The 144,179-nt window shown below is 42.0% G+C and overlaps 1 protein-coding gene and 2 long non-coding RNA genes across 3 annotated transcripts; 2 read left to right on the plus strand and 1 right to left on the minus strand.

Annotated features, from left to right (window-relative positions):
• Positions 1–14,403: 14,403 nt before the first annotated feature.
• On the plus strand, positions 14,404–55,715 carry LOC124266383 (ankyrin repeat domain-containing protein 50-like). The gene is made up of 5 exons (XM_046701191.1): positions 14,404–14,513; positions 26,603–26,648; positions 26,818–27,096; positions 41,975–41,976; positions 54,724–55,715. The coding sequence occupies exons 2-5, from the start codon at positions 26,612–26,614 to the stop codon at positions 55,441–55,443; spliced, it is 1,038 nt and encodes a 345-aa protein (XP_046557147.1). The 5' UTR covers positions 14,404–14,513; positions 26,603–26,611; the 3' UTR covers positions 55,444–55,715.
• Positions 55,716–55,750: 35 nt separating this feature from the next.
• LOC124266385 lies at positions 55,751–83,781 on the minus strand. Its single transcript, XR_006895754.1, has 5 exons — positions 83,769–83,781; positions 79,565–79,569; positions 76,112–76,119; positions 64,965–64,970; positions 55,751–56,245 (listed from the first exon to the last, which is right to left on the minus strand). It is a non-coding gene; the product is annotated as an uncharacterized LOC124266385 (long non-coding RNA).
• Positions 70,514–75,018, plus strand: LOC124266386. The gene is made up of 3 exons (XR_006895755.1): positions 70,514–70,713; positions 73,048–73,049; positions 75,008–75,018. It is a non-coding gene; the product is annotated as an uncharacterized LOC124266386 (long non-coding RNA).
• Positions 83,782–144,179: the final 60,398 nt, after the last annotated feature.

Here is a 144,179-nt window from a genome sequence, read left to right on the forward strand (position 1 = left end):
GACCCAGTAGTGACTGTATGTTTACACCATTAAGTCTTTGAGGTGTATTTAGAAGTGAATAATACAAGACATGAATGTTTACGGATGTCAACGTCTTTATTATGTGAAAACACAATGTTTCGGAGTGAATGCTTACACCTGACGAAGGGGTAACATTCACTCTGAAACATGTTTTCACATAATAAAGGAGTTGACATCCATAAACCTTGACTCTACACTATTAATTGGAAATTATTTACTATTTATAATGAAAGTCACTACAGATAGGTCAAAATTACCTTCACATGTTCCAGCTGACCATCCTTGGTCATTCATTTCAAGTCTCCAGACTCATCATCAGCTTTGCTGAAAAAAAATAAACAATAACACGTTGCATTTCCCCATTCATTCATTCGAGTTTTAAAAAAAACCCAAACAATTGCAGCGACATTTATACCAACAAGCAAACTACAGATTTATCACTTTAGGTTATGCAATCAGTAAGTGAACGGCCCGACATAAACATTCTGATGAATGGAGTTTAGTTATCTCATGTGACATAACCTTGGAGAATTACGGTATTGTAAAATCAAGGGGTCAGTTTGACTGCAATTTCACGCAGGTGTGAAGTTAAGATTTATTTGGTCCAATTTGAAATCATGATTAAGTTACCGGTTATTCAAATCCATTTGCAAATGTAACTTTAGTATGGTTCATTTTGTGAAAATGTATCTAGGGAAGCATAATAATAAAATATTCAAAGTAAAATTATGTCTATGTTTCGTAGTACCATAAACACATACCTTCAGTAAGAGAGGGTGATCTTTTCCTCCAGGAGTAGTCGTGACACGTTTCCTCACAACAGCCTAAATGAATAAAACAAATCCATTAATATATAATCTATTTGCTATATTTTTCAAAATTGTATATTTTTAGACAGACTTATTTTACTTCACCAACCTTTGAAAATAGTTCAGGCAAAACTGTTTATACAGTCATGGGACTTAAACATACGTCCGACGGCAAAATTCTCATAGACTTGCATGCTATTTTAGTGTAGCTGTGTAATTTTCATTAATTCAGTTTTCCATATTTGGTTGTCAAATTTTGCAGGTTGTTAGGAAATCATCTTGGTCACAGATACATAATTTTCCGCATTGTAGTTACATGAGCAACATATATACAACATTGTGTATTCCTTCCCCATAGACCGCCATGTTAAAAATTGCCATAACCATGACACGCACTGAATTGAAAATAAAACGGACATTATGTCTTTGTAGCTGAGATGATTCATGACCCATGTACAAAATATGAACGATATCAAATGGATATTAAAATAAATTCAAGACATATTTCTAGCTGCACCAAATTAACATGTAAGTCGAATAATGCATAGTGACGAATACCTATGGCCAGTGGCTGTAATTCGATAGATTAGCTTGTTTACCAATCCGAATTTCTGTACATAAGTAAATAATTCATTAAACGTTATTTGACAACAAAATAAAATGGTCTTACCTGACACCGTCGTGGTACTGCGAGTTTTTCGCAGCCATTTCCATCTTTCTTTTCCAGGTAGCGAATTCTCTCTTCCAGTGCTTTTAGGGAAACTGAGGCGGCTATGAAAATGGCGTCTCGCAAAGACTCACGGGAAAAACACTTTCTTGTTTTTTAATCTAAATCTAACATTACAGTTTGACAATATCTTTCCGCGTTATACAACAAAATAAACATACACTATACACCTAAAGTGTCAGCTGTGTGTTTTTATAATGATTTAGGTAGTCTCGCGTGGACGTGATCTGGTCGCCATTGTTTTATTTGTTTACATTGCCGACATCAAAGGGGACCGTGAAAGGTGGAAATGAGCAGATTGAATGTGAGTACCCAAAGTGACAACAGTGGGCTGTTATGGGCTTAAGGGTCTTTTCATCGCATTATGGGCACTAATTGCTCCTCCTCAGTGTCAAGCATCAACATGTAGGCCTAGAGGTAATTAACAGTGACTAATCGCCCTGCACCGATCGCCGCCATTGCTACCAACAAAAAGCTGTCCCTGCCATCACCAATCTCCTCCTCCTCTCAAGCCCACAGCAAACAGACTTTCAGACCTCACCCCACCGGCCGCCCACCGCGGCCCTGGGGCCAGGATACACGCAAAACCTAAAAACAATCAAGCTACTACTGCTCTCCATAAAATCATCTCTCATTTCTTTTGCTAATTTCTTGTATATATGTGCTTTATTTTCCATTTGTTTGTATTTATTGCTGTATATAGTGTACATAATTCCAGCCCCTACTGCCCACCCATCCAAACACCCCCTCCCCTCTACACTTCATCATGGCCTCCCCCTTACCCTCTCACTGTTTTCCACCAACAAAGACTTCCCACCCTCACCTCCCACATCAACTAAACCCCATCCCCATTAATTTTGGTATTCATTTCGACTCCCTAAGCTTACCCCAACAAACAACCAAACAACCACCCCTCCCTCACAACCCCCAAGCAACAAAACTAAATCCACCAAATGCCCACACATTTCACCCACCGAAAACCAAATCTAGCAAAAACAATGTGACAAAGCTACCCCACCTCAACCCCAAGAAAACAAACTTATCCTCCTTGCCTTTGCTACAAACACCCACACGCCACTCAACCACACATAGTCAATAAACAAATTTGCCCTTTGACTCAAACAACACAACATACAATACAAATACATAAATAATTGCTTGCGGACGAGGCTTCAAATCACATTCACAGACCAACAAGCACTAAACAACACCTTAAAAAACACACTCATCGACGGAAAACAGACAAGTTGGCAGTATCCATGCTGGCAGACATCCATCCAAGGCGTTATATACATAGACACAAGAGAAACTGAATCAGATATCAAACACTACATCAGCATCGCTAACACCATCCCCAACCAACCAAAAATCACCAACTATAGAACTATCAACAACAGACAACCCACCACCTACAACCCCAACACACAAACAACCTTCCTCACATTTGACACCACTACACTCCCCATCCACATTACATTTGGCGCCCTTACTTACAAAGTACACCCAACACGCAAAAACCCACAACAATGCAAATACTGTTTTTCATACTCACACATCTCAGATTATGCAAGCTCCCCATGTTATGCCCAAAATGCGGGTCGGACACACACACTAGTCTCTCGATGAATGTCGCCAACAGAAATACTGCATTCACTGCAACACACCCGGCCACACCGCTACACAAAATACATGCCCCATCAAACAAAAACACATCCTCAGGCTCAACAAACACATAAAAAACACCGACCTGCCAAAACCAGCACGCACACTACTATCATATAACTCCATCCTCTCAGCCAGCTCATCCTCCCCTTACACTTCCTCCACCCCCAACCAAAACCCACCAAAACCCACAAAACAATGGCCACCCCAACCAACCACCAAACCTACCCGCCCCACCCACCACCCAAACTGCAACCCCCATCATCCCCACCCCCAACTGTCCCACCTAAACAATCACATCCAAAACTGCCTTCCCCCTCCAAACCCATAAACCCATCCCCACCCCACCCTCCAACACCTCCCAACACAAACCACCAGCCCCTCTACCCACAATTAAAACTCAAGTCCTCCCAACTAAAAAACACCCAGCACCTGCCCACAAACCCTCACTAACCCTCACACCTTAAAAATTAAACCAAAACCTTAACAAAATAGTAGAACTCATCATCGCAGCCACAACCATGGAAAAACCAACAGTCAAAAAACTATACACCCTTGCACATAAATCCAAACTCTACCACAAAAGCTTGGCCAGTCTACTCATCGCCCTCAAAAAACCCTTCTAAACAACAAACCTCTAAGCTACTCTAGCAGCAAATTTTCATTCTTCAAAATTCATGCCCAACGCCATTGCATTAATTAAACCCATATTCCTAATGCAGTAATCATGGCACTTATACAGTGGAACTGCAACAGTCTCCGAGCTCATGGGCATGAGCTTAAGGCACTCATTGCCCATAACAAAATTTCACCCGACATCATAGCTCTGCAAGAAACAAAATTATCCCCAAAACCTTCAAATTACCAGGCTACAATTTTTATTCGTAAAGACAGACCAAGGAAAACTAACTGTCCCGGCCCCCCTGCAGGGGGACTGGGGATTTTTATTGCAGAGAAATTAAACTATAACATATTGCAAATTCCTGTACAAGATCTCGAAGTCCTGGCAATATCAACTAAAATGAATAACAAAGACTTAACCATCATTAATGTCTATAGAAGACCAAATTTGGACATTCTGGCAAAATGTATAAGTCCCCAAACCATTATCTTTGGAGACGTTAATGCACACCACCCACTGTGGGGCACAAGACCCTATACTGATATAAATGGCACCGCCTTACCGACTGGCTAAGCACACACAACCTTAACTCAATAAACGACAACCAACCCACCCGCTACCCCCTCTCCCATCTACACTCACCCACAGTCATCGACATCACTCTCACCACACCCAAAATTACACAAGCTTGTATACGGGAGGTCCACGATGACACCTGGGGCAGTGACCACTGCCCCATCAAAATCACAATCGCATCACACATACCCACCCACACCACACCCACCCCATCACAATCACCTACAGAACTAAGATTCAACATTAAAAAAGCAGACTGGAACAAATTCACAACACTATGTAAACAAATAGACACCACAGCCATTTTCAACACAGACATAAACACTTTCAACACAAACCTCACTAATACCATACTAGAAAAATCTCATCTCAGAAAAATGCATTCCAACTTTTCGATATAACCCTGCACAAAAAACAGTCCCCTGGTGGAGCACAGAAATCATCAAAGCCAGAAAGGCAAGAAAAAAGACCCTTAATCAATCCAAGAGGGTCTGTTCGAAATTACACTTGGCAAAACAACTTAGAAATAAAACTAAGAAATTAATCGAGGCAGCAAAAAATGACCATTGGAAACAATTCTGTTCCACCCTTAAGCTAACAAATCGAAACTCTAGAACTATGTGGAAAAAATGTAATGCCATTAAGGGCATTTCCAAAAAAACTATTTATCCAAACCTTCCGGACCTAGCCACAAACAAAGACAGAGCTAATGCATTTGCTGCCCACCTCTCGGACGTCAGTAGCTCCACCAACTACCCACCTTCTTTTCAAAACACCATGAAAAAGCAGCCCCCATACACCCCACAACCACCACACACAGATCTACCTATAAACAAAATAATAAATATACACAAACTCCAATCTGCAATCAGAAACAGACAGCCAGCCTCAGCCCCGGGTCCAGATACCATTACATACACTATACTCAACAAATTAACACCTAACATGCCTCACACACCTCCATAAACTACTACAGTCAATACACTTACACTCTTTAATCATATCTGGACCACAGATACTATCCCAAATACATGGAAAACAGCCAAGGTGGTGCCAGTCCTCAAACCAGGGAAACCTAGCAATAAGCCTGATTCTTATCGCCCCATCTCCCTCACCTCTCATCTATGTAAAACTTTAGAAAGCATTATTAACAACAGGCTCAAACACCTTATATATACAAAAAATCTAATTAAGGAGGACCAGAGCGGCTTTACTCCAAACAGGCAAACTTAAGACCATGATTTACATTTGGAACAAGACATCACGGTAGCCCATGCACAAAAACAATACACTATGGCCATTTTCATTGACTTTAGTAAAGCATTTGATATGGTTTGGCACAACGGCCTCATACAAAAACTCCAAAAATATGCCATTAACGGCAGAATTCTAAATTTCATCCACTCTTTCCTTAATAATAGACAGATAATCCCCAAATCTCACAACACCCTTTCGGACCCCCATCCCCTAGAAAATAGGACCCCCCAGGGTAGCATATTATCACCAACACTTTTCAACTTCATAATCAACGACATATTCCCAGATAAATGGCCTGAAATTTCAAAAGCCAAATTTGCCGACGATATTTCTTTCTGGACTTCCTCCACTTCTGTCAAACAAGTCTCTACAAAATGCCAAAAAAATGCTTAACCATATTCAAAATTGGGCCCAACAGTGGGGGTTCCTCACTAATGTTAAAAAACCGTGGTCATACTCTTCAAAACTCAACGAATGCAAAATTTTACACCCAAACTGCACCTAAATAACCAAAAAATTGAATTAAAAAAGGAAGCAAAATTCCTAGGAGTAATTTTCGACCAACATATGTCATGGACACCCCACATTCATAACCTGGTCAATTCTTGTCAAAAAGATTTCAACGTAATGAGAGCCATCAGCGGCACAAACTGGGGCACCGACAAACACACACTTATTAACATATACAGTCTGCTATTAACATATACAAAACGCTTATACTGCCTAAACTGGACTACGCCGCCCCGATTCTCTGCTCCCTCTCCTCCTGTAACTCTCCAAAACATAAACTCCATCCAATATAAAGCCCTAAAATTAGCCCTAGGCACGAGGGCTGGCACCTCCCTAAACACATTACTTCTACTCTAAGGTACCACTTCATTCACACAAAGAATCAACCAAACAACACTCACTTACTGGGCTGGGGCCCAACATAACCCACAAACTCGTCACACAAAAATACAGCAACATAAAAAAAATCAACAGTCAAGAAATTCAGATTAAATCCCTTAAGAGCTCCATGCCTCACCCACCTCCATAAACTACTAAAGGGACAACAGCTAAACGAAATACAACATACACCTCCCTCTACAAGCTACATTCACGACATACCCCCACCCACCACAGACACCACCCTAGACAACATTCTCCAGCAGTTACCAAAAAAACACCAACAAACCCACCATAACAAACATCACAAACAACTATATTAACAATAACTACCCTACACACATCCATATATATACAGACGCTTCAATCAACCCAAACAAAACAACTGGTATAGGCATACATGTCCAACAAAACCCCCCATTACAACCAACCTGCACTATACAAACCACGCCTCAATACATACAGCAGAACTAACAGCTATCCTCACCGCACTGCACCTAATACCTACCCTCCCACAAACTAACTTCCTAATTCTCTCCGACTCACTAAACTCCATTAGGCAAATACATAACAAGTGCTCCAAATCTCGCCCTGATCTCATTCATAATATCACAATCCAAACTGACTCACTTAAACGAGCAAATAAAAACATAACTTTCACCTGGATACCAGGCCATTCAAACATAATAGGAAACAACACAGCAGATACAGCAGCCAAATTAGCAAAAACCCACAAATCACCAAATATAAACTTCCATACACCCAAAACAGAAACTAAACAACTCATTAAATCAAATATTCTTCATACTGACTTTCAACACAACATAAACAACAACAAATCAACATGGGTTACTTCCATAATAAAATCACCCTTAAGGAAAATCCCCACATTCTCAAACATTTAAAATATTGACACGGCCATAAACAGACTTATCACAGGCATCACAAACCTCAACCATACACTTTACAAACAAAATAGACAAGCAGATGGACTATGCACACACTGTAATACCCAAGAAGACATAAATCACCTGCCAGCTACAAAAGACAAACATTAAGCAACTACAAAACAGCATTCCCCCTAAATATCACAACAACATCCCACTACTCCTCAACCCACACAACCCAACAAGTATCTTCAATGTCCTAACATTATTTCTACAAAACTCAAACCTTCTAAAAAGAATCTAGAACTTACTAAATAACTACAGCCATCTCTCTCACCTCCCACTAGCTAAGATACATAGCGTTCACTGACATGAACGCTATGCAGCACCTCCATAGGCCGCAATGGTGGAAATCCTTTGTCGCACTTTCGCGCACTCGTTACGATTTTTGCGCACGAAAAACTTATATGAATTACTTCTTTGTACTTATACCTACACGTGCGCCCTATTTTCGTTATCAAAATATCCAAAAATATATATTTACAAGCCATCAAACATCTCAGTCGATCGCTCACATATGAGCGGGGCCATTTTGAATCACGTGACCTGTGACGCGAAGGGGATATCCCTCCCAAAAATAGTAACACACGTGTACCATACCGCGTTGCTTGTTGACATTTACATTTTCATACATTTTTTAGGCAATTAAAACGATTGTATGGAGATTTTCGTTTCAATCTGGACTGACTGACCACCCCTGCGTTTTCAACAGCTGTTTTCAAAGGATTTTGCTGGTGAGTTTTTCAATATAAGATTATTGCTGTCACCTTCACAGTTCCATGGGTGTCTCTGTACTACTCATGAATATTTGCCCTACAAAACACAGTTTACTAATTGAATTTAGGACTTAAATAATTAATGAGTTCCTCCTTGGATAGGAGATTAGATGTTGATTACATGAAGGGACAGTGTTTTTCATCATGAATTATTAACAAATACTAAAACAAGAAAAACATCTTGAAAGCAATTGTTAAAAGGGGAAGGATCATTCAAATTACAACACAAAGCCAAATGCAAATTATTAAAATGCGTCCTTCCGTGCACATTCGTCTTTTCCGGAGCAGAACTTCAAAACCGTTCACTATTTCTTTACCAAACTTGGCACATAGATAGATCTGGTGGTGTACTGGTGCCGTTTTGGTAGTTTGGGATTTCTGTATAAAATATTTTTGTGTGTGTTTCCATGGCAACAATTTTCGACTTCGACTGAAATTGGTGGTAGTGTTCTTTTCAGGAGCAGAACTGTAAAACCGTTCAATATTTTTCACCACAAATTGGTATATATATCAATCAGAACCTTAAGTGGTGCCTTGGCTATTTGCAGATTTTTGACATTTTTATTTTTCTCGGTTCCATGGCAACGATTTGGACTTAGTCTCAAAAAGTAGGGGTGGGCTTCTTTTCCGGAGCAAAAATCGAAAACCTTTCATTATCTTTCAACAAATGTAGCAGATATATGAGACAGATCTTGAAGTGGTGCCTTTTGTTATTTCAAAGTTTTAGTATTTATATTTTTCATGATTTCCATGGAACAATTTGGACTAAGTAAAAAAAATCAAGTTGGACTATCAGTAACTGTCAGATGATTTGTTCTTTCAAATTTCTGGAGCCTGGGGGATTTGTCATCTTTTGATGACTCTTGTTTTGATAAGTTATAGCAGTGAGTTTCACAAAAAATAGACATGTCGTCAAATACTAAGCTGCCACTATATCTCTTCCATCCCTTTGTTTTTGTCTTGAACTTGCCCTTGCAATGGGCACAGACAGTGTCATCCATGGTTTCTTCTCTCAACTTTCAACCTTGAATACCAGTAAATAAAGTGCATATCAATGTTAATTATTAATTATCACTTTAATTTAACTTGAGTTTAAACTTATACCTTCAAAAGAATAAACTTCATGCACAATTTCATATCCTTATCATTGTTAATGTTCTCAATAAACATCTAATTGCACCTTGAAAAGCAGACTTTCAAAACTAACACTTCATTGATAATTCGGAAAGCCTGCTATTTTTGCTGTCAAAAGATAAGAGGTACTGTAATGTTTGCAAATGAATTTTCTTCAGTTGACCTAACAAATAAAAGCCTTCTGTCAATGGTGTATGCACAAGAGTTTAAGTATGATATTTGGCATTGTGCTGTAATTTGAATGATCCCTCATTCAACAATTGATTTATTGATGTATCCCCTTATTTTAGTATTTGTTTATAATTCATGATGACAAATAACACTTTTTTTGGCCACTTGGTTGCTAATGTGGAAATGAAAAGATGATTTTGGCAAGGTTTGTAGCTGGTGCTTGAGACCCTAATACAACATGGAAATATTTAAAATATTATTCAAGGTAGGAGAGTTGTAAACTGAGAAATATTTAAGGTTTTTGGGGTATACATGAAATTTATAGATAATTAATTCGTGAACTCATTAATTATTTAAGTCCTAAATTCAATTAGTAAACTGTGTTTTGTAGGCAAATATTCATGAGTAGTACAGAGACACCCATGGAACTGTGAAGGTGACAGCAATAATCTTATATTATATATGAAGCATTGAAAACTCACCAGCAAATCCTTTGAAAACAGCTGTTGAAAAAGCAGGGGTGGTCAGTCAGTCTAGATTGGAAACGAAAATCTCCATACAATCGTTTTAATTGCCTAAAATGTATGAAAATGTGTTGTCAACAAGCAACGAGGTATGGAACACGTGTGTTACTATTTTTGGGAGGGATATCCCCTTCGCGTCACAGGTCACGTGATTCAAAATGGCCCCGCTCATATGTGAGCGATCGACTGAGATGTTTGATGGCTTGTAAATATATATTTTTGGATATTTTGATAACGAAAATAGGGCGCACGTGTAGGTATAAGTACAAAGAAGTAATTCATATAAGTTTTTCGTGCGCAAAAATCGTAACGAGTGCGCGAAAGTGCGACAAAGGATTTCCACCATTGCGGCCTATGGAGGTGCTGCATAGCGTTCATGTCAGTGAACGCTATGTATCTGTCACTCGCCAGACAGCTCACTACCACTGCTTGTCTCTCAAACCGGCCTGTGCTTCATTGCGCCTCCCTTGCTCCCCTCAGCCCCACCCCGCCTCTCCCCGTCCAACTTAACACCTTTTTTATTCATTCTGTATATAGCCCCTTATATAACTTATGCAGCAACTGCATTTAAATATCTGCCCTATGCTATACATGTTCAGTATTCGACCCCGTCCCCACCCCATTCCCACCCCTAGGCCCCTTTTATGTCACCTATCGTTTATTTCAACTCTATCTCTTACTTATTATCATCACCATTCCTATTTATCCCTCCTTTCTCCTTTTTTTAACTTGGCTTTTTATTATTTTTATCTCTATTTTGTCTATAAACGTTTTTTATTCCAAATTCAACTTTGGTTTAACGCCCCAGCATTTATATTTTTTTGGGTAAGGTGGTTTATCCCTTATTAACATTTATTATTTATTATATTAGCTCCCACCTACCCTGTCGGCGAAATTGGCTTACGCCAGAACATTTAATTTCGTCAACGTTACTTTAAAAGTCCTGATCGAGCTTCATGAGTCCTACTCATGAGAGATTGTGTTAGTGGCAAATAGGTGGTTTTTCAAAACCCTGTCAGGAGTAGGCAATATACGAACATATTTTTGCTGGACGTAAAACTTCATCATGTAAGTAATTTACCTATTGAGCTCATAACATGCAAGTGTATTAGACATGCTTATATCATGTTCATTCTTTTCAGTTCTAAACCTAGATCTACGTATACTATTCCCATGTATTATGAGTTTACTTATCTAATTTTGCAGTATATATTACTAGTTTATATGTAATGTCACCTCAATATATCTGAGTGAGTGAGTTTAGTATTTCGCCGCACTCAGCAATATTCCAGCTATATGGCGGTATCTATCCAATTATACCAGTTCATCTATTTTATCATTTTATAACCATTAAAACAATTATTACATATACTTTACACTCATAGCTTTGTGTAATAATTTGTGTAATCAATTATTAAACATCTTAGCCTTACAATGCATTGACACAAGTCACCTATAACATTTCTAAAAGAATCATTGTTTCAATTTACAGATACGTATTGTGCATCCACTGACTTGTTGGAGATTGACAAGAGGTTTGGCTTAGTAATCATTTATAGTTACACCATACCATGCTCCTAATTTCACTAAAGGAAATCTTAAAACAATATATTTTATTCGTCCGCACTTAGTCAAAACCAAGTAAACACTAAATAAATACATAGAATAAATTTCTTTATCTTTGTGAAAAATATAATCACTCAAAATGTAACAGTGCGTGGATTCCAGTGTACTTATAAGTTTATATGTTTTTCAGTTCCAAGAAAAAGACCAGTTTTCTGTCCACACTGCCAGTTTGATCTGTCCCTTTGTTATCCATCATATATCAATAATATATATTTAATTATTGTATATCAGATATGTAACTGTAACTGAAAGTGAATAAGTTCTGTTACACATTTTACAGTTTTTAAATTAAAGTAAAGGTCACATTAAAAAGTAATATTTTATGCTATTATATTGCTGTGAATGTTTCCTTAGAGGGTTGATAAAACTAAGAAATACTCACGATTTTTTCATTCATGGGAAATGTTAGGTTTTGTATGCTTTTCTCAGTTGAGTTGGACATTTCAATTTGAAATGAATAAGATCACATATATAATCAGGTGTTACATTCAGTGTTTAAACATGATTGGTATCTATTTAGAATATGTATGTACCGTTTTACCTATGCTTAGATTTCAATTGGCGATTTGGTAGTAGATGTTACCTTGAATATGAGTACAGTAACAGTAATAAATATTACCACAATTTGCTTCAGAATACTGGGTTGGCTACTATTTTCTGGTACCAATCAATCAAATAAGTGACATGTCCAATGGAAGATACAATACACATGTATACTACAGATGTTTCCTTTGTGATTCTGAAAAAAACCTTTTGGTTACATCTACAAATTAGTCGTTCTAATTTTATAATTTCATTGTGATCAGATGTACCACTGTGCATGTTTTTGAATATGTATACATGTGTTACTTTGGCTGTTTTTGTAGTTTTACTAAGCATTGTATGTATTGTATTTGCAGGATCATGCAGAGTCTGTGTGGGACGATGAGCATGGCAACGATGTTGTGCTAAACATCAACCAGGACTCTTCATATTCACCCACAGATCTTAAGTAGAGCATACACCATCTGTTTGCGGTTGTGGACTGGTTCAAGCCTTGTTGTAATCAACTTGGTTATATTTCCCCTTGTTCTGTGTTGCAAAACAAATGTCTCATCTCAGGCTCTGTTTCATATGTACCAGATCAGAGGATGGCTGTCTGCTCAGTATGAGTGCAATAGAAGCTTCATGATTGTCAGCAAGTTGCCAAGTCTTTACTATGTGAAATTGTTAGTGTGTAGATGTTAAGATACATTGAGGCAGCTTCAAATGTACACTTCATGTATATGTATATGGGCCAATGACCTTTCATACAATAAACATTTGAATTTGAATTTGAAATCTGTTTAATAAATACCACAGCAAGTATGTTACGCCTGCACTAGTAGACATCATTTCATCATATGCATAAAATGTTGTAGGGTTTTGACATATTTGTATTTGCATATTCATACAGAAGTTGTGTTCTCCAATGCTGAAGATTCCCTCTTGATTCCCTCTACATACATACATACATACATACATACATACATACATACATACATACATACATACATTGTTGGGTTCTGTTGAAATGTGGGCTATTCAAAATAATGAAACAGATGAATCATATCAGTGACTGTGTTACTGTGTTTGTTATTTTTCGTGTACAATGTAATATATGGTACATTCACAAGTTATGCAGAATGGTAGTGAGTTACATCGTCACATCGGCAGCCATATCGTGCCTATGAAAGTCGTAAATCTAAATTTGTAAATGTGTACATGAAATAAAAACAAACTTAAAACGTCGCATTCACAAAACAAAATAAGTTGCTATCCATAACATGTTCAGCATTATTCTACCCAACTTGTAAAATGTCGCACAAAGATGTGACCCACGCTCATGGTTTTCTGCAATAATGAAGCACACAACTTTATCAATAGCAACTTATTGTTTACTGCATAAGCGATATCGACGTTTCAAGCAGGATAATAATGACAGACTCTACAACGAGACGTCTCTCTATGCAATTAACAACAATTCGACTGGCATCGGCAGGGTTACAGACATATAGCGATGAAAACAAGATAATCATTTTGAAATATCTGTCGAATAGAGGACACTAAACCCAACTAGAATCTCACAGTACCAAGAACTAAAACTAGCATCTATCTCTACAATATACAATAATACACTAACAATACGGGCTGTGTATCGCCACAATTAACAAGAAGTTGATATCCATGATATATGCTTCATTATTGACACGCCAACTTCTAGAATGCCGATCAAACAAATAGTTGTTTTTCTGTCACTGATGACGCAACTCCAACGTATTTGCTGTTGAAACTAAGTATCATTACATGTACATGATTTGTTACTTATAATTTCTCAAATGAATTAATTTCCAGTGTCATTAACGTTCTTACCTCCCATTGCCATTCCTAAATCGATTGTTTTCCAGCACGCATGCGCCCAGGTAGAATTAAGAAGTGAGGTAAAGAGTCGAGACAAGGTAGAATTAAGAAGTGAGGTAAAGAGTCGAGTATAAGAGTGTCCCCGTGGGACATAAATATTGCTCTGCATTACAGAACCATGCAGGGACTGATGGAAGAAACATTTAGAACATTTTATTTCTCTAAGGAATAGTTTCAATATTTTACGTAAGCTTTGGACACTTTGGTCTGATTGCGTCAGTCAGTCTGCCATATTGTCGAGTTGTCTCCCCTGTTTCACAATACCGAAAGTAGGATTTCATGATCGGTTGTTCACAAGACGAGGAGAGGAATTAATCACAACAGACTTCGTTTTGTGAGTTAGTTTTGTGTTTTTAACTTTCATTAAGTATGTTTATCGTCAGAGAAAACATTCAATTGGAAACAAACGGACCTTTCATGGCCCAGCCATCTCAATCATTACGCGTATTCTGACTTGTTTGTCGCATTTTGATGCAAAATATTTATCGATAGAGACTTTCCTGGAGCATTCGTCACCACTCGACCCTTTCCGTAATGGTATTGTGCTTGCCCCGGAATAACACGAGTGTGAGAGCGTTCGATGTTCTGTTGGGTTACGGAAAGGGACGATAGGTGATGAATGTATAACATTAACAGGTTTCGGTTTCAGGTCAAAACCATTTTTTCTAGTTAGGTAAAAGAATACAATAGCATATCTCTAATATTCACCGTCTACTGAGTCATTCCAGACCAACTCAAATTCAGTCGCTATAAACTGGGTGTCATCTGCCCTATTTCCTCAGTGTACAGGTGGAGACAAAAAAACGGGATATGCTTGTGGCTGAACAATGTCAATATCTGATGTGAGGTGAAATTGGGTTTATCGTCATGATTGAGAATATTTCGCTCATATGACGACGTGCATGCGTGTGTATGTGTATGTGCGGCAGCTTGTACTAGCCCAGTACTGAAGCTGGTTTTATAGTGCTAGCCCAGTGGGATACCATGCCGCAGTGAAGCATGAATACCCCCACTCAGACACATTATACTGACTCTGAGCCGACCAGTCCTTGATATACCCATTAATGCCGAGCGCCAGGCATGGACCAACATTTACCATATTTTAACGTCTTTTGGTATGCTGCGGTCGGGGATCGAACCCGCGACCTTCCACTCTCCGGGCGGACGCTCTAACCACTACACCACGGAGGCGGTTCAATAGCTGATGTAATTATTGGTGATACACTAATTAATTGCCAGTCTAATTAGATTGTTCCAATTATTACATATGGCGCTGAGATCTGGGGTTTTCAAAAAAGAAAGAATATTGAAATTATCCATCGTTTGTTTTGCAAATTCGTGTTACAAATTGGTTACAGACCTCCTAAGGCTGTTGCTTATGGGGAAAGCGGGCGCCCCCATCTGTCAAATGTCTATTTTGTAAATTGTAACAAATACTGGATAAGATTATTACACATACATCCAGATAGATACCCAAATCAAAGTTATCGATTTTTATTGTCAACTGAATTTAGAAAGCGCTCATCATGGGCAAGTTATGTAAAACATTTATTGTTTAGATAATGGTTTGGAATTTTATGGAACACACAATCTGTTGGTGATCCAAAGATATTTTTATGTAAATTCATTGAAAGAATTCATGATTGTTTCCAATAAGAGTGGCATCCATCTCTTATTTATAGCAAATCACTGTGTTTTTATTATTCTCATAAATCTCTGTTGAATTGTGAGAAATATCTTCTGTCTAACGTTAGTAACGATAATAAATGTATTTTCACAATGTTTAGGTCAGGATGTAAGACGCTCGGTATTCAGTTATGGCCTCATATGCAAATCTCTCTCTCAATTCAAAGATTGAATGTAAAAATTATGTATTAAATGTAAAAACCTTTGAAAATGGTATATATTTTGGTGGTTTGGACAGTATATAATACATAATTACTTTAAATGACATTTAAAGTGATTCACATACAGGCGAGAATGTATGAATATCTTTTTTGGAGGAACATGTTTCGGAGTATACTCTTTTATCAGGTGGTGGAAAAGCAATGATGATGACAGATGACAGGAAACAGACAACAGCTGCATATAAGCACATGTGAAAAAAACATGATAAGATAACAATGAAGCCATTAGTTAATTAGCACTAAATAAGTTGGATGGACAAGTGGAAGTCAGGGATTATTAATCCAGGCATGAATGATGAAATATCACGCTCCAGTGAACTCGTGGGTGGGAGGAGAGGTGACTCGTCTTTATGGGGGGAGCTAAAGGAACGTCACCATGTATTTCTCAACAAAACAACTACAAATACAGTGTTGCCAGATACTCTGAGATGATAGATGAAGCCTACATTTATCAAGGAAATGTTCAGCTTGTAAAACATTATTGCCTTGACATGCCATGCACCATTTGAAACATCTAATCCTACTGTTGATTATTAGTTTTCCCAGAAATTATTGAGGAAAGTTTCGTTTCCTATACTGATAATAGACTTTTAAAATAGGTGTTACATTATGAAATAAGGAACTAACATGATAGCCAACTCTTGTCTGCTTAAGAATGAACTTTACTACATCAATAGTTATCTCCCCTGGTTTAGCATACAGCTTCCTTTGTTGACATGGCAGATTTGACAGCAGGAGGGAAAAGAAACCTGGTTATTGATTTTGAAAGGGGTGTGACAAATGCAAGATAGTTAAGCGTTAAAAATATCAAAATGAGATGATTAATAGAGGAAGTCCTCAGGTATGTAACGAAACCCTTAGTCGAGAATTACAAAGACTTAACTGGGTGAAAAAGCGCGGAATTCCCTCACCACTGATTAATGATGCACAAAAAGAAAGACGATTAAACTGGTGTAGGGCTCGCGAAAATCAAGATTGGGATAATGTTTCTTTTCTGGTGAAAGATCTGTCTGACTTTTACCGAACTGTGTGAAAATACCATGAAACCTATCTACCAACACCCAAAACATAGCCCGAAAGTTCACCTGTGGGGTGGGATATCATCACGTGGAGTGACGCTGTTGTGTATTTTCACTGGAAATTTGACGAAGGAACGATATGTTGATGTCTTAAATGATCACCTCCTTCCAACAGCCCGAACATTGTATGAAGATAATTGGACTTTCCAGCATGATACAGACCCAAGACATACTGCGGGCTACACAAAACAGTGGATGTCGGACGAAAATGTTCAAGTTTTAGATTGACACTTAGACTGTAAGAGAATCCTATCTCAACATATTCATTTACATAAAACTTCTGTCGGTCATATACATGTATTAGATATTTGTCGAAACAACTTTCTCAATAATTTCTGGGAATACTATACAAGTGTATATGCAAGTACTATTTATAGCCAACCAGGAAGTACTATTAAATCTGCACTAAACAGGACGCTACACGTGACCCAGAAGTCTGATTCCTACTATCTAAATGCATTAATAATAACTATGGTCGCCTATTATCCAGTAACAGTAACTTTCCACTCAGCACCATGAGACGACAATGGGAAATACCTGTGTTTAGGAAGCTTTGTATGAATAACGGGGTATTGATCGAAAAAAATAATGTTACCTTGACCTTACGAGTAGTATTTTTGCATTTGTAACAAGCGCTTTTATTGGATAAATGACGCTAGAGTTTTTCCACAATCTGCTACAGGCTTAAGGGTCGTAATTGGTCAAAATGAAGCACGCGACCCAAGGCAGCCAATCACGTTATGACAGTGGATACCTTCCTATTGTAGTGAAAAAGTTCGTGGCAAAATCGTGTTAACTTGGCCACATATGCTTAAACAATGGAACCTTGATTACGTATTGTGTTAGCCTGACAAACTTTATTCACTTCCATGTATTTTCGCTTTAAACAAATCGAGGAGACCCAACACCGACATGCCATTTGATGGACATTACATGACTTCATGAAAAGATGACAATAGTAACTTAGATGTACGTTTGGCGACCTGTATAAGTAATGTTGCTGATTTTATATGGTATTGATTACTTTATTTCATTCGTAAACAAAAGACTTTGACACATCTTTATTTTGCAGTTTGACAATGTGAACCCGTTGTGTACGAGAATTGTTTTTCACTGTAATATGGGTTTCCTGATATTGTGAAAAGTGATACATTATGTGTATACATGTATACAATGACTGTTAAAACGCTATGCATCTGTGATGTGAATCTAGTACACACTCACCAAGAAACAAAGATATCTAATAACATTATCCCATTGTGGAATGAAGATTGGTGTAAAGTGAGATAAATAAGGACATTGATAGTTTATTTGTCTGGAAATTTGAAAAATACATTTATCAATAAGAGACCATAAAAGGCTTTGGTTGATGAAAAAAAAATGTATTAGCTCTTTATGTTATTATCATCTGTTTGGACTTGATTAAGATTACCACATAAATCATACATTTGCGGCTCTTACATGTCAGGACAATTAAGGAAGTGAATGAACACCGTAAAAGATTGTTACTGTAAACTTTAATTTAACTTTCAAAAGTATTTAGAAACATACATTTGTAATTACAACTGATAATAATTACGTCCGAATGCAAATTTAACATATATTCACAGCACCAAAAACCGGATAGTAAACCATTGAAATATACGTAAATACAGTAGGAAATACATATGCCATGACCGGGTTTACGTATGTTTTCAGATATTTCCTAACTTCGGGCATATATTTCATATGAATCTATACCTTTGAAACATATGCTCATCGTACATTTTCGTATGCACAAGCACCTCGTTCATGTATGCCCTGACCGGATTGTCGGGGATTTCCAAATATGAATTGCACAACAGATACCCCGGTAAATACATGATCATACAGTATTTCCAATGCATTCCTTTGGATTTCAGTGGGTGCTGAAATTTCCGATTTCGTTCTAAGTTTACTCGGGTTGGAAAGATGTGAATTAACTTAGGTGGGGAAACACAAGTACATTTTCAAATTTGCAAATGTTTACACACCTTAGATATTTATGTATCATACCGGATTTCAGGGGTATGTATATGAACGGTTCATACACAATCATGTTTCCTGTATTCAAGCAACATGATCATATGTTTCCATCATGTGAATTACTTGGCTCATGTAATTTCACTTTCACACATTTTAGTACGTTTAATAACAACGTTCACATGACCTCAATATTCTTATCACCAAAGAGCCTGACAAAGAAAGTGGTATTACGCAAGCTAACACGCCTTATTAAGCTGCACTCGCTCTTGCTACCAGTATCAGTTACGCCTTGTCTGTGGTGTTGGCAAATCTTGTGATGTGAATGTTTCGAGGGATTGAAAGGTTCAGTGGTGAACAAAGGGCGATGCGTTGCCCCTTTGTCCTAGCAAGTGTCCCTAGCTGCCCTAAAAGAATAGCACTTTGTCTCTCTTGGAGCACAGTCAAATATGCTACACGAACGAACTCGTAATTTCACAAGTCTGTTCAGCTCGCGCATCACTACTGTACAATAATTGTGGCAGTACATAATTGGAATATTATTGCACTTGCTGTAATAAACGCCATACATAAACTTTAAAGTTTGTTTCACTAACGCAAAAGTATACAATAAGAAACAATGCCATATCAAATTATATATTCTGTGAGACATGAAATGAAAAATTGTTTTTATCGAGTAGCGATTATGACCGGATAGCACAGGCGGGTGCGTTCTCTGAGTATATCATAGACATGTTGGATCTCCGTGCCTTTTGTGAAATTCGTCTATATTGTCCTGTTTAAATTGACGATCCATAACTCAGATTGCGAGTGAATATCACGTAATTAATTGTGATGTCGCATTGCTTTAAATTTCCCTGTCGAAGAAGTCATTCTCACAAGATGTATATTCCCTTGTTTGGAGAAGATCTATGGCTATTACGCCCCAGTGTTGCCAAACATCTTATAGGCCTTTAGTCTGACACAGACGCGGAGTGAGTGAGTGAGTTGAGTTTTACGCCACACTCAGCAATATTCCAGCTATATGGCGGCGGTCTGTAAATAATCGAGCCTGGACCAGACAATCCAGTGATCAACATCATGAGCATCGATCTGCGCAATTGGGAACCGATGACATATGTCAACCAAGTCAGCGAGCCTGACTACCCGATCCCGTAAGTCGCCTTTTACGACAAGCATCGTCGCCTTTTATAGCAAGCATGGGTTGCTGAAGGGCTATTCTACCCCGGACCTTCACGGGTCCAAAGACGCGGACATCGCATGTTCAGGTTCTGATCTGACAGGAGCTGAAAATATCATTCCGACATGAATACAATATCTCAGCGTTTTCCTAAGTAAGTGGAGATCTTTCTACAACATTGGAAATAACTGTATCGTTGTCCATCTGATATTCCCCCCGAACGAAAGCTCTATCCATTTAGGGTACAATGTGTAAGTTACAGAATTTTAGGGAATAGTCTTAAGACTTTTCTACTTTGACCAAGATTCTTCGAGAACTTGTAACAGTCGTTTGAGAAGATCAAAAGAGGAAAGGGTAGTGCGCGATGTATATGACGGACGTATATGGAGAACGTTCGAAGAACTTTATAAATACAATATTAGAAATACCGGTTATGTTTAAAACGCACCTTCAATCTGATAGCCAGAGGGATTATTGTGAAAGATCGTAGTATGTATCATCATAAACGGGCCAAGATAAAAGTACATGTCATTCATCTCCACATTATATCCCTTTTATAGACACGGGACATCGTTGTTACAGGTAGGGCAAACACTTTCTTCTAAAGTATCTGCCGGTTTCACGCTACATACATGTGTTCAGATTATCGAGAAAACTAGCGACGCAAGTTCTCCTCCATCACACCAGAGACCACATAATCTATCATATGGCCTTTGATCACACATATAATTGTATAGATACCCAGTGTTTATTGATAGCGATAAAGCAACTTATCAAAATTTACAGCCGACAGTATCATCTGCATTACTCTCTTACATAAGGTGAAATATTACAGGCTTGTCATGGTAACGATAATTTGGCATACTATTTATTGTGTTGTTCTTTAATCTGTGATTAGAACTTAAATCAGCAAGTGAGCATGTTAAGAAAAGAGAAGCTGTAAAACGAAATGTATTGTGATCGAACCTATAGGCCTTTGTAAAAGCGAGTTTCAAGTCACCTACATAAAAACCTGTTTTCATGATAAGTATCTGCTAATCCGTGGCACCATTCCGACCATATCGTGGGCATGTGTTTGTGAATCATAATCAAATAGTGATGTTACAAGCAGCCCATGCCGCGTCAACAACACATGCAAACAGGGGCGTAGCTACCATTATTAAGACAGCTCGAGCATTCACATGATCTTCGCTAAAAATAATTTACAGTAAATCACAGTAAACAGGTTATTCTTCATATCATAGCTTTCAGTGATGATTGTTTTTCCATCGACATGTATGAGGATGTTTTGTTACAGTCATGATTATATGTGAATCATCACTGAAATGCAGTTGTTTATTTATCATTTGTTTATCAATTATTTTAGAAAAAACACCAAATAGTCGATGTATGGTATTGTATCAGTGCAGCTGACATGTATAAAATATGTCCAAACATATTTGTATATGAGGAAATCACACTTGAATTTCCATGGTGGTAAGACTTCGGTCCGTTGTTGGGACGTTGTCTGTCATACAGACCCTGAAGCAAATATATCCAAGCCAACGCAAGTCTACAAAATGTGGCAAGTCTAGATTTTCACAGCTTCAGGAGAAAGTCTCAGGGCTCCTTTTCCTTATATAATATTCTTTTTTTACTATCAACTTTTTTCTGTAAAATATGTTCATATCAGAGACTAGTTGTTAATCTAGTTCTGACGGGTAGAAGACAAAAGACAAAATGGATACTAGTGCTGTTACATTTTGTAATTATATATAAACATTCGTCCTTGTCTCGGGATAAATGTACATTCGGAGGATATCGAAATCTAGGTTAAGCTAGTTGAATCATATTTACAATTAAAAGACCCAAACAATGGTGTGTTGTCAACATTTTTGGTTTTCCATAGTCACAGAACGATATTTTCTCCCCTTCCGTCTCTAGGAAAACTCACTGCAGGGTTCGGGTTATGGAGAGCCATACCGAACACCCACAGCTGGCGGGACCAACATCTCCAGTAACATTTACATCTGCCAACGCTTAATTCGCAAGTGGTGAGGCAATAAGCTAATGAGGCTAAGGGTCCTGTACCATGTTTGTGAAATATCTGTGATGCCTTATATGAAGTCTATCATCTAAGCAAGTCTAGCTATGTATGGCGTTAAGTCACTGCTTTAAGAAAGGCTCCTTTAGAATTTTATCTGGTCAATATTAGTATTTCCATCATATCGGAAAATACATAGACTAACGCTTAGTGTCTGAATATATATATAATTTTGATGGTAACAAACAAGCCCATTTAAATTGAGCCCCAGGAAGACACGAGATTCAGTCCGGCTAGCCATGGCTGCAGTTAGCTATAGATATGTTTACTTTGTAACCCGACCCCCAAAGTGAGTTAGGGTTCTTGCAGATGTTAACAGACCCTGGACCTGAGGAGATCTAGACTTGCTTCATTTAAGGCTTTAGCATTGCGCAGAGGGCTTGGCAGTAGGGGAAATAATGTGGTTCAGGGACTGTGAGACAGACTAAACAGTAAGGAAAATAATGTGGTTCAGGGACTGTGAGACAGACTATAAAATGCATGGCAACCTACACTTCATTGTGCCTATCACTTTAAAACACAAGGGTTATTTCCTTTGGGTTAACTGACAGGCTTTCGGTGTCAAATATTTGGAACTCCAGCCAAAGGTGATGTTATGCTGTCTGGAAATATGGCCTTTTTGTAATGCCATAATGATAAGTGATTGTTGTACATATGATGTTTTTGAAGGATAATATCAGCGTACTAATACTTTGCACGTGTTTCCCCCAACTCTTTCCATACCCGTAAAAGTTAACTTTCCAATATATGCCTGTAAGAAAATACTGTAAAGTAATGGGATTGCTGAATTTGGCCACCGGAGGTAGTGACCACAGCACTCTGGTTATACTGTATTGGGAGAGGACAGAGCTTGGCAAGATACCAATAAATATGCTTGTCATTTAAACCTTTATCTGATATTTGTGGAATGTGATTTTATAATTGAAGATGCTTCCTGCACCTATAGCCCCAATATAGATGTTGTTAGTCCAAATTACTTCGTCTCTTTTTTTCAATTGAAATTAAGATCTTTGCCCTTTGTCAAAATAGTATAGTTTCAGTCTTAATGTGCCTTTGTCGGGAAACAAACACCGGTTTTTAACCTGACAAGCGAACGCTTTAGCCACGAGCGTACCCCATCATTCCTTGATACTGTTGGTACATTTATTATACATTCAAGATTGAACCCAGTTTTGTCACCATATATCCTTCAGTTTTTATGTTAGTGACATGATCTGCACACTGATTATTTAATGAGTGGATTATATATAGTGATTGTTTGCGATCTTTATCCAATTTAGTTTTCCATTGATCTAGTAATTTTCAGTTTCTGTTTCCACGAAATTCTGTATGAAGGTACTTTTAACAGTTTCACCCATTAACAGTAAAGCATACAGATAATACGTTTCGGTACTTTGATAGATTAATAAGTACATATTATATTCCATGGTATTGAGATACCAAAATGATTAACATGATTATATAATGTATAACAAATTAGACAGCAAAAAACAAAAGCAAAAAAGAAAACGCATGAGCAACACAATGCTGTCAGGTAGTAAGCTTTCAACAATTATCGAAACTCCTTAGTTATGAGCTAATTGCAATCACTACAATTTCCTATAGTCTGCCCAACAGATGGAAACAAGATAGGTCTAATATGAAAATTATGAGCTAATTGCAATCACTACAATTTTCTTTAGTCTACCCAAGAGGTGGAAACAAAATATGTCTACAGTATATTTCGTCGGGTAACTGAAATTTGAGAAAACGTCCGTATGGAATAATACATGTATTCCGAATCAAAAAGAGGTCACACCAAGTATGTGCATGTTCACACATTTACAAAAGTAATTTACACCGGGAATCATTAATACATTGTAATCATCTTTTATGACAGTATAGATAATGAAATTTGTTCAGTTATGATCAGTCGGATAACTCATACAAGTGAGCACTAAAATTAGGGACCTACCGGTTCATGTCTGTGTGAACACATTCGTCTAGATCTGTGTTTTATTGTAATTAGCAGTGTCTACTAGTATAGCATATATAAAAAGTGTACCTAAGGTCAGTTCTTTAAACTGTTATGTAATTTCCATTACAAAAAGTATAAATGATATTACCTATTGGTCAGAAAGACTTATCAGTACCCCAACACCGACCACCGCAACCACCCCACCCTAGGCCTACCCCGTGCCACACCCTCTCCCTCGCACATACACACACACTCCCTAACATACATATCGCTCTGGCCCATAGACCCGATATTTGAATCTTTTAAACAGACACCATGTGTATGTCAAGAAAGACACGTGCGTTATTAGTGGTGCTCAGTCATGGGTATCACTTCACCATGTGTTACTAATTATCTCAGTACATTATGGCGTGGTCGGACGGGCTAACGAACCCTATGTGACAGTTACATTACAGCACCATTGAAATACATGTTAAAGTAGTGCTAATCTTGTAACACTATACTTACTCATTTCCAACCATTTACGCATGTACAAAATACATGACAAACCTAACTCTGGTCATACGAGATTTAAAGGGTATTGAAACGCATGTCCTACAATCACAGCATTTACATATGTTACACATGTTAGGAAACACATGGAAACAATGGCCAGATTTACACACCTGTGAAATACATGTAAATGCAGAGTCGAATGTTCGTTCATTTTAACACCCTTTTAAACGTGTGTAAATCTGACGGCCAGATGATACGTAGATTTCAAACGTTGTTCATATGGCCGCCGGATGAAACGAGTATTTCCTGACGTTAGTAAATTTGGGTAATACAGTCATTTTGTGTGGTGATTGTTTTTATTATTCTTATTATCATATAAGACGCTTCTTTTAAACACATCAATATGCGAGTATTCCTGTAACGTATATATTACTATTGATATTATACAGGGTTATCAGTCTTGTTTGAAGCAGTTCTGATGTTCATATGCCAATATGAAATCGTTTTTGATAGGCACGAGTCGCTAGCTAGCTTGTCCCGGAATACAATGAGCTGACCTTCGGATCAGCGCACCAAGCGTGTTGGTGAAGGGAAGATAAACTGCAAAAGGTCGCCAATTAACAATTCTACACAGACTAAATTTATATATAAAAAGGAACACAAATTACTGCGAAGAAAGTGACACTGCTCAATGAGGTGTACATAGTTTCTGAAAACATGGGTGCCGTTGTACAATACAACTTTTAATAAGGTTGAACTTAGTAACTAAGGTCAACCTTAAGGTAACCTTAACAACCTTCCTACATTTGGTTCAACCTAAACGTTGGAAAGATACTTAGATACTTAGCGCAATCTCAGTTGGCATCTTCAGCGCAGGAGATTCAATCCATGTCCGTAGTTACACGTGAGTTATCCCCTCAGCTCGAACTGATAAACAATTAGACGGTTGACTGTGTATGTTAATGTGGACAACACGCGCACCTGGCGTCAATGTAATGTAAATGAGGAAGAATATGTCATAACACAAGAACATATTTTATTGGATAATACCTTTCTTTGTTTATAATGCACGTGGCTATTTCTCTTCATAGTATTCTAGTATTCAGGTAAACTAGTATTGCTTGACAACGGTACAAGAATCTGTATCGAAACGTCGAACTCACGAATAAAAAGAAGTTGTTATCCATAAAGTTTGTTATATGAGGTAGAGCCGTGTCGGCTACTACCAAACAGCTAACACCATATGACAATTCCTGTTGTGTTTTATTAGATGAAGCAATAAGTTATATCAACAAAGACCGGTGCGATCGTGATGTCCACCAATGCTGTTGCTGATAGATATTTCACATCGTCAAACCTTCATTTGTTTTTCACTCTTGCCGACTCGTCCGAACACCCTTGTCTGGCTATTGGGAACAGCGAAACAGACCCGACAACCAGACTGGAGTGTAAAGAAAAATGTACAGTTTTGTTTATATCCAGTCTTCATATTCCTTATGTTTTTTTTCTTTGTCATATGGGCAATGGTTTAACACAACATCGTATTATTTATTTATATTTTTGGGGTAGCTTTTGTAATCACTTTCAAAACTCTTTTCTTTGCTATTTCCACACTATAGCCTTTTGCTTTGTCAACCACAACTGATGCATTACAACAGAGAACATAATGGAAATATTCATGATAAAGGACAGAACGATAACAAATGTCTCTTCACTTTCAGACAGAGCCAATGATGCTGGGGTACATCCTGCTTGTCACAATATTTGGTGAGTTATTGTTTCCATAAAAAATTATATAGGGGGTTATCCGCGAGTGTGTTGAAATATATCCCGTTTGCGGAATACACATTTCATATATTAGTTGATTAATTGATTTTATAATACGTTTGAATAAGTTGCCAACAGTTTGAACACCGTGTATATTTCTATGTTTCAGCAGTCGAGGTAAAGAGTGAGGAATGTCCCTTGGGTACATATCGTGAAACCTGTGACAAAAACTGTAGCACTAACTGTGCCCCTTCTGCTTCTGACAAGAAAGTCCACTGTCACAAACTGACTGGAAAGTGTTCAGAAGGATGCAACGCAGGTTGGCATGGGGACCAGTGTAATCTGGGGTGTAGCAGGAACTGCCGCAACTATGTCTGTAACGTACAAACTGGAACTTGCATACAATGTAAAGCGAACTATTCAGGGGATTATTGTGAGACATACGAAGGTATGTGGACTGAAGAATTTGTATTTTATGCGGTTTTCATGATAACATGCACACAATGGTTTGCCCGTTAACCGATGCCTGACATATATGTCAAAAGCATGCCTATTTCCAGTCATATGAACAGTATCAAACACACTGGTTTGTGACAGGGTTATTTTGTAACCGTCAGACAGTCGACTTCATAAGCAGTGTGGAGCTTGTAAACGCCACAGGTTCATGTACTTCGGAAATATCTCCGTTACGTCTGTAATGTCATCCATGTCACTGACCAACTCTGATACTTAGCACGATTTTGGTATTGTATGAATCTATTGCGGTTTCTCAGCACTTATTCAGGTAAACTAGTATTGCACTCTTTCAAATGTTACTATACATTAGTTTGAAGAAGAAGAATATATGTGTAGTTCCAAAAGGGTATGTAGAGTAACTGCAAATTATTTTTAGATTCGTGTATCTTTGTTATTCTACAAATTAAAGGTCATGGTAATAAAACCACATTGTAATATATAATAATACATAATGCTTAAAATGTATAAGGAATTAAAACATTATCAATTATTCAAAAGGAGACAAAATATGAATTGCTTTTCAGTCTGCCTACACTTTAGTGCCACATTTTATATTGTATAATAAAACCCCAGCATCTCAGATGTAAGAAAACAAGTCATCAGAGCAGTAAGAGAAACGCACACAAAGTTTCTACATGTACCATTCAGTAAAATTGTCATGTCTGTCCAAAAAATGTATGGTATTACTTTTTTTTAGTTTTGCGAGTGTTAAAGAAACAATGTTTAATAGGTGGTGTACTTCGAAAGAGGTCAATGGTGTTTTGATAGTTTGAGGCAGTTGCTTATGCTTGGGAATTTTAAACAGTGTGTATCAGTTTTGAGGATACTGATGTCCTACAAACTCTGATTTGGGATAGTACCACTTCCCGATGAGTCATCAGCCAAATGCAGTTTTGTTAGTTTTGTGGTTTTACATGTTAGTTGTTGAAACTTCCTATTAACATGGTGGGTATATTTAATTATTCATGTGTTGTTACTCCTGCTGAGAATGATTATGGGTTAAACAATAACATTTCCCCTTCCAAATAAGCACCCCCACACCTTTAAAAGCATTTGAGGAAGAATGACTGTCGAAAATCCAGACGTTTAATCCCAACTGGAGGACAACTTGCTTTTCTGTCAACAAACTCAGAACCAAACCAAAGTCTTGCCTCGAAGCCTTAAATGCGTCAAACTCTTAGAGTTAGTTAAGGTCACATGCAACGTAAAACACAACTTTGCAGATTCTGATACCTTTCGGTATGGACATACCGAAACAAATCGTCAAAAATTCAAATTCAACTTATAAAGTTGAAAAATAACGCGATGAAAAAAAACGCGCGAAATCGGAGTTCAAACGTTTCACTAATTTTCCCCCGATTTTTCTGGGGAAAACGGGTTTCAACAGCTGGGCTGCGCTCATAGCACGTGCGCAAGTAAATAGGTTTGCGCAGCTTGGAAGCCGGTTGTCGGGTGAATACTCCGTGAAGGCTTTGGTGTGAGCTATTTTTCTAACGTTTTGTTGATATCTCACAGGCGCGAGCTTTTGATATGTTATGACAGTAAATTAACTGTTTATATAATTTCATTTGTCTATTTCACCACACGTTCTTCTTACCGAGACACTTTCTCAGTTCGATACTTAAAGGTCACATGCAACGTAAAACACAACTTTGCAGATTCTGATACCTTTCGGTATGGACATAGCGAAACAAATCGTCAAACATGCAAATTCAGCTTATAAAGTTGAAAAATGACGCGATGAAAAAAAACGCGCGAAATCGGAGTTCAAACGTTTCACTAATTTTCCCCAGACTTTTCTGGGGAATACAGGTTTCAATAGCTGGGCTGCGCTCATAGCACGTGCGCAAGTAAATAGGTTTGCGCAGCTTGGAAGCCGGTTGTCGGGTGAATACTCCGTGAAGGCTTTGGTGTGAGCTATTTTTCTAACGTTTTGTTGATATTTCACAGGCGCGAGCTTTTGATATGTTATGACAGTAAATTAACTGTTTATATAATTTCATTTGTCTATTTCACCACACGTTCTTCTTACCGAGACACTTTCTCAGTTCGATACTTAAAGGTCACATGCAACGTAAAACACAACTTTGCAGATTCTGATACCTTTCGGTATGGACATAGCGAAACAAATCGTCAAACATGCAAATTCAACTTATAAAGTTGAAAAATGACGCGATGAAAAAAAACGCGCGAAATCGGAGTTCAAACGTTTCACTAATTTTCCCCAGACTTTTCTGGGGAATACGGGTTTCAATAGCTGGGCTGCGCTCATAGCACGTGTGCAAGTAAATAGGTTTGCGCACCTTGGAAGCCGGTTGTCGGGTGAATACTCCGTGAAGGCTTTGGTGTGAGCTATTTTTCTAACGTTTTGTTGATATTTCACAGGCGCGAGCTTTTGATATGTTATGACAGTAAATTAACTGTTTATATAATTTCATTTGTCTATTTCACCACACGTTCTTCTTACCGAGACACTTTCTCAGTTCGATACTTAAAGGTCACATGCAACGTAAAACACAACTTTGCAGATTCTGATACCTTTCGGTATGGACATAGCGAAACAAATCGTCAAACATGCAAATTCAACTTATAAAGTTGAAAAATGACGCGATGAAAAAAAACGCGCGAAATCGGAGTTCAAACGTTTCACTAATTTTCCCCAGACTTTTCTGGGGAATACGGGTTTCAACAGCTGGGCTGCGCTCATAGCACGTCCGCAGTTAAATAGGTTCGCGCAGCTTGGAAGCCGGTTGTCGGGTGAATACTCGGTGAAGGCTTTGGTGTGAGCTATTTTTCTAATGTTTTGTTGATATCTCACAGGCGCGAGCTTTTGATATGTTATGACAGTAAATAAACTGTTTATATAATTTCATTTGTCTATTTCACCACACGTTCTTCTTACCGAGTCACTTTCTCACTTCGATACTTAAGAGCAATGTCATTATTTAGCGTTGACAGAATTTCTAACTGTGATATAGATATGTCGTTGTCACAGACAAAACTCAATGTCTTGTTTTATTGACGCCTGTGTGTCTGCCTGCCTGTCTGCTAATGACAATATTCAATACACAGCTGCTATCACTGACCACATGCAATTTGAACTTAACACCGATCAGGCTATACACCATAAACAAAACGCATTGATTTATGGCCCGAGTTCGGTCTCTGTCCCATTATGTAATTACACAGACAGGCAGGTGTGATACTTGAACACATGACATGTTATGATGTCTGTTGATTGCAAAATGTTATACACAAAAAATGAGCATGTATTTACAAAACCCAACATCTCTATATATACACACACAATGACCCGTGAGGGCGGCATCTGCTAATGAACCAGTCGTTACACTTGAGTGCACACCCACCCGCTCTGACTGGGTTCGGTATCCCGGCTGCTTCGTTTCGAGGGAGGTAATCCCAAGTACAAAATATTGCACTTTTGATTTGCGATTATACGCTTATAATTTTGTTTATTTGTTTTTTCATAATCAGCAATGCATATTATATGTCATGAAGAAGTGATAATTGTGTTTTAATTATGTTTGATTTTTTGGTTGCATGTGACCTTTAAAAGCAATGTCATTATTTAGCGTTGACAGAATGTCTAACTGTGATATAGATATGACGTTGTCACAGACAAAACTCAATGTCTTGTTTTATTGACACCTGTGTGTCTGCCTGCCTGTCTGCTAATGACAATATTCAATACACAGCTGCTATCACTGACCACTGCAATTTGAACTTAACACCAATCAGGCTATACACCATAAACAAAATGTATTGATTTATGGCCCGAGTTCGGTCTCTGTCCCATTATGTAATTACACAGACAGGCAGGTGTGGTACTTGAACACATGACATGTTATGATGTCTGTTGATTGCAAAATGTTATACACAAAAAATGAGCATGCATTTACAAAATCCAACATCTCTCTCTATATATACACACAATTAGCCGTGAAGGCATCTGCAAATGAACCAGCCGTTACACTTGAGTGCACACCCACCCGCTCTGACTGGGTTTGGTATCCCGCCTGCTTCGTTTCTTGGGAAGTAACCGAAGTACACAATTTTGCACTTTCGATTTGCGATTGTATGCTTATAATTTTGTTTATATATTTCTTCGTAACCAGCAATGTATATTATATGTCATGAATAAGTGATAATTGTGTTTTAATTATGTTTGATTTTTTGGTTGCATGTGACCTTTAAAGAATCGTCAGCCAATGTACCAGCCTGCTTTAATGATCTACTATCAGCAAATCAAAAGTCCGAACACCTCCTGACACACGCTGCTTAAAATCTGCAAGCAGACCAAACAGCCTCAAATAATTAGAATCACCACTGACCTATTTTGAAGTTCACCATATATCAAATATAGTCCTTCTCATTAGCAAACTCAACAAAAGTGATGCCATCCTTTTGCTTAGTAGACCAATACTTTCGCCTGTAAGCTTAAGAAACCTATCCATCAAAGGCACAAAATCACACCACACTTCTCTAAAAGTATAAAATGCATTTCTCTCAATAATACTATTATCAGCCATCATGGAAGCTACCATATAATTTATTCCAAAAATATTTACAATTTTAGATTACAATATTAGATTAAAAACTTCGAATGAATTACTGCAACGTTGCATTAAATCGACTCTCGGGACCTCTACCGGCCGAGCGAACCCCATAGAGTTATGTCCCTTGGAATGCTCTTTACGAATATCGTAAGACTCAACTTGTCTTTGAAACCAGTCCGGCAAACACCGACAATACCGCGTGCGAAAGTTTTCGATGTACGGAGCAATTGTTTACTTTTCATATTTGGCACACTTTCAGTTATCGATTTTAGACCAGTGGGCAATCCTTTTGTTCCGAAGGGCGATTATTCTTTTTTTGCATTGTCCAACTTCCGGTCTTGTTCCCGACTCAATGTGCGCTACGACAACTTTCGATATGTAAAGACAGAGCCAAGCTAACGCGTTGTCCTGCTGCATCTTCATTGCAAAACGGTTGCATGCAGCGAAAAACCCCTTAACTGAAACATGTATTGCGGTGATTGTTAGTTAAGAACAGCGGCGTCTGTTTAAGCTCAAAGTGTCAACGAACTGTCACCATTCGAGATAACAGGAAAAGCGCCACGAAAACTAGATGTATTGGGAGGGAATTTCCTACGACTATACTAGGTCTCGGGTAAAACAGCATCGATCAAATAATGACAACTCACTTTATCAACCCGTATGTTATTTCCAACGACGGTTCCGTGATTATTGCCGCATTCAGTTCCAACGACTAGTTTTCATACTACCATTCGCCTCAATGTAACAATTCGCAGACAGGAATCCTTCTGCGGAGCTCCTTTGGCAGGCCTTTATCGTCTTTATGACTTTATTAATAATTGAGGAAATACCTTGTAGAATTAAATAGTTGGTTATCCCCCGCCGCACGTTTAGCGGGGGATATATACTGAGTCAAAAAAGAAACTTCACAAAATGTAATTTGAAAAATAATGAATAATTTTTCTCTGATGATACATCTATGTATCCGAAATGGGATCCCTATGGGATTCGACTCTAGAAAAACGTTAGCAAAACCCACTCAAACCCATCCATTCGTCGTGCAAATGACGTTAGTGCCAAATCAGGTTTTGCACGTGCAGTCGATTACGTGATCTTGCATCGAAGTTTTCTTCATATGCACGTGTTTTCATTGGCCTCAAGAATTGAAAAAAACACTTTTAAACCACAGTTCTAACGGTACTTGAAATGCTACGATTGTCAAATGTGCAACGTGAACGTGCCGTTGGCATGTTGCAAGCGGGAAGATCAGTTATTGACGTCGCAAGAGCAATGGGATGCAGGCGTCGTACTGTGTTTGACTTGCGAGGTCGTCTACAACAAACTGGCACCACTTCTGATCGCCCAAGGTCGGGTCGTCCACGTATAATAATGCTCGGCAACATACCGGGATGTTGACACGAACTTTCCTTCAAAACGCTGGAAGCAACGTCATGGACTGGCCATCGAAGTCCCCTGACCTTAATCCAATAGAGCACGTTTGGGATGCACTTGGGAGAAGGCTTCGTGGTCTTAGGAACCAACCTCAGAATCTGCAGAAACTTGGCGCTGCCTTGCAAGAGCAATGGCGCAGAATCCCCAACCACGTGTTCACAAGCATCAGGCAGTCGATGAGGAGACGGTGTTTGGCTGTGGTGAATGCGTGGGGCGGCCATACACGATATTGAACTGAGAAATTTCGCATTTTATTCTTGTGACTTGACATTCTGTATGCCCATGTTTTGGAACGGCGGTGTAGCCTAATGGAACTGATTATGGCACTGTCAGTGTATCCAGTACATCACACAGATCTCAGCAATGAAATAATAACAATTTAACCATCTTACCATCTCTTGTTCTTTTACAGTGCCCTGAAGAAAGAATGTGAAGTTTCTTTTTTGACTCAGTATAGTTTTAGGCTCCGTCCGTCCGTCCGTATATCTTAAGATCCGTTTACTAGATTCTTTTCATATTTGGCACCTAGGTTCATCACAGTACAGGAAAGGTTCCGGTTAGGTTTAGTGACCTTGACCTTCATTTCAAGGTCACAAGGGGACTTTAATTCTTTACTCTTTACAGCAAGATATATCAAGAACCGTTCACTAGATTGTCTTCATATTCAACACCAAGCTTAAGGTAGGGAACGGCGCAGGGCCCAGTCACTTGTGGTGACCTTCACATAATTTTCAAGGTCATGGTGACACTTTGAAGATTTCAGCATATTAACCTGCATGTTATGATTGTCAGCGAGATACCTCAAGAACTATTTCCTGGAGTTTCTTCATATTTGACACCACGCTGCATCCAGGGAAGGCGCGGGGCACAGTCGATTTTGGTGACCTTCATTTAATTTTCAAGGTCACAGCGACACTTTGAAGATTTCAGTACGCTAACCTGCATGTTAAGATGTCCAGCGAGATATCTCAAGAACCATTCCTGGATTTTTTTCATATTCATCACCAAGCTTCATCCAGAGAATGTGAAAGGCCTAGTCGATATTGGTGACCTTCACTTGATTTTCAAGGTCTCAAAGGCACTTTGAAGATTTCAGCATGTAAAATTGCATGTTAACATAGTCAGCAAGATATCGGAAAGAAAACATTCTCTGTATTTTTTTTATATTTGTCACCAATCTTCATCTAATAAAAACGCAGGTTCCTGTCAATTTCGGTGACCTTCACGTAATTTTCAAGGTCACTGCGACACTTTGAAGATTTCAGCATGTTAACCTGAATTCACTGGATTTTCTTCATAGACTTTCAAGACTGCTCTTGAATGTTTTTTATAATCAGTTTCTAAATTATTATTTTTGCACATTGATGTCAAGGCCAAAGTGTGTCTTGAAAATATTTGTGTGTTTGAACAACTGCAGAGCAAGATATCAAGAGAGGTTGACTGGTCATATTTTTGATGACATTTAACTTCATCTTATTCGACCTTCACTTTCATTAATTTTAAGTTTGACTGGATAATTTGTCACCTTAGTTACAATGCTTGATTTGTTTTGCTTTTGTTTTGTTTTTGTTTTGTTTTGTTTTTTGTGTTTTTTGTGTTTTTTTTCTTTGTTGCTTGTTTGTTTGTTTTTTGTTAGTTTCAGAGATCATTTTCTTACTTACTGATTACAGATTAATATGTTGTTTTTCGACACATAACACAGTAAACAGACAAAAGTTTCTCTTTAGCATCCATAACAACTCCCTCTAGGATAACAATACAGTGCCCTACTCACCAACACCTCCCTCTAGGATAACACTACAGTGCCCTACTCACCAACAACTCCCTCTAGGATAACATTACAGTGCCCTACTCACCAACACCTCCCTCTAGGATAATACTACAGTGCCCTACTCACCAACAACTCCCTGTAGGATAACACTACAGTGCCCTACTCACCAACAACTCCCTCTAGGATAACACCAAAGATTCAATTCATCAACTTAGCATACATTTCATTAACTTGGTTTAACAACACCGTATCGTTTGATATCGTAAGAACATAGACGAAGAGTCTTTCTTTATTAGAATTAATGTTTTCGTTTTCAGGAAGTTATCAAAAGCGATGTAGATACCAGACGGCACAAGAGAATTCTTCAGCACCTGTGGTTGCAATAACTATTCCCACCTTCATCGTTGTCGTCATTCTCATCATCATCATTCTAATTGTGCGCACACATCGAAGAAGGTATGGATACATTACACTCAAACATGTCTTATACAAGAAGTTGACTTTCAACGAAAAGATAATTAGTTGTGTTTAACTACAGCTTTACGTGTGTGCACATTGTGTGTGTTTTGCGAACTTGGTGATGGGCAGCACCCAAGATTATGTTCACCTAGCCTGAATAGCAGGATTTGACAGGGATCGGATTATTTCTTACAACTGTAACCTTTCGGTAAATGCACAATATACGTATAGAAGTTTACTTTTAATTGTGTCCTTCCTGTGATGAGCAGTAAATTTGTATAAGGTCATAAATACGAGAAATTATATCAACTTTTGATTAATGATGTTTCTTGATTATCATAATAAGCGACTAAATGGATCGTGTGGTTAAGATCAGTGGCTTTGTTGATAGATGTCATTGTCACCCAATTGTGTAGTTGGATGCTCATGGTGTCAATTACTGCATTATATTACTGCTAATAGAACATTGATTGATACAACCCTACAAATTAGCAAACAAACCTGACATTTGGTTCCATGTTAATTACTGCTTGTTATTCTATTGCAGGCGTGAGTGGACAAAAATAGGAAGGAAAATGGGTAAGATAATAAAAACAGATTAATGTCATCACTTCTGAAAGCTCTTAAATTTTAATTGTAAACCAAGAGTGAGTGCTTTCCGCAATCTGATTGGTTAATTACCCTTGTCGAATACTGTTCGACATACCTGAAAATGATGGCCTAATAACCGCACATTAATACGTTGGCACTAATACCGTACTATTTTCGCTGCATGAATTGGCATAATTCAGGAACATTAACACCTCAAATTCTTTCTCTGGGATTTTCATACAATCTTTGAAGACGACAAATTCTTCGAAGAATTATTCAAAGATGATGGTGTATATAATCACATGGCACATAATCATATGTGATCAGATAACAGTAAAGTGATTAAAGAGCCATAAAATAATATCCTTCAATGATGTTTATTCACAAATGAACTGCTCCGCAAATTTCAAGCATTCGTGGATTTAATTTGGTACAATATTCCAAGTGTAAAGATTATTATTCAGCCAAAGAATAAGTTAATGATACTTGTTTCTAGATATTGATCAAAATACACCAATGCCAGCACTCCGGACGTTTCCACTTCGATATTCCAGCGCTAACGCTGACCCGGCTCCATCTTATAGACCGAACGTCACTCCACAGTCCCGCTTTGCTAAGGTTGATGAGAATGGCCTGAGGGAAATAATTGATGGGTCATTATCGAAGGCAACTGAGAGAAATACAATTTTCTTCAGAGGTGTGCAACGTTTAATATTTTGTAAACAAACCAAAAGGAAGTTACATGTTAGTTACCTCCCTTTCGCTAGACTGTCACAAGGCTTCTTAACAGAATTATCAAGGCATAAAGGCAAATATAGTTATTATTTCTCAAAAACAGCTTTCAACAAGATTTACATCTGATCTAACACCGAATGATAATATTATGATATACTAAAATAGCCAAAAAATAAATACTAATCGGTAATAATGAAAAGGTGCTAATGCAGTCTAGAAAAATCCCACTGACACAAGCCCAAGCATATCAAAACAATTAAAAATGTTGAAATCTTACCTTTTGTGTCCGGTTTCATCCTTCATGTTGTACAAATCCCAATAATGAATCGTTCTTTCAGCATCCGAAATCTGTCGTCGATATCCGCGATTCTGTTGGGTACACCTCACTTCAGTCACGATGCGTTGGCAAAAATTCACTGTCACAAATGATGAAAAACCTCTCCAAGAATGCCAAGTTGCCTCACACATACACAAATCACTGCCTTCGCGCAACAGCCGTCATTCTGCTATCCCATGCCGGAATCGAGTTGAAAGTTTAAGATCATACTGCACCGAATCCAGCAGTGTACAGATGGGGTCGTACGCGGCCATTTTGTAGGGGTCTGATCGCCAACGCGCCGATTCTCGTGCCGTTGCCAGTTTCATCATCTTGGCCCTTTTCACACTTGCAAAGTTCTTCAATTGTATCCGTGATGGGAATGTTTCAGAGCATACACAATTCTACCATAAATGTCAGCTTCGTTAATCGACAGTAGGCCTAACTTTACCCGATCAAATCCTTGTGGTCATTCTTGATTGGACCAGTCTACGTAAATTTACATGAGGTGGAGAAGGTAGCATAAAATGGAATTCTTTCATTGTCATTGCAATTCCAGTGGTATTGCAGTAATTGAGATTGTAATGTTACTCATCAAGTTTAATTTTAAACATGACTGAATACATTTTGTTTTGTGTATTGTATTGACAGTTATTCATTTCGAACATGACGTAACCTATCTCCCCCAGTAGTATATATAATGGGGGTATAAGATCAAGTCCAACAAAAGCCTCTGCAAAGCCTCATTTCACAAATAAAGCTTTTGTCAGGCCCTTAGATCCCGCCCCAGTATATCTACTACTTTTGAGCCCCCAGTTAATTTCCCGCCCACACGTGGCACTACTGTACCGCACGTGACACTATGCCACGTTGGCCTCGATGAAACAGTTTAATGTGAATCGCCTATGATCTCTTTGGTGTTCGTAATAAAGCCTTGCCGGGCTTTTTTCACCCCTTGTTCTATGTACTTTTTTTTTTCTCGTCTTCACTGATAGCAGTACTTTTACGAGATTTGGACCGAATCTCTTGTTTCATTTTGTTATATTTTGTGAGTTCAGAGAGGATCAAACGAAACTCCTCCTCTGAGATCTTATTGTCAGTGAGTGCGGTAGAAATATGATCGCTTATGGTGTTCAGCTTTGCTTCAGCTAGAAACCTGATCTCATCGTGCTTCAACGCTTTATGATGCAGTCTGCGGGATACAAACTTACCCACCTACCCTGCCAACCCTGCCACCCCAGCTGTTATTTCGATGCCCAGCACTACGGGTGCAGCTATGATGGAGGTCAACAACCCCACACCTACTGCTCCTAACCCCATGCTGGTTGCCATAAGGGTAGTATCAGCCCCGTCCACGACACTGAAAGCCCTGTAGTACTTCTTGTACAATGCCTGTCTATCGCGGTCTTGTTCTAGTTGGTGTTTTATGTCACATAATTGTCTCAAGCGGAACCCGTCTACAGTTTCCAGTGTCTTCACTACTTCCTCTACAACTGGGTACAGCCCCATTCTGTGCGCCTATAATATGTCTTATGAGATACTTTTTAATTGTGTGTTATTTAATTCTTGCACAGTGTATTTGAGGCTTGTAAGGTTTAGATGACTGGTTATGTAAATAGGTGAGAGGCCAATAACCTGACGGTGTGTTCACACGAACCAACTCGGGGTTTACTAAGATACGTGCAGAACCCGCTGGGTTTATATATATGACGATACGGCAACGTTGGTTATATAGGGGGTCCTTCCAACCTATTTGCACCCCCTCTAAAACGGATACCATAAGCCCCCCAGTATCTAGCCCGAGATAGCCTTCTATGGCGAGTAGGGAGCCTGGTTTCATATTCATGAAACCCGATTGGAAACCGGGTATGCCAAAGTATAACTCCCCAGACCCACTTATCATGTTACCCGTGTTACCCGGTATTAGCTCGAAACCTATATTGAACGTCGTAGTGAATGCCCCGAGCAAGATACCGCTGTTCCTAATTTCGGAGATAAACCCATCTTTGTTTATCGAGATATAAGGTGCGGTGAGGGTCATGTTGATCATCCATTCGGGTTCTTTATAGGCTGATAGGGGCACCGGACTATACGCGTGGTTTTTCCAGTGTAGGATGTGGAAGGTGTCGTCCTGACCAGGAGAATCGAACCCCCTTGTGTCTCCTAGGTCCCCGAGGGTGATTTTGGGTAGATGATCGGCCCTGCCGCCCGCCTATACACGTTGTCTTTCAAGTGTAGGACGTATGAGCCAACTTTCTCACCAGGCTGATCGAATCCCTCCGTGCCTCCTAGGTCCCCGAGTGTGGGTTTCGGTAGATGATCGGCCATTGCCGCCCGCCTATACACGTTGTCTTTCAAGTGTGGGACGTATGAGCCACCTTCCTCACAAGGCTGATCGAATCCCTCCTTGTCCCCTAGGTCACGGAGGTCGTTAAGTGTAGCGTTGGGGTGATGACTGGTCATTGCTATAATACTATTATGATATAGTTTCCAACTGGTTTTCTGATAATTTCTCAGGGGTGCATTTGACCCCCATGGAGTGTATGTTGTCGGGTAGGAAGATCTTGGTTAGTGATATCGTGTCTTCCACGATCACGGTGACTCCCTGCAGACTGGTTTTGGAGTCGGCACCCACCCGCACGTAAACAGTGCAAACTCGGCCCACCCGAGTTTGACCCCCTTCACGATTTCGACTTCACCCTGCGATGGTTCCCCTAGGTAGACTTTGATGATCAGAGTGGCGTTCTCCGGTAGGCTCGCCAGGACGTTGACCACGCCAGCAAATTCAGACACCAACTGCAATGTCACGTCTTGCACTCCCGGTTTACTCGATAGCATGTGGGCTGCCATACTGGCGACTGGGTTGATGACTACGCCACTTCTGAGCCGGACGTAAGCCACGAGCAGGGTTCCGTTGTTCACGACTTTGTTTAGGTAGTTGTCTTTGTTATCCGTGAACACTTAGGGGGAGCCGAGCTTAATATTGAGAAACCAGTCGCCTTTAGCGGGTAACAACACCCACCTGTCATCTTCGTTGAAGACGAGCGTATATGGTTTGTTTCCGGCGACGGTAGTGCTCTCAACATCTTCTAAGTCGAACAGTTTGCCCCCGAATGGGTATATTATCCATTTATCATCACCGGTGTTGACTAGGTTGTACAGAGTGTTGACGACCGCTCTTGAGGTATTTTCTATATCACCTAGGGCTCCACCGGAAGGGACTTCAATGTGTTTGTAAATGTTGTTTTTCAGTTGCAAGGCGTACAATTTACCATCTACTCCGGGGTCGTCGAGTCCGTGTACCTTCATTCCGGGGCCTTGTGCGCTGGTCATTTTATGTGCAGCGTTATGCTGAGGTATCCTATATTCACGGGATTATGATTTATATCTAACACCGATAATATCAGCTCAGGGATGTTGCCCTGGGTTAACCTCTTATACTGTCGCTGTGAAAATGACTCGGTTCTATCGTCGTTGTATTTCTCCTTTTTCACCGGCACTGCTCTCAGTATCGTGGAAGGTTGGCCCCCTTGAATGTTGTCCATTGTGCTCACCTGGCCGAGATGAATGCACAGCTCTCGGTACGGTACTATGTTGGGTAACTTCGTGCCTGTGACGGTAGTTGTTGGTTTTATCTCGTCAGGTGACATACCGAGTGTCCTCGCCAATGGCCGACTGAGCCTCAAGGAGTTTCTTCCGTTATTGATTAACACCACTGTGCCGTTTGAGTCGTTCATCTTGAATTCGGCTCCCAGGGGCTTGAAGACCTCGTCACTTAGCAAGCACACGCTGTAGTAGCCATCAGTTATCTGGCTGCGAGCTCCACTGATGAACAGCTTATTGTTGCTGGTGTTGATGTTAGTCCATCGCGGTAGGTAGGTGATATCGCACAGCGTGGCTTCGAGTTGACCCGACGTGTTATCGATCGCGTGCGTCAGGCAGTCCACGCTTGGTTCAACAACCCGTTGCAGTTCTGGCAGAATCAAATCAACTTCGTCGTGTGGTGCGCTACAACGGGGTGTGGTGTGGCATTAACTGACACTCGGCGTGGACCGAGGAGTCAGTCTGTGTTCATGTTTCACGTGTACTACCAGGTCAGACGTATCCTCAAAGAGATCAGCGCCCCGCTCCCACAGGACAAGGCGGGGGGCGCAGTAAACAACCAGTACGACAGACAGGCCTACTTAACGTATTGGCAATCTAATTCAACTAAGCCCAAAGACGATTGGCGCTTTGCCGGCCGAACCACGGGTTGGGTATTCCATATAATTGGGGGCGACCGATGATTTACTGTAACGAGATGTACTACGACAGGACTTTGCTTTGTCGAGTAATGAATGGCGAGATGACCGTATGAACTTTAAAGGTGGTGTTGCTTTCACTGTCCAGAAAGTGGAGCAGTCAACCGCAGATGGTTGGAAAATGTTCATGCTGGACACGTCGAAAGGGTTTACTCGTGTCGGTGACGCAAGATTGAACGACTCGATTCGAACGTACGTGTGGGCGTTGTTGGTCGTGCAGACGCAAATGCGTTCCAACATCCTCGGTAAGGGGACTGCTTACGATGATCAGAAACAATTCGTTGTTAACGTTGAGGATGCTATCAATGCTCCAGTTGATCTCCCGAGTGCCATCAAACGCTACCAAGACGTGTTGGAATACGTGGGACTGTACATGGCTCCGAGCGATATGCAACTGAGAATAAAAAGGTGGTGGGCTACAACAACGAAATAGTCATAGCCACGGCGGGCCAAAAGTTGGGCGTCAACCCCGATGTTAACACCCCCCTCGTCCCACCACCGACGACCGATGAAATGGGTGGCGCCACCTCCGGAGTCCAGGGCTCAACCAACACCCCCCCAGCCCCAACATCAGGCGCCCAATCAGCAGCACATCGATTGTAAAACAGCACTGGTGGTTGGTGGGGCAGCGGTCGGGTTGGAGCTCATTTGGTTAAAAATTCCTTGGCCGCTATGTACACCAGACCCGCCCGGCGACAATGGCTGCCCACAGGTTTTGACTAGCGCTCAGCAGCCACGAGACGATGCTACCCAGGATGCCGGGCAGGGCTTCGGCAGCCTTACCAGCCAGTTTAGCCATGGCCTCCCCTAGTTTTTTTATCCAGTCTTTGACGCCCCCACCACTTGGCGGTGTTGGGGGTGTGGGGGTACCTCACTCAATGACACCACCAGGGTTAATATGATGAAGCCCAATGCAGTCAGAATGCTGGAGATGGTAATCCCTTGCTCTTGGCAGAGGATTCGGATCATGTCAGCTAGCGGGGTGTCCTCATTTAGGACTCGATCGATGGTTTCCCATACTCGACTGATCTCTGATCGGAGGGCTTCCCGGTTAGAGGAAGCGGATTCCAACCGAGTCCGTCTCGTCTTCCAAGTTTTTTATTCTCTCCTCGATACGACGTTTCATATCATTGTCCTCCCGATTCGGGCGAAGTTTTATTTTCTTCGCTGAATGTATGTAACCGCCGACTTCGTTCACGAAGTTCTCCGCTGCATTACGTTTGTTGTTTCGTTTAGGCCTCGCAGTTCCCTCAGGGTAAATGTGAGACCCGGCAAGGGGTGGGCATGGTACGTGGCCAATATTTTGTCTAGACTGTCCGACATTTCTTTAACACTTTGGGGTATGTCCCCGGTATTACTGAGTTTGGGCCTGGGTGCTTGCAGATCTTGGACAACCTTCGGGGGAAGCTTTGGCCGCGTGCCACCGTAATCTATGAAGCCTCATTCATCACGGATCAGTTGACTCCCACCAGGGCGACTGGTGAGTGTTGACAAAGCATAAGGCTTCCCGACTTTTTTCATGATATCGACCCCCGGGTGAGCCCTCAGTCACAGCGTGCCCTTCTTATCGATGGTAAACTTGGCATAGTCCCGCCCCAACGGCTTGATATTGTCTCTATTTTCAACTGTGTCATAATAATCATCGACTGTACAAGTTCAGTACTTAAGGGGAACGAGGTTTCATCCTCCCCGAAATTATCCAACATATCATCCATAGGGATGTACTCATGACCGCCTTCAGCCATTATTTAATATTAAAACTTATCTATTTCATTTATATGTATGGTAGGAAGCTAGATCTGTTTCGAAGATCAAGAGAGCCTCTAGGCATCAGAGCCGTGCGCCAGTCGGTGACCATCACCAACAATCCCAGCAAGATAGACCAGAACCAAACGCTGCTGGTTAGATTCCCAAACCTTGGCGAGAATGACCTCATTGTACCAGGCACGGTTCGACTGACGTTCAACCTCACGCTGACCTCTGATAACGACAAACGCGGGCTAGTGCGGAACGTAGGTCGAGCCATCATCAAGAAAACCACCATCAAGATCAGCGGTAACGAGGTGCTGAGCATCGACGACAGCGACGTTTTTCACAGCTACGGGGGATCTCTGGAAAAGCGAGGGAGAACGCGTCAATGACGTGTATCAAGGTATCAGCAAATCGACCTGGTTGCGCATGGGGTATGGCTTCACGCAAGACCAGCTAGACAAGATATCGGACGGTGAAAAGGCGATCGCCCAAGTGTACGGGAACAGGTTCTGCGTGCCACTCGACTTCGGGCTGCTCACGGGACACGCGCCGTTTTACCAGGCCGCGCTGGGTGATAGGCTTGAATACGAGCTCACGTTTAACGACTACAGCAAAGTAGTGCGTACGCCAAACGGTGATGAGGCCAGTTACACCGTAGACAACATCTCTCTGGAATTTGACATGGTCACTAGCCGGGAGCTGGCAAGGCAGGTTCGAAGCCAGTACTCTGGGAAGGTGGCCATCCTGTATGATAGGGTTCTGCGGCATAAATCAGTCGTGCGGGATAAGAGCGACACTGTGTGGAATATCAACCTGAACGTGCCGGCGCGATCGATGAAAGGTATCCTGGTTGTCCCAGTGAAGAATTACGAGCCGTTCCAATGGGACAGCGAGAGAAGTTTTTCAACCCTGAGATTGAAAAGGTGGAAGTGACCATCGAGGGCGTGCCCAACCAGCTGTTCAGTGATGGTATGAGGGCATACCAGCAGTGGGATGAGATAAAAAAGCTACTGGCTATCAAACAACACCCATACATAACCAAAGACCAGGACCTATCCTCAATGCAGATCGGTGAATACTTGACCACCAAGTACACGCTGTGGTTGGACATGCGATCCACGGATGACGATAAACTGTACGGTAGCGGTCGCCGCATCGACAACGGCAGCGAGGGGATAACAATCCAGATTACCAAGAAGGCTCAACCCGTGGGCAAGTTGAAATTATATCTGTACGTGATTATGGACGCGCAACTTAATATAGACAATGATTCGTGCAGGCCATCTACTGTTTTGCGGCATTGCGGCATTGATTTGCCCAGCGACCCACACTGCGCCATAGTGTGCGGGCAGACGGGCTGTGGGAAGACCGTTTTCGTGCTGGATATGTTGGAGGGGTACTATAGGGATGTGTTCGACAACATCGTTATCATGTGCCCTCCTCTGCAAATGAATAGAATGTACACAGAAAGACCTTGGGTGATGACGGACACGGACGCACACAAAGTCGACCCGGGGACACGTCTGCAGGACTGGTTGAAAGCTTATCACATCAAATTTAAAGGGGAATCGACACTGTTCATACTGGACGACTGCAGCGCTAATCGCGAGATAACAAAAAAGAGAGACATGCTATCGTACCTGGCCTTCTCTGGCCGGCACGCAAATCACAGCGTCTGAGTGCTAACGCAGAAGTTCAACTCGGTGTTGAAAGACCTCAGGGAGCAGACGCGATGGGTGGCCTTATTCCACTGCAAGAACAGGGATTCGTTCGAGGAGTGTTTGAGAGAGAACGATGTGATGAGCAAATTAGAACGGGAACTGGTGAAGAAACAGCTCGCTAAGCTAGTGCTCAAGACCGACCAACCCGTGGCCTAAAGGGTGTTTTAGTTAAGCAAAGCTTAGCAATGCTTAGCAAAAGCTTAGCAATGCTTAGCAAATGCTTAGCGTTTAGCACTTATCAGTTATAGTTATAGTTATGGTTGTTTTGGAAGTGTTCGTCGTGTGCAACTTAACCTTCGTTTCTCTGTGTTTCGCCTACACCGTATATTGTTAAAACTAAAACTTGCTTGTTACATAACTAAATGGAGTGTGATGAACTGCTCGAACAACTGTTGGTGCCAGGGGACGATGATAAGCGAGGGGACGATAATAAGCGAGAGAGACTGGTGGCGTTGGCTGTTGGTGGCAAAGCCAAACATTACTTTGGGGACTACACTCCTGATTCACAAAATGTCAGCCGAAGAAATCGATAAGCTGTACGTGAGATACGAGGCTAGACTCGGGGCCGAGATGACAAAGACTATAGGATCGGCTATTACCCAGATATACACTGGTATTGTGTCATACTTCCTTCCCATCCCCCCCGGAGCGCCGACTTTACCTGTGGGAGGCCCTTGAGAAATACCCTTTTATTGAACATGCCTTGAGCTCTATCAGCTGCGTGCTGTACCACAAATACGGTATGTTTTTAGCCCCGGTGACGGCGGTGATTATCATGGCAAAGCATTGCCAATTTAAGGAGGGGAAATATAATATTAATAGTATAGATGGATACTGCACAGGAGGAACCCCAAACCCCCAGGGAGGAGACCCCCACGTTGGGGAAACCCCAACTGGAGGTGAACCCTCCCGAGGTGAACCCTCCTACAGTCACCAGGCAGAAGAATCCTAAGAGAGTAGCTGCCGGTAAAAACCCTCCCCAGGAGAAACCCCCGCAATTAGAGGTCAACCCACATATCATGTTATAAAATATGTATTTTTATATCATATACTTAATGTCTGAGGGGAAAACGTTCGTCAACGACGCATACCACGCCACCGTGGTCGCCAGTCTAGCTGTACGGTACGCTCGGTTGACCAAAATGGTGCTTAAACAACCGACTATCAAACTAGATTTCAACCTGCAGGATATGGGTATGCTCATAATGAACCTTGGTATGGCGATGGCCACTAAGGACATCCTAGTAAAACAAGGGATACTAGCGGAAAATATTATGAAGTAAATGTACAAATATATATAGGATGGCTACGATCGCCATGAGTAATTTCCTCTACTCAAAACTACGAGAGTCACACGCGGCTGAGATACAGGCAGAGAGGAAGCGGCACGACCTTGCTGTGGAACGATTACAAGCGGCGCAATCCGAGTACGCGAAAAAATGTGTTCAGAGGATCGATAACATTAACGAACATCTCAGGCGTGAGAGCCATGCCGTTAAAACATTCCACGATGTCGACGACGCAGGGAGAGAATGCTACCTACTAACAGGTGAACAGCTAAAACAACTCCCTCCTAAGCCCACACTCGCTCAGTACTACACACCATCCAAGGGGCAAATGGACCGGGAACTGGTCTTTATCACGCTGGGTATATCAGCGACTGCGTTGGTTGCAAAACAATTAGGCTAAGTACTCATATAAGTATGCCAAAGATGAGACATGCTCCGTACCAATGCGAATACATACTTATGGGGAAGAAAGAAGCCTGTGGTAGGAGATGCAGGACTGAGGGGTACTGTTGTTTCCACATGGGAAGCCCTAACTACATGTGTTCTGTGTGTGGTATCGGGGTGAAAGGGCACTACTGCCTATGCAAAGTTCACGGGGCAAACGTAGTCAGACATCATCTCATCTATGAGAATAAAAAGGCCTACATAAAAGAACGTAGGCGCCTTCTTAGGATAAGTCCCCAATTAGAGGATGTGGACACCTAGGTATAACTATGTTTGTGGAAATTGAGCCCAGGGAAAGTTGCCTGAGAAGCTGGCAGATGGATGTGGGGAAAAGTATAGATATCCGAGTCCTCAAACCCATGATTGTTAGTGAACTATATAAGGGGTGCTCGTTTACAATCATGGTGAAAGTAGGGTTTGATGTGCTGTGGGCTGGGCACACTTGGAATTACTTTGATGGGGGGCGAGTAGATGTGCATGGGGAGATAGATATACTTGTTGACAACTCGTTGCAAGTACAGTCAAATCCCAATGAGTCGAATCGCTTGGACTAAGTAATAAATTCGACTTATCAATGTATTCGAGACATAGGTATGTCTATGAGGGTAGAAAAAAAGATGATCCAGTCCTAATTCCTCCGCCTAAGCATTTGTTTATCTAATGATTTCCATATCACTAATAGGGGTACCCTATCAGTTCCAGTCTGATTAGCACAGACAGTGATTTCCGTAAAATCACTAATCTGACTTTTGAACTCACCTGTCAATGGCGGAAAGGAGTCGCTCTGGTTTGTTAATTGGATCAGTTTGCTACACCAATCAACTTCTCATTGACTGACTTCGGCTTATGTATACAAGATTGCTGTTGTTTGAATCTCATGGGACCAAATTTCCTTCTCGAGTCATCGTGTGTATTTATGAGACAAATTCGTGTAACCGGTATTCAAATGATGACAACTGTCGGGACCGACAGGTATTTCGAGTTATGCATAATATTCGAGACACCGGCATTCGACTCATCGGGATTGGACTGTAATACAAAACACTCTACTATGCTGCGTATGTTCCGGGTGGGTCGAGGGAATAATCGATAAGGTCTATCTAGATATTTACTAAAGGATGTTATTGGCGCCTCACTTTTTATATCAAGGTTGGAGACAGCGGGGGTGTAATTGGTTACTCTAAAATGAGGAAATCAGCTTTGTTGTGGTTACAAGGCCTGCAAGCCCCTCCCACGGTAAAACAACTAAAACTCCGAGCAAAAGAGCTGGTTGACGGGTTATTCCCACCTGGGGAGAGCCGGGTTAGTCACATTAATATCACATGACCCCGTAGCAAAGCCTCCACTGTAAAACAACTAAATTTCAGGCACGCGATTTGGGGTTAGGTGGATATTCCCGTATGAGGAAGCCACAGCTTGTAGAAGTATTACGGCAGAATAGAGCTATTGACCTACAGTTCATACCCACTGAGCGCGCTGTAGGTAAACAGGAAGTCCTGACTCATACAGAGACCATAAACGCATCAATCGATACCAGTTTTCAGCAGATACGAGAATACCTAGAACGCTACACACACGTGGGGTCCGGGTGGGTTGTTGATAAAATCGATAATGTCTATCTAGACATAGCTAACTACGTGACGTTCAGAGGCGGGTCATACCTAGACTTGCCCCCCTACTATAAGAAAAAACAGGCCATGGTCAACGTCAAGAATAGAGGAGAAGATTGCCTGAGGTTAGCTATCAGGTCAGCCTTGTCGGCTGACACTAATTCGAACAGGCCTTCTAGTTATCCCCCAAGACGATGGGCTCAACTGGGATGGTATAGATGAACCCAGCCCCATATCCCAGATAACTAAAATAGAAAAACAGAATGATATAGCCATAAACGTCTTTGGGCACGAAGGTAACACAACAATAGTCCACAGGGTCAATCCGATGAGTCTGGGTCGCGGCGTTATCAATAATTTCATGATCCAGCAAGGTGATAAGTACCACTACGCATGGATAAAACACTTTAGCAGGCTGTTGTACGACCAATCGGCACACCGAGAAAAGAGTCACTTCTGCGAACAATGCCTACACGGCTTCACACGAGCTCATTTATTAGAATCCCACTGGGAGGATTGCCAAGGTGTGGGGCAGACGGTTATACGAGTCGACATGTCTAAGGAAGGTGACAATATCCTAAAATTTGGCAACCACAAGAACCAAATGTCTGTGCCTTATGTCATCTACGCCGACTTTGAAGCCTTGGTCAAACCTGTTGAGGTTGCCGCCAGCGGGGCTGTTGGGGGTACCTCAGCCACACAAAAAACACAAGAGCATGAGGCCTGTGGGTTTGGATACGTGGTCGTCCGTTGTGATGGGGAAACGGAAGCTCCCGTAGTGTATAGGGGTCCCGACGCGGCTGAAATGTTTCTAAAGTGTTTGCAGGAGGAAGAAAAAATTATTAGGAATGCACTGTATACAGTCGCTCCCATGCATATGACCCAAGCCGACCGGCTAGGTCACGCCACGTGTGTGACTCACCACTGAACGGTGATTCGGTGAGAGATCATTGCCCCGTCACTGGTAAGTATAGAGGCGCCGCTCACAGCGCGTGTAACCTCAAGCTTAGAATCACCCCCAAGACAATAAACATCCCCGTGGTCTTCCACAACTTGAGAGGGTTGATCATACAGGACATCGCGAAAGTCGACGGCAACCTGACGTGCATCCCCAACAACATGGAGAGATACATCTCCTTCACCTTAAACGGCTTGAGGTTCATTGACTCGATTCAATTCCTCCTGTCATCACTCGACAGTCTGGTCAAGGCCAACGATACCTTCCCCATCACTGATCAATATACCGACGCCGAGACTCGATCCCTGGTGATGAGGAAGGGTGTGTAACCCTATGAGTACATGGACAGTTGGGCCAAATTCGTTGAGACCTGACTACCCCCTATCAGAGAATTTTACAGCAATCTGACCAACTTGACAATATCCCAAGACGATTACTCGCACGCGATTAACGTATGGAATAAACTGGGATCTAAGAATCTGGGTGACTACCACGACCTTTACTTGAGGACAGATGTACTGCTGCTAGCCGATGTGTTTGAGACGTTTAGGCGGACATGTTTCAAGCAGTATAAACTCGACCCCGCATGGTATTACACCAGCCCAGGTCTGTTGTGGGATGCCTTGTTGAAAAAGACCGGAGTTAAGTTGGAATTGCTCACCGATCACGACATGCACCTATTTATTGAGAAAGGCTTATGGCGCGGATTTCCATGGCAACCAAATGATATGCGAAAAGCAAATAATCAATAATGCGTGAAGGGCTACGACCCGAGCAAGCCAACCAATCACATTCTCTACCTCGATGCCAACAACCTGTACGGCTGGGCCATGAGCCAGTATCTACCCACAGGGGGATTCGAATGGGAATCGCACGAAGTTGATGTTATGAGCATCGCACCAGATTCGAACAAAGGTTATATCCTCGAGGTGGACTTGGAATACCCTAAGGCATTACACACATCACACAACAGCTACCCCCTGGTCCCCGAACGTATGAGGGTTAACCCAGACTGGATGTCTGAGTACCAACATAACTTGTTAGGTGGGCGGATGGCAGACGTTGAAAAACTCGTGCCCAACTTAATGAATAAGACCAAGTACATAGTTCACTATCGCAACCTACAGCTGTACCTGTCGTTGGGTATGATGCTGACCAAAATACACAGGGTGCTCGTGTTCAACCAGAGCCCCTGGATGGAGCCATACATCAGAATGAACACAGACCTCCGAAAGCTTGCCACCAGTGACTTTGAGAAAAATCTCTACAAGCTCATGAACAACTCGGTGTTTGGTAAGACTATGGAGAACCTGAGGAAACGCGTGACCGTGAAGCTGGTTCGGTCGAATGAGGAAGACAAGCTCAGGAGGCTGATAGCCAGCCCGGCATTCAACCGGAGCAAGATATTCACCGATGACCTGGTTGCCCTACACATGAAGAAAAGCCACATAAAATTCAACCGGCCTGTTTACGTGGGGATGAGCATCCTCGATTTATCCAAACACCTGATGTACGACTTTTACTACAACGAGCTGAAGAAACAGTACGACGACAGGTGTGAAGTGCTGTACAGTGACACGGATTCCCTGCTGATGGAGATTCGAACAGAGGACGTGTATGAGGACATGAAAAAATGCCTCGATTTGTATGACACCAGTGACAACCCCAAGGACCATGCCTTACACAGCACGGTAAATAAAAAGGTCATAGGTAAGATGAAGGACGAGTGTGCTGGCACGCGCATAGGCGAGTACATAGGTTTGAGGCCCAACATGTACTCCATCCTGAAGGCCGACAATGGTGAGATCCGGAAGGCGAAGGGTGTCAAGAAGTATGTGGTGAAACAACACATCAAACACGCCAGATTCAAAGAAGCCCTGTTCCGTACTTTTAGGCATAAAATGAACTCGCTTAGAAGTGATGGGTATGGGATATACGGACTGACTATAAACAAGACGTCCGTGTCACCGATGGACACTAAACGTTAGATAGCTATTGATGGGATCAACACGTACGCGTATGGGCATGAGAAAATTGAACCAAGAACATAGGTGTACATATCGGGTGACATGTCACGGAACCAGAGAAAGTTTGAGGCTATTGACTACAGCCCGCGTGGGTACTGGAAAGGAGCTAGCCCCGTACATAAGCTGGCTAAAATGGCGCGAGTACCGCCGGAGGAGGCCAAAGCGTGGCTTGAAAAACATGCCCTGTGGCAGATCTATTTACCGGCACCACGCTACGTGCCTAGAAGGAAGTTGGTATTAACATACCCAATAGCGTTTACCAGGCGGACCTCTTGTTCCTACCCCACGATAAGAGGTACAAGTATGCCTTAACCGTCGTGGATGTGGCCAGTCGCTACAAGGAAGCCGAACCCTTGACCGCGAAAGACTCGGACCAGGTAGCTCGAGGATTTGAACGTATATAGAAGTGCAGTCCGCTGACGTGGCCAACAGAGCTGCAAGTTGACCCCGGGTGGGAGTTCATGAGTGTCGTGTCACACCTGCTGGATAAACATGACACCAAGGTCAGACGTGGCACGGTTGGAGCCCATCACAGCCAAGCCATAGTTGAGAGATTCAATAGGACTTTGGCTGAGCGTTTATTCGGACATCAGTATGCGAGAGAGATGGCCAACCTGGGGAAACGATCGACTGAATGGGTAGCGCGGCTACCTCAGGTGGTGTCTGCCATCAACCATGAAATGACCCGTCTCACCGGCAAGAAACCGGCAGACGCTATCAAACTAAAATCAATAGTGGCAGAGGCGGCTGCACCATTGCGTGGGAAGGAGAAACAAATACCAGACAGGTCCCTCGTGAGGTACCTATACCAGCCGGGGGAACACGAGGCTGATAACCGTGAAGCGAAAAGCCACCGATCCGATATGGTCAGTCAAACTTACAACATAGATAAAGTGGACATCAAAGCCGATTTGGAGCCGAACTTGTACTACTTGAGAGATGGGCCAGGTAGAGGGTTCATTAGAGAGGAATTATTGATCATACCGTACGGCACAATGTTACCTCCTGTCAACGTGGCATAGCGGCACAGTAGTGCCACGCGTGGCCGGGAAGTTAACTGGAGTCTCAAAAGTAGCAGATATACTGGGGCGGGATATAAGGGCCTGACAAAAGCTCTATTTGTGAAATAAGGCTTTGCAGAGGCTTTTGTTGGACTTGATCTCATACCCCCATTATATATACTACTCCCCCATTAGATAATAGCGTAACCCTTCTTTTGTCGTTTCTCGTATCTGGGGCGACAGCGAACCTGACCACGAGAGGCTAACCGCATTGCGACACACGATCGCGCTACATTCAAAGAGCTCCTTGGAAAAAGGCTTCCCACTACAAATTGGTTTACAATATCGATCGATCACGCCGTCGGTTTTAAACTAAATTTGCCTATGTTGAATTCCAATGAATCCCGGAAATTGAACAAACCAAACTATTTATCTTCTAAGTGAGGTTACTCTTTGACCGTTTTTCAGGATTCAAACGACACAAATATGAACATTGAGAAAGTATGAAAAAGAAGCCGATAATGTTTTTACTGTCGAGTGAAAGGCTATACAAGCGCATGTCATCACAAATGTTCAGAATGGATGATGGATTCAAGTGGACGTCTGTGACGATAGGATGTTTCAATGTTTTTAGGCATCAATATGATATCCAGGTAGGCATTTTCCATCATCTTGTGAATGCCTAGACTTGGATTGACTTGTAAAACATGCCACTAACTTATAAAGGACAAACTTAGTCTTACAAGCAACGTGCCCATGTGATGCAATGCACCTCGTTATAGCGTTAGTATGGCTGCCAAATAAACATATGATGTCCCTATGATAATCCAGCGATGTATGGTGTATTTACATCATAATCATGATCAGTTCAAAAAGGCAGGATAACTGATATAACTGAAGGTGCCTTACTCATGAAAATAAACTAAGCGAAAAGTACATGTATTAGCCTTGGGAATGAATATCAATGTGAAAAGGAAAATGTTTGTGTCAGTGTTAGTATTTGATGCTGTGTTCACTATCAATTATTCATGATTAAAGGAGGGTATTTGTTTTTTACCCTCGGTGGCGCAGGGTAAATTTAACTGCATGTGTATTTCACAGGATGGGGTTGTATATTAAGTCCGATCATCAGTTCAGCCATACTCTGTGACTATCTTGGATATGTCGTTGGAGGACAGAAAGCTCTTTCCAGAAGGAGAAGCGTGGATTTGGTATACAGGATTAGAGACATTAAAACGTGTCCGGTGTTCTAGAGAGTGTCAACTGTCAATTCAACCTAATGAACAACCTTGTGGCAACTGTGACTGCCAATCTACATCTGCTAGGAACGCATCAGAGAGGCAGTACCCTGTGTTCCCTTCCTAACCAATTTCTGATGTCACGGCAGATAAATGACGAACATCTGGCCTAACTATACTTACTGCCATCTAAATCATTAAAGACTACAGGACTTACACAAATGGAATAACGGGAAGCTGAAACAGAGTATCCACATCTGTAAAGGATGACTCCATATCATTGCCAAATGTTGTTTAAAATTATCGTCTTGAAGTGTATTTCCTAGTTCCTTAGACATAGTTTTCTATTTTCAGACCGGGGAGACTCGGGAGATCTAGAGCTTCTCGCTGATAGCGGTAAGAACAAATCAATATCGCAAATATGTTTAGGTGATTTTGGGCCGAATAACAACTTTTCAATTCCAATCCTCCATAATCTTAATACAGTTTAGCTGTATGTTTGGAACGGATGGGTATTCAGGGAGGTGCCCTGGTTTTTCATGTTTGTCACGAATTTCACATGGCAGGAATACCTTGCTCAATTTCATGGAAAGTCTGGGGTTAATATACAGAGCATCCAAAATTTGTTCCATCGGGATCAAGTCTGACAAACGGGATGGGTTGTTCATCACACCAACACCGGCGTTACATCAGAAGTTGTAGGTCACAACTATGCAGTATGGGGCGTAGCGCTGTCATGTTGAAATTTCAGCCCATTACAACTTGGTCCTGATATTGTACAACCGATGACAAAGCCAGTCATCGCACCTTTGGGCATTCACTTTAACAAGTGTCAAATTATTATTTTATTTATTAAAATATTAAAATATTGGGGCATTCATTACGTTTGTTCTCTCATTCACTGAGGTACTTGGTGTAAAGGCCATTGGTTGACAACTATACTCTCATGATCGTACATCTGGCGAGGTTGCACCCTGTGTGACCACCAGCAGTCCTTTTAGTGACATGAGTACCATTCAGTGAATATTACTATTCATTACTTTGTAAATTTCAGATGCTACCGACAGGGCAAGATTATATTACTCTGAACTCAAGGTGTCAATACTGATATACAGTCATTCATGAATATATTAACCAAGGCTATTTTGTCTTTATCCTGCGGTGTTCAGGTTTAATATATCCTGGGTACTTACTTCTCATTCTCCTCTCCTAAAATTATATGTAGCAACTCGCATTATATACCTGCTGCAAGCAACGTTGCAAATTTGTAAGATGAGTCATACATATGACCAGCAGAGTGACCTTTGTTTTATAGTAGTCAACCCCCAACGTCCTCAGGACACTGACCTCCATGACGCCTGCAAGGACGGGAACCTACAGCGAGTCAGATACATCCTGGACCAGAGTCTGGAGGACATCAACAAGCAGGGGAAAGGAGGCATGACACCAGTGATGTGGGCAGCAAGAAGGGGACACAGAGAACTGGTTGACTTACTTGTGAAGAAAGGTGCTAACCTGGCACTCGTGGACGATGTCGGTAACAACATCCTTCACTGGGCATGTTATGGAGGACATATAGCAATGGTGAAACATGTCGTCTCAAAGAACATGGTGGACACTGACAGTAAAGGGAGGGATGGGAGAACCCCATTGATGTGTGCAGCTCGACATGGGAATAAAGACATGTTTCTGTTACTTGTAAGTAAAGGGGGTCTTCCTTCACATGTAGACAGAGATGGAAACAACGTCCTTCATCTCGCTTGTTGGGGTGGGAATAAGAAGATCGTGGACTACATCCTCTCACATGACGACGAGGACATCAATGGTAGAGGACAGTGCGGGAGGACTCCATTGATGGCGGCAGCATACAAAGGACATGGGAAGATCTTCGACCTACTTGTGACTAAAGGGGCTGATCCGACACAATTTGATGATGCAGGTGAAAGTGTCCTCAATGTAGCCTGTGTGGGGACACATGTGGATATTGTGAGCCGTGTCCTCAAGCTGGACAAGGTGGACACAAAAACAGTCGCGGTCAGTGCAGTAGGACACCACTGATGATGGCAGCAAGGAATGGGGATAAAACATATTTGACTTACTTGTTAATACAGGAGCTGATGCAACACCAATGGACAACGACAGTAACACCGTCCTTCATCATGCTTCTGAGGGAGGGAATGTTGATATAGTGAAGTATGTCCTCGAGGTGGAGAATGTGGACATCAACGCCAGGAACAAGTATAAAGAAACACCGACCATGCTGGCGACAGTTGGAAGTGACGTGTGCAACCTCCTGGTACAACGTGGTGGACTCATACAGTAACTGAAAGTAGAAGGACTGGTTAATTCTCCAACTGATAAAGTCCGTATAATAGAATTATTTCACTGCTTATCTGAAACGTTGTGAGCCTTGTATTCCTCCTCATCGTGTAAAAGACGGAGCTCAAATGAAGATAAACCAAACCCTTCCCATGACATGCAGACAGTACTGATCGGAATATTCTGCAGGCAGTAACAGTTTCAACTGATTCGAATAAATGGTAGTCAAATCCTTTGCTCAAACATTAAAGGGACATCCGCCTCCTTGTCCTCAGATTAGCAAATGTAAACAAGATAGTACATCCTCCATGTGGTAGTTGTGGGACATATCCGGGTTTTCTTACTGAATATCAATGACTAAATTTGACCTGTTTCAGTTGGAAAGGAGAAATGGGATACGTTTCAAGTTACCCCAAGTCTGTATTTTCGACTGTGGACTTCAGATAAATAATCGACACCTTTGTTCAGCAGCTTTTTTCTGAAGGAACTGAAATACTGGGAATGTCACAGAACTGAACTATTCAGATGTACTTCTTATTTACTTATCAAGCTATGATTACACAATGCTATTTACACAGGACCAACAGCCGGATAGTAAATCATTGAAATAAACGTAAATACAGTAGGAAATATATGCCATGACCGGATTTACGTATGTTCCAGAGATTTCCCAACTTCGGGCATATGTTTCATATGAATCTATACCTTTGAAACATATGCTCATCATACATTTTCGCATGCACAAGTACCTCGTTCATGTATGACATGACCGGATTGTCAAGTATTTCCAAACATGAATTGCAAAACAGATACCCCAGTAAATACATGATCATACAGTATTTCCGATGCGTTCCTTTGAATTTCAATGGTTGCTGAAATTTCCGATTTCATTCTAAGTTTACTCAGGTTGGAAACATGTAAATTTACGTATGTGGGGAAACACATGTAAATTTTCAAATTTGCAAATGTTTACACAACTTAGATAGTTATGTATCATACCGGATTTCAGGGGTATGTATATGAACGGTTCATACACGTACATGTTACCTGTGCTCAAGCAACATGATCATATGTTTCCATCATGTGAATTACTTGGTTCACGTAATTCTATTTTAACACATTTTAGTACGTTTAAAATTAACGTTCACGTGACCTCATTATTTTTAACATCAAAAGAGCCTGACTTAGAAAGCAATATTACGCAAGCTAACATGGCTTTTTAAGCTGCACTCGCTCTTGCTACCAGTATCAGTTACGCCTTGCCTGCGGTGATGGCAAATGTTGTGAGTTGTTAACAAAAGGGCGATGAGCTGCCCCTTTGTCCTTGCAAGTGTCCCTAGCTGTCCCAACAGAATAGCACTTTATCTCTCTTGGAGCGCGGCCAAATACGCTACATGAACCAACTCGTAATTTCTTAAGTCTCTTCAGCTCGCGCATCAGTAATGTAAAATAGTTTTTGGCAGTACATAAATAGAATATCATTGCACTGCATGTGACCTTTCTTAATAGTCTCACAGTGCCTTAACCATGTTATTTCTTCCTCCGCTCAGCCTTTGCTGTAATATCGCCATACATGAACTTAAAGTTGTCCACATTTGTTTCTTTCACACAGACGTATATGATAACAAACATTGCCATATCAAATTATATATTCTGTGAGACATGACTTGAAAATAGTTTTTATGGTGTAGCGATTCTGACCGGATAGCACAGGCGGGTGTTCATCTCTGAGTATACCATAGGCATGTTGTAACTCTGTGCCTTTTGTGAAATTCGTCTTGATTGTCCTGCTTCAATTGACGATCCATAAACCCAGATTCCGAAAGCAAAATCTTGCACTGCTGTAATTTTCCCTGTCAGAGAAGTCCTCACAAGATTTATATTCCGTTGTTTGGAGCAGGCCTATGACTATTACGCCCCAGTGCTGCTAAACATCTTGCAGACCTTTAGCCTGACATAGACGCGGACCTCGCATGTTCAAGTTCAGATCTAACAGGTGCCGAAAATATTGATTCCAACAAGAATGCAATATCTCAGTGGGTTATTGTTTTCCTAAGTAAGTGGAGTGCTTTCTATAACATTGGATATAATGGTATCGCTGTCCTTCTCATATCCCCCAAACGGAAGATCTACCTATTTAGGGTCTTAAGACTTTTCTACTTTGACCAGGATTATTCGATTCGTTTGAGAATATCAAGAGAGAAAGGGGTAGTGTTCGATGTATCTGGCGGACGTATATGGAGAAAGTTCGAAGAATGTTGCTGTATAGATACAATAACAGAAATACTGGTTATGTTTGAAAAGTAACTTCAATCTGATAGCCAGTGAAATTATTGTGAAAAATCGCAATATGTAAGTAGTATATAGAATAGCGGTACGAGATCACTTCTGACAAAAGACTCTGTAAAGCTTTATTTCTTCAATATTAGCTTTTATCAGGCCCTTATCTCTCTCCGCTAGTGTGATACCACCTTTTGCTCGCCCCCTAACTTCCTGGTCAAAACCGACACTTTCCCGGTCACATCAACTATATAATATTAATCTCAGCGAAACAATTTAATGTGAATATCCTATGATTTCTTTGGTTTTCGCAATGAAGGCTTGTTGAGCTTGTTGTACTCCTTGTTCTATGTACTTTTTTCCCTCGTCTTCGCTGATGACAGTGTTTTTACGAGAATTGGACCGAATCTCTTGTTTCATTTTGTCATATTTTGTGAGTTCAGAGAGGACCAGACTAAACTCTTCCTCTGAGATTTTGTTGTCCGTGAGTGCCGTGGTAATATGATCGCTTATCGTGTTTAACTTTACTTCATCCAGAATTCTGATTTCATCAACCTTAACCTACCGCTCCTAATCCTATGCTGGTTGCCATAAGGGTGGTATCGACCCCATCCATGAAATTGAAAGCTCTATTATATTTCTTACTTAATGACGCCCGTATACCGCGATCTTGTTCTAGTTGACGCTTTATGTCACATAACTGTTTCTACCGAAACCCGTCTACGGATTCCAGTGCTTTTGCTTCTTCATCTACTACTGGATACAGCCCCATCCTGTGTGTATTATATATATATATAGATTTTATAAATAGATTTTAATTGTTTTTCTGTTAAAAATCTATGAATGTATTTCATACTTATAAGGTTTATACTATTGAACAGGTAAACAGCCTCAATTGAAACAGAGAGAGCTACTACATGGACCCCATCGAGGCTTACTAAGGATGCCAATGCTTTTCGGATGATAATATGGCAACGTTGGTATTTGTGTCTGTCTTCCCATTGTATTGGAACACCAGGTAAAAATTGTCTACCCCGGGAGAGTCTCCGAGATAGACGTCTATGATGAGTGTGAAGTTTTGCATGGTATATACAAAATCCAGTTGGTAATCGAGTAATTTGAACTCTAAAGTTGCAGCCCTGCTGTTTGGGGCTAACATGTTGTCTGAGTGACCTGGTATTCGTATAACTTGTACATAAAAATCTGGAATGAAAGACCCATGAATGACAACGTTGTTCTGAATTTCGGAGACGTAACCACTTTCTTTAAAGGAGATGTAAGGTGAGGTGAGGGTTATGTTGATCAACCATTTGGGCTCTTTAAAGTCTGCTAACAACACCCGCTCGTACACGTTGTCTTTCAAATGTAGGACGTACAAGGTGTCTTCCTGACCAGGCAGATCAAATCCCTCCGTGTCTCCCAGATCACCAAGCGTGACGTTGGGATGATGATTGTTCAGCGTCTATTTAAAAATGTTGTAAAATAGTTTCCAATTGTTTTTCTGATATTTTCACAGGTGTGCACTTCAACCCCATGAGATGTATGTTGTCAGGTAGTAAGATTTTGGTGAGTGATATCGTGTCTTCCACTGTAACGGTGATCCCCTGCAGACTGGTATGGGAATCGACATTCACCCGCACGTAAACAGAACAAACGTGATATTCATGTTGTTTGGCCAACCAGAGTTTTGATTCCTTTCACAATTTCGACTTTGTGCGACGATGCTGGTTCACCAAGGTAATTCCACAGCATGGAATTCACCGGTATATTTTCCAGGATGTTGGCCACGCTGTCAAATTCAGACACCACCTGCAATCCCACGTTTTGCACCCCTGGTTTGCTCTAGAGTATGTCAGCGAGTATATCAAGACACGACAAGGCTTCGACGACCACGGTGTGTCTCTGCACCGGGATCGTCGGTGAAGACAAGGCTGTACTGCTTGTTTCAGCCGACGACCATGGTCTCGATATCGTCTAAGTCGATCAGTTTGCCACCGAACGCTTGGTATATCGTCCATTGGTCCTCGTCGTTGCGGACTAGACCATACCGAGTGTTGCTTTCAGCTCCTGAGGTATCGACGATATCACTTGAGTTACTGCTACCGCAGATGGTGGGACGACGCGTTTGTAAATGTGTTTTTTCAGTTGCATGGCATACAGTTTGCCATCGATTCCGGGTTCATCGAATCCACGCATGTCCCCGATGTCGGAGACTGCTATATTGGCGCATTTTTTCAACCGCATGGACGTTCCGGGGCCTTTGGCACGAGTCATTGTCGTATGTGCAGCGTCAAGCTGAGGTATCCTATATTCACAGGATTATGTTTTATATCTAAATTCTAATTCCGTGATGGTGCCTCGTGTTAATTTCTTGTACTGCCGCGATGAAAACGATTCGGTTCTGTCGTCGTTATACTTTTCCGTTTTCACCGGTACGGGCTCTCAGCAGCGTGGAAGGGCGGTCACCTTGAATGTTGTCCGTTGTGCTCATCTGATCGAGATGAATGCACAGTTCGCAGTACGGAACAAGGTTGGGTAATTTCGTACCCATGATGGTGGTTGTAGGTTTTATTTCGTCCGACTGCAACCCGAGCATTCTCGCCAATGACCGGCTGAGTTTCAAGGTCTTTACTCCGTTGTTGGTTAACACGACTGTGCTGTTTGAATCATTCATTTTGAATTCTTCTCCCACGGGTTTGAAGACTTCATCGCTTAGCGAGCATATGCTGTAGTAACCGTCGGTTATGTGGTTGCGGAAGCCACTGATGATCAGCTTGTTGGTGGTGTCGTTGATGTTGGTCCATCGGGGGAGGTAGGTGACATCGCAGAGTTCAACTTCGAGTTGGCCTGACGTGTTATCGATTGCATGCAGCAGTTGAACGGCCTCAGCGCTCGTTATTCCCGGAAGTGTCACGTACATATTGGAGGTACATATTATACATTATATAACAATTCGACATGTACAAACTGGGAGTGTTATATCCTAACGCGATACTTCTGATTTCACACATATGAAATAGCTAGTGAAAGATTGGGGTTACAAGTCGTATCATTACGTCACAACAAACGAGTGGAACGATGATTACATGGCTTTCAACAACAACCAGGATAAACCAAGTTTAGAGGTTCTAACAGGGACCGGGAGATGATGTGAAAAAGTTTAGAATGGACATGTAGAAAGGGTTCACTCGTGCCAGTACCGAATGCTTAAACAATTCGATCCGAACGTACGTGTGGGCGCTGGTGGGCGCGCAGACGCAAACTCGTTCAAACATCGTGGGTAAAGGGACTGCTTACGACGCACAGATGTGAGCGAGTATATCAAGACGCGACAAGGCTTCGACGACCACGGTGCATCTCTGCACCGGGATCGTCGGTGAAGACGAGGCTGTACTGCTTGTTTCAGCCTACGACCGTGGTCTCGACATCGTCTAAGTCGAACAGTTTGCCACCGAATGCTGGGTATATCGTCCATTGGTCCTCGTCGTTGCGGACTAGACCATACCGAGTGTTGCTGTCAGCTCCTGAGGTATCGACGATATCACCTGAGTTACTGCCACCGCAGATGGTTGGGCGATGCGTTTGTAAATGTGGTTTTTTAGTTGCATGGCGTACAGTTTGCCATCGATTCGGGGTTCATCGAATCCTCGCATGTCCCCGATGTCGGAGACTGCTATATTGGCGCAATTTTTCAACCACATGGACGTTCAGGGGCCTTGGGCGCTAGTCATTGTCGTATTTGCAGCGTCACGCTGAGGTATCCTATATTCACAGGATTATGTTTTATATTTAAAACCAATACTTTCAATTCCGAGATGGTGCCTCGTGTTAATTTTTTGTACTGCCGCGATGAAAACGATTCGGTTCTGTCGTCGTTATACTTTTCCGTTTTCACCGGTACGGCTCTCAGCAGCGTGGAAGGGCGGTCACCTTGAATGTTGTCCGTTGTGCTCATCTGATCGAGATGAATGCACAGTTCGCAGTACGGAACAAGGTTGGGTAATTTCGTACCCATGATGGTGGTTGTAGGTTTTATTTCGTCCGACTGCAACCCAAGCATTCTCGCCAATGGTCGGCTGAGTTTCAAGGTCTTTACTCCGTTGTTGTTTAACACAACTGTGCCGTTTGAATCATTCATTTTGAATTCTTCTCCCACGGGTTTGAAGACTTCGTCGCTTGGCGAGCATATACTGTAGTAACCGTCGGTTATGTGGTTGCGGAAGCCACTGATGATCAGCTTGTTGTTGCTGTCGTTGATATTGGTCCATCGCGGGAGGTAATTTTTTACCCGTGATACGTGGTTGTAGGTGTTATTTCGTCTGACTGCAACCCGAGCATTCTCGCCAATGACCGGCTGAGTTTCAAGGTCTTTACTCCGTTGTTGGTTAACACGACTGTGCCGTTTGAATCATTCATTTTGAATTCTTCTCCCACGGGTTTGAAGTCTTCGTCGCTTGGCGAGCATATACTGTAGTAACCATCGGTTATGTGGTTGCGGAAGCCACTGATGATCAGCTTGTTGTTGCTGTCATTGATATTGGTCCATTGCGGGAGGTAATTTTTTACCCGTGATCGTGGTTGTAGGTTTTATTTCGTCTGACTGCAACCCGAGCATTCTCGCCAATGACCGGCTGAGTTTCAAGGTCTTTACTCCGTTGTTGGTTAACACGACTGTGCCGTTTGAATCATTCATTTTGAATTCTTCTCCCACGGGTTTAAAGACTTCGTCGCTTAGCGAGCATATGCTGTAGTAACCGTCGGTTATGTGGTTGCGGAAGCCACTGATGATCAGCTTGTTGTTGCTGTCATTAATGTTGGTCCATCGTGGGAGGTAGGTGACATCGCAGAGTGCAACTTCGAGTTGGCCTGACGTGTTATTGATTGTGTGCAGCAGTTGAACGGCCTCAGCGCTTGTTATTCCCGGAAGCCTCACGTACATATTGGAAGTATATATTATACATTATATAACAATTCAACATGTACAAACTGGGAGTGTTATATCCTAAAAGCGATACTTCTGATTTCACACATATGAAGATCGTGGTCGATGCAAAAGATAGTTTGCGTTTCAAAGCATCATTCACCGATGTGTTTGAAAATTATGGGTTTTCGGTGATGAACGTTAAAACGGTACACACTTGGTTTAACAACCCGATGCAGTTCTGGCAGAATCAATTCAATTTTGCCGTGTGGTGCGCGACAACGGGGTGCGGTTTGAGGTGACCGACACTCGGTGTGATGCGATGAGTTGGTCTGTGTTTACGTTTCACGTGTACTATGAGATCAGACATATCCTCAAAGAAATCAGCACTCCGCTTACACAGGACAAAGGGTGGAATTTAGTAAACAAACCATATGGTCGACGTGCATACGAACGAATTTGCCACGAATTCGAACTCGACCTGAAGACGGGTTCACAACTTGCCTCTCACGGAAACCAGCAAATAGCTAGTGAAAGATTGGGGTTACAAGTCGTATCATTACGTCACAACGAACGAGTGGAACGATGATTACATGGCTTTCGACGACAGCCAGGATTAACCAAGTTTAGAGGTTCTAACAGGGACCAGGAGATGATGTGAAAAAGTTTATGATGGACGAGTCAAAAGGGTTCACTCGCTCCAGTACCGAACGCTTAAACAATTTGATTCGAACGTACGTGTGGGCGCTGGTGGGCGCGCAGACGCAAACTCGTTCCAACATCGTGGGTAAAGGGACTGCTTTTCTTTTCTGAGTTTTCTTTTCTCACGAGCGATTTGGTCGTCGAGTTCGTTCAGTTTCCCCATGTTGTTCACAAGTTCTCCATGAACGGTCCGCAATGCCCTGTCTAGACCCTGAAGTTGTCTGACAGGAGATTCGAAGCCCGGCAAAGGCTTGTTCCAGTACGTGTCCAACAGTTTTTCGATGCTGTCCGACGTTTATTTGGCATGTTGAGGCACGTCTGCGATATTGCTGAGTTCGGACCTGACGTTTTGCAGACCACAAACTACTTTGGGTGGAAGTTTTTTTGGGAAGTGCGCCGCCGTAATCTCGCATGTTTAATTCTTTGTGGATCAGTTGCCCACCATGACGACTTGCTAGCGTAGACAATGCAAGCGGTTTTCTCGTGTGTTTGCTAATAAGATCGATCTCCCGATGAGCTTTCAATCGCAGCGTGCCCTTGCCATCGACTTCAAACTTGGAATAGTCTCATCCCAACGGTTCGACGTCATTTTTATCTCGCCTCAATGCATTGTAATATTCATCTACGGTTTGCGTTAAAAGTTTGTTGCTAACGGTGTCGCCCATGAATGAGGTGTCTTCATGGTAATCCCCATCACCGAGCGCACCAGCACCCAAATCATCCATCGGAATGTCATCCATTATATCAATTATATTAAACTTATATATTTTATGTATATAACAGTGTCACAATAGGAAGAAAGTTAGATCCTTTCCGAAGATTAACAGAGCCCCGCGGCGTCAAAGCTGTGTGTCAGTCGGTGACCATCACCAACAATCCGAGCAAGATAGATCAAAACCAAACGCTGTTCGTTCGATTCCCCAACCTGGGTGAGAATGACGTCATCGTTCCCGGACAGGTTCGACTGGCGTTTAACATCACATTGACTTCCGACAATGACAAATGCGAACTCGTGTGGAACGTTGGCTGTGCCATCATCAAGAAAACCAATTCTGGAAAAAGGAAAACTGATCTCTGGAAAAGCAAGACTTCACACAAGACCAGCTCGACAAGATCACGGGGTCCGAACGAGATAGCCGACACCTCTTGAGGTAGCCACGCGACCCACTCAGTGTTATATATTTTGACTTATTTCCTGCACATACTGATGTCCGAATAAACGCTCGGCCAAAGTCCTATTGAATCTCTCCACGATGGCTTGGCTATAATGAGCTCCGGCTGCACCACGCCTGACTTAGACGCTATGCTTGGTTAGTAGTTGTGACATGGCACCCATGAACTCCCATCCGGGATCTACTTGCAGCTCGGTGGGCCATGTCAGCGGACTGTGCTTGTATATGCGCTCGAATGTGTGAGCTACTTTGGTCGAATCTTTGGCGGCTAAGGGTTCTGCGTCTTTGTAACGGCTGGCCACATCAACGACGGTTAGTGTGTACTTGTATTTTTTGTTATGAGGTAGAAACAGGAGGTCGGCTTGGTTAACACGATTGGACGCCGACGCATCAAATTTTCTTCTAGGCACGTAGCGCAAAGCCGGTAGGTAGATGTTTTTGCCATAGGGCTTATTTATCCAACCACACTTTGGTTTCGTTTTGTGATACTCTTGCTATCTCGGCAAGCTTGTGTATGGCGCTCGCGCCTTTCCAGCACCCACGCGGGCTGTAATAAATGTTTTGAATATTTTTTTGAAGTCAGGACATTACATAAGTATATTTTTTCTTTTAGTTCAATTTTTTCGTGCCCGTACGCGTACGTGTTGATTCCATCGATGGCGATCCAACGTTTCATGTCCATCGGCGACAGGGACGTTTTGTTTATGGTCAGTCCGTATATCCTGTGTCCGTCGCTTCTCAGCGAGTTCATTTGATTTGTGATTTTTGAACAGGGCTTCCTTGAATCTGGCGTGTTTGATTTGTTTTTTCACCACATATTTTTTCACGCCTTTCGCTTTTCTGATTTCATTATCGTCTGCTTTCAGGATGGAATACATTTTGGGCATCATCTTACTGAGCACTTTTTTTTTTAAGTGCGTCATGCATCGGGTGGTCCTTGGGGTAGTCGCTGTTGTCGTATAGGTCTATTTTTCTCTTCATGTCCTCGTACACGTCCGCGGTTTGAATTTCCATCAGCAGGGAATCCGTGTCTGTGTACAGCACTTCGCACCTGTCGCCATACTGTTTCTTCAGTTCGTTGTAATAAAAGTCGTACATCAGATGTTTGGATAAGTCAAGGATGCTGATACCCACGGGCCGGTTGAACAGGCCGGTTGAATTTGATGTGACTTTTTCTAGTGTTTCCCCTAGGCATTTTTAGCAGGGCGCCTCGCCCTGCCCTTTTTATTTTGCGCTCTGCCCTTTTTGTATGGCGCCCTGCCCTTCTGTCCACGACCTCGCCCGTTCGACACTTGTCACTCGCCTCTCGGTCCGGATTTTTAGGAAATCCAATAGAGTTGCCTCCCTTTGCAATTTTAAAGTTTTGACAACAATTATCTATCAGTGTTTAAAAAGCGACGATGGCTTACACTTGCCATTACTTGCAATTGCGGGTTATTTCGCAATGCCAACTAAGGAAAGAACCAAGAGAAAAAGGGAAGAAGCTACAAGGGCCGAAGCCAGGAAGTGTCGACGACTTCTTGATTTCTTCGCGAGGTAGGTGGCTATATCATATGTGCAGTTAATTTCGTAATAGCACATCACCATAATAAATTGTTTACGACAAGAACAGATGACTCAGGCTTTTGTAGTACTCCAAAATATTTTGCATTAGTGTCTTTACATAGGCTCTCGGTCAGATATTTCGACGAAAATGTATCGCTTACAACTGGGTTACCCAAGCGGAAGTGTCCGCCATTTTGTTTCAATTTTTACCGATAAAACGTATAATAGACAATTTGTTTTGTGTATTTCAACATTTGAAACTATTGAACAATGCATAATCACGTTATTAGTATTAGGGGTATCATAATTTTACAAGTTATTGGTATGTTTTGGAGTGCTTAGTCGGATTGGAAATAATTACGAAGCCATAATCAGGGTCGCAGTATGGAATTGCAAACATAACATATTTAGTAATGAGTTGTATCCTTCGAGCATTAACATAGTTCCATAATGTGAGTCACAATATTTGCAGGAATATTTTGTTTTTTTCTTTAGCTTATGCTGCTTATTTTTGCAAAGAAAATGTCAACACCTTTATCTGAAAATGAGGTAATAACTGCAAGTTGCAACACTGCAGCCACATTACAGTCACATTATCTTTCATATTTATGACGTTATATACTCCGAACTACTGTATTTACGTTCTGATTAATATTTTTGCTTTTGTGCTATAAACATAATACTTAGTAACTTATAATACATTTCAGGCCTAATCTGGAGGATTCAGAAGTATTTTCCTATGAAGACAGGATTTGTTCGGCAAATGAATCTGAAACTCCTGCAGGAACAGAAAACAGTACAGCTTGTTTTCGAAAGAAAGCGAAAAAAGATGCAGGGCACAAATTGACATTTGAATCCAAGTTGCAAGAGGACAGGCCTTGGTTGAAATATCAATATGTCCAAATGAAGATGGCCTCAAATATGGCATGATTGTTCTCTTTGTCAAAAGTGGAATACAAAAGGGAGAAATGGATCCATGGTATGGAATAAGGAGGGATGTGAGACCATTAGACTTGACAAAGTGTCATTGCATGAAAACTCACCGATGCATCAAGATGCAATTTCACATGAGAAGGAGGAAGCAGTTTCAATTAAGAATGCTTTCAGGAACTTTTCTGGACAAGAAAAGGCTGCCCTAGTAGATGCACAGAAAGTTTTGTATTTTCTTATAAAGCACAACTTGCCACATACCACACTTTTTGGACCTTTAATTGATTTATGCATTGAACTTGGAGCTCCTAACATTGCCAACTTTTACTGTGGTAAGAATGCATCTTACAAGGGTCATAGGACAATACAAGAGTTTGTTGAATGCCAAGCTGAAGTAGTGGAAGAGGAAGTGGAGAAGAAAATGAAGGAGAGCACTTCATTTGGACTCATGCTTGATGAGTATACAGATGTTTCAACGAGGAAACATCTTGCTTTTGTTTGACGTTATGTTGAGTCCAAGCTAGCTTACCTTTGTGATCAGGAAATCCCGAATGGAACTGCAGACACAATAGTTGAGTCTGTGAAGGGTTATTTGACAGACGCAAACCTCAACCCAAAGAAGATGACATGTTTTGCTAGTGATGGACCGGCTGTGATGGTTGGAAAACGAAAAGGGGTTGTCACACAGCTGAAGAAAGACAATCCTGCTATGATCGATGTCCACTGCATCAACCACCGACTACAACTTGCCATAAAGCTCTGCATTTCAAATCTGACACATGACAGCAATTGGAAGTGTTGATGAACTGTTGATGGGTCTGTTTTAAATATTACCACTACTGCGCACAGTTAGATCGAAAAGCCTGGAGAAAAATGCAGATTTTGACAAGAGAAATGGAAGGCTCAGAATCCGGAAATCCCATCACAATCAAGAAGGCAGTGCATACCAGGTGGTTGAGCCATGAGAGAGCAGTACATGCAGTCAGGCAGTGTTACCCAGCAATTCTTGCAGATCTGGAAAATGCAGTTGGAATGGGCAATGACAAGAGGGCTGGTGACAAGCTTAGTGTAACTGCTGAAGGACTTTACAAACAGCTGAAGTCATATGACAAATTGTACTTTATCCTGCTCCTCTGTGATGTCTGTTCCATGTTGGCTAACCTAACAAAGCTTTTTGAGAGGAGAGACTTGGACTTGAGTATTGTTGAACCACAACTTCGCAGCAGTGTAGCGTCACTGAAGAAGATGAAGGAGAAGCTAGGCCCATATCTCTCAAAAGTTGACCAGCTCACTTCCCAGTATGGTATAGAGATGACCAATAGCAGGCAGATAAATGTACAGTCTTCAATGGATACCTTCCTTGACCTACTGATTGGAAACTTAGAAGACAGACTGCAAGCTACACCAGTCCTCACAAGTCTGGGGATTCCTCATTTCTCACCTTTCATGGAGATGCTGAGGTATGCTTGTTGTACATGATATTGTTGCATTATTTTTTTCAAGTATAATTTAAAATTATTGGTAGTTAGAGTTCCTGAAAACTGAAATAAACCAGACAACATGTTTATAATGTACATGAAGTTATAAATGAAATAAACCATTTTATGATTGATTTGTACCTATATCTATATATCTATTTATAATCAATAATTTCTAAACAAATATTTATTATGACTTCATTGTTGTTAATATTACAAGTAGCTATTTGTATTTTATATCTCTTACAGGTGCAGGGTTCGAAATACCCCATGAATTAGTGTGCCATGGCATGGTAAATATTGAAATGGCATGGTTAAAAATGTTCTCAGTGCCCTTATGGCATGCCCAATTTTTTGAAAACATAACTCACCTTTAGTCATTTAATCCCCGAAACAATTATTTTTTTTCCAATTTGATAACACATTTGAATGCTCAGAAACCCATTTCTTTATTTAAAGGTCACATGCAACGTAAAACACAACTTTGCAGATTCTGATACTTTTTGGTATGGACTAACCGAAACAAATCGTCAAAAATGCAAATTCAACTTATAAAGTTGAAAAATAACGCGATAAAAAAAAACCGCGCGAAATCGGAGTTCAAACGTTCATAGAACGTGTGCAGTGAAATAGGTTCATGCAGCTTGGAAGTGGGTAGTCCGGTGAATACGCTATGAAGGCTTTGGTGTGAGCTATTTTTCTAATGTTTTGTTGATATCTCACAGGCGCGATCTTTTTATATGTTATGACAGTAAATTAACTGTTTATATAATTTCATTTGTCTATTTCACCACACCTTCTTCTTACCGAGTCACTGTCTCAGTTCGATACTTAAAAGCAATGTCATTATTTAGCGTTGACAAAATTTCTAACTGTGATATAGATATGTCGTTGTCACAGACAAAACTCAATGTCTTGTTTTATTGACACCTGTGTGTCTGCCTGCCTGTCTGCTAATGACAATATTCAATACACAGCTGCGATCACTGACCACATGCAATTTGAACTTAACACCTATCAGGCTATACACCATAAACAAAATGCATTGATTTATGGCTCGAGTTCGGTCTCTGTCACATTATGTAATTACACAGACAGGCAGGTGTGATACTTGAACACATGACATGTTATGATGTCTGTTGATTGTCAAATGTTATACACAAAAAATGAGCATGTATTTACAAAACCCAACATCTCTATATATACACACACAATTGAGTCGTGAGGGCTTCTGCAAATGAGCCAGCCGTTCCACTTGAGTGCACACCCACCCGCTCTGACTGGGTTCGGTATCCCGGCTGCTTCGTTTCTTGGGAAGTAAACCTAAGTACACAATATTGCACTTTGATTTGCAATGGTACGCTTATAGTTTTGTTTATATGTTTTTTCATAAGCAGCAATGTATATTATATGTCATGAATAAGTGATAATTGTGTTTTAATTATGTTTGATTTTTTGGTTGCATGTGACCTTTAACAATAAACTTCAAATGATCATCATTATTGTCATTTATTCTCAAGACATGTGGACACACTTCATTTCTGAAAGGCACACCTAAGATATTTGTCTGGTGCCCTAAGGCACACTTACAAAAAAAGGTATTTCTATCCCTGCAGGTGTCAGACCTTGCAGAACAGTTCCAGTTGGATACAGACCAAACTCTTCTTGAGTGGAATCAAGGGGAGGAACTCTTCTCTGAAGATCTTGACACTAGCTCACCTACAGCCATGCTCAAAACATTGACAAGCCTGAAGCCACAGCTGGGCAACCTCTATCCATGCATGGTCAAGCTGCTGAGTGTTTATGCTACAGTCATTCTGTCAACATCAGAAGTGGGGAGGGTTTTCTCAAGAGTGAAGCTCATTGTTACTGACCACAGAAACAGACTGAGTGTGAAGAACTGCAACAGGCTCTTGATGATAAGCATGAACACATCTTCCACAGCTGACATTGACATGGACAAAGTTGTTGCAAAATTCCTGTCCAGGAAGAACAGGAAAATCTGAGACTGTACAAAGAATACAATGATTGATATCAACACTTGGTTATTTTTAGTTTTTATTTTATGTCGAGGTTACGTGAAATAACTGTGCTCTTTGAGCCTTACTTGGAAATCTGTCATTGCATGCCCCTTTCGTAATAGGGGTGCCCTTTTTGAAATTCAGTTGCCCTGCCCTTTTTGAATCCTGGGGGAAACTCTATTTTCTCATGTGCAACACCACAAGATCGTCGCCGAATATTTTGCTTCTGAGTTTTTCTTCCTCTTTCGATCGGTCTAGTTTCACGTTCCCACGTTTTCTCAAATTCTCCATAGTCTTACCGAACACCGAGTTGTTCATGAGCTTGTACAGGTTGTTCTTGAAATCACTGTTGGCCCACTTTCGCAAGTCCGTGTTCATTCTGATGTAGGGCTCCATCCACGGGCTTAGGTCGAACTTGAGCACCCTATGAATTTTCGAGATTTTCATGCCCATCGACAGGTACAGTTGCCGGTTGCCAAAGTGCACGATCTTGTTCATCAAGTTGGGTACGAGTTTTTTGGCGTTTCCCAGCAAGTTTCATTGGTAGTCGGACATCCAGTCCGGGTTCACCGTCAAACGTTCTGGAACGAGCGGATAGCTGTTGTGTGATTTGTGTCAATCCATGGGATATTCCAAGTCCACTTTTAGTATGTAACCTCATGACGTCGATCGTCTCGGGCACCCACTCGAATCCCCCAGTGGGGAGATACTGGCTCATGGCCCAGCCATACAGGTTGTTAGCGTCGAGATAGAGGATATGGGTGGTTGGTTGATTCGGATTATAGTCTTCACGGACTTGTTGTTGGCTTTCGCATAGTCTTTGGAGGCCATGGAAATCCCACCTCGCAAGCGTTTTTCGATGAACAGGTGCATGTCGTAATCCGTCAATAGTTTGAGTTTCACACAGTTTTTCAACAAGGCTTCCCAAGAGAGACCCAGGAGCAGAAATACCACGCGGGGTCCCGACTGTATGTTTCGAGCACGTTTTCCTGAATTTCTCGAACACGTCTGCCAACAGGAGTTCGTCTCTTTTCAAGTACAGGTCGTGTTATTCACCCAGATTCTTGCAGCCCAGTTTATTCCATATGTTAATCGCGTGCGTGTAATCGTCCTGGGTGATGGTCAAGTTGGTCAAGTTGCTGTGAAATCTGTTGATGGGAGACAGTCGTGTCTCGTTGAACTTAACCCAGCTGTCCATGTATTCATAGAGGTAAACGCCCTTCCTCATCAGCAGAGGTCGAGTCTTGGCGACCCTCTCAAATGAAACACGACGGGGATTTGGATGATTATGGGATTGATTTTGAGTTTGAGGTTGCATGCATTGTGGGCTGCGCCTCTGTACTCACCGAATATCCGTTCAGTGGTTCATCGCTCACGTGGCAGTGAGTGCTGCCGGTCGGCTTGGGTCATGCCCATGGAAGCGATGATGTACAACCTTTTCCTGATGGTTTTCTCTTCGTGTTGCAAACACATGAGAAATTTTTCACCTGCGTCGGGATCTCTGTACATCTTGGGAGCGTTCTTTTTCCGTCACATACCCAAACACACAGGCCTCGTGCTCTTGCGTTTTGTGCGTGAAACTTTTGTCTGTGGATGGCCCAATGGTGTCAACGTGTTTGATGAGGGCTTCGAAGTCAGTGTAGATGATTTAAGGCAAGGGCATTTGATTTTTGTGGTTGGTGAATTTTAAGATGTTGTCGTTTTCGTTGGGCATGTCGATTCGTATGGCCGTCTGTCCCACGCCTAGGCAATCCTCCCGGTGCGATTCCAGCAGGTCGGCCCGGATGAAACCGTGCAGGCACCATTCACAAAAGTGTTTTTCCCCGTCGTATTTCGGTTGGTCATGCAACAGTCTGCTGAAGTGTTTTATCCACGGATAGTGGTACTTCTCACCTCGCTGGATCATGAATACATTGATCGTCATGTGGCCCTCAGTCATCTGGCTGATCCTGTGCCTTCGTGTCCAAAGACGACGGCTATATGGTCGTTCTGTTTTTCGATTTTGGTGATCTGAAATATGGGGGTGGGGTCGTCTATACCAACCCAGTTGAGTCCGTCGTCTTCAGGATAGCTCGAAGGTCTATTTGAATTAGCGTCAGCCGGAAACAATACGGATCTGATCGCCAACCTCAAACAATTATTACCTCTGTTTTTGATGTTGACCATGGCTTGTTTTCTCTTGTAGTAGGGGGGAAGTCTAGGTACGATCCACTTTGAACGGTATGTAGTAAGCTATGTCCAGATAGACCTTATCGATTCTGTCCACAACCCACCCGGAACCCCTGTGTGTATAGCAGTCCAGGTATTCTCGTATTTTTTGCAAAGAGGTGTCGATGGACCCGTCTCTAGTCTCTGGTTGAGTCTAGACTTCTTGTTTGCCTCTGAAGTAAGGCAGAACGTATTCAACGACACCATCCCTCTTGCTGTTTATCAAGCGATCATAGGTTTGACGTTGTCGATATCTATGTCTTGGTCTACATTCATCCGCCAGCCTCTCAGACAATTACCAATAGTGTGTTCAGTTCGCACGAACTGTAGATCGACGACTCTGTGTTGTTGCAACAGTTGCAATGAGCTCGGCTTTCCTCATACGGTAATAACCGGTCAGCCCCAGCTCTTTCGCTTGAGTTTGAGTTGTTTCACAGTGGAAGGAGGTTGTACGGGTGGGTGCAGTCGTTCGACGAGCTCGTCTTTCTTAATGCGGGAATAACAGTCAGCCCCAGCTCTATCGCTTGGAGTTTGAGCTGTTTCACAGTAGGAGGAGGTTGTCTGTTGTAATCTCAACAGCTGAGGTTTCCTCAATCAGGAGTAACTGACTACACCTCGTTCTCGTGCAATCTGTTCAAGCTCTCGGACAGTAGTCATTGTTATACTTAGTTGCAAAACCAATTTCTAATTGGGACACCGGTTATGGAGGGAAGGTAACTATATCAGCCAATTTAATAACGTTATTGATTTGTTTTTACAAGCCTAGGCCCACTCTGGCGTGTAGTTAGCTATGTCTATACCCTGCGTGGGGCAGCGTTCTATGTATTCTCATTTTTTTTACAGCAAGGCGTTGACATACACATCTATCATCCACGACTCTTTGGCCACCTCTGAAGTAAGGAAAACGAGCTCAACAAGTGCCATATCCACCGTGATTTGAAATTCGAGGCATCACAGGTTGTTCCTCTTCGAGTTTGTCAGCGATCAGAGATTTGAAGAAGCCAATATTCCATATTTTTTGCCTACACCCATCCGCCAGCTTCTCAGATAATTACCCACCGGGGGGGTGTAGTTCCCTAGAACTGTCGACGGACTATTCTACCTCTACACAACAGGTCGGTGAGATCATCGAATACACAGCATTCTTCTGCAAACTTATGAAGCTCCCCCGGGCAGTAAACATTATTATACTTAGGTGCAAAACCAATATCCAATTAGGCCCCCGGTTATGGAGGGGAGGTAACTCTACCAGTCAATTTAATAGCATTGGTCGATTTTTATTGATTTGCTTTCACAACATGTAGTAGGGCATCAAACCTAGGTCAACTTCAGCGTTGTAGCCAGCTATGCATATATAAACCGTATTGATTATGTTCTGAACCTGCCCGGGACCAGTGTGTGGGCAGCGTTCCAGGTATTCTCGTATGATTTGCAACGAGGTGTTGATGTACACATTTATCTCGGGTTGAGTCGCGACTTTTCTCTGTACCATGAAGAGAGGATAAACGTTATCAAGGGCACCTTCCGTCCGCACCATGTTTACAATGATTCGAAATTGGAAGCATCCCAGGTCGTCCAGTTCCTCTTCGAGTTTGTCGGTGATCAGAGGTTTGACGTTGACGATAGGTATACTTTTATATACATCCATATTACAGCTTCTCAGAGAACCTTTCGGGGTTCTAGTAGTTCGCACCAACTGTAGATCGGTCGACTCTTGGTCAGTAAACATTATTATACTTAGATGCGAAGCCAATCTCTCATTAGGCCTCCGGTTATAGAGGGGAGGTAACTCTGTCAGCCTTATCTGCTAGGCAAAAAAAAATGAAACGTGCATTAAATGTAGTTCACGATACCCTTTCTGATACACTTCATGTTAATACAGCAATACCCCTCGGTCCTGCATTTCCTACCGCAAGTCTTGGTTTTCCCCATAAGCACGAATTGACAATGTTACGGAGCGGGTCTCATCTTTGTTATATTCATATGAATATCTAATCTAAATGCTTCACAATTAACCTGGTCGCTGCTAGGCCCAGTGTGACAAAGTTCAGTTCTCGGGTTTTTTTGTTCCGGGGAAGGCGCGTAATACTGAGTTAGTGTGGGTTCATCGCCGAGAGGTTCGAGCTGTTTACCGGTTAGCAGGTGGTATTCGTTTGCGGCGTCATCGACATTCTTAAACGTTCGAACGTCATGTTTTCACGCCCCAGCTGGTCGATAATGAAATCGAGTCTCTGCATACCTTTTTTTTCGCGTACTCAGCTTGCGTGGTTTGAAATTTCTCCACAGCTATATCATGGCGTTTTTGTTCCGCTTCTACCTTAGCCGCGTTCAACTCTTGTAATTTCGAGAAAAGGTAATTGCTCCTGGAAAATGCTAGGGCGTTGACTACAGCCCAGCCGACCATCATAGCGATCATAGCCATTCTATATATGTTTATATTACTTTAAAATATTTTCCTGTATAATTCCTTGTTTTACGGGAACGCCCTTGGTGGCCATCACCATCTCTAAAACTATGATAAGCATACACATGTCCTGCAGGTCAAAATCGAGTTTGATAGTTGGTTGTTTGAGAACCAATTTGGTTAAGCGAGCGTATGTTTTTTCCTTCAGACATTATATACATAACAAAAAATATATTTTATTTATAACATAATATGCTGGTTTACCTCTAATTGGGGTTGTGGAGTGGGTTTTGGTGCTGGTTGTGGTTTATTATATAACATAAATAATGTTGTCACGGCAGCAGCAGCTGCGCCTGCAGCGATCCACAGAGTATAATCTCTTCTACCTGGGCGGGTACAAGCAGCCGCACAAACACATACAAACGCATGCACGTCGTCATATGAGAGAAATATTCTCAAGCACGATGTTAAACCCAATTTCACCTCACCTCACCTCACCAGCGGCGTCTCTTTTAGGATTCTTCTTCTTGGTGACTTGTGTCGGTGTTTCCTCCCCCTGCTCCTGTGTCGGAGTCGGAGAGTCATTTCTTACTGGACAGTTTCCCTCTTGTATACTATAATTATTTTTTTTCTCTTTAAATTATCAATACTTTGCCGTGATAATCACAGCGGTTACTGGGCCTTAAAACATACAATATTTGTGTTACAACAAACAGCTGACAGCGCCCAAAGTGTGTTCGATGAACGGATTTTTCTCGAGATCTTCCCACAGGTAAAGTCAACGTTCCGGGGGGAGGGAAGGAAGTGCGACACTATACCGGTGTAGATCTGAGTCATGGTCAACCCTATGGTTTTTGTCATCTCGGCCCCGAGCCAGCTTTCGTATCTCGCGTACAGCTTATCGATCTCATCGGTGGGCAATTTCTGAATTTTATCTGGGCTATAGTCCCCAAAGTATTGTTTGGCTTTGCTGCCGACCGCCAGCATCACCAGTCTATCTCACTTGTCATCGCTCTTATCATCCGCCACCAACATTTGTTCGAGCAGTTCATTGCACTTCATTTTATAATATAACAAACGATTTTTTTAATTCTAATAAAATAATATCCAATACACACGAAACATAGCGAGATAAAAGTTAAGTTACACACGATAAGAATTTCAAAAGTCGGCATTTAATATAAAACTATAAACTGGTATTTCATATGTTTTGTTGAGATCAACACAATCGAGTGACAAAGAAAGTGTTGGTTTGCAGTCATAGTGACCAGGAAGTTGGGGGGCGAGCACAAAGTGGTATCACACTAGCGGAGAGAGATAAGGGCCTGATAAAAGCTTTGTTTAATAAATAAAGCTTTACAGAGTCTTTTGTCAGAAGTGATCTTGTACCGCTATTCTATATATTAACACGGTAAAACTGGATAAGGTTTTCCAATATTTATGACAGTATATATTACTGAAAACTGGATATGTACAGATTAACTGACCACGGTTCACAATCTTCAAGCCGCCAAGGGGTCACATTGATAACGAACATCCGAAACCAGTATCTGGTCCGGGTTTGCAGATAGCAATAAGCTAATCAAATTCACTGTGAACTTCACCCATCAACACCGATGTCTTCAATACGTTTATGAAAATTATGATATAATCCGGTCAAGATAGAGTAGCTTAAGTGCGTAGTTGGCACCGTATCGTCGGTCGAGTTAGGCAATAGGATTTATATATAGCAACTGAAGTTCACAATAACAACTTTATCGTCAGTGTATCAGTAAATGGGATTATCTATGATGACTGGAATAGGTATAAAACAGGGACAACACACAGTCACAAATCGTTCAGTGACTGCTGTGTAATAAACTCCTTGTTTATTTACTCAGGTAAGAAACTTTACTTTCTTCTACTTTGACATATATACCATTGTTATTCTAGGTTAACTTTAATCTATTGTAAAAACCTTAACTATATGTTACAACCCTGGCAGTACCTTCAGGTTTATGGGGAACGAGGCATCCCTTAGTATGTGTCTCATATCTTCGGTATTACAGTTTAGGATTGTGTATTTTATACTGATTGACACTACACTGTTTTGTGACTATTATAGAATGTATAGAGTGTGTCGGATATTTTAACTATTGTATTACGTTGTGAACACTATGCTTTTTGTGACCGTTACATAATGTCGATTGCATGAACCCCCACAGGGGTAATGTGTAGTGTACTGAACTATTGTTGTGCACATTGGAATATGTATCGCGATTAATGTAGTATGTGTCGTGTGTAACGAATCTACATGTGATGTTTATGTACTTTGATATCTGATTGTATTGTGAACATGTTCTAATAATTAATTGTAAACTATGGTATTATTGACTGATTATGTAAAATCGTTCAGTGACTGCTGTGTAATAAACTCCTTGTTTATTTACTCAGGTGTTGTGTTGTGTGTGGGTTGGTATGGGCAGACCTCTTGCCAAGCGAGCTAATTCCCCAACACTCGCGTTTTAATAGGTGGCAGAGAATCAAAAATCGACCTATGGCTACATACCAACCCACAAACTACAACACTAGGAGCTGGACACTGACCTCCGACCCCCGCCGACGAATACAGCGGCCTTGGCGAACCACTGGAGGACCTTACAACCATATCTTCGGGCCCAAACACAGACAACGTTAATCCTCCAGTCACTATTAACGAGGACAGGATTGCGTCCGTCCCAAACACTGATGGGTCATCCTTCAGCCGTGCGACAACACACACAGTCTCCCAATATGGCATACGTGAGTGATCTGGTGCCAAAATTCAACGGTACAGGCAACGCCTGACAATGGCTGAAGAAAATGGATTGTTTTCGACAGTATCAATCACACAGATTCCGTCTACTTGAACCTCCTGCCATTGTACTTAGACAGACCCGCTGCTACCTGGCTGGACTCTCTTCATCCAGCCCCAACAACCGCAGCCCAATTCGAAGCCGTCTTCACTCGCAGGTTCAACGACGTATCCTCACAGACGGCTTTCCTGTCCGCCCACCAAAACGACAACGAGTCCGGGTCTGCCTTCATTGAACGTGTGCAGGAGATGACAGCTGGCCTCCAGATCCCTGAGACCAATGGTTTGCAGCCTCCTTTGAAGGGATTAGTCATTCCCCATGATCCACAATCACTAGAGACATTATCACATCAGGTAAGACTGGCTGAAGCTGCTCTCCAGGCCACCCAGGTTGCCACCCCATCCATATCATCCGTGGCATATCCTGTGGTTGACAACGATCAACTGGCCACCATCGCTGCCCTGTTGACAACACAACAGCAGCAACTTGACAAGTTGACTGCTCAGATGGCCCACGTTCCCCAGAGGCAGTATGTCAACACATATGTCAACCGTGATCAGTCTCACCAGCCCAGAGTCAACATACGTCATTCTGCCCAGCCTCTGCAGCAACAACAACGGTAGCAACAACAATGGCAGCAACAACAATGGCAACAACAACAACAGAGGAACAACTACAGACAAACCTCAGGTAATTGCCGGGGTTGTGGTAACGACTGCAGGTCTAGAGTTTCATGTCCATCCTCCAATCAGCAATGTAGCTATTGCAGTGGGTTACATCACTTTGCTAGGGTATGTCGCCTACGATTGAATCAGCAATATGGCTTGCGCCTGTTGGTAGGCCCTGACCTATGAGCAGGCACACCTTAAGAGACCCTAGGGGTAGAAAAACGTCCAAATCTTCTCTCAGTAGGCATACCAGTACCTCGAAATCATCGAGTTTGTCCCATCAGTCACAGATTAAGAATACAGTCTATGTAACGATTGGTAATATTCGCCGCCATGCCTTAGTAGACACAGGTGCCACTCTGTCAGTTCTATGTCTCCCCGTTTTGCAAAGGGCAGGTATTCCTCTATCCCAGATGCAGGCCAGTACCCTCTCAAATGTTAGCGGTGTTGGGGGAAAGCACATTAAAGTACTTGGGTCAGTTAGGATTTCCCTCTACATTGGTGGTATGACAATCGACCACAACTTTTTAGTTCTCAAATCAGTGCAACATTCAATCATCCTAGGGCAAGATTTTCTTAATCAAAATGAAGCCATCATAGACTATAGCACACATACTCTTGCCTTCCATCATGGTTTAGTCATGGTACCTCTCCAAACCACTGGCTCAGGTCTTGTACGTACATGTGCATCTGTCACTATACCTTCTAACATGCAAGTCACCATTCCCGTTAGGTTGATTAACCACAAAGGTCGGTCATGTGCCTTTCTATTCGAACCAGTCCCTCAAATGACTACATGCAAATTGGCAGGTGCTAAGTGTCTTGCACAGTCAAAAAAGGGTAGGGCATGTTTTACCCTTTTGAACCCAACTAGTGAACCAGTTGTCCTACCCTCCCGCAAGGTCATAGCAGTTGCCCACCCTGTCGATGTTGCCTTCATACATCCCTTGGAGGACAGACCCCCGCCTACATCTCAAGGTAAGCCTTCAAACATAAACTTTGATCTCTGCAAGGCAGATCTAAATGATACTAAGAAATCAGACTGATCTAGACTTCTTAAAGCCAACAGGGATGTGTTTGCTGCTAACCTATATTCACATAGGATAGACACAGTACCTGGCTCCAAATCTGCCGTCATATCGGAAGAGCCCTGAAAGCAAAGAAGAAACTGATCGACAGACCAAGGAACTTCTTGACCTTGGGTTCATTGAACCCTCCATGTCCCCTTGGCAGAGTCCGGTGGTCTTAGTCAAGAAGAAATCGGTTGAGTTCCGTTTTGCCATAGATTACAGATCATTGAATAAGATTACCATTCCGGCTTCTTATCCTCGCCTGGAAGATGCATTTGATGCTATTGGTGATTCCCATGCTCAAATATTTTCCACGCTTGATTTGACATCAGGGTTCTGGCAAATTCCTATGGATTCTGAAACAGCTCACAGGGCATCCCTTGTCACGCAGAGTACATGGCGTGTTATGCCTTTTGGGCTACGCAATGCTCCCTCCACATTTCAGATGGTCATGGCAAGAGCCCTGCAAGGCTTGACATGGAAGCATGTCCTAGTATATGTGGACGATATTTTGATTTACAGCAAGACTTTTTAAGAACATCTTTCCCATTTGCAAGCAGTTTTTGATCGTTTGAGATCAGCTAATTTCAAACTAAAGCCGGATAAATGCAACTTTGCTCGTACTGAGGTTCTCTACCTTGGTCACTTCCTCTCCAAAAAGGGTATAAGAACTGACCCCTCCAAAACAGAAGCTATTCGTACTTTTCCCCCTCAAAAGAATATCCGTCACCTTCGCAGCTTCCTTGGATTGTGCAATTACTATAGAAAATTTCTCAAAGGTTATTCCAAACTAGCAACACCACTAAATGCCCTTTTACAGAAAGATACCCCCTTTCACTGGTCTGACACTTGCCAAACCGCATTTGAACAATTGAAACAAAGTCTTGTTGAAGCTCCTGTCTTAGCCTACCCTGATGTGATGAAACCATTTATTCTCACCACAGATGCATCAGGATATGCAATCGGTTATGTTTTAGGCCAGTTAGATGACCAGGGTAGGGAACGAGCAATTGCATATGGGGGAAGATCTCTGAATTCATATGAAAAGAACTGGACCGTCAGTGAACAGGAGTGTCTAGCTGTGGTAGAAGCAGTCAAGATCAACCGCATCTATCTCACGAGTAATCCCTTCAAAATCATTACAGACCATAAGGCCTTAGTCTGGTTGCAGAGCATCAAGCAGACTACCAGTCGTCTCCATAGATGGGCTCTTGAACTGCAAGAGTACACCTATGGCATTGTTCACAGGCGTGGGAGAGTGAACACCAATGCTGATGCACTATCTAGGAGAACCTACCCACCTAGACAGACGCTAGGTGTCAATGACAACCATCACACACAAACTGAATCTCTCGAAATTCATTTTTTCTACGACACCCCATCCCCATCTATCTATGCTGTGGATACCATTATGGAGACAACCCCCACTCCCTCTTCTCTTGATGTGGAAAATATTGGAGAAATGCAACGGCAGTGTCCTGATTTCAAAGGCATTGTAAATTTCCTCGAAGATGGTTCTTTACCACAAGATATAACCAGAGGAAAAGGATTCAAAACACTGCTCATGAATATGACATGTTACATGGGGTACTTTACCATTTTTACCAGCCTCGTACTCGCCAGATGGAAGCAACTGATAAACTCATTCGTCAGTTAGCCGTTCCCAAGAGCCTCCGCAGGGATGCTCTTCTCTCATACCATGATTCTCAAGCAGGTGGTGGTCACCTTGGTGCTGACAGAGCGTATGGGGCTCTCAAACTAAAGTACTATTGGTCTGGGATGTATCAGTACGTTCATGATTACATCAAGTCATGTCATATCTGTCAAGTCTCAAAAGTTTCACGGCATCCCAGCAGAGCACCCCTCCATCCACTGCCAATTACTGAGACATTTTAACGACATCACATTGACTTCCTTGGACCATTGACGGAGACACCTGAAGGCTACAAACACATCCTTCTTGTGATAGATTCCTACAGCCGTTGGTCAGAGGCATTCCCTCGCAAATCCCAGGAAGCTACAGAAGTGGCACGTGTTTTATATCAGGAGATATCCTGTCGTTATGGTGCTCCAAGGTCCATTGTCTCTGACCAAGGTCGCAATTTCACGTCTAAACTTGTTTATGCTCTCTGTGAAATCTTCCAGGTTACACGTCATCTTACAAGTAGCTACCATCCAATGACGAATTCCGCCTGTGAGCGGACAAACAGTACTATCCTTCAATCCCTTCGCACATATTGTGACACTGATCACTCAAACTGGCCTAGTTTGATTCCAGGGATAATGATGGCATTCCGCATGACACCAAGGGTACAATCTACAGGATTCTCTCCTTTCCACATGCTTTTTGGCAATGGGATGCATGTTCCCTTTGACACAGCAATTTTACCATGACTTCGTTAGGTAAAAATGCAGTGGAACATGTTTCACAGGTGTTGGACAACCTGAAAATGGCGAACACAGTAGCTACAGAAAATTTGAAGGTAGTCCAGGAGAAAATGAAACAACGTTATGACTCCAAGGCTAAAGGGTGTACTTATGATGAAGGTGACCTCGTCTGGATGACCAATCCAGTCACGGTTAAGAAACGGTCACACAAACTCGAACCAAAGTACAAAGGCCCTTATCTTATTAGCAGAAAGTGTTCTCATGACACTTATCAGGTGCACAATAGAGAAACATTCAAAGAGCTACCATCACGCACTCATGCCAACACGTTGAAACCATTTTATGAGACACACACTGTCCAGAATCGACCTGATACACAGGTAGCTGTGGACACTGATAATCAACAGGATGTCTTGGAAGGTGACATCGCTCCTTCTCAATCGGAAAACAGGTCTACCTTCAACAATCCTATAGTCTCTCAGGCCACAAATGACAATTTGGAGAAACAGGTATCGAAGGTAGGTAACGATTCTAAGGGTAACTCGGAAGATGACGTAAACCCGTCCCAATCAGAGGAACACTGGGAAACAACAGTACCCAATCAGTCACTCTCTCAGACAACTGAAGTGGTTTGTGAGCAACAGTCACCCAAGGTAAGTGACCAGTACTACCCAGTTGAAAAATTATTGCGTCAACGCATGCAACAGGGTAAACGTTACTATTTAGTCAAGTGGGTTGATTACTCATCGGAACCCTCTGAACATGTTACTGAAGAATCCAAGCGCATCTTTCACGAACGCTTCACCACGAAAGGTAAGAGACGGAAACGCCCCTACAAATACCTCAAAATAAAGTAAATAACAGGGATTAGGGATGTGTCTTCATACCTAAATTCATTGATGTCAACACCATCTAGATCATGCATAGTTATCAAGTGCTAGAAATTGCGTGCGCGCTGCAATTTCAACAAAACCCTATATGCTGTTCCATTTGGTGTACACATAAAATGATGCAAGTTTTTCTTGTGTATTGTTTTGGGAAAGAGGCACATCGCTAATCTACTCAGCATCATGATAGTCAGATGTTCCAGTAGCTTTATTACTATCTCTTTAATGCTCCTTACTTACAGTTGGTTCCTTAACTTGCATCTGGCATCTACTTTTACCGTTGTATACACCTTTCGCGGATTAAGTTCAATCTGTCCACATGTTCTCGTCAGTCATCATGGGTACGCGATACCAGTTGTTTCTGTACCACGATTTACCCATCACTCGTACTGTAAATATGTATGGTGTTATTTTGCTAATACTAATTTCGGAACGAAATTTTAAAAGAACAGGGGGATACTATTAACATGATTAAACTGGATAAGTTTTACCAATATTTATGACAGTATATATTATTGAAAACTGGATATGTACAGATTAACTGACCACGGTTCACAATCTTCAAGCTGCCAAGGGTCACATTGATAACGAACATCCGAAACCAGTATCTGGTCCGGGTCTGCAGATAGCAATAAGCTAATCAAATTCACTGTGAACTTCACCCATCAACACTGATGTCTTCAATACGTTTATGAAAATTATGATATAATCCGGTCAAGATAGAGTAGCTTAAGTGCGTAGTTGGCACCGTATCGTCGGTCGAGTTAGGCAATAGGATTTAGATAAAGCAACTGAAGTTCACAACAACAACTTTATCGTCAGTGTATCAGTAAATGGGATTATCTATGATGACTGGAATAGGTATAAAACAGGGACAACACACAGTCACAAATCGTTTAGTGCCTGCTGTGTAATAAACTCCTTGTTTATTTACTCAGGTAAGAAACTTTACTTTCTTCTACTTTGACATATATACCATTGTTATTCTAGGTTAACTTTAATCTATTGTAAAAACCTTAACTATATGTTACAACCCTGGCAGTACCTTCAGGTTTATGTGGAACGAGGCATCCCTTAGTATGTGTCTCATATCTTCGGTATTACAGTTTAGGATTGTGTATTTTATACTGATTGACACTACACTGTTTTGTGACTATTATGGAATGTATAGAGTGTGTCGGATATTTTAACTATTGTTTTACGTTGTGAACACTATGCTTTTTGTGACCGTTACATAATGTCGATTGCATGAACCCCCACAGGGGTAATGTGTAGTGTACTGAACTATTGTTGTGTACATTGGAATATGTATCACGATTAATGTAGTATGTGTCGTGTGTAACGAATCTACATGTGATGTTTATGTACTTTGATATCTGATTGTATTGTGAACATGTTCTAATAATTAATTGTAAACTATGGTATTATTGACTGATTATGTAAAATCGTTCAGTGACTGCTGTGTAATAAACTCCTTGTTTATTTACTCAGGTGTTGTTTTGTGTGTGGGTTGGTATGGGCAGACCTCTTGCCAAGCGAGCTAATTCCCCAACACTCGTGTTTTAACATATATAGTACTATGTATCATCATAAACGGGCCCAGATAAAAGTAAATTTCATTCATTCCCACATTATATCCCCTTCATAGACACGGTACATCGTTGTTACAGGTACGGCAAACACTTTCTTCTTTAGGCATCTGCCGGTTTCACGCTACATACATGCATTTAGATTATTGAGAAAAGTAGCGACGCATGTTCTCCTCCATCACACATATAATTATATAGATACCCAGTGATTAGGAAGTGCACTGCAGCAACTTAATGAAATTTACGATATACACTATCATCTGCAGTAGTACTGCCTTACCTACCATCGTATTTATTACTCTCTTACATAAGGTGAAATATCACAGGGTTGTCATGGTAACGATAATTTGGCATACTATTGATTGTCTTATTCTTTTATCTGCGATCAGAATTTAAATCAGTTTTGACGTGAGCATGTTAAAAGAAAAGAAGCTGCAAATCGAATATTAATGTGATCGAACCTATAGGCCTTTGTAAAAGCGAGTTTCAAGCCACCTACACCTACACCTTCGGCGTGACGAGCCAACGCTTTAACCACTAGGCTACCCCACCGCCCCACATGTGATTGAGCGTATGTAAGGACGGGTAGAAGACAAAAGACAAAATGGATGCTCGTGCTGTTATACTTTTGAATTATAAGTAAACATTCGTTCTTTTATATGTATACATTCCAGTTTCAACCAAATGTACATTCGAAGGATATCTAAATGTAGGTTAAGCTATTTGAATCATATTTACAATTAAAAGACCCAAGCAATGGTCTGTTGTCAAAATATTTTGTTTTCCATATCTTGTCCCAATCTGTATCCAGAGACAACATAACTGTCTATTATATGGTCTCTGCTGTATCATAGTCACAGAACGATATTATTTCCGCTTCCGCCCAGCCAAAGTCAAAGGTGTTTTATTGTATCAAAGGCCATCTGCCCACATACAAGTTTAGGTAAACACACTGGTTGAAAATATACCGATTAGTAGATACAGCGGAAAAATTAAAAATATAACATTCAATTAACAATTGGTGGTAATCAGGAGGACTTTTTAGAGTAAGGTAAATCTGAAATCCCATTCAACAAGTTATTTCTTAGGTCTATTCCATCTTTTACAAAAAGAGATAATTTAAATATTACATCGGCATCATTCGATGACAAAATAAAAACAAACCCCATTCTACTCATCTTAGATGAGAAACGTTCTGGTGTACATTTAGTTGGTATTTCTGCATAATAAGGACATTCAAAGGTAAAATGTATTTCGTCATCTATAGCAGAGTTACATAGTGGACAAATTCTTTGTATTCTTTCAAGTGATATATTCCGTCCATAATTAATCATTAAATTTGACAAGCCAAGTCTGTATTTAATATATATTTCTTAGGTTACTATTTGTGAAAACTAATAAATATTTTTCCGGCTCTAATAAAGTTTTAAACGTTTTGCAAAGACAATAACGTGAACTGTTTTCTAAGTTGGATTGCCATCCTTGATAGAACATATTTACTGCTACTTTACGAAAATCATTTAGAAATGGATATAGATAGCTAACAGATTGATTAAACCATACAAACCCATATCCATGTGAGAATAATAGTGTCCTTATATGCGATACCCATGTAACCTTACCGATATGGATGATATTAAACCAATATTTTAAACAGAGATGATACATTCCTTGCTCCAGATGAAAATGATACATTCCTTGCTCGAGATGATACATTCCTTGCTCCAGTTGAAGATGATACATTCCGTGCTCCAGATGATACATTCCTTGCTCCAGATGAAGATGATACATTCCCTGCTCCAGATGATACATTCCGTGCTCCAGATGATACATTCCTGGCTCCAGATGATACATTCCTTGCTCCAGATGAAGATGATACATTCCTTGCTCAAGATGAAGATGATACATTCCGTGCTCCAGATGATACATTCCTTGCTCCAGATGATACATTTCTTGCTCCAGATGATACATTCCTTGCTCGAGATGATACATTCCTTGCTCCAGATGATACATTCCTGGCTGGAGATGATACATTCCTTGCTCCAGATGAAGATGATACATTCCTTGCTCCAGATGATACATTCCTTGCTCCAGATCATACATTCCTGGCTGGAGATGATTCATTCCTTGCTCCAGATGAAGATGATACATTCCTTGCTCCAGATGATACATTCCTTGCTCCAGATGATACATTCCTTGCTCAAGATGATACATTCCTTGCTCCAGATGAAGATGATACATTCCGTGCTCCAGATCATACATTCCTTGCTCCAGATGAAGATGATACATTCCTTGCTCCAGATGATACATTCCTTGCTCCAAATGATACATTCCTTGCTCCAGATGAAGATGATACATTCTTTGCTCCAGATGATATATTCCTTGCTCGAGATAAACATTCCTTGCTCCAGATGATACATTCCTTACTCAAGATGATACATTCCTTGCTCCAGATGAAGATGATACATTCCTTGCTTCAGATGATACATTCTTTGCTCGAGATGATACATTCCTTGCTCCAGATGATACATTCCTTGCTCCAGATGAAGATGATACATTCCCTGCTCGAGATGATACATTCCTTGCTCCAGATGATACATTCCTTGCTCCAGATGATACATTCCTTGCTCCAGATGAAGATGATACATTCCTTGCTCCAGATGATACATTTCTTGCTCCAGATGATACATTCCTTGCTCCAGATGAAGATGATACCTTCCTTGCTCCAGATGATACATTCCTTGCTCAAGATGATACATTCCGTGCTACAGATGATACATTCCTTGCTCGAGATGATACATTCCTTGCTCCAGATGAAGATGATACATTCAATCAATCTTTATTCATACTGAAGGCCACGGGCCCATAGTATACAAGAACATAGTACACAATATCATAGAAAAGAATAAAAATAGTCAAATCACAATATGTCATATCTCATCAAAATGTATCACATCATATAACATCGCATTACACATACTTTGTCGTATCACATCATATCAAAAACACCCCAAATTACATCATGTCATATCATACCATGTATCGTATCATATCATATCATATCGTATCGCACCACATCATACCATTTCGTAACAAATAACAATATGAGTACATACATTCTATGGATTATTATGTTTATTTCTTAGAGACAATGCTTGATAGATGAAGGTTGATAACTTACGGATAAGAACATTGTCATCGGTACTCATTAACAAAGAAAATTTCACCCTATCGGGATATACAGAATAATATCTTGGGACATTTTTTTTTTCTTAACTCACAATATAATGGGCAAATAAAGAGGAAGTGATATTCATCTTCTACACAATTAAGATCACAAAATGTACAAATTCTATTTTCCCTCTCTATTTTATGATATCTCCCTGTTTCGATTGCCAAGTCATGTGAGGAACACCTAAACCGAGCAAAAGCCTTTCGAAGTTTCTTGATATTTAGTGACAGCAGATAATTCTCTCTGTATATATGGGATTTAAACATTCTATACTAGAAACATTTACTTGACAATGACAGTGCTCCTACCCATTCTTGTGTATATATATCTTTGAGCCTTTGAGTAACATTATTCACAAACTTTGTATGAAAGTCAACATTTTGCCTTTGCCATACCTCCCCAAAGCCTATTGTATTTAACAGTTCTCGAATGTTAGTCACCCAGTTAGTCTTCCCGTTGTTATCGTACATTAACATCATATCAGAACACTGTGTAGGGTATCTATCAGATGGCATATATAACAGACGTATCCAATATTTAATTATTCTAACTTTAGCAAAAATGTGTATGGGAAATCTTCCACAATCTCCATATACCATGGCATTAGGTGTACTTACTTTCACTCCTAAAACATTCTTACAAGTATATAAATGTATTTTCTCAATTACGTCAAAATTATTGAAACCCCATACCACTGAACCATACAATAGAATAGGAAGGATTTTTGTATCAAATATTTTGAAAAAAGAATGATAATCAATATCTACGAGTTTGTGAATACTTTTGAGAACCCCAATAAGTACCTTTTTGGCTAGTGTGGAACAATATTTAGCATGTGCTGAAAAGCCAAGACGATTAGTGAAGTAGACTCCAAGGTATTTATATGATTGAGTGACTTGGAGCGGCTCTCCTTTATAATACCACTTTTCCGTTTTAGATAGTTTGCCCCCGTTTTTGAAAACGACTATTCTAGTTTTCTCAGAATTAACAGTTAATCCTGCCTCATTGCAATAATGTTCCAACTCATGTATATGCCTTTGTAATCCAACAACAGTAGTCGCAAACAGAATCATATCATCGGCAAACAACAATAAAAACAATTGTGTCAAATAGGGATGTAACTGGATACCATGAGTACCATTTTGTTGTATTATCGAAGCAAATTCATTAATGAACATTGAGAAAAGAAATGGACTCAGAATACAGCCTTATTTAAGCCCAACATTGCAATTGAAAGTATCTGATATTTCATGATTATTTCTAATGCAAACTTTCACATTATCATATATCTTCTGTAGCAATCTATTCATCTTAGGGCTAATACCATGTTTTGCATTACCCCCCAAAGTTTTTCTCTCTGTATTGAATCAAACGCTTTCTTAAAATCGACAAACAAAGCATACATTTTCTTTCCCTTTGTATTTAGACACTTCTGAACAATTGAATTAAGTATAAATATATTATCTACAGTACTGTATCCTGCCCTAAAGCCGGCTTGGGATTCATCTATTTTATCAAAGGTATTTGCCCAAAAAGTCAATCTCTTGTTGATGACAAAGACAAAAACCTTTCCCAATATACTTAACAGATTTATACCTCTATAATTATCAACATTATTAATGTTCCTGCTCTTATGAATGTGGATAATAATTCCAATAGTCCAAGTCGATGGAAAATTTCCGCTCTCTAAAATAACATTAAAAATCAACTCCAAGTAAGGAAATAAGATAACTTCAGAATATTTAATAAATTCAGGTAATATATCATCAACACCCGCTGCTTTGTTTACCTTTAAGTGTCTTATACTATCTATAATTTCTTGTCTGGTAATAGGTGGATCTAGAATATCGGTAGTCAATAGGTCAAAGTCAGTTGGTGTGCATATACTTACATTAGTACTCTCCTTGCAAGCACTTACATCCTCTGTTACTGTTTTGAATGAACAATGACTAAATGTGGAGTCTTCCAATATCCTTTTAATGTAGCTCAAGGTATATTCTGCAAGAATGAAATACAGAAAATAAATACATACTTTCATGTTTTCATAGTAAATACATACACCAATGAATACAAATGTAAACATCTCTGAAACCCAAGATTTATACTAAATCTCAAATTCAACATTGGACTCTCCCACGTGGGAACAGGAATTATACTCTCCACATAATATAAATAATATACTTCAGACCAACTATGCTCTAAATGATATGAGCAAATAAGTATTATAATATTAACATAATGATAAACCACTTCAACGTGCCTAAGTACCAACTGATAAGGCATATACCCTAATATACACATGGACTCTTCCAAAAGTTACTCAAATTCGGAAACTATCCTCAAACACAGAATTTTGTGTACAAAGTAATTATTTAAAGAACCGTGAATAAATCTATTAAGTATTAAACAGTCCTTTCCATTACAAACACTGCTTACATACAGCAAATTGCCTACGCAATATCATCTTCGAAAATGGAATCTTCCAGAGCGTGCATGTGAAGATATTTGAAAAGATAAATGCAATACTCCACAAGTTGCTATTATAAATGAAATAGTAGTCATTAAATATATTGTGAATATTCTTTTGCATAATATAATTTCCTACCTGAAGAGTGCCACCAAGCAAATCTGTACTAGTTTACACCTCTATAAACACTATAAAACACTATAAACCCATGATACACAAACAGTGTATACAACTTAAAGCTCAGTAATCATAATAATATTCAGATTTCTTATGTTTCAGAACACCTGTTTAAACAGTATCTACAATAATATATGTTTCATGAAGTGATCTCTCTGGGAAATAGAAAGATACATATCTCAGCTATAAAACTGATTTCATACAATATCACCATACTCAGTGATTTCCTAATAATAATAAATGCAAAATTATGGGTGAATGCAAACATACAGGTAAACAATACTGTCGATAGTCCTCTGGTACACAGCTTCCATAAAATTTCAGAACAGTTACATCATTGCAAGTTGATGTAAATAATTATTTAAAATGTTCAAACCACTCACGGGTACTGATAACATGTTTAGTAGACTGTTTACCATTCAAGCCCTTAAGGATTGACCAAAACTCTTTGGAATTGATATGGTTTTCTAGTTTTATCTGTTTTATCTTTATAGTACTCTGTTCTTTTCTGCTTACACTTAGCGTTATATAGGTTTCTAACTAAATGGTACTAATCTAAGTGCTGTTTGTCTTTATAAATTCTGAACTGATTTAATTTCCGGCAGCGCTCGGCTTTCAAACGCCTACATTCACTATCAAACCATGGGCTGTTCTTGCTATAATAACTATGTGTCGATATATCTGTAATATATTCTATACTCTGATTGATATCACTAAAGGCTGTATCTAAACATTTATCGAGTAAGTCCTGCACACTATCTGAGAACATATTTTGTATAAACTCATCCGATATTTCTTCATTCCAAACAAACTTATAACTATGATTCAAATCTTCTTTTATTACATCATATTCCCGCTTGTGTGTTGTAACCAATTTCATCGTGACTGGGAGGTGCGAGACTGTATATTGAAGTCAGTACAAGACGAGAACAGACATGATGATGCAATAATATAATGAATTACGCTGGCCCCCATTGACCCAAGAAATGTAAAATCTCCAATATTTTTGTCTGCTCCGCATCTCCCATTCATGATATAGATATTCAAAACAGCACATAATTCTACCAAAGCTCGTCCAAATGAATTAACAGTCTTGTCGACGGAGAATCTTGCGAGGTTAAATTGATCTACTAGGAATTTCCAATTTGACGTGTCTGTTTCTATATATTCAAGTATATCATCCTCACTAAAGTCCTGTGTGCCGTTGTACAAAACAACCTTAGCACTAAGGCTACCTTAAGTCTATGTTAAAGTATGGGAGTTACGGTCACCTTAGCGCTAAGATCGCTTTGTACAACGGCACCCGTTGTACAAAGCGATCTTAGCGCTAAGGTGCCCACTTGCACAGAACGATCTTAGCGCTACAATTATTGTAAATCCTTAAGATCGCGATCTTAGGCTTCGGTTACGATCGCCATCTACTTGCACAAAGCAATTGTAGGCTAAGATTATTGTAATTTACAATTGAAACTTACAATTGGTCCGGACCAATTGTAAGGAGCTAAGATCATTTTAGTCACTTTAGAAATGACATTCAAATAAGTGTCTGTTTCACCCAAATAATCAGCTTTACGTTTGGAGATTGCATTTATATTGCATAAAACTGTGTGGTTCGCCTCGACACATAGGCGCTTGACTCCGATATGTGTATAAGTATGACCTATATGCGCTTGACTCCGATATGTTTATAAGTATGACCTATATATATAAGGTATCTTATATATATAGGTCATACTTATAAACATATCGGAGTCAAGCGCCTATGCCTCGACACTTCAACAACACGGAGAATGCACAACTGATTTAACGTCGGATACATTGTTATTTACTGTAAACACATAACTATCGAGTCGATATCACAAATTACTATTCCCACCCGATTCAATGTTGGAATAAGTGTGAAACAACATACCTTCTTGATAATCAAGGAAAGGATAATAGTGAATGGTGTCCGCGTGCGATTAATAATGGCCGTGACCTTTTCATTAACTCAAGAGCAGATAATTATACTTTATACGCAAGATGGGAGTGGTTTCCCTTGGCATATGCCGTTGCCGTACAGTCTGTCATGCCCAGTTGCAGAGCTCAACATACAGATATCTCTTTTCGGTCATGGAGTGATTTTGTCTTAGTTTATCATTAAAGTAATCTACAAGTAGATACAAGTTAACGTGCAAAATCAAGTTTCTTTCTCATCCATAAATCTAAATTTGATTATGCAATTTAAATATATACAAGTAGTCATCAAATAGGGATATACACATGATGAGGCATTAAAAAATTATGTTTCAAAAGAATATCACTTTAAGAAAAATATTTATCAACGCAAATGGGTTAAATAATTAATATACTGTGAATACGTATTTAATAACTACTCTCTTGAAATATTATTTAATACACGTATTTCCCTGCCATGCATTCTTTACAACACTTCTGTAGCCATTATTTCATTGTATTTTATTCTCGGATATATTTAGGATTTTACAACCACCCCCCGACCCCCACCACTAACAGCTGCGTATTAAACAGTGTCTCATTGACAACCATTGGCAAATCATACATTTGGGTGTTATATCATAAGGAAATACTGTTTATATTTGTTATTTTAAGTTCCATAATTAAGTCACTAAATCTAGATTCAAATTTATTCATGTATTTTTTCGTATTTCATTTTTTTCATAAAACATGGGTAGGTATTTCTGTGGTTGCAATATCACATTCTCAGTTCGTAAATCAAGACAGTTAGAATGTAGAAAAACATATGCTATCGTCCACGTAATCGGTTCCTTCTAAGATTTCTGGGACTTTTTCATGAAAATTCTGCAAGGTGCGATTGAGGGAGGTATTAGTCCAGTAAATAAAATGAAGAGGTTGGACAAAATTGCTTTATTTTGTTTTTCAACTGAATTTGGTAGGAAATTATGTCTACAAGTCAGGATTAAAAATCTACCACAATCTGAGTGGTGCTAATGACCTAGATTTGCCGAAATCCAAGATGGCCGCCATTCAGGCTCCGAAAACCCCCAAAATGTTGTATCTTCATAACCATTTGACCTATACCAACAAGAGAATTATGTAAACCCATGTTTTTCAGGTCAGAGAATCCATTTATAACACCAGATTTGCTCTAGGATGCCCCCTTTGTCTTATTTTTGCAATAAATATGAAACTTCTGCTTAAAAACAAGATGACTGCCGAAGTTGGTGTTGAATAAAAATGGCAAAATCTGATATTACAATGAAGTTACATTTTTGGTCTTTTTATCCTTTTAATGATAAATTAAACTTACATTAACCTTTTAAATTAGACCTAAATTCTATTTTTATTCATGTGAAAATTGTCATTAATTGCACAATTGTCATACACTATAGACTTGTCTTTCCTATCTCCTATAGAAGACCTTTAAAAAGTATTATTTGCTTTAATGACATTTATCTTTGTTTACTATCAGCCAAACAATTTAATATTAAACCTTTTATAAAAATCAGTTGGTGACTGTCAATAAAATCATAAATACTATTAGTTTTGTGTCAAGTAGTATCAGAACGGCCATTTTGGTTGAAGCAGACGCTTTTTCAAAGGCATAATTTTCTTACAAATTGTCTGGATTTTCCACTTGAAAGGTATGTAAATCTTTGTTTTTTATTTGTCCCATCTCATAGAATAACTATACACCATCAATCTTCAAAAAACATCTCTGATTTTCTTGAATATATGCATTTAATTCATACTTCCCCCCATTCAAACTTTTTGACAAAGATGCTATTTCCCTAACAACTAACCTTATTTCCCTTATAACTGTGATACCTCAAACGAACCATGAGTTAAAACATTATCAATTGCTTATTTCTAAAGGCACTAGAATAGAAAAGTTTATTCTTTTTGTTTTCAGGTTGAAGTGTCATGAATTGTGTCATCTGCAAAGGAGTTGTCGACTTTGAGCAGCATGGGGACTTTGTTAAATTGACAGAGAAAGGCTGTTTAGGCATTAACAGGGCAAACAAAGAGAGAGGCTTGGACATTCCCGACTTGGCTTTTGATAGTAGCAAACATGCTTTTGCTCACAAATCATGCAGGAGCAAGCACACAAACCCTAAATTAATTAAATGTGCCAAAAAACGTGACTCATCTCACATACTCAAAGCACATCTGAGATCGACGAACAAAGATATATTTAATTTCAAAAGTCACTGCTTGTTTTGTGGGTTTTTTGTTGATGTAAGTGTTGCCCAGAAAAAGCCAACCAAAGCATGTTACAGATACAGTCATGTCCTTACTTTGGGTTTCCAAGAGAATGCTATTACTCAGTGCCACACCAGGAATGATGAATGGGCTTTAGAGGTTCAATCTCGTCTGTCCACAGTGAATGATCTTCCAGCCGAGGAAGCTCTCTATCACCACACTTGCAAGGAACTGTTCATGGCAGGCAAGTTCCCTCCAAAATATACTTTAGATGACAAGCATTCTTCCAACAAGAGAAGAAAGGTTGGTCGACCACAAAGCATATCCAAAGCTAATAGCCTGAAATATGCGATTGACTATCTGGAGGAAAACGATGATGAGACTATCACACTTCAAGACCTTCACCAAATTATGCTGAGAGAGTGGTCTGTCAGAGGAAGACGTTTACACACCAAAGCAACTTAAGCGAGAGCTTGAAAAGCACTATGGTGCAAAGTTTCAATAACCACCATACGGCAACTTCCTAACATTGTAACTCTGACATCCAATTTGAAATCTATAGTACAAGAAGCAGAAGTCAGAGCCTCGAAAATAAATGATGTCTCAGACATGGACAAACTTATTGAAAGTGTTGGGAAGTTCATAAGAGCAGATATCAAATCCATGCGTCATGATGATGAATACCCTACATCAGAAGACATGTCTTCTGTTGAAAGAAATTTGGCTTATCTTCCACATTCTCTTCAATTGTTGTTGAGTAGCATTATTAAGAGCAAAAATGCAAAACTTCGTGTGGCTTCAATAGGTCAATCAATTATGCAATCAACATGCCCAAGATCGTTTCTTCCACCCCTTCAAGTAGGACTTAGTGTTACCTTGGAGCACAAATATGGTCATCGTGATCTAGTAGACATGATCAGCAAACTTGGTTTCTGCGCTTCATACTCTGAGGCAAACAAGTACAGAACAAATGCTGCTGTTGTGCAAGGTGTAGATGTACCTGAAGACGATTCAACTTCATTTCTACAGTACCAGGCAGATAATGTAGACCATGCATCAAGAACTCTTGATGGATATGGGTCCATTCATGTGATGGGGCTAATGGCAACATTCACTCCAGCTATCAAGAGTTCTCGCAGAAAGTCCCACGGCTAGATGTGCTTTGAAGATATAAGACATTTGATTAAAAGTAAACTTGGTAAACCAAGTTGACCCCAGAGAAATCTTGTCCAAAATCTCATATCAAAGGTGGATGTTCATCATCATTTTATTCATAATGATTGCCTTGATATCATGTGGACAGTAGCATTTCATCAGCCTCAATCTCAGCCAATGTGGTCTGGATACATGCAGATGCTTCACAAGGACCTATCACATCCTGGAAAAAGCTCGGATATCTGTCTCCCTATGATAGACCTGACACCATCAGACCCAACCTGTGTCCGCTCAACGTTGGAGTATGTTGCTGAACATTCGGGCAGATATTGTGCTACACCAGTCATAACCTTTGACCAGCAGCTTTGGTGGATAGCATACATGGTTATCGAGTCACAACCGACACAGAGTTCTCTTCACCAAATTGTCCTCATGTTAGGGGGTTTCCATACTCAAATGAGTTTCCTAGGATCAATTGGCAGTCTAATGGCTGTATCTGGATTGAAAGAGGCCATAGTTCAAGTTTACGCAGAGGGCAGTGCTGAACAAATGCTGTCTGGAAAGGCAGTCACACGAGCTGTCAGGGCTCACCTACTTGTGGATGCTGCTCTGAACACAATTGCAACAGCACAAATGCTTCATGTTCCTGTACCACATGTCTTCAAGGACGATGCTGACAATGGCAATCAGATTGAAGGTACATTTTTCCTATTTGTTTTGTTCCCATATAATGTTCTGATTCATCTGTGTTGAATTTGAGCAAAACTTTGTTTCAATGTGGACATGCTAACTAAACATGTTGTATGATTTTCAGATTCTCTTGACCCTACTGATGGGAGAGGATATAGCAGTGAATGAAGAACCCCAAGATATGCTGGATGAGCATGATGTTGAACCTTTGCCAGATGAGAGTATGTAGTTTTATATACAATGTATTTGATTTTTCGAGTAATGGAATAATATATACACAAGACCTTTTCAGTATAGGTATATATGGCAATTCTTTCTTTTCAGCTTACCAGAATGGTGCAGACATTCTTACGGCAATACACAATGTCAGCAAACAAGTTTCAGATGGCAATCTACCCCTTGATGAAGCTGTAGGAACTACTCCTTTCACAAAGCTACAAGAAGCTTCCACAAGATGGCGTGAATCTCTCAATGATCATCGTACAGCCAAGCTATGGATCATGTATATGACATTAGTCGCTATCCTTCGTGCATTTATCAGGGCTGGTCGTACTGGAAATTGGAAGCTGTATCTTCAGACACTACATGAGATGTTACCATACCTTGCCGCATCAGGACATCATAACTACACAAAGTCTCTTGTCCTGTACTTGAACAAGATGCAGAATCTTGAGGAAAGTCATCCTCATGTATACCACATGTTTGTTGATGGATTCTTTGTCTTGAGAAGAAGTGACAGGTACTGGGCAGGGATTTACAGTGACCTCTTTATAGAACAAGTTCTCATGAGAAATGTTAAGGCAGTAGGTGGTCTTACAAGAGGTCGGGGCTTTGAGCAGTCAACAAGCTTGTTGTGGTTGCTTTCCACTCCTGCATGTGCAGAGATCAACAAAGCCATGGGAGTAGTTACAGGTGTTCATGACAACTGTGATGCAGAGTTTCACAAAGACAGATCAGAAGCTCGAATGACAAGAGACATCAAAGATCTGAAGACCATAATGAACTATTTCATGGAAAGAGAACCATTCTCAAAGAATTCAAAGGAATTGCGAAGTCTCTCATCTGGACTCATAGGTGACAGTTCTGTAAATGTTGACAGAGCATTCACAGTTGGAGAGGCCATAGTAGATTCAATTGTAGGCAAAACTGTAGCAGAGTACAAGTTCTGCAAAAAGGATCAGGTCAGCACATTAGCCTCTTTCACCTACATTTCCGTCGACGGGGATCGTCTGGAGATTGACTCAAAGCAGTTGTTTCAGCGACTTGTAGTAGCTGGCACAGGAATCATTGATGTACAAACCTTGTTCTCATACGAACTATCATCATATCCAACAGCCCTCTTCGATACAAGTCTGCTAATGCGCCTGCCAGACAAGTCAAGTCTTCAGAAGGGCTTGGTGAAGAAGGTTCCAGCTTGTCTTGACAACGAATCACCCGGAGATGCTGTCTATGTCCTTGATGGTGGAGCTCTCTTGCAGCAATTACCATGGCCAAGTCATTCAACCTATGCTGACATTTCAAGCATATATGTCCAGTTTGTAACTCGTCACTATGGTGATGCTGTTTTTGGTATTTGATGGCTACGAGAGTGGCCCCTCTACCAAGGACGAAACCCATCAAAGACGAGAAGGTACGCACAGCTTTGGCCCAGAAGTCAATTTCAAGCCCAATATGAAAATGACTATGAAAAAGAAGGCATTCCTTGCAAACCAAAAGAACAAACAGAAACTTCTGTATTTCCTGGGCACTGAGATGGAAAAGGCTGGCATAGAGGTCCACCACAGCTCAGCTGATGCTGACTATGACATTGTCGCAATTGCCTGTAAGATTGCCATGAAGAGACCCGTGACAGTAGTTGGGGATGACACAGACTTGCTCATCTTGCTTCTTCACCATTTGAGGCCAATACATCATGGAATATGCCTGCAAACATCCACAAAGAAAATCAACATTCGTACCATGCAAGAAGGTCTAGATCCTGATCTATCTTCAACATTGCTTTTCCTACACGCTGTCACTGGATGCGATACAGTGTCAAGGCCATATGGCATAGGAAAGATCATGGCTTTGAGTAAATTTCACCAGCTTAGAGAGCATGGCACTGAGTTCATGAAACCAAATCAAGGACATGAGAATGTCAGTTTGCACGGCCAGGCAGCTCTTGAAGTTTTATATGGCTGTAGTTCTGGAAACAGTCTTGACTATGAAAGAGCAGTAAGGTTCAGCAACAAAGTGGCCTCAAGATCAGTATATCTACCTCCTGAATCCCTCCCACCGACCACAGATGCAGCCAAGTATCACAGCTACCGGGTATACCATCAGGTTCAAACATGGCTCGGCAATAACCTTGATCCAACCAACTGGGGTTGGCAAATTTACAAAAGTCAGAGTGTGGACAGATTGAAGCCACTGAGAATGAAGAAAGATGCCGCACCTGCTTGCTTACTAAAACTGATCAAATGTAATTGCAATGGCAAGTGTGACAGGAACACTTGTTCCTGTCGAAAGAATGGACTTCTCTGCACCTTAGCCTGTGGACATTGCAGGGAACAACCTGCCTCAATGTGGCAACTGAGTCAACAGATGAATAGTTATGTGGAGTGTTATGGACACAAAATCAATATATACAGACACAAAGTCACTAAATATAAATAAATTTTTGTGTGTTAACCTCAATATCTTCATATTTGAAGATATGAAGACTGTTAACTTCAATAATGATTGCATTGATGCTTTTGATTGGTTAAACAGTTGATTCTTTGGCCACCATCTTGTTTTTAAGCAGAAGTTTCATATTTATTGCAAAAATGAGACAAAGGGGGGCATCCTAGAGCAAATCTGGTGTTATAAATGGATTCTCTGACCTGAAAAACATGGGTTTACATAATTCTCTTGTTGGTATAGGTCAAATGGTTATGAAGATACAACATTTTTGGGGTTTTCGGAGCCTGGCTGGCGGCCATCTTGGATTTCGGCAAATCTAGGTCATTAGCACCACTCAGATTGTGGTAGATTTTTAATCCTGACTTGTAGACATAATTTCCTATCAAATTCAGTTGAAAAACAAAATAAAGCAATTTTGTCCAACCTGGCCGTTTTTTGCGCTTCGTTTACCGGACTATATGTATTGTGTGCAGTATCACTTTTTATTTGCGCAGCATGCTATGCGCACTTTCAGACAACTGTAGACAGGAGTCGAGTTTAAGAAATTCGTACCTCCACCGTTGAAGAGCTCGATCTTAGCTAAGATCGCGATCTTAAATACATGCCGTCTTACAATCGCTCTAAGATCGGCTTTGTGCAAGTGGATTAGGGCAAATGTATGGCGATTGTAAAGTTGACTGTAGGGGCCTAAGATTGATTGTAACTAAGATTGCTCTGTGCAAGTGGGGCCCAGGTCATTTCCTGTTCTCGCATTGAAATCTCCGCCACACAAAACAGATGCATCTGGATGATCCGACAATATATCTTCTAGATTTTCCTGTAACAACTGAATCCCGTTTTTACAATGTACGTTTGTCTTTTCATACCAGGTTGACCCCTAAGGGTGTACATATACACAGGAATACAACAGATCTTTATCGTTACCTAATGTCTTATCAAATAAAATGTTAACTGCATTTTCAGTAATTTTGCACCATTTGATATATTGTCTAAGACGTTTTCTAACTAGCACAACTATGCCACCTGATAATCTGCCGCGGTGAGATAGCTTATCTGCAGGTTTCATGAACGTGACATAGTCATCAAATATATTATCAACATCACAAGCATTAATCCACGTTTCGGTAAGTCCGATAATCTCAAATGTTTTGATATACATAAGGAACTCATTATCGGATAATTTAGATGATAAGCCAGACACATTCCAAAATAGAAATGATTGATGATAAAACTCATCAGGTGACGCGGTTGACTGAGCGGAGGGTGAGTGATGCGCCGTACAATCACTGGGTGGATCAGTGTCAGTAGTTAGACCCTGGCCACACCCCTATTGGTACCGACCACGTCTAGAGTAAGACTTGAGGTTTCTTGAGATACCACCCCAAGCCTGTGGCCCCGTGGGTAGCGCCTCATCGCTCTCACCTCCTGCACCCCCTGAGGCACTCTCCAACTCACCCCTAGGCTGACTCAGCAGTTTATTACCCTTGTAATAGTACCTGTTATCAGGGTCACTCTGTTTCAGTCTATCAAGCTCCTGTTTCTGGAAAAAGGTTAGGTCGTTAGCAATACCAATTTTCATGTCTCTGAGGACATCACGCAGTTTGACTGACCTCCACTTGTCCTCCCAGTGACACGCGCACGGTCATAGGTTTTGCCTTATTTGAGCTCTTACCTAAACGATGTGCTCTCTCTATGTCACGTGCATCAAGTGGGGACATATCTTTCACTTTCCTGGCGTTATTAAGTATTTCCAGTACTTTACGTTTACTCTCTGTGTAAGTCTCATTAGGCGTCTCCTCAATACCATATAGAATCATGTTGTTTCTCCTCCACCGTCTCTCCTGGTCCTCCACCCGGAACTCTACGTGCTCAACATAACTCTCCAGGTTGTCATGTTTCTCATTCAGTTTATCGATATCTGATCTTATCTCCTCCCGGTCTTTTTCGCCCTTTTCCACCTCACGTTTGACATCTACAATCTCTGCTCTTATAGATTGTACGTCCACCCTAATTTCTTTGATTTCACCTGACAGTCTGTCCCCCAGATCGTTTATGTGCTTAATGACCTCCTGCTTCAAATCGTTAAGCTCAGAGCTAGGGCCTGGGTTCATCTCTATATCTCCCGATACCATCAACTGTATCTGTACTACTCTAGCTGCAATATATGACTGCTTCAATCGTTAAGCTCGGAGCTAGGGCCTGGGTTCACCTCTGTATCTCCCGATACCATCAACTGTATCTGTACTACTCTAGCTGCAATATATGACTGCTCAGGGAGTGTGACGGTGGGGCTGTGAAAATGCAATGGTTGACTGAACACATCACTTCGCACAGTGACGTCACCAACATAAACAAATCCATCATCACACAAATAATCACACAACTGGTCTCGAATTGCAATACTCTGAGTAGTACAAACCGAAGTGACAAGCGGATGCAGAGTGAAGGGCACAGCACAAGCAGACAGTCTTAGCGGAAAATCTGATGTGGAGGTGTGAGGTGTGTACTCATCGTCCGTCCCGAGTCGTGATCCGGGTGGGTGCACAAATTGGCCGATTCTCGATCTATAGGTCGCTAAATCCACCATCGTGTCTTCTCAACTCGATCCTGATGTGCTGATCTTGTGCGTGTACAAATATTACCTGCTCTGGTTGGTCGGATTTCGAGATAATTCAAAATATCACACTCTGTCCCGCTGGGTGCATATCTGCATCAGGGGAGGTAATAGCTTTTATACATAGCTGATACATTCCGTGCACCAGATGATATATTCCGTGCTCCAGATGATACATTCCTTGCTCCAGATGATACATTCCTTGCTCCAGATGATACATTCCTTGCTCCAGATGAAGATGATACATTCCTTGCTCGAGATGATACATTCCTTGCTCCAGATGATACATTCCTTGCCCCTGATGAAGATGATACATTCCTTGCTCCAGATGATACATTCCTTGTTGCAGATGAAGATGACACATTCCTTTCTCCAGATGATACATTCCTTGCTCCAGATGATACATTCCGTGCTCCAGATGATACATTCCTTGCTCCAGATGAAGATGATACATTCCTTGCTCGAGATGATACATTCCTTGCTCCAGATGATACATTCCTTGCCCCTGATGAAGATGATACATTCCTTGCTCCAGATGATACATTCCTTGTTCCAGATGAAGATGACACATTCCTTGTTCCAGATGATACATTCCTTGCTCCAGATGACACCTTCCTTTCTCCAGATGAAGATGATACATTCCTTTGCTCCAGATGATACATTTCTTGCTCCAGATGATACATTTCTTGCTCCAGATGATACATTCCTGGCTTGAGATGATACATTCCTTGCTCCAGATGAAAATGATACATTCCTTGCTAGAGATGATACATTCCTTGCTCCAGATGATACATTCCTTGCCCCTGATGAAGATGATACATTTCTTGCTCCAGATGATACATTCCTTGTTGCAGATGAAGATGACACATTCCTTTCTCCAGATGATACATTCCTTGCTCCAGATGATACATTCCGTGCTCCAGATGATACATTCCTTGCTCCAGATGAAGATGATACATTCCTTGCTCGAGATGATACATTCCTTGCTCCAGATGATACATTCCTTGCTCCTGATGAAGATGATACATTCCTTGCTCCAGATGATACATTCCTTGTTCCAGATGAAGATGACACATTCCTTGATCCAGATGATACATTCCTTGCTCCAGATGATACATTCCTTGCTCCAGATGAAGATGATACATTCCTTGCTCCAGATGATACATTCCTTACTCAAGATGATACATTCTTTGCTCCAGATGAAAATGATACATTCCTTGCTCCAGATGATACATTTCTTGCTCCAGATGATACATTTCTTGCTCCAGATGATACATTCCTGGCTTGAGATGATACATTCCTTGCTCCAGATGAAAATGATACATTCCTTGCTAGAGATGATACATTCCTTGCTCCAGATGATACATTCCTTGCTCCAGATGATACATTCCTTGCTCCAGATGATACATTCCTTGCTCCAGATGAAGATGATACATTCCTTGCTCGAGATGATACATTCCTTGCTCCAGATGATACATTCCTTGCCCCTGATGAAGATGATACATTCCTTGCTCCAGATGATACATTCCTTGTTCCAGATGAAGATGACACATTCCTTTCTCCAGATGATACATTCCTTGCTCCAGATGATACATTCCTTGCTCCAGATGATACATTCCTTGCTCCAGATGAAGATGATACATTCCTTGTTCGAGATGATACATTCCTTGCTCCAGATGATACATTCCTTGTTCCAGATGAAGATGACACATTCCTTTCTCCAGATGATACATTCCTTACTCCAGATGATACATTCCTTGCTCCAGATGATACATTCCTTGCTCCAGATGAAGATGATACATTCCTTGCTCCAGATGATACATTCCTTGCTCCAGATGATACATTCCTTGCCCCTGATGAAGATGATACATTCCGTGCTCCAGATGATACATTCCTTGCTCCAGATGAAGATGACACATTCCTTGTTCCAGATGATACATTCCTTGCTCCAGATGATACATTCCTTGCTCCAGATGATACATTCCTTACTCAAGATGATACATTCCTTGCTTCAGATGAAGATGATCGTTCCTTGCTCCAGATGATACATTCCTTGCTCCAGATGATACATTCCTTGCTCCAGATGAAGATGATACATTCCTCGCTCCAGATGATACATTCCTTGCTCCAGATGATACATTCCTGGTTCCAGATGATACAGTCCTTGCTCCAGATGATACATTCCTTGCTCCAGATGGAGATGATACATTCCTTGCTCCAGATGAAGATGATATATTCCTTGCTTGAGATGATACATTCCTTGCTCCAGATGATACATTCCTTGCTCCAGATGAAGATGATACATTCCTTGCTCCAGATGATACATTCCTTACTGAAGATGATACATTCCTTGCTCCAGATGAAGATGATACATTCCTTGCTCCAGATGATACATTCCTTGCTCCAGATGATACATTCCTTGTTCCAGATGAAGATGATACATTCCTTGCTCCATATGAAGATGACACATTCCTTGTTCGAGATGCAGTACAGTATTCCTCTTGGGTGAGTAGGATTTTCAGGAAATCAAACTGAATAAGAGCTGGCAAGGCGTTACAAAAGAATAGATGCTGCTGCCCTCCTTCAGATGACAGCATTGCTGGACAATATGACCTGTAATCACTGAAAGGTCAGTCAGCTTACATGTCCAAACATGCATCTCCTTGTATTCCATCCACCAAGACTGTCGGTGGTGTGCACGTGAACATTTGCAGTGTCTCAACACATGGAGGCAGGACAGAGGACCTGTGGCAAGATGGTACCTGCTCCTCATATATCTTGCTTTGATATTTAATGTGTGTTGGGACAAATCCGGGTTGTGCACCCAACCAATGCATGTTTGTTGCTGTATATCGTAACATTAGCCACGTTTACATGTGTGTATGACACCACTATGTAATGTCTAGCTACCTGCCCAACTGTCTGCAAACAGTCCTGTTGTTTACACCAATACTGAATGTCATGTTTCCAGCCAGTTAATGCAAAGGAGGACATTTCCCTTTCTTACACACATAGCATGAAAGCTGAGCGAATAGTTTGTGATAGTTGTCTCCCTTATACCATAACAATCCTTCGGTCACTATAAAACAGTTAAAGCGGGAACTATTAGATGTTTAATACTCAATCATTTCATAACCAACCCCCAATCCTAAATAAGACCACGCCCGCTATATCACCACTGTTTTTATATTGACTGATACAACTTTGCAATATTTCACTGAACCGATCTTGTACCCCTGTAATTCCTGCAATCCGATTTGCTGAACTTTCAACTGATAGTGATAATTGATTGTGATGATTGTGATCATTTTCGGCGGCAGGACTTCTAAAATGTCAGTATGCTTGATATAAATAATATGATTTTGTCTCGTCGCTAAATTTCTGAAATATTGCCAATGTGACGTTGCATTTTACTCACTCACTCCATACTCTCTCTCACCCCCACCCACCATCCCCTTAAGTAAGGCCATGGCCGCTAAATGATCATGACCACTGTTTTCATATTGACTTATAATGTTTTGCATTATTTCACTGAATCATAACCCCGGTTTTGTCCCCTGTAATTCCAGCATTCTGATTAGCTGAAGTCAATTCGCAATGATCATAAAAAATATACCGGGCCAACACTACGGACAGCCGTGGAAAATTCCAGTCTTACATACATGTACAACATTTTCTACTTCACATGCATGTATCGAATTCATACAGTTTCATTATTTTACAGTTCATACCTCTATGAACCGAAAACTTTACACAATCAATCCATAAATACATTTCATTCAGGAACCAACCAGGGCTAAAACAGATAACAGATAGCTCCCGTCCACTCCCTGCTACTGTATTTATGTTGTAACCTGGTTTCATCATGTTGTTATTTTTATACTTATGCTGTGATATAACTGCTTAATGTGGATATGTGTGTCAGAATAAATAAAACCTGGACTTGACATTAAAATGTTTCACAAGTTTACAAATTCCATTCAGTTGTTTGCTGGTATGTGTTTACTAAAACAAAATTCACTTCGCTTAAATAAAACATTTTACAGATAAACATGTATCTTGAATCTTCATTTCACATTATCGCTCACAGGGAGCTTTTGCTGCATGTATGTCGCTACGGTATCATTTCCGGTTGCCCCCACACCCACCCCCACCCCCTCCCGAGAGCTGTCAATCACGGCTAGAGGATAGCGTCACCGGAAATATCGATTTTCCGATCGGAAATTTCCACGGGGGGTGCCCCACGCTATGACGTCACGAGAAGTTCGATTTCCAGCTATAATCTGACCAATCGCAGCTCGTGGTAGACGTACAGGTCTCCGGAAAGGATTACTGTATATAAAGGCGTTATCGTTAAGACAACATGCACGTTTCTAGGAAATCGCAGAGCGAGAATACATCGATGGATGTCACTCGTTGTAAATTGGATCTCGGTGGTAATACTTACGCGTCGGCCAAAACTTGGCAAGGAAATTTACGTACAGACGTCAGGAAATACGTTACCTACGGTAATGGTAAATCCTATCCTACGAAAGAAGGTATCGTGCTCTGGTTGAAACATTGGCTGGAAGTGAAAGGAGCAGGGATCCAGATCGAGGACAAAGTCAGTACGGGTACGCAAGAGTTTAACTATCATTTAGGAGCAAACCTTTACGCCTCGTTAATCAAAGGTGGTGTTGATTTAAGACAATGGGAGTGGAATGATCAAGCGAATTCTCTCACCCCTACCACGAAAGGTATTGAGTTGAGCGATGACCAGTGGAAGAAACTGATCGAGATTACAGAAGTAATGGCAGACTTTGTACCGGAATTGAAAGACATGGTTCCCTGTCTTTTTAAAGAGGACCATCAAAATCAGATAGGGGCTTTGAGATGTAGCTTCTGCAATCCTAACGACTATTTGAAATGGTGAGATGTCACGTGACCGGAAATTGCCATAACACAACCTATACGTATTGGTGTTAGAATTTAGTCATTCTCTTCTCGTTTTACATCATTCATAACGTGTTGTTGCTGCTCTACCCTCGAGGATATCATGGACGTTTGTGGACGTTATACGCTCGACGAAACCGTCGTTGCCGATTGCTGGAATCGTTTAAATACTGGCCTATCCAAATGAAGCAGAATCCAAGATATTTGGCTCACGCGGGTCTCATTTATCAGAACAGAGGAGACTTATGCGTCTGTTTCAAATGCGGTATTCGTCTTAAGGAATGGGAGAACTCGGACGACCCCTGGATAGAGCACGAGAAATGGTCGCCCGATTGCGACTACCTACGCATGGTGGGTGTCTTCGAGAAAGAGAGCGGTTTCAGCTTTCCACCGGATCCTTTCTGAAAGAGAAAGAATAGTTCGAGTGTCTGGGGAACACATCTTACAATTGGCTTCGGGAACTGGCTGCGGAACTGGCTTCGGAACTGGAACTACTCCAAAACACTGAGAATACATAAACTATTGTACATTACGACTTCCAATGTATCCATTATATAGTTGTCTCTGTTTGAATAAAAAAAACCTCATAGTATGACTGATATCACGCTTTTGTCTTCTTTGAATAATTGTATAAATTGGCACGAGTTGGAACTGTAGCGTCAGTCATCGGTATGGCACCGTGGGAAGAGTACCTCAACATTGTGTACTACGATCCTAACCATCCCGGAAGTTACGCCGGTCTGAAGAAATTGTACGAAGCCGTGAAAGCGGAGGGCAAGTTTAAAATTGGTATATATCGGATCAGGAAATGGTTAAAGGGTCAAGAGACTTATACCAGGACGCGTCAAGTAAGACGTAAGTTTTCTCGCAAGGAATACGTGGTGGAAGGGTTAGACAGTCATTGGCAGTCCGATCTCATGGATATGATCAGCTTAGCCCGAGTACAATGACGGGGTTAAATACCTCATGGTCGTTATCGATTTGTTTTCAAGATATCTGTGGGTTTTCCCCTTAAAGTCGAAAATGGGGAAGGACGTAATGAAAACTCTGACTACCTTCTGGCAGACAGAAACTAGAAAACCCCTATTGTTTCAGTCCGATTCAGGTTCTGAGTACAAGAATCGTTATGTCCAAACGTACTTAAAGTCGCAAAACATACACCAGTTGTTTTCGCTCAACGAAACTAAATCGCCCTATGCCGAACGCGTCATCAAGACCATCAAGATGCGACTGTACAGGTACATGTTGAAAAACTTTACTTATAGATACGCCAATATTCTAGATAAAGTGGTTCGTAGCTACAACCATACGAATCACAGAATGTTGGGACAGACTCCGGCCAGCGTTACCGAATCGAACGAAGACGAAGTCAGATTATCTCAGTATTTGATCAAAACCAAATCGAGGAAAGACCCTGGTAAATATAAGAAACGAAAGTTTATGTTCAAAGTGGGCGACAAAGTGAGAGTGAGTCACCTCAGACAAACATTCGACAGAGAGTATCAAGAAAAATGGTCGGGCGAGATTTTTACCGTCACGAGAAGGTATTGGTCTCAGAATAACGACCTGTACAAACTGAAAGACTGGAGCGACGATGCTATCGATGGTACTTTTTATGCCAACGAACTTCAAAAAGTGACGGAAAATCCGGATCAAGAATATAGAATACGAGAGGTGTTGAAAAAAAGAATGAAAAACAAAAGGAAAGAAGTGCTGGTGAAATGGTTACATTGGCCCAAAAAGTACAACTCTTGGATCCCGGAAACGGATGTCAGACACTACGGAAAACTATAAAAAGGAAATGTCGGTACGTATCGAACCACAAGGATGGAAGACCCCGTCGAAGCACAACCTCTGTCACGTACTCCCTCGCACGAAAGTTGGACTTTATTGGGAAGAAAAGTAGCCAAGTCGGAAACTGTATTTTTCTCCAAGATCGTTATTATTTATATAGTTGTCATTACCTGTATCGTGAACTTGTCCCTGGACAAAAGAAATTCCAACCTGTGGACAGCTTTACTCAGCAGTTGTTTGGGTTATCTTTTGCCCAATCCCAAAATTAAGAAACATGGATAAATACATTGTGTTAAGAAGTACTGACAGTGAGAAACTCTACACGGAGATCAATCCCTACCATTTCCGAGTGGACCTTAACGAAACTTTACATTTCGAGCAAAAGCAATGGATGCTGGCTCTGTGCGATATAACTATAGCTAATTGGAATGTTGAGAACAAAGAAGATAGAAATATTTATGTGTGTACTTCCGTCTGTCACACGTCTTACGTCGGCGAAGGACAAGAATTTATTTTGAGACACCTGTTTCTAAGAGGGAATAAAAAAACAAACATATTATACATTTCCTCAGCTGTACTACGTTCCGCTCAAGGTGCGAAATTTAGGTACCCTCGACCTCTATATAAAGGATCACAAAAAGGAACTCGCCTCATTCATCAGCGGGACAGTGACGGTGACGTTACACGCGAAGCAAGCTCCATTCTCGTTTTAAACATGGCGCAAAAATATAAACTGTACGTACCCGATTCCGAAAAAATGATTCGGTATTATACCTTGCAAGCCAAAGGAAAACTAGGGCCAAACTACGACGTGATGAAGGGTGGACAACGTGCGTCGATGCATAGTGTGGATAGACTATTGGAACTTTACGACCCCGAATGGCGCAAGGAAAAATTGAAACCGATTTCCTGTGAGCCCAAGATTAAATTCGTCACGCCGGTACAACAAGTGTTGGAACAAGCTCGAGCCCTTATACGGAGAGAACGAGAGGGTATAAAAGGAGGTTCGAGACGGAAACCGGTCAGTCAGTCGTCAAAGCTCAAACGAGACGCATCTCGAAACAGAGCTCAGGCTAAGAAGAGACAGAAGAAGGCTCCTATTAAGAAGCGTAAAACAAAAGCTCTGGCAAAGAGAAAAGAACCAGTCGATAATCTTTCCAAGAAGTAGAAGTAATAATGGCGGGTTACATTAACGTAGACGTTATAGATTCTCAACCCCGAAGAATTAGACCTGTTCGCTAACCCTCCCACATTCGCTTCGGTGGATAAAATGTACTACACGACGTATCGTCCAATGTCTCAAATTACAACGGATTCTACCCCTATCGATTTTAATATTTCCGGACAAGGCTCGGATTACATCGATTTAAAACGTACTGAATTGTACGTGCAAGCCAAGATCTTCCACACAGATGGGAAGTCTCTAAGCGAGGATGAACATACGGGACCCGTGAACATGTTTATGGGATCGATTTTCAGTCAGATGGATTTCTCTTTGAACGGTACCCTTATCACCAGTTCCACCAACCTGTACCCTTACAAGTGTTATCTCAAAGCGCTACTCAATAACGCGCATTCGGCAAATATTCTGCAGTCGCAGCTGTTCTTTAAAGATGATGCTACTGTTACTCCCGGTGCGATGGAGGCTACGGATCCAAGGGGGGACTAGTAACACTGGTTTTGCAAACAGAAGTACGTACTCTGATTTGAGTAAAACCATATGTATGGCAGGTCCTCTTTACGAAGATTTAATGGACTCTAAACGTTACATGCTCAATGGTGTAAATCTTCAAATCAGAATGTTTAGAACTCCACCAAGCTTTTGCATCATGTCCGGTATCGATTCGCCAAACTACAAGGTGAAAATAGAGGATATCTATTTGAGCGTGTGTAAGATACGACCCAATAATTCTGTCATTACGGGTCACGCAGAGGTACTGAGTCATCATCACAAAGACGGAAATTCGAGCAGTCTCGCTCCCCAAAAATCAACTCAACCATAACATCGATCACCTGTTTCAAAAAAAAGTTCTGAACAAAGTGGTCGTAGGTTTCATCTCCGCAGCCGCTGTCAACGGTGACTACACTAAAAATCCTTACAATTTTCAAACGTACGACCTGACGTCTATCGGTCTGTACCTTAATGGAGAATCTCTTCCGAGCGAACCTATGACAATGAATGGGGGTAACTACATCACGGCTTACAACGCGTTTTTCCCCGACAGAGAAGATAAGGATATCTATATTAATCGAAAAGATTTCAAAAACGGTTACGCCTTGTATCAGTTCAACTTGGAACCTTATCACCTGAAGGAGGGTTATCTGGATCTTATAAAAAGAGGAAGCCTTCGACTACAGCTTCAGTTCGGTACAGCACTCCCCGAAACGGTGAACTGCCTGGTGTATTCCAAAGATAATCTCATGATCGAAATAGACGAATCCCGGAACGTCCTCTGTACCATGCCGTAATGAATACGCTACAATTACGTTGCGTGTTGCGTTCCGAAGGGATAGATCGGAAAGTGAGAGTCATATCGGTGGATCAACTACCATTACGAGTCAGAAGCTACCCCAGCGGATTTATTGTTAATAATCAAGATTACGGCGACCCCGGACAACATTGGCTGTCGATATGGTTACAAAGTCCCGACGAGACCGAATTTTCGACAGTTTAGGCGAACCACCTTCGTACTACGGTAGAGCATTTACAAACTTTCTGAAGAGAAACTCTAAACATTACGTGCACAATGTACGTCAACTACAGAGTAATGACAGCTCCACGTGTGGACTTTACACTTTGTATTACGTACTGTTAAAAATGAGAGGTTATTCCATGAAACGAATTGTAGAACGTTTCTCTCGGGACACGAGACTTAACGACTGTCAGATCGTGTCATTCGCCTCGCTCTACTTTAATCGTTGTATATAAATGTACTGTCCATTCTATGTAGACTAGGCCCTTAAGGCAGAATGTGTAACCTTTCAATAGTTTGTAGTCGCAATAAAACAATTTTTTTTGAAACATTGTCGTATCTTTATTATTATTATACATATTGGTATTATATAATACTAATGACCAAGCTATCAGACATAAGGGAATGATCTACGTATTAATCGAGTAGAAGTAAAATAAACCTCGTATTACAGTGATGTAGATCGTAATACTGATGTAGATCGCTCTTTGGTTCGTCAGTAACGACTGTCATACTATTGAAAGTATGGTAAAAACCATTTTGGATATAGGAAATAAATACGAACGAATGATATATACACTTACACATTTATTTACATCTAGATTTTATTATATTCTATGTGAACAAGTAAAAGACAGAAGGAGGAATAATGTACAATAAGAGAGAGTTTATAAAAAAGAATCAGTCATTTATAAGGCAATCCAATTAAACTTCTTCTTTCGGTGGTTCTTCTCTTTCTTGGACTCATGAGCGGGAATACCGGGGGGTCTAGGCTTTGGAGTGGTTGTAAAGGCTCCATTCATCTCGATCTCCCACCTTTGTTTATTTCCGATGAGTGTTTGAGGAATATTCAGCTCCTTTAATCCTCGGTAAAATTCAGTTTTACCTTTAGGTTCCATGCTCTTGTAAAGGTATTGAGAGTCTTTTAATAAGTCGGTAATATTGCTTCCGTCTTCCCTTCGTAAATAAGATGACCTTTTTCATTCCATGAGAGTCTATGGACAGGGTCTTTTTGAATAAATCTCAAGAGAGCTTCGGCTCTACGACGATATGGTTTGGGTATTGCGATTAAAATCAGCTCCGTCCCCAGCTTCTCGTCGTCTTCCGTGTCGTTTTCGTATCCATCTCTGTACTGTACAACGGGTTTATCGAAGGAGATGTGAGGAGATTGAACCATTTCCTCTCTCGGTCGAGATTGTTGTAGCAATCTTTCGTACTTCTCCATGGGCAGAAGTACATGCTTACGAGTCTGTTCCATCGTCACAAGGACGTCAGTAGGGGCGATACGATACGGAGTACCAGAGTAATAGTGGACACACTTTTTTTCAGAATGTTTTTTGTTCGTTTTAGCTGGAATAGTCTTATTTCCCAACAGTCTGAGGACCTTCTTATGTCTCTTCAGTTTGATAAGATTGTCTTTGGACACTTTGATATCCGAATGGAGTAAATTGTAGATAATTTCCGTCAATGCTTTCAGTTGTTCGGATGTCACACTGTATAAGAGAGCCTTCTTCTGCGCTTTGGATTGTTTTTTTAGGAGCAGTTTCAAAAACGATGCGTTCGCTTCGATAGTCCTCGACATAATGATATAGATTTCTAACGTCGATGACTTTTATTATGTCGACATATACACGGTAGGATCTTTTGGTTTTCAGTCTTAGTTTATCTTCAATTCGAGGCGACATGTAAATGACGAGATAGCCAAAAGGTAACTTGATGGCGTCTCTATAAGCTTCCACCAACACACCATTTCGTCCTGGAAACAATTGTCTTCCATGAGTTGTAATCTGAGAAGCATCTCTCATATTTTTAAACAAGATGAGATACCACGTGTTCAAGGCGATCGTTCTAGCTGCCTTAGCCTGTCCATACAGATATTGCGTAATAAAAATGACGCTTAATCGTCTGTGATGACAGCCTTGAGTGAATAATAGCTCCATTTCTTTCGAGTCCAATACTTGCGTCATTAGATCGTCCAGTATAATTAACCCGTGCTGACCATCATCGGCAGAGTTTTCGATTTCTTCCTTAGAGGGTAATCCCGAATGTAAATTCAACTGTGGCACGGTGCATTCCATCTGGTCGAAAAGCGGTTGATAGATACCGTAACAGTACAAGACTTTCCGCGGTGAATCTTTCACGTACATTCCGTTTAAATTTTCCAACAATCTATAAACCCATCGTGTCTTTCCGGATCCAGTAGGTCCAGAGATACAGATACTAGAACACGGTTCGAAAGGAGTTAAACTTTTCCCACCATGGTTTCGTTGGATCGATGGTCGCCTCGGAACTCCAAGTAATAGCGCTCTTGGGTACAGTAGGCTTCACCACAGGTTTATCGGGTTTCAACCAGTGGGACCTATCCGACAGTTTATGAACTTGCGATAGATGGTTAGAAAGTTTTGAAAGCTGTTTCGAGGAACAACCTGGAATGGGACAGTCTTTCCTGAAACGACCCATCACGTGGCTACAAATATACAGACTGACGCAATGTCTATGGGAATCTCTCATTTATATTCTCAATGAATCGATGCGATCTTGGGAGGGACACGAGGGACATACGAGAGATACTCGAGGGACACGAGGGACACGAGGGACAGACGAGAGATACTCGAGGGACAAAAAGGACATGAGGGACACGAGGGACACGTGATCGATGTAATATTCTGTGGAATGCTATATTTGTCGAGGGACGTTGAAGTTCTAGTACCCGTAGGGTAGAGTGTCTAGGTCTGGTTGGATTACTCGTTTGGTATATACCATTCGATATTTCTTGTCCTCCTTTCTGTTGTATATTTTCTGTTTGGTTTTCTCACGGCAGAATTTTGAAGGATTGGTGACGACGATTGTACCATCTCTTATGGGGGCTAATATGATGTCTCTGATAGCTTCGAAGTTGATGAGTTGTGTCTTCGTAAAGTTGAGAGAAAACCCTCGGACCTTGCATACTTCTTTTCCGTTACTGGTTCTGTAACTGTAGTTTTTTGGTCCACCGCTGACGAATTCTATGATGTTGGCTTCGTCTTCCAACTCATCCGTCAGCTCCCCGAGGTAATCGCCGAGAGGTGGGTCGTACGAATCGGGTTTTGATACGTAGATAATGCTGTCCGTATCGTAATAGAGAACGTCACGGGCTACTTTGTCTAGAACGCTGTACAGTTTTAGTCTAACCCACGAGGTGGTGAACGTAGCTAGAAAGATGTTTCTTTTCATATCCTCGGGGATAAAGTCAGCTTTGTGTTGATATTCGACCTGTAAGATCGTATCCGTCAGGATATGGAAATTGGTCGTTTCCTTGGACGGATCCGTCAACATTTGAAAAAACTGATCGGCTTCAGTTTCGTGTATGAACGAGTTCTGTGACATGTTACATCTCTGTCCGTACTTTCCCCAGAAACTGTTTAGATATAGTTTTGCCAATGAGCGAAGCCCCGGGTGTTTCTTGATGTTGACCGGATTCAGCCGAATACCTTCTTTCGCTTCATAGTCATTGATGTACTTGTCTCTATCCAGTTCACTTTCACACCAGGCGGGCCAATCGCTGGCTTCTTGTTTTAATTTCAAGAAGGTGTTGATATACCCAGCGAATAAACCTCCCGTCTTCGTTACGAGGATCATATTTTGTCGTTTCTGACCAATGGTACACCTCGTACATTTTCAGAATATGGTACCCTTTCTCCACGGCCTTCGCGATTTCGGGGGTACACCAAGTGCCTACGAAGGTTCTCTCTTCTTCCGAATGCTGACAAGGCATTTGTTGCTCTGTATCGGCACATGTTCGGCAGAGAGAGAACTTGAGCTTTCCATTGGAACGGTAAGGAAGGGCCGGATGGTACAGTCCACGTGGTGGAAGAATTTTGACCATAGCAATGCCGAAGTATCGTTCCAAGGGTTCAAACTTCTCGTAGATGATCTCGGGATGTCCAACGGGGTACTCGCAGTACTTATTGACCCAGGGATACAGGGAGGTGAAATCCACGTACTTTATAATTTCATTTTCTCTGACTTTCTGATGTAGGGTACTAGCATTGGTTCTTCCACCAAAAAAGGAATCCCGTGGCTCCAAGCAATCCTGTATATCCAGAGTATTCACAAATGCCTTGAGTTCGCAATTTTCCTTCTGTTGCTCTGTGAACTCGTGTTCCCAAATTTCGATAACCTTGTAACCCATGCACCTGAGGACGGTTCTCTTCTTACACGTCAGGGCGTACAATTCCTCAACGGACTGTTTGGTACGAGGGTTCACGGTACTCTCCCGATCTCTTGCAAAACATTTTCTGCATCCGTGGTACAGGCAGCCCTGTAAAATAGCCAGAAAGAAGGAATTAGACATACGTAAATAAAAAGCACGAGAATAGAAATACTAATAGTATAGATTATATGTTGTTGTTTGGTTTTGTTTTTCAGAACATATTTACGATTTATTACCTGGAATTCAAAGGCGGTCTTCGTCTTGGCACAGAATCCATCCAGTCGGTAATTGGTGCCGGGAACAGCGTGTTCTCCTCCCTTTAAGGCGTGTTGGATGTCATATTTGGTTGGATTTTGGTACTGTATCCACATCAGCCAAACAATGGACACTTTGCTGAATCCGTCTCTTCGAACATACCCCTGTGAAGGTACTTGGGCTATGGGACTCGGTAGTTTCTCCGTTTCAGCGATAGTTAAACCTCGAGTTTGAAGAGCATCTTTGGACAACCAGTCCTCTTTCATCTTGACTCGTTTTGTTCCTTCAAATTCTTCCACAGGTAGCCACTCTGACAACTCCGTCTTGTCATCTCTCACTCTAACGTGCTCGTGTTCTTTGAGGAACTTGGTTTTGAAAATAGTCATGCAAAATGAAGCAATGGTGACTGACCCCTCGAAAGGATCAATACCGTTTCCATCTACAGTACCCGTGGCTTCCAACATGAGTTCCTGAAATTTGATACAGGCTTCCCTGAGGACTGCAACATCGCTGATACAATATTTTTTCATTTCGTTTCGAAAGTCAAAAATATCTTCTTGACGAGAATGCCATTTCAGAAACTCTGACCTCTCTTTCGTTCCCATGAAGTCAGCGCCATAGAAATAGGGTCCAGGAACTGGTCCAATGTAAGTTTGGTTTTTTTTGGTATTGAAGAAATGCGGAAAATAACCTTTCGCATTTTCCGTCAGACCGAATGCTTTCGGTAGCGCTGCCAGTTTCATCGGAAAAAAGTTTAAGCTGTCGATGATTTTAATGTTTAACCCCCTGTCCAGTTGCATAAACATGATTTTGGAACAGCTGTAAATGATTTTGGATGGGTACATGGACTGAGTAATCATGTACTCCAACAAAAAGTATCCGTCAAATGATTTACTGTTGTGAGCTATCGCTCTGACATTCTTATGACTACTGTTAAAGAGCCACCTCGAAAAATCGATATGAGCTCCATCTCCTTCAAAAATTACTTGTCTGAAACCACAGGTGCCTTCACACGGGGGGTACAAATATGCTTTCGATTTTGTAAATCATTTCACACAAGCACTGCAACGGGAACCACAGTCCACACATATAGATGCCTCGTCTACTTTCAAGTGTTTACAAGATGGACAGGCGGATTGGGCTACCACGTAATTAGGAATATGTTGTTTCTCACGCACCAAGGTTTAAAACAGTTTTTACACCTATCACCGTGAGAACATTGATCTTCAGAGGAACAGTGACAACACTGTGGTTCGTAGCCTTCATCGCATTCCAATAGTTCATCTTGTCTCGTTTCAAAGTCATAAAATATGAAATGCGAAGTAGCTTCTTTGTCTTCTAATCGTGACTGGTAACAGAGATGATCTTGCTCGACGTATCTGCTACAGCAAGAACATCCCCACTCACCGCATTTGTGTTGTTGAGGGTTCCTTTTGGCTCGATTAATGGTTTTTCTTACAGGTAAGACATTTCCAAAAACTCTCGCATTTAGAAGTGAAAAACTTGTTTTTAATTTTGTCATACTTTATTTCGCGATGCCGATCATGACCAGATTGCGACCGACACATGACATTACAGTTAACGCATCGTACCGTATTCGTAGTCTCGAGACAACGTTTCCCTTCACACACGATACAGGTCGTAACGCAGGAATGTTTATTTTTATTACTATAGGGTTTCAGGCACGTTTCACAAAAGTAAGAAGTACAGAAAAAACAGTAAAAGAAGAAATGACGTCAAAATGATGTACGTTAGTCGTTGCTTCCTCTGATAAATACAAATACAGTTTCGTTTTATTACTGGAATTGTTACCCACCCTGATGAATTTGTTACCTAATTCCGCGTTTATGACGAGAATTTGACAATCCAACACTTCTTCAAAAGCTGGTATGTCGTTCAACGTTCCCGGTCTGTCAGAGGGTATACCAGCAAGATTGCACAGAATAATAGCTAGTTGTTTCTGTTCAGATCTAGTTTTGTTACTTAGGTTTTTGCTAAACCATGAAGGACATTTTTTATGGCGCAGAATAAGATCATGAGTAGATTCCTGTCCTCGTTTCTCTTTGACGATATCCTGCCATTCCCTCGTTGTGACTACGTTTCTTCTACAGAAAGCGGTTACGATAGATCTTGCCAAACACAACTGGTCATCATTGACAATTTCAATCATTGACCTTTTCAGTTTGATGGAATTTCCTGGTCCTGTCAACTTTGTAATAGGGTTTCGTTTTCCCAACCCTCTGGGGATACGTATTGTCCCTATGTTAATGTAAAAAGACGAGTCCAATATCAGACCTTCGTGACTGGTCAAAACATTTTCTATGTACTCCATGATGATATCGGCATTAAGTTGATTCAATTCTCTAAGAGGTATAACGATAGGTCCGTTAAGCGCTTGGTGATGAATCACGACTCTGCCTTTATCCGTATCGTTCAACCCCTCTGTGACTCGAGTTAGCAGACTTTGAAACATCTCTTGTATATTAAGGTACAACTGACGAAGCGTTTGGCCCCTCCAACGTTCGTTAAACTTAATCTCAAAAGTTGTATCCGTGGCACCCGTTTTCTTCAACACTTTCGATCCTACTTCTTGAAATCGATAGGGAAGCTCGGCAGACTCGGTTGAATGACCTTCGCCTTCTTGTAACATCAGTGATTTTACGTTCGGGATGTCGTCATGACGATCTGCATTCTCGATGACGTCATGATCAACGCTCGCAATGACGTCATGACGATCCGCGGTTGACGCAGGGCTACTCGTAGATGCATCATCGCTTTCATCCCAATCGCCGTCAGCAAGGCAAAGTCTAGTCAGTTCCTCAATTTCTCCATTAATAATAATCCTTTGACGTTTTGGTGACGGACTCGGGATATCATCGACTAGTCACAACACTCTCTTTTTTAAAGTAGGCCCAGAACTCTTAGAGGTAGAAGGATGCGATGCTGATGTAGTTTGAAACTCGCCATCTTCTACACACAGTCGGCCGAGCATCTCGTTTTCGTCCACCCATTCACCATCTGCGAGGCATAACTCGGCTAACTCCTGAAAATCGTCAACTTGTTTCTCCTTTTCATCCGGAAATGACAGGAGCGATAACAATTCCTCATTCCTCATGCCACTATGTAATAATATACCTTGAGCTAATAAATCCCCTAAAATTTGAATTTCTCTTCTAATGATAAAGTCCTCATTTTGAATATCATTTTACGTAGCCCAAGCCATTAGTTGATCTCTCGATTGAAATGACTCCCCCATCTTCTCGACAATTTGTCTGTATTTGTCCGTCATCTGAAAATGTTACATTTAAAAGTTACTTTTTAAAACTATAATAATTTCAGACTCTTTTAAATAGGACTTGTAACCGGGAAAATAGTCTAGACGTTCTAATAATCCATGTGACTATACGTCCAAGGAGAAGGTGAAGTAATTAACATTTCAGACCCCTTTTAAAATTGTCACTTTCATTAAAGTATGTTTAATATTTTATTTATGTATGGAGTATTGGTAGGTTTCTCTATAAAGAGTTGGCAGTTGTTTTTACATGATGCTGTACTAGTCTAGTACTGAAGATTGTTACGAGTTTGAATAATTTATTAATTATTTACACCATTATAAACATACCAAGTAAACGTATTTTAACATATTTGTGTGTAAAAATGGATTACTACTTGACAATTGCCATTATTGTGAAATTAAGAAGTTATGATGTAAATAATCACATAACTAATTAACTCAATTAGCAATTAGTAACGTTTTTAGTTTGATTTCTACTTTGATACAACTGAAATTGTTCCCGAAATATAAACAAATTATAAACAAAAATGGGATGTAGCCAGCTGCTGAGACAGGCCAGGAGTGCTCGGTCTGTCACTTACCATTATTATCAGTAAACTCTGACACATAGTGAGGACCAAGAAATTCCTTCAAGTTGTAATCTCTTGGCATAATTTGGAACGTTGACAGACTGTACTTGAGGGGTTAAGTCAGATTTCTCGTACAATGATTTATGCATCTGTTCCTGGTTATAACACGAGATTTGTGAGTCAAATATCAGACCCCCGTTGTATAGTGAAACAGCGGTGAACGGAGCGGGGTCAGCGAGTTGAGAAGACACTTCAAACCTTATGCAGCTGTGTACAGTAGTAATAAATGTATTTATTAGCGTGTGTGTTATTTTCTAGCAAGTACATAACTCCAAATAATTGTTTGGCGTGAACATGTTTTGATCGAGTTATCAATCGAGTCCAGCTTAACAGTGTATATAACAGTTAATGAAACTGAATCTCTTAAAACAGCCTTAATTGTTTCATAGATTGAGATTGGATAACAAATTGGTTTACAGAACCCCTCACAGCCCGCTATCGGTGATAAAAGAAAAAAAGTGAGTCCTACTTCAATGTAAGGAGTAGTTATAATCAGCCAATCAGAGAGAATCTGTTTTGTTTACATCACGTTTTGAGTGGAATTTACGATATCAACAGCTAGGTTTTTATCAAATGATACAAAGTTTAGATTCCTTCATTGTTAAACACTTTTTTAAATTAGATTTAGGAACCCTATCAGACAATCGCATATCAACAAACAGTCAGTATCTGAAACATTCAGGTTGTCAAGTCTTATTCTTACTAACATCCGTTTAGTTAAAAAAAAGCTCTCTCCGTTCCTACGAAAAATACTTTTCATATTATATTGATAACACGATAGTATTAATCATTCTTGTCATTCATTCCCTATATTTATCCAGATATTAAATCGACTTATAAAGGGTTTTTATTATTCAATATTGAAAAATGGAGCCTCAGAGATACGGAACTTTCCATAAGCGTCTAGACTTTCTTTTCAGGATGTCATCGCTTTAACGACCTAGTACGAAGTTATGGTAAACATTATGCAAGACGGTCTGTGAAACAGACTATCTTTTTCAGAAAACTTGAAAAAGTTATCCAATCGTCTTAGATCTCTTGGATAACGGAGCCAATCGTTACCGTTTTCTTTGTCTAAATTCTGTTAAAATGTACGGACAAAGACTTTTTCCGTCCCTTCCTGAAATTACTTTAAAGGAGTAAGTACTATTACGAATGTGGTTCGTAAATTCGTGATGACATTTCAAAAATGAAATGTGTATATCATTTTTATTATACCTAAACTATTTGGCTTCATTTTTTTTCAGAAAACCCTCCAAAACAACATGGAATTGTAAGTATAAAATAGTTTTTTGAATATTTCTTTAACTTTGCTTTCATACTAAGATGTTTTTTATGACATGGTTTCGTTTTCTCCTTATAGCACAACAACGCCGAAAAGACGGAGGGAGGGGCTCCGCCCCTTAAAATTACATTTGAACTCCCCACAAATAGTTAAGACTATCGAGTGGTAAGTACTGTTTCACCCTTATCGCTACATTTGTAAACGACAAAATTATTCTTCAAACAACGATAATATACGAGTACGTTTCTAATAATCTTTACCGTTTCGAATTTCAGGGAGAAGCCCCGCCCCTCCACGAAGTAAGTCTTTATACGTTATATTTACACGTGTATAACGTAAAAGTATTGAATACGCCTTTTGCTATATATATATATATATATATAACTTTTCGAATTTTGGGTTTTCTGGGATTTAGTTTATATATTTTATATATCTTAGTTTTAGATTTAGATTTAGTTTATATATTTGTTTTTTTTACAGAACAACGCCTCCGTCAGGGAGATGCCCCCATTGTGGGGTAGACGCCGGCAAGGCAGAAGCCGTAAGTATGTTTTAAAATCATTATTCGGTTTTATCGTATTATTTCTATTTAATTAAAGACCCTAGGTACTTTTGTTAAAGAAATCTCCTTAAATTAAAAATCATACAAACTATTTTAAGTTATCTCGTTTCTTTGTTTCAGTTGTTGGCAGAATTGGGCAAAGCCCTGCAAAAATAAAGTTTTGACCTGTATAAAAAAACAAAAACCAAAACAAACTATTTTTATGATGTGCATTGCGACAGAATATCTAAAACTCTCTGTCACGTGTATATCAATTTCATAGTTTTATTTAACACGTCAGAACGGTGTATCGGGAGAGAGAGAGAGAGAGAGAGAGAGAGAGAGAGATGGGGGAAAGTCTGCACGGTGAACCAGACTGACTAAGGCGACCCTGTGCGTAGTTGTGTTGTAAGCGTCTGCTTCTCAGCCTAGCGATGCGAGGAGTACGGATTCCCGCCAAAATGAGATTTCTTTGTTCGCCGTAGACTGAGTTTGGCTTTCGTGAAAACGTCAGGCTGTTCTTTTCTTGGAATTTACGCTCGACAATATATATTTAATTTAATGCGCGGTTGTTGATTGGTGAATTAACGTAATCGCAACGGCATAAAATAACAAATAGTTGCCAAAATTCGACGACGGAATATGTATTTGTTTTCGAATGGAGATTACCGTTGATGGTGTGAATTACTTCTGGGAATATTGGTAAATTTTCATTGACGAAGATAAGAAATGTTCTACGATATATTAGCATGGCTACGTTTTCGCTTAGTACTGCTTTTGTACGACGAATTTAACGTCTCGATAACTGATATGTTGATCATTCTCTATAAAAGGCGATGGCATTTCATTTGACTATTGTCCCTCGCCGTGATATTGCTGGAATATTGCTAAAAGCTGCGTAAAACTAAACTCAGTCAGTCATTTGACTATTATGAAATTGAACCGTTTAAATTAGATCGTTTTAAGTTCAGTATACATTTTCAAACACGTGCGCGCATAGGGTATTACGTATGTTCGAATCTACTCAGTAACAAGTCGGTGGGGACTAAGGGCTGCTGGCGAGAGGCGTACAAACACTGCTGTCAGATGTGAACTTACTGACCTGCACGTAAAACGATACTTGTGCTACTACTATATGGAGAGGCTAGGCATTATTTACGTTTTCACGGGGGTAAATAATTTGCGATAATAGATGACTTAAGAGTATTCTAAGACGAGTATGTTAAAGCGTTCGTAAATAATGAATATACATAATTTCTACTTACTTTCTTAGTGTTTTCTGTTGAGAGATTACACGTGTAGAGACAACAATATTCGTGTCTCACGGAGTGAAATCTTTAAAGCGAATGAGATACCTTCTTGCAACTTACCTTTTTAAACCCATAACGTATTTATTGGAGGTTATAAATAAATTTGTTGCCGATTATAGTAAAACTCATTACGTTTGGTCGTTTGAGTTAACATCATATCGTTTATTGAGATCGGAAATCGTTTCTTCCGGAGGTGTGTATACCTTCCACGGTTTGTGATTGACGATTCTCTCTACCGTTTGAGAACCAATCAGTTCACGTGTTAGGATCGGAAATCGTTGGTTCCTTCCACGAGTCGTCTTCCGGTTGGGACCCTAGATTTGACCACGCCCCTCTGGAAGGTATACACACCTCAGTGGAAATTTCCGATCGGAAAATCGATATTTCCGGTGACGCTATCCTCTAGCCGTGATGGCCAGCTCTCGGGAGGGGGTGGGGGGGGGGGGTGGGGCAACCGGAAATGATACCGTAGCGACATACATGCAGCAAGCTGTGTAGTCAGGTATCATGAACACGAAATTAGATCATCACAGATACTCTGATAACAAAATATGTAATGGTCCAACTATGACATCACGACACTGTTTGAACGTTTGCATTACATTTTAGACATCAAGAGGAATGCGTTAATCTGTAAAATAATAGCTGACCTACGTGCAGAACATATCACGTTGTCTGTTGAAAGAAGTCCACAATCTGTGGGGCAATTTACAGTTCGTTTTGCATAATTCTGTGGATACTAGGATCATTACTACGACTGGTAAATAGGCAAATAAAAATAGTTGTTTACTTTCACTCTGATAAACAATCCCTTCTAATCAAATGAAGAAAATGGATTTTGTAATATATTTAAGAAAGCAAAATTCTAAAAACATACCTAAACTATAAATATGAGCCAAGCCAGGATATTCTCTGCATTCTTTGGTTGTCAGCTTTTGCGGAGCTGTTTGGTTTGCTTTCGGGATTGCATCATGCATGAACTACGGGTCGGACGTCTGTAACAATTTCTCATGAGTTAAATCAACACATTTATGTGTGCATAACTGTAAAGTGGAGTGCAATAGAGTGTACATTCCGGTAAGGGAGGGAGAATATAGAAAGTGATCTCACCTGTTCCCTGGGAACAATCAGACGTCACTTTAGGGTAGTATCAACATCAGGCCCAGGTAATGTGGAAAACGACGAGATTCTTTGGAGTACATCCACAGTGCAAAGAACAAAACTAACCAAGAGTTTTGTACAGATGTACATATGGAAAAACACATAGCAACACCTATGATTTCTACCAGACGCAATTGGCGCAAAGACCAACATAGCTGTGATGTAACACTTGTAGATGTCCAGGAGCTGGAGGGTCATACTCTGGACCATCAGCTGACGGTAGAATGTAACACTTGTAGATGTCCAGGAGCTGGAGGATCATACTCTGGACCATCAGCTGACGGTAGAATGTAACACTTGTTGATTTCCAGCAGTTGGAGGGTCAGTAGTAGAGGGAATGATTGTCCGGGACCAGGTTCAACAAAAGCCTCTGCAAAGCCTTATTCCCCAAATAAGGCTTTGGTCGGACCCTTAGCTCTTGCTACCATTACCCCTACTATGAAAAAGTTTGGGACGCTAGCGGGATGCGAACTCCCGCGGCTGAAGTGTGTATAACGTGCCGCTATGACATAGAAAGATAGATAGGTTCTAAAAAGTAGTAAAATGTCCCGGCAGCCACAATTCCCCAAGGGTGAAATCGAAAGATGATGTTGCGCTTCCTCCCCTTGGGAATTGTGCCGGCTGCCTTTCTCTCACCATGAGAGTGCCCCGCTCAGTACTTTTCAGCCGACCCAACTGATATGATCTTGATTCCTTACCAGAAACACCTCACATCACACAAAGTTGCAAGAATCTCCTGAGGCAACGGCGGATACGAACCATTACGTATAGCTCGGCAAGAAACTATACATAATGGGCGGCACCACTCAACCGATTGAGCTACCGGGGACATAGCTGAATCATCTCGGGTTTAATGGGTCTATCCTGAACTAGCACTTTCCTGATCACGCTGACACTATGGCGGTAACACTGTGCCGTGCGGACACGATCAATAATTCTTCTCTTACAAACCCTCTGCCCGCCCATCCCTCAAGTAGTACAAGTTAGGCTCGTCTGCTTTAATGTCCACTTTATCTATGTTGTAAGTTTTGACTGACCATATAGGATCGGTGCTCGCTTACGGCTATCATCCTCGTTGAAACACCCTCGCTGGTATAGATACCTCTACTAGGGCCCTGTCTGGTATCTGTTTCTCCTTCCCACGCAAAGGAGCCGCCGACTGTGCAACTATTGATTTTAGTTTGATAGCGTCTGCCGGTTTCTTGCCGTGTGGACGGTGACCTCATGGTTTATTGCGGCGACACCATCTTAGGTAACCTCGTGACCAATTCAGTTGATCGCTTTTCCGGGGTGGCCATCTCCTAGCATACTGATGTCCGAATAAGCCAGCCAAAGTCCTATTAAATCTACCTCAACTATGGCTTCTTAGCTGCGATGGGCTCCGCTGTGCCATACCTGACCTTTGTATCGTGTTTGGCTAGCAGTTGTGACACGGCACCCATGAACTCCGCCCTGGGTCAACTTGCAGCTCTGTTGGCCACGTCAGCCGGACTCTGCGCGTTTGTATATGCGTTCGAATCCTCTGGCTACCTGGACCTAATCTTCTTCGTGGTCAAGGGTTCAGCTTCCCTTGTAGCGACTGGCCACATCCACGACTGTTAAAGGCATACTTGTACCTTTTATCGTGGGGTAGGAACAGTAGGTCTGCCTGGTGAACGGCTTATTAGGTATGTTAATACCGAACTTCCTTCTAGGTAACGTAGCGTGGTGGTGGCAAATAGATCTGCCACAGGGCTTGTTTTTCAAGCCACGCTTTGGCTTCCTCCGGCGGTACTCGCGCCATTTTAGCCAGCTTATCTACAGCGCTAGCTCCTTTCCAGTACCCACGTGGGCTATAGTAAATAGCCTCAAACTTTTTCTGGTTTCGTGACATGTCTTGGTTCAATTTTCTCATGCCCATATGCATACGTGTTTATCCCATCAATAGCTATCCAACGTTTAGTGTCCATAGGCGACAGAGACGTCTTGTTTATAGTCAGCCCGTATATCCTATGGCCATCACTTCTAAGTGTGTTCATTTTATGTCTAAAGGTACTGGTCTTGAACAGGGCTTCGCCCAGATCTGGCGTGTTTGATGTTGTTTCACCCGTGCTTCTTAACACCCTTAGCCTTCCGGAGCTCACTATTGTCGGCTTTCAGTATGGAGTACATCTTAGGCCTCAACCCTATGTACTCGGCTATGGGCGTGCCAGCACACTCGTCCTTCATCTTACCTAGGACCTTTTTATTTACCGCATTGCTATTAATGCGGCATGGTCCTTGGGGTAGTCGCTGGTATCGTACAAATCGAGGTGTTTTTCATGTCCTCGCATTACTGCGTCCTCGGTTTGAATCTCCATCAGCAGGGAATCCGTGTCAGTGTACAGCACTTCACACCTGTCGTAGTACTGTTTCTTAAGCTCGTTGTAGTAAAAGTCGTACATCAGGTGTTTGGATAAATCGAGGATGCTCATCCCCACGTAAACAGGCCGGTTGAATTTTATGTGGCTTTTCTTCATGTGTAGGGCAACTAGGTCATCGGTGAATATCTTGCTACGGTTGAATGCCGGACTGGCTATCAGTCTCCTGAGCTTGTCTTCCTCATTCGACCGAACCAGCTTCACGGTGACGCGTTTCCTCAGGTTCTCCATAGTCTTACCGAACACCGAGTTGTTCATGAGCTTATAGAGATTTTTCTCAAAGTCACTGGTGGCAAGCTTTCGGAGGTCTGTGTTCATTCTGATGTAGGTCTCCATCCATGGGCTCTGGTTAAACACGAGCACCCTGTGTATTTTGGTCAGCCTCATACCCAACGACAGGTACAGCTGTAGGTTGGCGATAGTGAACTATGTACTTGGTCTTATTCATTAAGTTAGGCACGAGTTTTTCAACGTCTGTCACCCCGCCCACCTAACAAGTTATGTTGGTACTCAGACATCCAGTCTGGGTTAACCCTCATACGTTCTGGGGCCAGGGGGTTATTGTGATGTGTGATGTAATGCCTGGGGTATTCTAAGTCAACCTCGAGGATATAACCTTTGTTCGAATCCGTGCGATGCTCATAACATCAACCTCATGTGACGCCCATTCGAATCCCCCTGTGGGTAGATACTGGCTCATGGCCCATCCGTACAGGTTGTTGGCATCGAGGGTAGAGAATGTGATTGGTTGGCTTGCTAGGTCGTAGCCCTTCATTGATTGATTATTTGCTTTTCGCGTATCGTTTGGTTGCCATGGAGATCCCACCCGCAAGCCCTTTCTCAATGAATAGGTGCATGTCGTAATCAGTAAGCAATTCCAACTTAACTCCGGTCTTTTTAAGCAAGGCATCCCGACAGACCTGGGCTGGTGTAATACCATGCTGGGTCGAAGTTTATACTGCTTGAAACATGTCGCCTAAGCGTCCTCAAACACGTCGCTAACAGCAGTACATCTGTCCTCAAGTACAGGTCGTGATAATCCCCAGGTTCTTACAACCCAGTTTATTCCATACGTTAATCGCGTGCGAAAGTAATCGTCTTAGGATATTTCCGAGTCTGTCAGATTGCTGTAAAATTCTCTGATGGGGGTAGTCTGGTCTCGCGGGAACTTGGCCCAACTATCCATGTACTCATAGGGGTACACCCCCTTCCTCATAAGCAGGGGTCTAGTCTCGGTGTCTGTGTATCGGTCAGTGATAGGGAAGGTATCATTGGCCTTGACCAGACTGTCTAATGAAGACAATAGAAATTGTACTGAATCTATGAACCTAAGGCCGTTTAAGCTGAAGGAGATGTATCTCTCCATGTTGTTGGGGATGCACGTTATATTACCATCGATTTTCGCGATGGCCTGCATGATCGAATGAGAGTCGTACCCTCTCAAGTTGTGAAAGACAACGGGATGTTTATTATCTTAGGGTTGATTCTAAGCTTGAGGTTACGCAGCTGTGAGCGGCGCCTCTATACCTTACGGTTACGTGGCAGTGATCTCACACCGAATCACCATTCAGTGGTGAATCACACACGTGACAGTTATTGCTACAGGCGTGAGCTAGTCGGTCGGCTCGGGTCATCCGCATGGGAGCGACTCTATACAGTGCATTCCTAATAATTTTTTCTTCCTCCTGCAAACACTTTAGAAACCTTTCAGCCGCGTCGGGACCCCTGTACACTACTGGAGCTTTCGTTTCCCCATCACAACGGACGACAACGTATCCAAACCCACAGGCTTCATGCTCTTGTGTTTTCTGTGTAGTTGGGGTCCCACCTGTAACAGGTTTGACCAAGGCTTCAAAGTCGCGTATATGATATAAGGCACAGACATTTGGTTCTTGTGGTTGTCGAATTTTAGGATATTGTCACCTTCCTTGGGCATGTCGACGCGTATGGCTGTCTGCCCCACACCTTGGCAATCCTCCCGGTGGGATTCTAATAAATCAGCTTGGCTGAAACCGTGTAGGCATCTCACACAAAAGTGTTTTTTCCCAACGTGTTTCGACTGGTCGTGCAACAACCGGCTGAGATGTTTTATCCACGTGTAGTGATACTTTTCACCTCGTTGGATCATGAATATATTGATAACTTGGACCCCCAACACTGGGCTGACCCTGTGTACTATTGTTGTGTTACCTTCGTGTCCAAAGACATTTATAGCTAGATTATTCTGTTTTTTTTACTTTAGTGATCTGGGATATGGGGGTTGGTTCATCTATACCATCCCAGTTGAGCCCATCGTCTTGGGGATAGCTAGAAAGCCTGTCTGAATGAGTGTCAGCTGGAAACAAGGCTGACCTGATAGCTACCCTCAGGCAATCGTCTCCTCTATTCTTAACGTTTACCATGGCCTGTTTTTTCCTATAGTAGGGGGGCAAGTCTAGGTAAGACCCGCCTCTGAACGGCACGTAGTTAGCTATGTCTAGATAGACATTATCGATTTTATCTACAGCCCACCCGGACCCCAAGTGTGTGTAGCGTTCTAGGTATTCCCGTATCTGCTGAAAACTGGTATCGATAGATACGTCTATATGGGTCACGACCTCTTGCCTGCCTCTGAAGTAAGGTTGAACGTACTCAGTGACCCCTTCCCCTACCTGCTTATCGAGTGACATTTTAACTGTGATCTGAAACTTGATACTTCCCAGACTGGTTAGTTCCTGATTTATTTTATCAGCTATTAGTGGCTTAATATCTGTAATGTCTATGTTCCTATCAACGTGCATGCGCCAGCCTCTTAAATAATTACCTACAGCACGCTCAGTGGGTATGAACTGTAGGTCAATAGCTCTATTCTGCTGTAACAATTCTACAAGCTGTGGTTTACTCATACGGGAATACCCACCTAACCCCAAATCACGAACTTCAGCTTTCAATTGTTTTACAGTGGGAGGTTTTGCTACGGGGGCATGTGATAACAATGCGTTTAACCCGGCTCTCCCCAGGTTTGAATAACCCGTGAGTCGAAGCTGTTTTGCTTGAGCTTTTAATTGTTTTACCGTGGGAGGGGCTTCTAAACCTAGTAATCTCAACAATGCTGGTTTTCGCATTCGAGAATAGCCGATCACACCACGGCTTCTGGCGATATTCTTAAGCTCTCGTATAGTATTCATAATTGCATACACACCTAGTGGAATTAATGTCTAATTGGACCACAGTAAAGGGAGGTAACTCATAAAAAATATAGTGAGGCTGTTTCAATCCAGTACTCGCACTGTTGGATATACTATTCCTTGAAGTTGTGTAGGTATTCCTGTATACTTGTAAAACAATTTATCTGATGTTGAGTCGTGATGTCCCCCTCACATGTGAAGGGACGAGTATACTTAACACCCTCTTTAATCCATACCACTTCCAATATTACCTGAAATCTGAAGCGTCCCCATAAGTTCAGTTTCTCTTTGAGTATGTTCTTAACCAGAGATTCGATTTCCCTGGGGTCAATTTCCACAAACATAGCTATACGTATGTGTGTATAATCTCTAATTGGGTTATAGTCAAAGGGAGGTAACTCCTCCCGCCTTACACTGTTATCTTCCCATGTGGAAACAACAGTATCCCTCAGTCCTACATTTCTAACCGCAGGGTTCTGTCTTCCCAATAAGTATGTATTCGCATCGGTATGGAGCAGGTCTCATGTTTAGCATACTTATATGAGTATTTAGTCTAATTGTTTCGCAACCAACGCAGTCGCTGCAATACCCAGCGCTATGAATACCAGTTCACGGTCCATTTGCCCCTTGGATGGTGTGTAGTACTGAGCGAGTGTGGGTTTATTCAGTGGTTCCAATTGTTTACCAGTAAATAAGTAGTATTCTTTCACTGCATCGTCGACATCATGGAATGTTTGAACGGCATGGTTTTCACGCCTGAGTTGTTCGTTAATGTAATCGATCCTCTGGAGGCGTTTTTTAGCGTACTCAGTCTGTGCTGTTTGTAATTTCTCAATAGCGAGATCGTGCCGCTTCCTCTCTTCCAGTATTTCAGCCGAGTGTGACTCTCGTAGTTTCGAGAAGAGGAAATTACTCCCGGAAAATGCCAGGGCATTCACTAACGCCCCACCAACCATCATGGCAATCGTAGCCATCCTATATTTACTTCATAATATTTTCAGGTAGTATCCCTTGTTTTACTAGGATGTCTTTTGTAGCCATCGCCATACCAAGGTTCATTATAAGCATACCCATATCCTGCAGGTTGAAATCTAGCTTGATAGTCGGTTGTTTAAGCACCATTTTAGTCAACCGAGCGCGTACCCTACGGCTAGACTGGCGACCACTGTGGCGTGGTATGCGTCGTTGACGAACGTTTTCCCCTCAGACATTATGTATATGATATAAAAATATTAAATTATAACATGATATGTGGGTTGACCTCTAATTGTTGGTGTGAGTTTCCCTCCCTGGGATCCCTGTGTCGTGTATATAACCACGAGATAGCCACGGCAGCAGTTGCGCATACAACTAACAAGAGTCGCTCCGGGTGAGTCACCCTGATAATTTTATGTTGGTTACACCACCGTTTTTTACCGGCAGCTACTCTCTTAGGATTCTTCTGCCTGGTTACTGTGGGAGGGTTCACTTCCAGTTGGGGTGGGGTCTCCTCTGAAGGGGTCTCCGCCAGTTGTGGGGTCTCCTGTGCAGCATCCATCTATACTATTATTATTATTTTTCCTCTCAAATTGACAATGCTTTGCCGTAATAATCGCCGCCGTCACGGGGCTAACAACATACCGCATTTGTGGTACAGCTCGCAGCTAATAGAGCTCAAGGTGTTCGATAAAGGGTCTTTCTCGAGGTCTTCCCACAGGTAAAGTCGGCTCCGGGATGGGAAGGAAGTACCACGTATAATACCAGTGTATATCTGGGTCATAGCCGATCCTATTGTTTTGTCATTTCTGAACCTAGTCTAGCCTGCGTATCTAGCGTACAGTTTATCGATTTCTTCAGCTGACATTTTGTGAATTTTATCGGGAGTGTAGTCCCCAAAGTAATGTTTGGCTTTGCCGCCAGCATGCCAATAACGCCACCAGTTTCTCTAAGCTTGTCATCGCTTCTACCTGTGGTGATTGGGGTACCAACAATTGTTCGAGCAGTTCATCACACTCCATCTTATAATGTAACAAGTAAGTTTTAGTTTTAACAATATAATATACGGCATAACCGAAACACAGAGAAATGAAGGCTAAGTTGCACACGACGAACACTTCAAATATCATAGCTATAACTAAATGCTAAGCATTATACTAAGCATTGCTAAGCATTGCTAAGCATTTGCTAAGCATTGCTAAGCTAAAACACCCTATAGGCTACTGGTTGGTCGGTCTTGAGCACGAGCTTAGCGTGTTTAGTTTCAGCGAGCTGTTTCTTCTGCGTTCCGTTCTAATTTACTCATCACATCGTTCTCTCTCAAACACTCCTCGACCGAATCCCTGTCCTTGCAGTGAAATAAGGCCACCCATCGCGTCTGCTCCCTGAGGTCTTTCAACACCGAGTTGAACTTCTGCGTCAGTACCCAGACGCTGTGATTTAGCGATGTCGGCCAGAGAAGGCCAGGTACGATAGCATGTCTCTCTTTTGTTATCTCATGCGTTAAAGCTGCAGTCATCCAGTATGAACAAGCGTCGACTCCCCTTTAAATTTCATATGGTAAGCTTTCAACCAGTCCTGCAGACGTCGTCCGGGTCGACTCTGTGTACGTCAGGTCCGTCATCACCCAAGGTCTTTCCGTGTACGTTTTATTCATGCTCAGAGTAGGGCACATGATAACGATGTGGTCGAACACATCCCCTGTAGTACCCTCCAACATATCCAACACGAAACGGTCTTCCCACAGCCAGTCTGCCCACACACTATGGCGAGTGTGGGTCAGCGGGCAAATCAGTAGATGGCTTGCAACGAATCTCCCATTGTCTATATTAAGTTGCGCGTCCATAATCGCGCACAGATATAATTTCAACTTGCCAGCGGGTTGAGCCTTCTTAGTAATCTGGATAGTAATCCCTTCAGCTGCCATTGTCTATGCGGCGTCCGCTACCGTGCAGTTTATCGTCATCCGTGGATCGCATGTCCAACCACAGCGCGTACTTGGTGGCCAGGTATTCACCGATTTGCACGGAGGATAGGTCCAGGTCCTTGGTTATGTATGGGTGTTGTTTGATGACCGGTAGCTTTTTTATCTCATCCCACTGCTGGTATGCCCTCATACCATGACTGAACAGCTGGTTGGGCACGCCCTCGATGGTCACTTCCACCTTTTCAATCTCGGGGTTGAAAAACTTCTCGCTGTCCCTTCGGAACGGCTCGTAATCCTCCACTGGGACGACCAGGATACCTTTCATCGATCGCGCCGGCACGTTCAGGTTGATATTCCACACAGTGTCGCTCTTATCTCGCACGACTGATCTATGCCTCAGTATGCGGTTGTACAGGATGGCCATCTTCCCAGAGTACTGGCTTCGAACCTGCCTGGCCAGCTCTGGGCTAGTGACCATGTCAAACTCCAGAGAGATGTTGTCTATGGCGTAACTGGCCTCATCACCGTTCGGCGTACACACTACTTTGCTGTAGTCGAGTTAAGCGTTAGCTCGTGATTCAAGCCTATCACCCAGTCGCGGCCTGGTAAAACGCGGCGTGTCCGTGCGGAGCAACTTCGAAAGTCGGCGGCACGCAGAACCTGTTCCCGTACGCTTGAGCGATGGCCTTTTCACCGTCCGATAGCTTGTCTAGCTGTTCTTGCGTGAAGCCATACCCAATCGCAACCGGTCGATTTGCTGATACCCTGGTACAGGTCATTGACACGTTCTCCCTCGCTTTCCAGAGATCCCGTAGCAGTGAAACACGCTGCTGTCGTCGATGCTCAGCACCTCGTTACCGCTGATCTTGATGGTGGTTTTCTTGATAATAGCTCGACCTACGTTCCGCACTAGCTCACGTTTGTCGTTGGTGGAGGTCAACGTGAGGTTGAACGCCAGTCGAACCGTGCCTGGTACAATGAGGTCATTCTCGCCAAGGTTTGGGAATCTAACCAGCAGCGTTTGATTCTGGTCTATCTTGCTGGGATTGTTGGTGATGGTCACCGACTGGCGCACGGCTCTGGCGCCTAGAGGCTCTCTTGATCTTCTGAAAGGATCTAGTTTTCTACCGTACATTGTTATATAAATGAAATATATACTCCTCACAAAAAATTAAGCAACAAGTGTATTTTTGGTCAGTAGATATGCCTTTACTCATGAATAAGCGCACTAGAGAACCGCTTGCCTTATCAACACTCGGCAGTCGCCATGGGAGTGACTTTATCCGCGATGAACTAGGTCTCATAGATTACGGTGGCGCATGACCTAAAGCCCTTCCCCTTCAAGATCTGCAAGACATCAGGGGCGCCACATCGGATCAAGATATGACTGATAACATTGAAAAGCTGTTGGCCACATACCAAAACAAACCCTTACCCGGGTTCGAATTTACCGCTCGGGAACTACGGGGGCTGGACAAGGCCATGCAAACCATTCGCGGACATCTCGTGAACAACACAGCCAAACTGGACGCGATAGACGACCACATCGCCCATGAAAAGGCCAAACTCAGTGAAACTGAGGACGAGTCTCTGAAAGCCACCATCGAGGAACGAATACGTAATTTGGAAGATGAAAGGAAGACCCGGCTGGAAACGGCATCCTCCTTCCGAGACCAGCTTCGATCCCAGGTCAGCCGTGTGCGGGAAACCGTTGATCGAGTCCTCTACCAGGACACCACGCTAGCTGACAGGATTCGGATCCTGTTCCGGGAGCAAGGGATCACCATCGCCAGCATTCTGACCGCATTGGGCTTCATCATATCAACCCTGGTGGTGTCATTGAGTGGGGGTACCCCCACACCCCCAAGTGGCGGCACACCACCAAGTGGTGGGGGCTTCAAAGCCTGGATAAAAAAACTCGGGGAAGCTCTGCTAAACTGGCTGGTAAGGCCGCCGAAGCCCTGCCCGGCATTCTGGGTAGCATCGTCTCGTGGCTGCTGAGCGCTCTGGCTAAAACTGCCACGTGGCTTAGTCAAAACCTGTGGGCAGCCATCGTCGCCGTGGTGGGTCTGGTGTACGTAGCGGCTAAGGAATTTTTAACCAAATAAGTCCCAAAGCTACCCCACCAACCACCATAGCTGTTTTACGATCGATATGCTGCTGTGTGTGTGACCCCACAGGGGGTGTATGTTGAACCCTAGGCTCCGGGGGTGGCGCCACTATACCCGTTTCACCGGTCGTGGGTGGTGGGACGTGGGGGACGTTGACATCGAGGTTGACGCCCAACTTTTGACCCACCGTGGCTATGACTATTTCGTTGTTGTAGCCCACCACTTTTTTTACTCTCAGTTGCATATCGCTAGGAGCCATGTACAACCCCACGTCGAACACGTAGTCGACTTTCGACCTAGCATATTCCAACACGTCTTGGTAGCGTTTTATGGCACTCGGGAGATCAACTGGAGCATTGATAGCATCCTCAACGTTGACAATAAACTGTTTCTGGCGTCGTAAAGCAGTCCCTTGCCTAGGATATTGGAACGCGTTTGCGTCTCGCGCACCCAACAGCGCCCACGTATGTTCGAATCGAGTCGTTTAACCTGATTACCCGACGCGAGTAAACCCTTTCGATGTGTCCAGCATGAACTTTTCCAGTCATCCGCTGCCCCTGCTCAAACCTCCAGACTCTGTAATCCTTACTGTTGTCGAAAGCCATGTAACGGTCATCCCACTCGTTGGTTGTGAGGTGATGATACGACTCATAATACCATTCTTTCAACTTCTAAGCTGGCTTCCACGAGGGGCATATTGTGTGAACGATGGGGATACCCAACCCGTGGTTCGGTCCGACAAAGCGCCAATCCGTCTTAGGTGTTTAGTTCGAATTCGTTGCAAATACGTTCGTAGGCCCGTCTATCGTATTGGTTTTACTGGGTTCCACGCCTTTTCCTGTGGGGCTGGGCTGATCTCTTTGAGGATCGCCTGACCTGGTAGTACCGTGAAATGTGAACACAGACTGACTCAGCGATCCACGCCCAGTGTCGGTCAATGTCACACCACACCCGTTGTAGCACACCACCGCAGCGAAGTTGAGTTGATTCTGCCAGAACTGCATCGGTTCGTTGAACCAAGCATGAACTACCTTAGCGTTAGTCACCGAAAACTTATACTTATCAAACACATCTATGAACTGGGCGTCGAAATACAACCCGGCAGCGACCACGATCTTCATGTGGGGAAATCTACGTCCAGTTTAGGGTAAAACACTCCAGGGGAGTACATTTTGAAACTATTATATAATGAGTTTATATACTCTAACATGTACATAACACTTCCAGGAATAACGAGCGGTGAGGCCGTTCAGCTGACGCACGCGATCGATAACACGTCGGGTCAACTCGAAGTAGCACTGTGCGATATAACCTACCTACCGTGATGGACTAACATCAACGCTAGCAACTATAAACTGTTCGTAGGTGGTGCTCGCAACCAGATAACTGCCGGCTACTACAGCGTGTGTTCTCTAAGCGACGAGGTCTTCAAACCCCTAGGAGCCGAACTCAAGATGAACGACTCAGTGGTGTTAATCAACAACGGAAGAAACTCCTTGAGACTTGGCCGACCATTGGCGAGGACACTTGGTATGCAGCCTGACGAGATAAACCCAACGACTACCACCACAGGCACTAAGTTACCCGACCTAGTACCGTATCGAGAGCTGTGCATTCATCTCAGCCAGGTTAGCACAACTGACAACATTCAAGGGGGTCACCCTTCCACTATACTGAGAGCCGTACCGGTGAAAACGGAGAAATACAACGACGGTAGAACTGAGTCGTTTTCACCTCGGCAGTATAAGAGGTTAACCCAGGGCAACATCCCTGAGCTGATAATATCGGTGTTAGATATAAATCATAATCCCGTGAATATAGGATACCTTAGCATAACGCTGCACATAAAATGACCAGCGCACAAGGCCCCGGAATGAAGTTGAAAAAATGCATCAATGTGGGGATCTCCGACCTCGGGGACACACGCGGATTCGACGACCCCGGAGTAGATGGTAAATTGTACGCCTTGCAACTGAAAAACAGCATTTACAAACGCGTTAAAGTTCCCTCCGGTGGTACTAGCAACCTAAGTGATATAGTAGATACCACAAGAGCGGCAGTCAACACTAAGTACACCCTTGTCAACACCGGCGATGATAACTGGATAATATACCCATCGTTGAGGAGGCAAACTGTTCGACTTAACCGATGTTGAGAGCAGCGTGACGGCTATCACCAAAATAAGCCATATACACTCGTCTTCACCGATGATGACAAGTGGGTGTTGTTACCCGATAAAGCCGACTGGTTTCTCAATATTAAGCTTCGGCTCCCCTACGTGTTCACGGATAACAAAGACAACCACCTAAACAAAGTCGTGAACAAGCGGAACCCTGCTAGTGAAACTACGTCCGACTCAGAGACGTAAGCGTGGTCATCAGCCCACTCGCCAGTATGGCAGCCCACATGCTATCGGGTAAACCGGGAATGCAAAACGTGACATTGCAGTTGGTGTCTGAATTCGAAGGCGTGGTCAAGATCCTGGAGAGTCTACCGGCGAACTCAACACTGGTCATCCAAGTCTACCTAGGGAACCATTGCGGGATGATGTCGAAATCGTAAAGGGGTCAAACTCCGGTGGGGAGACAACAACAGTATCACGTTTGCAACGTTTCGTGCGGGTGGGTGTCGACTCCAAAACCAGTCTGCAGGGTGTCACCGTGATCGTGGAAGACACGATATCACTAACCAAGATATTCCTACCGACAACATACACTTCATGGGGGTGAAGTGCACCCTGAACTATTATCAGAAAACCAGTTGGAAATTATATCGTAATAGTATTATAGCAATGTCTTGGCTTCGACCCAACACCACGCTTAACGATCTAGGGGACACGGAGGATTGATCAACCTGGTGAGGAAGACACCTTATACATCCTACACTTGAAAGACAACGTGTATAGGCGGGTGTCGTTATCAGATTATCAAAGAGCCTGAATGGATAGTCAACAACCCTCGCCTCACCTTATATCACATTAAAGGAACAAAGTTATATCTCTGAAATTAAAAACAGCGGTATCTTACCCGCGTGTTTCGTTCCGGGCCCTAATACAAAGATGATACTAAGGTCGGTTTTACCCAATATCTTACAGTCATTCCAAGGGGGCGAGTTAAGGTATGACTGCTACGGGCACATAGGGATTCCATCTATGGTACCAGGCTCCACACTTATCATAGACGTCTATATCAACAGAGTTAATAGTAATAAGGAATTACAACAACTTTTACCTGGAGTCAGAGTACTCTGGTATCCCCGAACCCATAGAAAACGTTACCGTATCATTATACAACTGGACCCCTCAATGGATTCTATAACCCAATCAATAAACCCCGACGAGGGGGCTGTTGTGGATGCAGAGTTACCTATGAAATTCTCACCTATTTTCCTACATGAGGATTTATTCCTTATAAGCCTCAAGTACGTTGATCGACTGTTAACTGAAGCCCAATTAAAAAATATCTCATAAGATATATTATAGGCACACAGGATGGGGCTGTACCCAGTCGTAGAGGAAGTAGCGAAGACCCTGGAAACCGTGAAGCGGGTTCAGCTTGAGAACAGTTATCGCGATGTAAAACGCCAACTAGAACAAGACCGCGACAAGCGGAAAGCACTATATAAGAAGTACCATAGAGCTTTCAATGCCGTGGACGGGACTGATACTACCCTTATGGTAGCCAGCATGGGCCTAGGGGTGGTAGGTGTTGGGTTGTTAGCTACCATCGTGGCCGCACCTATAGTGATGGGGCTCGAAATAACAGCTGGGGTGACAGGGGTGTTGGGGGTGGTGCTTAAGCTTGTATCCCGCAGACTGCATCATAAAGCATTGAAGCATAATGAGATCGGGGTTCTAGCTGAAGCTAAAAGCTTAACACCATAAGCGATCTTATTTCCACACTCACTGACAGTAAGATCTCAGAGGAGGAGTTTCGTTTAGTCCTCTCTGAACTCGCAAAATATCATAGAATGAAACAAGAGATTCGATCCAAGTCTCGTAAGTCTGCTATAAGCGAGGATGAGAAAAAAAAGTACATAGAACAAGGGGTGAAAAAAGCCCAGCAAGCCTTTATTACAAACACCAAAGAGATCATAGGCGATTCACATTAAACTGTTTCGTCGAGGTAAACATGGCATAGTGTCATAGCGGCACGTTAGACGCAGCCCAGTATTGGATGATACAATCCCAGGATAGACCCGTTAAACCAACACACTTCAGCAATGTCCCCGGTAGCTCAGTCGGTTAAGCGGCGCGGCTAGGAGGTGCGTTCGCATCCCGCTAGCGTCCCAAACTTTTTCATTGTAGGGGTAATGGTAGCAAGAGCTAAGGGTCCGACCAAAGCCTTATTTGGGGAATAAGGCTTTGCAGAGGATTTTGTTGAACCTGGTCCCGGACAATCATTCCCTCTACTACTGGGTCATACTCTGGACCATCAGCTGACGGTAGAATGTAACACTTGTAGATGTCCAGGAACTGGAGGATCATACTCTGGACCATCAGCTGATGGTAGAATGTAACACTTGTAGATGTCCAGCAGTTGGAGGGTCATACTCTGGACCATCAGCTGACGGTAGAATGTAACACTTGTAGATGTCCAGGAGCTGGAGGGTCATACTCTGGACCATCAGCTGACGGTAGAATGTAACACTTGTAGATGTCCAGGAACTGGAGGATCATACTCTGGACCATCAGCTCATGGTAGAATGTAACACTTGTAGATGTCCAGCAGTTGGAGGGTCATAATCTGGACCATCAGCTGACGGTAGAATATAACACTTGTAGATGTCCAGGAGCTGGAGGGTCATACTCTGGGCTATCAGCTGACGGTAGAATGTAACACTTGTAGATGTCCAGGAGCTGGAGGGTCATACTCTGGACCATCAACTGATGGTAGGATGTGACACTTGTACATGTCCAGGGGCTGCAGGGTCATCCTCTGGACCATCAGCTAACGGTAGGATGTAACACTTGCAGATGTCCAGGAGCTGGAGGGTCATACTCTGGATCATCAGCTGATGGTAGGATGTAACACTTGTAGATGTCCAGGAGCTGGAGGGTCATACTCTCGACCATCAGCTGACGATAAGTGTAACACTTGCAGATGTCCAGGAGCTGGAGGGTCATACTCTTGACAAACAACTGACGGTAGGGTGTAACACTTGTAGATGTTTAAGAGCTGGAGGGTCATACTCTGGACCATCAACTTACGGTAGGATGTGACACTTGTAGATGTCCAGGAGCTAGAGGGTCATACTCTGGGCCATCAGCTGACGGTAGGATGTGAAACTTGTAGATGTCGAGGAGCTGGAGGGTCATACTCTGGGCCATCAGCTGACGGTAGGATGTCACACTTGTAGATGTCCAGGAGCTGAAGAGTCATACTCTGGACCATCAACTTACGGTAGGGTGTAACACTTGTAGACGTCCAGGAGCTGGAGGGTCGTACTCTCGACCATCAGCTGACGGTAGGGTGTAACGCTTGCAGATGCCCATTAGCTGGAGGATCATACTCTTGACAATCAACAGACGATAGTGTGTAACACTTGTAGATGTTTAAGAGCAGGAGGGTTATACTCTGGGTCAACAGCTGACGGTAGGATATGACACTTGTAGATGCCCAGTAACTAGAGGGTCGTACTCTTGACCATTAGCTGACGATAAGTGTAACACTTGTAGATGTCCAAGAGCTGGAGGGTCATACTCTTGACAATCAACAGACGATAGGGTGTAACACTTGTAGATGTTTAAGAGCTGGAGGGTTATACTCTGGGTCAACAGCTGACGGTAGGATGTAACACTTGTAGATGTCCAGGGGCTGGAGGGTCGTACTCTCGACCATTAGCTGACTGTAGGATGTAACACTTGCAGATGTCCAGGAGCTGGAGGATCACATTCTGGACCATCAACTGACGGTATGGTGTAACACTTGCATATGTCCAGGAGCTGAAGAGTCATACTCTGGGCCATCAACTGACGGTAGGATCTAACACTTGTAGTGTCAAGGAGCTAGGGGGTCCTACTCTGGACCATCAACGGACGGTAGGGTGTAACACTTGTAGATGTCCTGGAGCTGGAGGATCATACTGTGGACCATCAGCTGACGGTAGGATGTAACACTTGTAGATGTCCAGGAGCTGGAGGGTCATATTCTGGACCATCAACTGACGGTAGGGTGTAACACTTGTAGATGTCCAGGAGGTGAAGGGACATACTCTGGACCATTAGGTGACGGTAGGATGTAACACTTGTAGATGTCCAGGAGCTGCAGGATCATACTCTGGACCATCAGCGGACGGTAGGATGTAACACTTCTAGATGTCCAGGAGCTGGAGGGTTAGACTCTCGACCATTAGGTGACGATAAGTGTAACACTTGCAGATGTCCAGGAGCTGAAGAGTCATACTCTGGGCCAACAACTGACGGTAGGATCTAACACTTGTAGATGTCTAGGAGCTAGGGGGTCATACTCTGGACCATCAACGGACGGTAGGGTGTAACACTTGTAGATGTCCTGGAGCTGGAAGATCATACTTTGGACCATCAGCTGACGGTAGGATGTAACACTTGTAGATGTCCAGGAGCTGAAGGGTTGTACTCTGGACCATCAGCTGACGGTAGGGTGTAACACTTGCAGATGTCCAGGAGCTGGAGGGACATACTCTGGACCATTAGCTGACGGTAGGATGTAACACTTGTAGATGTCCAGGAGCTGGAGGATCATACTCTGGACCATCAGCTGATGGTAACATGTAATACTTGTAGACGTCCAGGAGCTGGAGGGTCGTACTCTCGACCATCAGCTGACGGTAGGGTGTCACACTTGTAGATGTCCAGGAGCTGGAGGGTCATACTCTGGACAATCAGCTGACGGTAGGATGTGACACTTGTAGATGTCCAGGAGCTGGAGGATCATACTCTGGACCATTAGTTGACGATAAGTGTAACACTTGTAGATGTCCAAGAGCTGGTGTGTCATACTCTTGACCATCAACTGAAGGTAGGGTGTAACACTTGTAGATGTTTAAGAGCTGGAGGGTGGTACTCTGGGTCATCAGCTGACGGTAAGATGTAACACTTGTAGATGTCGGGGAGATGGAGAGTCATACTCTGGACCATTAGCTGACGGTAGGATGTAACACTTGTAGATGTCCAGGAGCTGGAGGGTCATATTCTGAACCATCAACTGACGGTAGGGTGTAACACTTGCAGATGTCCAGGAGCTGGAGGGACATACTCTGGACCATTAGCTGACGGTAGGATGTAACACTTGTAGATGTCCAGGAGCTGGAGGATCATACTCTGGACCATCAGCTGATGGTAACATGTAATACTTGCAGACGTCCAGGAGCTGGAGGGTCGTACTCTCGACCATCAGCTGACGGTAGGGTGTAACACTTGTAGATGTCCAGGAGCTGGAGGGTCATACTCTGGACAATCAGCTGACGGTAGGATGTGACACTTGTAGATGTCCAGGAGCTGGAGGATCATACTCTGGACCATTAGTTGACGATATGTGTAACACTTGTAGATGTCCAAGAGCTGGTGTGTCATACTCTTGACCATCAACTGAAGGTAGGGTGTAACACTTGTAGATGTTTTAGAGCTGGAGGGTGGTACTCTGGGTCATCAGCTGACGGTAGATGTAACACTTGTAGATGTCGGGGAGATGGGGGGTCATACTCTGGACCATCAGCTGACGGTAGGATATAACAATTGTAGATGTCAAGGAGCTGGAGGGTTGTACTCTCGACTATCAGCTGAAGGTAGGGTGTAGTACTTGTTGACGTCCAGGAGCTGGATTGTCGTACTCTCGACCGTCAACTGACGGTAGAGTGTAACACTTTTCAGATGTCCAGGGGCTGGAGGGTCATACTCTGGACCATCAGCTGACGGTAGGATGTGACACTTGTTGATGTCCAGGAGCTGGATGATCATACTCTGGACCATCAGCTGACGGTAGGATGTAACACTTGTAGATGTCCAGGAGCTGGAGGGTTGTACTCTCGACCATCAGCTGCCGGTAGGGTGTAACACTTGTAGATGTCGGGGAGATGGAGGGTCATATTCTGGACCATCAACTGACGGTAGGGTGTAACACTTGTAGATGTCCAGGAGGTGGAGGGACATACTCTGGACCATTAGGTGACGGTAGGATGTAACACTTGTAGATGTCCAGGAGCTGCAGGATCATACTCTGGACCATCAGCTGACGGTAGGATGTAACACTTCTAGATGTCCAGGAACTGGAGGGTTGTACTCTCGACCATCAACTGACGATAGGGTGTAACACTTGCAGATGTCCAGGAGCTGGAGAGTTGTACTCTCGACAATTAGGTGACGTTAAGTGTAACACTTGCAGATGTCCAGGAGCTGGAGGGTTGTACTCTGGACCATCAGCTGACGGTAGGGTGTAACACTTGCAGATGTCCAGGAGCTGGAGGGTCATATTCTGGACCATCAACTGACGGTAGGATGTAACACTTGTAGATGTCCAAGAGCTGGAGGATCATACTCTGGACCATCAGCTGACAGTAGGATGTAATACTTGTAGACTTCCAGGAGCTGGAGGGTCGTACTCTCGACCATCAGCTGACGGTAGGTTGTAACACTTGTAGATGTCCAGGAGCTGGAGGGTCATACTCTGGACCATCCGCTGACGGTAGAATGTGACACTTGTAGATGTCCAGCAGCTGGAGGATCATACTCTGGACCATCAGCTGACGGTAGGATGTAACACTTGTAGATGTCCAGAAGCTGGAGGGTTGTACTCTCGACCATCAACTGACGGTAGGGTGTAACACTTGCAGATGTCCAGGAGCTGGAGGGTTGTACTCTGGACCATTAGCTGACGATAAGTGTAACACTTTCAGATGTCCAGGGGCTGGAGGGTCATACTCTTGACCATCAGCTGACGGTAGGATGTGACACTTGTTGATGTCCAGGAGCTGGATGATCATACTCTGGACCATCAGCTGACGGTAGGATGTAACACTTGTAGATGTCCAGGAGCTGGAGGGTTGTACTCTCGACCATCAGCTGCCGGTAGGGTGTAACACTTGTAGATGTCGGGGAGATGGAGGGTCATATTCTGGACCATCAACTGACGGTAGGGTGTAACACTTGTAGATGTCCAGGAGGTGGAGGGACATACTCTGGACCATTAGGTGACGGTAGGATGTAACACTTGTAGATGTCCAGGAGCTGCAGGATCATACTCTGGACCATCAGCTGACGGTAGGATGTAACACTTCTAGATGTCCAGGAACTGGAGGGTTGTACTCTCGACCATCAACTGGCGATAGGGTGTAACACTTGCAGATGTCCAGGAGCTGGAGAGTTGTACTCTCGACAATTAGGTGACGTTAAGTGTAACAGTTGCAGATGTCCAGGAGCTGGAGGGTTGTACTCTCGACCATCAGCTGACGGTAGGGTGTAACACTTGCAGATGTCCAGGAGCTGGAGGGTCATATTCTGGACCATCAACTGACGGTAGGATGTAACACTTGTAGATGTCCAAGAGCTGGAGGATC

This window comes from Haliotis rubra, unplaced genomic scaffold (assembly GCF_003918875.1).
Source record: "Haliotis rubra isolate DU_JTF1 unplaced genomic scaffold, ASM391887v1 Scf1251, whole genome shotgun sequence".
NCBI lineage: Eukaryota > Metazoa > Mollusca > Gastropoda > Lepetellida > Haliotidae > Haliotis > Haliotis rubra.

Excerpts from the sequence above, each read along its gene's own strand:
- LOC124266383 (XM_046701191.1), top strand. The coding sequence starts at position 26,612 with ATGATGCTGGGGTACATCCTGCTTGTCACAATATTTG. Across the intron at positions 26,649-26,817 it reads CCTGCTTGTCACAATATTTG|CAGTCGAGGTAAAGAGTGAG; the intron begins GTGAGTTATTGT and ends TCTATGTTTCAG.